General features: G+C 38.5%; 1 protein-coding gene across 1 annotated transcript; it reads right to left on the bottom strand.

Annotated features, from left to right (window-relative positions):
* Window positions 1-56694: 56694 nt before the first annotated feature.
* Window positions 56695-120470, bottom strand: KCNK12 (potassium two pore domain channel subfamily K member 12). Its single transcript, XM_044082629.1, has 5 exons — window positions 120441-120470; window positions 118464-118491; window positions 98876-98894; window positions 87477-87490; window positions 56695-57783 (listed from the first exon to the last, which is right to left on the bottom strand). Exons 1-5 carry the CDS (start codon window positions 120468-120470, stop codon window positions 56888-56890), a joined length of 987 nt encoding a protein of 328 aa, XP_043938564.1. The 3' UTR covers window positions 56695-56887.
* Window positions 120471-144179: the final 23709 nt, after the last annotated feature.

Below are 144179 nucleotides of genomic sequence, written 5' to 3'. Positions count from 1 at the left end.
TTTTGAATCTTTTCCATTTTATTAACAGTCTTTATTGGGATCTCCCTGACTTTAATATTGTATTCTGTGCTGATGACTTGGTAATGGTTTCACACAATAATGATGCATAAAACTACAGGACAGTTTCCATAAGATTTAATTTCCTGTCAAGAAATTTGTGGTGACACTGCAGTATCCCATTCTCTTTTGTTTGGAACTGATAAAAAGCTCAGTGTTGGTACGCCGTTTAGCATTCTTGATTTCTGCAGTTCCAGTACTATTCTATTTTGATACGCTATCAGTTCATAGGTTCATAGGTTCATAGGTTCATACTAGGCTATCTGCCCTAGGGCATTTATAAGCCTAGCCAGAGTGTGTGTGGCTTTCACCACCCCTTAGGATGAGAATACTATACCCATTAGTTTGCTGTGCCTCTGTCCAGCAGTGATACAGAGATGATTCCCGGGGTAAACCTACGATCTCCCATCCACTCGTCAAGATTTCTCTTGAACAGAGTCAGTGAGGGGCTCTGCCTCACATGGACTGGGATTCTGTTCCATAGTGTAGGGAGTCTCTGGGTGATGAGTCTGTCCCTCCAGCACGTCCTATTGTTGTTTATTTATTGTAGTCCTGGTTGTACTCTAGATACCTGGGCATGTGTACATATTAGATTTAAGGTGTATGCATATCTCATCCATACCATCATATAATATATTATCTTGTAATCTTCAAAATGTCATGGTGTTTATCGTCTAAACTTTGTGGAATATGGAAAAGTTCTTGATTGTCACTGGTTATTGCCTGAACTGTTTGTAATATGGAAAAGTAACCCATTTACCAATTTTCTCTGTTGTATTGGCCAGTGCTATAGCACAGAAGTATAAAGTCCTAACAGGTGGAGGGGGGGCTGTTTGTGTAGGTGTTGTCAGCAGGGAAGATGGTCCAGAGACAGAAGTAGCCCTTGAATATAAAACTGGTGAATGCAGGTGATGGATGAACTAAGGGGTAGGTCATAAATGAAAAAAAATTTGCAGTGGGAAGCAGTTAATGGCACAACCCCACAGGATACCCTTAGGTTCTGTGTTGTGCCTTAGAACGGAGATAGTTCAGGGACTTAAGAAGACACTGGACGATCCAGTGATATATAGGGACCTGAGATAAGCCTGAAAGAATAAACCAGAAGGGACATCAATACATACACACACACACACACACACACACATACACACACACACACACACACACACACACACACACACACACACACACACACACACACACATATATATATATATATATATATATATATATATATATATATATATATATAAAATATACTTTCATGGCTAACAAACAAACTCAATAAATAAAATAATATTTGGATGTGATTGGTCTTTAGACTTTATGAGATGAAATGTAATGGCATTGAATGATAGCAATTGCTTAGGTCTGCTTCAGAATGCTTGCAGATTGTTAATACCATTAAAATCTATAATTATGAGTATTTGTTATTAGCATTATTTAGATATGACTGAAAAACTTAAGATAAGTAAAAATGCTATGTCAAAACAACTAGTTTGCATAAGATGTGGTTACACTTGAGAATTATTCAAAATAAAATAGCATCATAGGGTCATAGAATCATAGGAGGTTACTAGGCTAACGGCTCCAGGGTCCTTACAAGCCTAGCCAAGTTTAACCCTTGTTACCAAGGGTCTGTGGTTCAAACAGACTCCAAAATCAGCATCTATTGCCCCTGTCCAAGAGGGAAACAGGTGGAACGCCCGGGGTGAATTTCCAGTTACCCATCCAATCATGGGGGCTTTGTTTAACATGAATAGAAAGCCTGTTCCAAACGTGGGGCAACCTCTATGAGACAAATCTGTCTCTCCAACAAGTTTTGGTGATATCTGCTGATATCACATACCAGGTTAAGGTCCTTTGAGCGAGTGACCCATTGTGCCATTTGACTTGTGAATGTGCAGCATTTCCATTAAAGCTGGGTAACCGATTGTTCTGTATGCAAGGCACAGGTTGCCTCTGAGCAGTCTGTATGGCACATAGTAAAGTGACAATGATTTCAATCTGTCTGCATAAGACAGATCTTGAAGTTCCTGAATTTTTTTTGTAAGGAACCTTTGTGGTCTCTCCAATTGCTCCAGGTGTTTGGGAAAGAGCATAACAAAGGTATCGATAAACTCTATTACTGGCCTGATGAGGGAAGAATATGCGGGGTTATAACCTTTTTTTCTGGAGACAATGCCTTTACTTTTGAGATGAGCAATATAAAATGCCCTTCTTACCACTATGGAGACATGGTGATTGAAGTTAAGGATGATGTCAATCTGTGTGCCCAGATCTCTCACCAGTGACCGTGTGCTTAGCGTATTGCTATTGATGTGGTAGTTTGCAGGAACATCTCCCTTGCCAAAGGGGATTATAATGCATTTTTTTGCATTAAGTTTAAGACCATGACTTTGGCACCAGTCACTATTCTGTGTAAGACCTTCTTGCAGGATGTTGACATCGCTAGGAGTTTCAATGATTGCTCTCAGGTTGCAGTCATCAGCAAACTTTGTCAGCCACAGTCCTTTAGTTTTAGCCTGTACTTCGGAAAAGTAAATTCTGAACAGTAGGTGTCCCAGAACTGAACCCTGTGTATCACCACTGGTTATGGGTCTGCTGGAGGAGGTGGAATCCCCTATTTTGACCATATGAGTTCTGTCAATGAGCCAGCTTGCAACCCACCTGACAATATATGGGTTGATACTGGGCTGGGTGATGTAATTAATGATTCTTGAGTGGGGGATTGTGTCAAAGGCTTTGGCTAAGGCTAAGTAGTCCCTGTGCATGGATTTGCCCTCATCTAGGGCTTTGGTGACTGTCTTGAAGAAGTCCACCAAGTTTAACAGGCATGATCTCCCCTTGACAAAGCCAAACTGGGTGGGTTTAGAGATTTCCTGTATCTTTGTTAATAAGTTCCATAATGATTTGTTCTATAAGGCTGATCAAGCTAATGGATCTATATTTCCTGGAGTCTGTGGGTGGATCCCCTTTGTGCAAGGGGATGACTGTAGCTGTTTTCCATTCTGCATTGATGAAGCCAGTGCTTAGGCTGTGATTGAAAAGCATGCTCAATGGTGGTGCTCATTCTTGTTTTAACCCATGTAGAATACAACCCAGGATGTTGTCTGGTCCCATAGAGGCTGTGTTTTTGGCCTTGGAGAGGGCATTTAAGACCTGATCCTCAGAGATACTGGGGGGGGGGGCGTAGGTGTTAGGGATGCTTTGGGGTATATGTGGTGGGGACAGGGGACTGAAGTTTTCACTGAACCTGTTAGCCAGCAGATTTGCTATATCCACAGGTTTTATATATGTAGCACCATTAACTACCAGCTCAGAGCAAATCTGGGCCTTACCTTTCAGGTTATGGATGTAACTAAAACATGCCTTGTGGGTATCCTTAATTAGGGAAGCTAATTTGGATTCGTAGTTAGCTTTGGACTACTTCACTAAGAGTCTTATTTGCTTGTTTAAGTTGAGGAAGGAGTGTTTCCAGTTTTGAGACTGTTCCTTTCTACTCTTAGACAGCAATTTCTTTCTGTATAGTCTATTAATGGCAGTTGTCCACCAGTCAGGTTTGTTTTTCCTTGAAGAACGTGCCTTGGTTTTATCAGGTACAGCAGTGTACATACAATTGTACAGGTGCTTGTATAAAGCATTGGTGTATAACTCAGATAGGTGTCTGTTCCATTAGTGGGGGGGGGGGCTTTGAAGTTATTTATGCTATCACATAAGAGGCTGTAATTGGCATTGGAGACATTTTTTAGTCTAATTTTTGCTAAGGGGGGGAGGGAGTCCTGTGTTATAGTCACTTCTAGTGAGATTGATTTGTGTTCAGATCTCATCGGGAATGTCCACACAGTAGGGGTGGTACAGTGGTCCCACATGTTGGTGACCACCAGGTCCAGGATATTTGAGCCCCTTGTGAGTTTGTCAACCAGCTAGTCCAGGGTATTGGAGTTACTCAAGTCCAGGAACCTTTGGGCAGGTGAGTTAGAACATTTATAATTTACTCAGTCTGTGGATGGGTAATTAAAGTCACCCAAAAACAGGATGTTTGGTTGTATCTTGAGTGATTCAAGTAGATTCAAGTAGGCTGAATGGGTGCCCTGATTCATGGAGGGGGTCCTATAGCTGGTAATGACCTAAAGAGGGGTCTTACCTACAGTCAATTGCAACTGAAGTAATTCAAGGGAATCATGCTGTTTAACCAATCTAGAGGTGTATTTATCTTTAATGAATACACCACCTCCATTAATTCTCACACCTTCAGTTTGTGGTCTGAATGTGTGGAAGGAAATGTAACCTGGTATAGCTGGCATGGTCTCCGCAGCCTTAAACCAAGTCTCAGTGACTACACAAAGGTCAGCATCTTCTAGGTTGAGGACTGCTTCCAGTGAGTGCAGTTTCTGGTTTAGAATCCTAGCATTTAGCAGCAAAACCTTGCGGTTGTTTTTTGGAGGGTACTCGAACAACCTACAAACTAGGTACTTTACTGGATGAAATATACATTTTTTTTCTGTGTTCTGTGAAATAAGTTTACTGCTTTGAAGGATTGTTATACATTCTAATAAGGTTAAGGTATACTCTTTATGGGCATTATTTTTGTTACATTTAAGAATGAAGAATGGATGTTAGCACAGTACATAGGAATTTTATATTTTCATTAGCAGAAATTGTTTACTTGACCAAATCTGCAAAAATTGAAAAAAAATAATGAAAAATGGAAAATATCCTATAATCTGTGGCAAAGTTAAAAAATAGTGCTCATGGACCCTTCAAAGTTGTCCTCTGAACTGAGCGCACTTCAGTTTTTATATCATTTTTAATTTACGGTCTAAGAACATATATTACAATTAGTTCTAGAGTTTTGATGAAGCCTAATTCCCTGTTGTGTTAAATTTTATAAGTCAATCAGGGATTCCACAATGTTGAAGACAGACTGCCATTGCTTCAGTTTCATTTATTTAAATGGGTGTGTTGGCATTCGAGTGTGCATTTGTTTCTGTGTGCGTGCATGTGTGCGTATGTGTGTGCGTGCGTGCGTGCGTATGTACGTGTGTGCGTGTGTGTGTGTGTGTCTGTGTGTGCGTGTGTGCGTGTGTGTGTGTGTGTGTGTGTGTGTGTGTGTGTGTGTGTGTGTGTGTGTGCGTGTGTGCATATGTGTGTGCGTGTGTGCGTGTGTGCGTGTGTGTGTGTCTGTGTGTGCGTGTGTGCGTGTGTACATGTGTGAGTGTGTGCGTGTGTGCGTGTGTGCGTGTGTGTGTGTGTGTGTGTGTGTGTGTGTGTGTGTGTGTGTAAGTAAAATGCATTATCTTAGAGATAGGGTAATGATATTTCAATTAAAAAAAAATAAAATGGATGAGTTCATAAAGAAGTCTTATGCATTTGAGAGATGAAAACACTTACAATTTAAAAATGATTGTGGCAGTTGTATCTAAATGTCTGGTATATTTTTTCATTGCAGCATTACATTCCCTTGTATATAAGCAACACCTACTAAGGCAACATCATGGAGTCATAGACACCAACAGTTTACTGGAGCATTACATAAGGGGCATATAAAGTAGCAGCAACAAGATACTTGAATAGAAATACAGGCAAAGGCATCTGGATATGGAAATGTTTACAATACAAAAATAAGAAAAAAGAAGGAAAGTAGAAAGGAGGATTAGTAATGGAAAAGTTAAATAAATAGAAACTAAGGTTATGAATTACCTGCACAGTGAAGGATTTAGTGTAGAAAATCTAACTCTGATAATGCTAGAACAGGATAGAATAATGAATCTCTAAATTAAGGAGAAACCAGTGGAGCAAGCAACATCTGTTCAGCTGCCTTGTGAACATACTTTGGAGCATTTAGTAGGAAACCAGTACAAGAGTTCAGTTGGAGTTGCACAGCAAGAGAAGGAACAGGAAACCGTGGCAACTCTGACGCAGTCAATGTTGTGGAGTGACAAGCCAGTGAGTTCCAGACCTCTCAACCAATTGGGGACAAATTTCAAAAGAATCAGGGACAAGTCAAGAAAAAAATCAGGGACAATCAGGGACACTTTTAAAATATTAGTGCTATTAACTTGAAACATTGACAGAACCAGAGCATATGAATTAATACACATTTTCTGAAGTAAAAGAAGCTTATAACTCTTAATTATTGCCATTATTCATTAAGTGTAATTCACCACCTTTCCTCCAAAAGTTACTAGTTTTAGGAGGGATTAAGAGGGACAGAGTTAAAATTTGAGTCAAAATCAGGGACAGTTGAGAGGTATGAGTTCCCATATGAAAAATCAATGGATGACACAGGATGAACCTGAAGGGATTATGGCACAGGAAGATGCTCTGGAACGTTTTTTAGAATGCCCACAGGAAATGGAAAACAATGTGCCCTCAGTTTAGAAGAAAATTATCTAAGGGAAGAGTTGTTTGATTTAATAGAGATGGACAGATGTATTAAGATCAATGAAATAAACAGCCTACAGAAATTCAGTAAGACCCAAAAGTTTAAAAATTTGATAAAACAGATAAACACAGTAATCAGGACTGTTCATAGAAAATCATGCAATATAAGAGAAGTAAATATGATATATTAATGTGCAGCTAAGTTAATGAACGATAAAGTCTTACCACAAAAACACAGGGCAGTAAAGGAAAGGAAGAGAAGAAATCAAATGCCACCATGGAGGTATAAAATAGAGAAAACTATAAAGCAATTAAGATAAGAAGTATCATTGTTAGAAGAGTGCAGAAAAGGGAACAGATCAACAAAAATACTCAGAAAGATAATTATGATAAAAACAAAGTGCAGTATCAGAACAAATCAGGATGTATCCTACATTATTGCAAATAATAAACTAAAGACATCAACACAGGCAGAAAACTTAGAACATATGCAGATAAATATAAAGGAAAAGTACAAAATAAGCAATGTATTAATGACCTAAAAGTGTTTTATACAGAACTGGGAAACAAGGCAAAATAATAGAAACACCACCAAAAAAAGAAGAAATAGACACATTTTTGGAGAAATATCAATGACGATCATGTGGAACATAACAAACATGCTGAATGGATAGAAGAAGTAAAAGAAAAATAAGAAGTTCAAATGTACAGAATATGAAATGGGATGAAGTAACAGCCAGAGAAATTGAAACAAAATTAATAAAAGCTACTAAATGTAAAACTCAAGGCCCAGATGCAGTACCTAACTCCTGGCTAAAGGTATTAACATATTTACATCAATATTTAATGAGTAATGAATCACCTTCTACAAAATAAAATACTAACAAACTGTCAACATGGCTTTAGGCCTTATCATAGCACAACTACTGCTCTGCTCTCCTTCACAGATATTATTAACAATAATCGCAACAATAATGTCCTGTCTTCTGCTCTCTTCATAGACCTGTCCAAAGCCTTTGACATGGTCAACCACTCTCTCCTTCTAAAAATTCTCGAATCTCTTTCCTTAGCACCTGAGACTATCCACTGGTTCAGCTCATATCTCACTAACAGGAAACAAGCTGTCCTCTGGGATAACAAACTCTCATCTCTTCTACCAATCTCCCTTGGTGTCCCCCAAGGCTCTATTCTTGGACCACTTCTTTTCTCCCTCTTTATAAATGACTTGCAAGTAGCCATTCCTCAGGCTATCTGCATTCAATATGCTGATGACTCCACACTTATTTGCTCTGCTAAATCCATTTCTGAACTTCAAACTAACACTCAAGCTGTATTTTCTAAAGTTGAAACCTGGTTTCTAAAACGATGTCTACTCCTAAACGCAAAAAAGACCAAACTACTTCTCTTTAAACCTACTACCAGATCCCCTACACTTGACTTCTCCATTGTGTCTAATAATGGAACCATCATATCACCTGATTCTTCTACCAAATTGCTAGGTGTCACAATTGATAACAATCTCTCCTTCGACCTTCATATCAACAATACCATTAAATCTGTAAACAGGAAACTTGGCTCTCTATATAGAATCAAAACTTTTAACCTTCCCAGCAAAAGTGAATCTTGCCCACTCACATCTTATATCCACACTTCTCTATGCCTCACCTATCTACACCAATCTTAAGAAAAACAATCTCTCTAAACTATCTACCTCCTACAACAACATAGCTAGATTTGTTACTGGAAAACAATTTAGAACCCACCATTGTCAGAATCTGCAACAACTTAACTGGCTCGAACTGACAAACACGTTGCTTCTATCCCAACTTATGTTTGTCCAAAGAACCTTTTACCAACCTCTTAATACACCTGCTCTTTCTAACCTCTTAAGCCCCTACTCAAACCTGAACTCTCTCCGCTCTTCTAGCAAACTGCTAGTTACCTTAACCAAATCTAATAACCTTGCTGGTGATTCCCTTTTCTCCAATGCCATTGGGAAACACTGGAATAAACTTCCTCCCGAACTTACTTCAATTGCTTCTACTGCACTGTTTAAACAAAAACTAAAAGTTCATCTAAATAACCACTGGATATGTTCCTGCTCTAAACCTGATTAAAAATTTTCTTGGCTCTTTCTCCTCCTCACGGCTATTTGTCTCTCTCTATCTAGCAATACATATCTTTTCTATTCTGTACTTTTGTCTTGCAAAATGTTCTCTTTTCCTTTATCTCTTGCTTTCTCTAGTTGACTCTCTCTAATTGATTCCAATGATGAAATTATGGTAACTTATGGTTTATATCTTTAAATAGAATTAGTTATTCTGGTCTTGAGTAAAACTCCTACCTCTTTTTTTTTTAAATCTGTTTGTTAACTTTGTTATTATATATTTGTTTGGTTTTTGTTGTATTCCGTCCATGTCTTCCTGTGGAGCTTTTCTCCCCGGGCCTCTACTGAAAATGGAAATATATCCAGTTAGACCAGCCCGGTTAACAAATGTAAAATAAATAATAAATAAAATAAATATTTATATGTGTGCCTTCTAGACATCAACCTGGTTAACAACAGAAAAAAAAAATACTCCTTAAAAGAGAAAACCTACAAGCTAAACTAAAAACTATAGAACAGTAACTTGCTTTCTGACAATGTATAAACTACACCCTGGAACTGATGCTGAGAGAGTTTATACATTTAGAAGAAAACTCAATCATGACAATAGAACAAAAGGGTAGCAAAAGAAAGTCATATGGAACAAAGGATCTTTTTTGTTAAATAAAGTCATAATGGAGAACTGTAAAAGGGGGAATAATCTAAGTATGGCTTGGATAGACTACAAAAAACATTTGACAGTATCCAACAATCATGGATAAAAGAGTGCTTACAAATGTATAAGATGCACCCTACGCTGATCGATTACATTACAGCGACCATGAAACAGTGGCAAACCACTTTGCAGTTAAGCCATGATAAAGGACAAATTATTATTCCAGGGATACAAATTCAAAGATGGATATTCCAGGGAGACTCTGTCACTGCTGCTCTTTTGTTTTGCCCTTAACCCATTAAACAAAGTGTAAAGACTTCTCATCTTTTTGTGGATGATTTAAAACTGTATAGTTCATCAGATGAAGAACTGAAAGCACAACCACAAGTGGCCAAAACTTTCTTAGATGATATAAGAATGTTATTTGGTCTTGATAAATGTGCAAAAACAACCTTTAGAGCGGGAAAGCTGCAGTACCAAGAAAATATCAGTCTGGGACAGGAATGTGATATAAAAGAACTTGAGCAAAATGGAGTGTATAAATAATTGGGAACTGATGAAGAATCAACAATAAAACACGAACAAGTGCAAATAAAACTTAGCATATATTCCCTGTTCTGAAGGAGGTATGGGCCTCCTCAAAACTGATTACACGTATAGATTTGTAATCACTGGACTGCATGCACATCCGCTGACTTCACATTCCATAGTGAAACTTTAAAAAAACACGAGGCGAATAAGTCTATGATGACTTCCCTGCTTAGTTTAGCAGACATATATCAGTGTCAATCAGGAATGGAAATCAAACCAGAAGTAGATAAAAATCAGGCAGCAACTGAATGTGCCAAAAATCCAAAGAAAGAATATAAGGTGAAGGATCAGATGAGAAAGCAAGAAATGTGGAAATGTATAAATATAGTTGCAAGTATAGAAAACTCTTGGAACAACCTTATGTCAATCAGGACAGAATGCAGGAGTGGTTAAGAAGTGGTGAATTTAAACCAAAAGACGAAAGGTAAATATTGGCAGCCCAGGATAGTGGATTATATACACTTTGGTTTACAAAGTCCATTGAACATGTGGGAGAAACAGACAAATGCATGTTTTGTAAAACAGAATTGGAAACAGTTGCACATCTTGCTGCTGGATGTGATACCTTAATGGCAGAAGGACTGTATACTGAAATGCATAATCATGTGGCAAGACTATTGCACTGGGGATTGTGTAAATATTATAATATTGAAGTAACTGACATGCATTGAAAACATGAGCCACAAATCATTATAGAAAATGATGAAGTTTATATCACATGGGATCGCCCATTACCAACAGTTCAAAGATAGATGCGAGAAAACCAGATATAGTAGTCCATGAAAAGAAGAAAAAAATGACATTGATCATTAAAACTGTTACACCCAATGACTACAGTGTCTTACAGAGAGACACAAAGCCATACAATACCAGGATTTGCAGGCAGAAATGAGGCCAATGTGGAAGAAGGATACCCTGATAGTTGCAACAGTAGTAGGAACAATAGGTCTTATAAAAAAGAATCTACAATTGTACTTAGATATATTACTGATACATATAATGCCTTATGAATGGCAGAAGGAATCTCTACTGGGCACATTGCGGGTGCTGCGAACAGCACATCTGGCTAACATCAAAGATTGAAAGAATACTAATTTCATGAACTTTAGTCATACCTTGGCATAGGAATGGGGTCCACTCCCGAGATAATATTAGAAACCCAAAAGACTTGGAGAAATTAAACCCACGGTTCCTGTACACATTCCCTAAATGATAAGGTATCCCTTAGACAGGATAATGTCTAATTAATCTAAGGATTCATGGTAAGCCCAACCAGTGTTCCATGCATAAATACTGCACCCCATCACTGGTGGACATGATGCCTGACTCCACCAAACTTCTAATGTCATGCATGACTGACATATCCACCATATCATGCAGTAATTTATGCAAGGGGCAAACCCCACCTCCACCACCCCAAAATGCCACACATAACACTCAACATCATGGTCTAAGCAGTGGCTATCTGTGTCTTTGTACACTTATAGGAGTCACTCTATGGAAGATGACCTGGTGGGTTTACTGGTGACCTTTGTAACCACCTTTCAGAATGGGGCCAAAGGCTCTTTATCTGTGAGTGATGAGAAGGGGCTTTCCTTGTTACACTGTGTTAAGTGTGGCAACTCAGGAGGGCTGATGTGGACCAGTGACAGGGTGCCTGGGCTAGTACCCTGGAAGGTATCCTTGTGTAGCTGATTGGGCTGCATAGTCATCCAACCCTGTCTTTAGGGTCACCAGAGGTGGCACCCATCCATAATGTCAGCCATAGAGGTTATTGACATTTGGGTTTGTTCCCTGTGGGATGGCCTGGCAAGTTGCTCTCACTCATCGCTATCCCCGGTCATTGTGTTCCCAGTCCTTATGTGTCACAACTCATCTCCACTTTTTGTAATCTTATTCTTCAAATCACCAGTCATCCACCCCCTGACAATCCACATCTCTCTCTCTGTTGTTGCCTCTCTTATTTTTAAATGCCTTCACTGTCAGTCTTTTATTATTCTTTTATTATATATTTGCTTGTTTGCTTCTGTGTATTTCCCCATACCTGTCATCCTATCTACACATTCCCCTTGCCACCTTCCCCTGCCCTTCTTTTTAAAAAAAGGGGCATATCTACTTTAATAAAATAAGTATACCATTAAAACTCCCCCACCTATCTTCCTTTCCTGATGCCCTTCTGTGTGTTCCTTCTACTTGTTGTTCTTATTTCTATCTGTACTGTCTTCTTTCCACCCCATTTGGACGATAAGAATGACTAGACATTGCTGTGGTTTCCTTGTATGGGCTGTCCACATGACCCATGTCGAAGCTATACGCATGTGAAGATGTATGGCATTGGAGACATTACCTGCCTGATGCTTTTCCTTGGGACACTTGGCAGCTCATAACAGGGTTGCTCCAATGGGGTGGTTACTGCTGTTACCATGGCTGCAAAGTGTCATTATGCAGCTCTTTCCTTGACACAATGGAGTTATGCTGACACCCATGCATGTCTAACCTGCATCATTGTAAATTCGCTGCATTATTTACCACTGACAGAGGTGGCAGTGCTCTGTTTTATTAATACTCCCAGTATCTATTTTATTACCATTATTATACTACAATGCATTTTTCCTGTTCAGTAAACACCTTGCCTTCTTGTTCTGACTGCAGTAGTACCAAAGAAATGGGACAATATATTGAAATATGGATCCTTCTGATGGGTACTATATAACATGCTAACATGCTTATATGTTTTATGTTTTTTAGTAAGGAAAATGAAAAGTGAGAGATGTTTCATGAAGATTAGGGTGAGCCAGACCCTACAAGATGTAATGTAGAGAGGTCATATGATGGAATAAAGTTCCTTACAAAGAGCAGAGAAGTGATGCATTTACAGAGTGGCAAGGCAGTATGTCTTATGTATTAGTATACATGAAATGTACGAGCATTTAAATATGTCTCAGTAAGAAATGCAGACATAATGACAGTAATCTATTAATGACAGACGCTGCTGACATCACAGAAAATATGATAAAGCACTTTAAGGATGCTTCGATGTAACTGAGTACAACTATAATACAAATTAGAGCTTAAAGATGGTACAGAGCCAATAATTAACTCTCATTTGAATTTGCAGACAGTGTAGAAACAGTGTACAGGAAACCAATTAATTTCTTGGGGCATGGTAATAATTATAAAATGAAACATGATTAATATTAAGCAAATATAAACAATGATTGGTTGTTCACCAGTCCACCAGTATGTGCTTGTCATGAATGAAGCATTATCTGCATGAACACGTCCAGTTCCAAAATCACACAGCAAACACAAATCATTGTTACAAAAGATTTAAAAAAGAATCACAGGTACACATTTGTCCACTCTATTAAGTGAAGAAACTTAGGAAACTTGAAAACAAAAGACAAAATCCCCCCAACACTAATGTCAATGTCCCCAAACAAAGATATTACATTAAAAATGTTGAGGTTAATGACTTTATGGCAGCAGAAATGTATTTTATAGGTTCACGGGTAAATACTAGGCTATCAGTTTTCAGATTATTGCAAGCCTAGCCATTAACCAGAGTTCAGACTCAAACCAAGTATATTGTTTCTGTGAGGTAAAGCCCTTAACCATTATGTCAACCTTTACCCACTTCACGTGCACATCTGAATGCATGTGTACTAAACAAGCAGTCTTATCCCCCCCCCGAAAAAAAAACAAACAAACAAAAAAAAACAAAGCAGCACCAATAGCATTAAAACTTATGTAGTGAATGAAGCACCACAGTTAAGTTCAGGACAAATATAACTTTGTTAACTATCTCTCTGATAAAAGAAATGTACTTAACAATACTATGTTAAGCACCTCTCTGTATTGTTATACTCTGGTCTCTGCTACAACATAACAATGAGTAGTGCTGGCCACCAAAGAATAGTGTCAAGAAACTAAATCTTAAAATCTTAGACACATCACTGTCAAACATTCACAAACACACACACAGGGGGAAAAAAAAACAGAAGTGCGGCAAAGTGTCTAACGGCTTTTAAAGAGATTCATTCCTCAGGCGGACCCTTAACTTCTACCTGTTGTCAGCATAACAGTGCTTTTATGACTTTCAAAGCTGTAAAACGCTTCATGCTCTTGCGTTTCTTTCTGTAACTGGCAGTATATGACATAGATAAAGCTCCATGCATTACAAAGAATCATGATCAGGTATCCCTGATAATAATTTGATTTCTATGTGCTCTCAACATGGTTGTTAAGATTTGTCTCTCAGGCTTCATTTTGTTCTGCCCTCAGAGTGAATTTCTTGGATCCATGTCTTGCACAACTAATAGATTGGTTATTATCATAAAACTGATCATAGTATTTATGTACTGTGCAAGTGACGTTCAAATGCATATCCATGAGCATAACATTCTTCAGCACTGGTTTTATTGAGAAGTAAATAACATTTTTTAATATGATAGCATTATTTTTTAAAAAAAGGTAATAAACTTTTCTTTTTAAATAATTTCATGACATTATTACAATATATCTTGTTTGGGCGTGTGTAAGGCAGGTGTACCTGTAACTTCACATTGTGACCAAAGCAGACCAGCCAGGTAAACCTGAAAGATTAGATTAGCAAAGGCATGCTGTTTCAGTATTAACATATGTAAGTGCTACTTGTGCTATCAGTTCTCTATAATTCCTCTCTTTCCTTTTTTTAAATTATTTCTGTGGTCCTCTGACACCATTATGTGCAGTCCTGAGCAAGTGCTAAACAAGAAAAATTAAGTGACTTTATGTGTAATACAAAAGAATGATTTATAAAACTTTGATCCAATCTTAAGAATATCAGCGGTGTTGTATATTCCATGGTAGGTAAAGCATTGTTTTCTAAACTACCACATATCCATTTTCTATTATCAGGTCCCCATGATGGGAAAATTTCCAAACTGTGTTGATTTAATGAATTACTTTGTAGGTAGTATTAATTCCATATTCCCCTTAGTATGCACTTTGCACAACACAATATTCCATTATGTTGCTCACTAGTTGCTGAAGGGCATAGAACAGATAATTATTTGTAATTATACAATGTCATCTCCCAAAATATGAGAAATGTGCACAATGATTGATAATCCAACCAGCGCGCACATTGTAAATCCAAAGTAACCTAACTAAGAAGTCTGGCCGCTAAGGAATCCTGCAGCGACGACTTCAAGTAAACTAAACTGCATTTATGGTGTCCCGATGGAGCTGCATCACTTTGTGTAAAAATATCAGATGTATTCGTTGCAATATTAATTTTTGACAACAATCCAGCACGGGCAGCTGTTAACAGATTTATTTGGCTAACAGCAAGAAATGGAGAAAAATTCTAATAAATAAACATATAAAAAGAACCTTTCTGTCTTGTGCAGTAACTTTGGATTGTGATCGTTGCATGTTTTAGGGTCTATTTTACATAGCTGAAGTTTAATAACTTCGAACACGGAATGTTGAAACCATCCTGTTCGAAGTTAAAGAACTTTGACTATAAATAAACAAAAAAAAAAAAAAAAGAAAAGAAAACAAAATAAACTGTAGCAAGCAGGGGGGCAAGCCCCCCTGCACCCCCCATGTGGGGGGCTGCACCACCCATACCCCCCGCTGCTTAAATATACCAACTCCAAGATCGCACCACATTGAACAAAACGGAAACCTCCCCTTATGGAGATTTCCGCTGAAACGCTCAAACTTCTGCAAATTCGAACTTATGGTCTCGACCATATAAGGTTCGAACTTGCAGAAGTTCGGCTATCTGATAGGAATCCCATTTCCTCAATGCCCAAAAAACTCCTTCTATAACCGCGCCCCCCACGTACAAACATGTAATGACATGTAGTGGCAGAAGTACCTAAATCTTCTATACCGAAAGGGAAAAACAACGGTATGTGTAGGATCCCAGACCTACCATATGATGAAGCAACACTCATCTCTTTCTTTACACAGGGAGATAGAGCTTTTATATGAGGAAGGGTGCATTATTTTTGTTAAATAATAATGATTTGGAGGTACTAATTAATACCAAATAAAAGTAAAGTTCATTGTTCTAATTCTGGGGTAGTTGTTTGAAATGTTTTGTTTGTGTTACTTTCCTGGTTAACATACTGCATAGGTGGATTGTGACAGATGCATCCCTGTACTTTGTGCTGCATTTCTCCTTTCTATGCTTAGATCGTTAATAAGAAACGTGTGACTGCCGTGCTTTTTGAAAGTCTGCTTTTGTATTTTATTGTGAGCGGTACCCACATTTATGGTGTTTATGGTGTTGGCCCGATAACAGAAAAGTACCTAATTTTTTAACTGATATTCATGGTAAATAGAAAAGAATCTTTTAAGTCATTAAAAGATCTTTTTTTATATGTAAAACCAGCATATTTTAATCATTCTATGACCTTCCTACTTAAAGTTGTTAGTGAGCTGTTAGTATGCGTTTCACATTTTGCCCATTTGTTCCACATTATGCGGGCTAGTGTTCCTCATTTTGCAGATGGAAGGTTGAAAGCTATGCCTATGGAGAGAGGAAAATGAATATCTGAAAAAAACCCATACTATTTGTTTTTATACAATGTCACCTTCTATTGTTTAAAATATTATTCTCAGAAGTTCAAGACAAAACAGAGGGGCTGTGGCTGACTAAGTCAAAGTGTGGACTATTTTATCTCACAAAAAGTGGAAGAATACAAAGTAAAGCAAACAAAAACCTAAATAACAACAACACAGACATAACACAACACAAAACTAACATTGTATAATAGCAATAACCCATGGCTGGGTGTGGGTAATGCTGGATTTACCCATGGTTGGCTTTGTTTGATCACTCGGGCTTCAACCTCGTGACAGAACCACTCCAACTGTGGGTAAATCTAGCATTACCCACACCCAGCCGTGGGTCCTTGCTATAATATTATATTTTGATATAGCAGAAGAACAAAACAAAACTTATGAGATGTGTCAGGCAAGACTTGCTGTGAAAAAAATGTTTACTGTACAGCAACTGATTAATAGTTTCATTAAGAAGGATTTATTTGTGTAAGTTACAAGCCAAATATGAGATACATAACATGAAAAATAATCAAAAAAGAATCTGCAGAGAGGTATGAGTTGCTTGACTCCTGTGGCTATGTACTGAGTTTGTAAAGTGTGCCTGGAAAAGGTTAACTTTGGTCCTACTGCTACATAATTAATTAATAAGTAAATAAATAAACTTAGATGTAAATGCCTTCATTGAAACAATAAATGAATGACAGAAGAGCACCAAACACAATAGGAAGGTGGAAGCTTAAAAAAAACCTTTGTAAGGGACCGGTCTTTTTGGACACAAAGTATGAACTTCATGCAGTTTGAATACAAAAATCACCAAGGAAAAAAAAATTTGTAGCAAAAGTGCCTAAGTGCCATCCATCATGACATCCATAGAATATATTAAGCCCTAGAATTAGATCTTCCTCGAATAAATTTGAGAAAATGCATTAGGTTTGTTGTAATGAGCCTTAGTTTTTAAATTAAGACTAAAATCTATTGCAACAAAAAGAGCAAAGATAAGACACGGTAGCAGAAAGCATTAATAGCTTTCTGGAGTTGAAAACTTCTAAACTTTAAATTTATTTAAATGAATCAAAGCAAATAAAAAGTTTTACTTAAAAAACTGCTGCTCCCTTTCTACTGTGGCTTGAGACAGTTAACTTACAGTAAACATTAATTTAATGAACAGGCTAAATAGGTTTACAAGGGCTGTGATGTACTACCCTAATGTGAAAACTCACATGGCCATGATACACTGCCCTGATATGAAAACTCACATGTTTGTGATGCACTGACCTGATAGGAAAACTCACATGGCTGTGATGTACTATCCTATTATGAAAATTCACACTGTTGTAGTGCACTACCTTAATGTGAAAATTCACATAGCTAAGATGCACTATCCTAATGTGAAAACTCACATAGCCGAGATGCACTATCCTAATGTGAAAACTCACATGACCATGATGCACTGTCCTAATGTGAAAACTGATATAGCTGTGATGCACTGTCCTGATAGGAAAACTCACATGTCTGTGATGCACTGCCCTAATGTGAAAACTCACGTCTGTGATGCACTGCCCGAATGTGAAAACCCAAGTCTGTGATGCACTGCCCGAATGTGAAAACCCAAGTCTGTGATGCACTGCCCTAATATGAAAACTCACATGTCTATGATGCAATGTCCTGACAGGAAAACTCACATGTCTGTGATGCTGCACTGTCCTGATAGGAAAACTCACATGGCTGCACTGGTGAAAACATGATATTCAATGTCATCATATTTAATTCAAAGAAGTTATTGTTTCCTCAAAACAAGCAGGAAGGTTATAACTATAAAGAACAGTCAGAATTGTTTCAATTGAGGAAATGCAATACTTATATTTTTTTGAACAAGAACAAAATTTTTTTGTGATATCACTTGTCTTTGTTCATTTCTTTCTATATAAAATTTCTTGCAGTAGAAACTACTAACACTTCATTTTCTATTATTTCTGTAAATTATTTTTGCAGACTAAGACAGAATATATGTGTGTGAATGAGAGGGAGGATACAGGAATAGTGAGGATGCAAGGAGTAGAGGTGGCGAAGGTGGATGAGTTTAAATACTTGGGGTCAATAGTTCAGGGTAATGGTGAGTGTGGAAGAGAGGTGAAGAAGAGAGTACAAGCAGGATGGAGTGGGTGGAGAAGAGAGTGAAAGGGAAGGTCTGCAAGAGGGTAGTGAGACCAGCTATGTTATATGGGTTGGAGACAGTGGCATTTGACATGAAGGCAGGAGTTAGAGCTGGATGTGGCAAAGTTAAAGATGTTAAGATTTGTACTGGGTGTGACGAGGGTGGACAAGATTAGGAATAAGTATATTAGAGGGTCAGCCCAGGTTGGAAGGTTTGGAGACAAAGCCAGAGAGGCACGATTACGTTGGTTTGGACATGTGCTGAGGAGAGATGCTGAGTATATTGGGAAAAAGATGCTAAGGATGTAGCTACCAGGTAACAGGAAAAGAGGAAGGCCTAAGATAAGGTTTATGAAAGTGGTGAGAGAGGACATGCAGGTGGTTGGTGTGACCCCTAACAGGAACAGCCAAAAGAAGATGATGATGATGATTCTTGCAGATTCTTTACAAAATATTAGAAGTATTACCAATATTATTGCTCTTGGTTTTACTTAAAATATTTTCTCATATTTTGTTAAGGTTAATATTCTGTACAAAGCCTGATTATTAAAAGATTTTATACTGTCTAAAATAAAAGTTGAATAGTACTTTGTAGTTTAGGAAAAAAACTCCTTATGTTATAATGTATGTTTGATCAGAAACAGTATGTAAAAATCTTGTGTATGCTTTTTACCTTATCACAGAAACATTTGTGTAGCAACATCAAGTGCCTGAAACATGAGGTGAATTGATTAATTATACTAGAGATTAATAAAAAATAATAAAACATGCTGCACAAAGATTGCTTCAGACAACAATATATTAAACACTGGGTAAATTGAGAAAATTCTCCAATCCTAAGACTGTGTTTAATACTTACTCAGTGGCTTACTAATTGTTTAATATTTACTCAGTGGGTTACTCAGCATTTAATACTCACTCAGTGTGGTTTAATCAGTGTTTAATAGTTACTCAGTAGTGTACTAATTGTTTAATATTTATTCAGTGGGTTACTAATTGTTTAATACTTATTCAATGGTTTAATCAGTGTTTAATATGTAGTCAATGGTCTAATCAGTGTTTAATACTTCCTCAGTGGTTTACTCAGCTTTTAATACTTAGTTGTTAAATCAGTGTTTAACACTTGGTGGTTTAATCAGCGTTTAATACTTACTCAGTGATTTAATCAGTGTTTACTACTTACTCAGTGGTCTAATCAGTGTTTAATACTTAGTGGTTTACTAAGTGTTTAATACTTACTCAGTGGTTTACTCAGCTTTTAATACTTACTCAGTTATTAAATCAGTGTTTAATACTTACTTACTCAGTGCTTTACTAAGTGTTTAATAAATGGCACTGTGAAGCATTCTGCATGCAGCAGATTTTTTATTTGTTATGTTTAACTCACTGTTGGACTAATAATTTATTTTAGTTTATGCTAAACATTAATTCCATTTATTATTCAAATACATTTTCTTAAAACAATGCTACCTGTGATTGTGACTAAAGTGATGTGCAACCGTGATTTGCATTGCAAAATATGGACTGAATAACACACTATTGGGTGGATCATGCTAGGTGGAAGGAACACTTTGAAAAGTCTTGGATTATCCGTTCTCTTTGATGACAGATATTGCTTGTTAAAATAGCCTGTTGTTGATACTTCTGCCAATGAAATGATAGACAGACTGCAAGACCAGATGGCATATCAGCTTAAATCTGCAAGGCTGAAAGTGAGGAAATGTTTCTCAATCTCTACCATTTCCCTGTCAGAATGCAAAACAGTGGCAGAATTCTTAACTTCCCATCACTGAAGAAATCCTGCCAAAAGTTCAGAATGGATTACAACTATCTTTGAAAAGTTATCTTTCTGATTTGGCATTTGGGGATTAGATTTAATATGCTCTTCATTTTTCTGTTTTCCAACAATGTTGTATTTATTGTATTTGTTATTATATATTGATAATTTTAACAATACTTTTCTAATAGGCACTCAAATACATTTAAATTTGAATATTTTGCAGGACAACTTAGGATGTCTGTAAGCTCATCTATTCCTTCTAAGATTAATGGTTAGGTTGTATATTCACAAATGTTTTACACTGGAATGAATACCTTTTGTGTAGGCCCTACCATGTAGTTCTGCCCAGTACCTGATGGCAGTTTCCACAACTAGGGGTAGTGGGTACATACCTGATTTCCTTACTGTTGATGTCTGCCTGAATTCCAACTGACTAATTTATGCTTACTGCATCCCCCTGACTTCAGTTAGGGTCAACCAGGCAGTGGGAACATCAAAACCTAAAGAACAGAACACAGTATTACAGCCCTGCAAGATATACCATGACTTGTATTCAGTTCCTGTCATTCAAAAATATCACTTTAATTATCAATCTATTTAATACAGCCAATGACCATGTTACCCAGCCAGCTGTACTAAGGTATGATTGACCCAATAAAGTGTGTCTGAATTATCAGACTAAGTGAAATCCTACATATTGTCCTGAGGAATTTTCTCCAGACTAGGTAGAGTTGGCTATATTTACATGTGCAGTAGTGTGAGAGGGTTGACAGTTTATCTAAATCCTACTTCAATGAATTATATTAAATGAAAAAGCACAAAGGAACTGTTTAACAAAGAAAACAATATTTTTGTAGTCTGAGATTACAATGTTAAACCACAAACGATGTAACAAACTAGTAAAACCACAAATTACTGGAACGAATGAAAGAAGGCACACACTAGACCACAAGTGTAAAATTAAGCGCTTTTCGTTTATGTCAAATCATAAACTTCTTCAGACAATACATTACAATTCAACTCGCATTTAAATACATAGTAGAAAAAGTAATCAACCAATCAACAAGTGAAACACATTAATTAAATTAGTAGCAAGTACACAAAATCACCACCCCCTTGTTAATACAAGTAAAATCCATTTAAACACACAGGAATACTTAAACTTTCATCTTCTCAACAGTATTCTATACAAATATTAAAAAATCAGTTGTGTTTAATTTCTAAAAAATAATTATAGAAATACATTTATTATAGTTCCTAGTCTGTCTTCATATTGCTAATTTTCAAAATAAATTAACGCTTTAAACTTCTAAGTTTCAATATACTGCTTAACACACAGCCATCATTTAAACCAGGCTGGTGGTAAGCATTGAGTATATTGCAAGAAAGTTCTAACTCTTCAAGTTTTAAAGAGTCTGGACCTCCTCTTGGATTAACATACACTTGGTCTATAACAATAAACTTAAATGTGCGCCCAGGAAATGAATTTGTATGTTTCGCTAGGGCATCTTCAAGTTTGTGTTTCTAATAAGCGTATAGGTGTTACAGCGTTCACGAAGCTTTCTTTCAGTTTTGCCCACATAAAAAGCTGGGCAAAACTGGCACATAGCCAGGTAGACAACCATCTTAGAATTACAGTTATTTCTCAGTTTCAAGTTGTAAAGTGAATTGTTCACTGAGAATCTGTTGGATTCCAAGATGAAACCACAATAATTGCAGGCTTGGCATTTATACATGCCTGGGGTTCTAACAGAATTAGATCTACTTCCTTCACAGTAGTTCTTAAGGTTCCTACCCTTTCTATATATCACTACTGGTTGTTCCCCCACTCTGGTGAAAATGTTCATATCACCTTTAAGGATGTCCCAGTTTTTTCTAAGGATTTTGAAACAGACATTGCTGTTTATATTATAAGTGGTAATAAAAGAAGTGTTAAATCTGTCTGATCTTGAATGTTGTTCTAACTGCTGCTCGACAACGGAATTAGGAGACGTGGTAACAGTAAGTAAATCATTTGTTCTGTTGTTCAACAAAGGTACATAAACTGAAGTATGCCGTTTGTGTGTTACCTCATGAATTAATTCATTAATTAGGTGTGAAGGGTACCCTCTAGACTGGAACATTTCCTTAATAAATAAACATTCCTGATCGAAAACACCATCCAGTGTAATACGTGCTGCTCGGACTAACTGTCCTTTAATAATGGCACGTTTCTGATGGTGGCAACTCGTATAGTGTAACATAGAGTTACAATATGTTTTCTTTCTATGAATTGATGAAACAAATCTCCTTAACAAAGTGTCCTTAGTCAAAGTGATGTCTAAATAATCAATTACAGAGACATCAAAATTGAATGTAAATTCTAGGAACAATGTAGTTGAGTTAAGGTATTCCACCAATGATTCACCAACTGAAAAGTTGCCATCCAAAAGGATGAAAATGTCATCCAAAAAACGGGTGTAAAATATGATGTTGTCTTTAAGCTCGTTGTTGTTTAATACAAAATGGTGTTCCCAATAGGCCATCACCATGTTGGCCACACTGGCCCCACATGGTGAGCCCATGGCGACCCCCACCCTTTGAAGGTAGAAATCACCTTCAAACACAAAGAAATTGTTGTTAAGAATCAAATCCAACAATTCCTACACAAGACGACACCCTACTTGTGGAGGAATTGTTGGATTTGATTCTTAACAACAATTTCTTTGTGTTTGAAGGTGATTTCTACCTTCAAAGGGTGGGGTCGCATGGCTCACCATGTGGCCAACATGGTGATGGCCTATTGGGAACACCATTTTGTATTAAACAACAACGAGCTTAAAGACAACATCATATTTTACACCCATTTTTTGGATGACATTTTCATCTTTTTGGATGGCAACTTTTCAGTTGGTGAATCATTGGTGGAATACCTTAACTCAACTACATTGTTCCTAGAATTTACATTCAATTTTGATGTCTCTGTAATTGATTATTTAGACATCACTTTGACTAAGGACACTTTGTTAAGGAGATTTGTTTCATCAATTCATAGAAAGAAAACATATTGTAACTCTATGTTACACTATACGAGTTGCCACCGACATCAGAAACGTGCCATTATTAAAGGACAGTTAGTCCGAGCAGCACGTATTATTACACTGGATGGTGTTTTCGATCAGGAATGTTTATTTATTAAGGAAATGTTCCAGTCTAGAGGGTACCCTTCACACCTAATTAATGAATTAATTCATGAGGTAACACACAAACGGCATACTTCAGTTTATGTACCTTTGTTGAACAACAGAACAAATGATTTACTTACTGTTACCACGTCTCCTAATTCCGTTGTCGAAAGCAGTTAGAACAACATTCAAGATCAGACAGATTTAACACTTCTTTTATTACCACTTATAATATAAACAGCAATGTCTGTTTCAAAATCCTTAGAAAAAACTGGGACATCCTTAAAGGTGATATGAACATTTTCACCAGGGTGGGGGAACAACCAGTAGTGATATATAGAAAGGGTAGGAACCTTAAGAACTACTGTGAAGGAAGTAGATCTAATTCTGTTAGAACCCTAGGCATGTATAAATGCCAAGCCTGCAATTATTGTGGTTTCATCTTGGAATCCAACAGATTCTCAGTGAACAATTCACTTTACAACTTGAAACTGAGAAATAACTGTAATTCTAAGATGGTTGTCTACCTGGCTATGTGCCAGTTTTGCCCAGCTTTTTATGTGGGCAAAACTGAAAGAAAGCTTCGTGAACGCGTATACGAACACCTATACGCTATTAGGAAACACAAACTTGAAAATGCCCTAGCGAAACATACAAATTCATTTCCTGGGCACACATTTAAGTTTATTGTTATAGACCAAGTGTATGTTAATCCAAGAGGAGGTCCAGACTCTTTAAAACTTGAAGAGTTAGAACTTTCTTGGCAAATAAGGCTCAATGCTTACCACCAGCCTGGTTTAAATGATGGCTGTGTGTTAAGCAGTATATTGAAACTTAGAAGTTTAAAGCGTTAATTTATTTTGAAAATTAGCAATATGAAGACAGACTAGGAACTATAATAAATGTATTTCTATAATTATTTTTTAGAAATTAAACACAACTGATTTTTTAATATTTGTATAGAATACTGTTGAGAAGATGAAAGTTTAAGTATTCCTGTGTGTTTAAATGGATTTTACTTGTATTAACAAGGGGGTGGTGATTTTGTGTACTTGCTACTAATTTAATTAATGTGTTTCACTTGTTGATTGGTTGATTACTTTTTCTACTATGTATTTAAATGCGAGTTGAATTGTAATGTATTGTCTGAAGAAGTTTATGATTTGACATAAACGAAAAGCGCTTAATTTTACACTTGTGGTCTAGTGTGTGCCTTCTTTCATTCGTTCCAGTAATTTGTGGTGAGATTACAATGTGCAACATTTATTGTAGGTTCATGGGTCCAAGGGTTACTGAGGGACAACAGACCAGTTAAGAATTTTTAAGCCCAGCCACTGCAATCTATCTGGCACAGTAACCCCTACCACTCAAATTATTTGCTCAAAGATCAGAGGCATTACTAAAATAATGGTAGAACAAAGGTTCAAAATTATAGACAGATTTTATATGCCTAATTCACTTTAAAAAGTTAATAGCACAACATGTTTTGAATCAGTATATATTTATTGAGGTGTACGAAGTGTGAAACTCTAATGCCTAGCATTATTGACTGACTGTAATCCTCACTTGTTTTTTTAGAAAATCAAAACATTTACAAGTCGTAGGGCAAATATATGAAATGGAATTAAGGACATTTTGCAAAATCATGGACAGTTGAGATCCATGCACCCAACTCTGAGATATAATCGCAGAGCTGATTATGTTAAAAACGTGAAATGCTACTTGAGAAAACATTGTCTTTCATAAGGGTGTAGAAGACACAGGCATCCTACAGCAAATAAAAAGTTGTATCTTGCTTTCTGAAAACTACTTCCTTTGAGGAAACATTATGTTAGGGGAGTGATGCACTTTTTAACATAATAATCTGATAGTTTGATCTGTATTGCTTTGCCGGTTTGTAGCATCTGCAGCAGTCTGAATAAGTGTGATCAAAGCGAACCATGGATCAGATATTACAACAGAGATGGCTTATGCCAGAAACTTATATTCCATGGAGTAACTGAAAACGTCCATGTTTTATGAAATAATTATGCATGTGCCAGAACTGATGAGTCATTGGGGTCTTGTTTGCGAAGCACATTAGTTGCCAGTAAGCCATAGTAATCCTAGTCTGCACTTTTATTCAATGTAAGAACATTTTGTTAACTTGTTTCTATATCCCTCTCTTCCAGAAATGGGTGAAGTAGGATGAAAAGCTGACACCCTAATATGACAGAGAAGAGACTCTACTGACACACCTGTCAAAAGTTTTGGAATCCATGTCAGGCAGCAAGGATAAAGCAATAGTATTGCAGCCTCAGAGACCTATGCTACACCAAAGAGATTACATTGGAGTAATCACTAACATGCTGAGTTAGTTGTTCTATCCTTATGTGATGAAGCATCCACCTTCTTGGGTAACAAAGAGGCAAATTAAGGGTGCTTCTGACCTGCTCAGATGGCATCCTTAATGCTTAGATCCATTATAATAATAGTCCAAGTCTCCTCAGGTCTCTTCTCCAGAAGGTGTGCAAAGCATTTCTGAGGAGGAATGGAATAGGGGCTTGAGGCCAGTCTAGCTTGGTTTTCTGAGATCAAAGTTCTGTCCAATGGAAGGCTTAGCTGGAGGGGAAGCAGAGAGGTTGGTGCACTATACTTGCCCATTTCAGAGGTATCAACCTCACGGTCTTCTGATTTTTCAGAGAAGCACAGTCAGTGTAAGGGAATCCCATGCCCTCCATTACCTATGACAGTAAGCTCACATGTGGTATTATGCAAGTATGATTGACAAATGCCAAATATCTGTGACAGGAAACAGATGATAATGCCTGCCAAATGCAGTACCTGCTGGAGAGAGGTCTGCACTGAAGTTGGTTCAAGCTTCAGACTATAAATCCTTAGATTACACTCCTCCACCTGCAGCTCAAGCTTTCAGCAGACATAAAATACCCACTTGATGTCACATCCTTGAAATATGACCACTGGCAAGAGATAACTCAAGAAATCCTCCTTGATTTGGATATACCATCTCAAATTTACCTGGGTTTGACCAAAGACTTCCTGAGTACCATAAACCTTGAAAGATATGACTCAAGTGGCCACTTGCTGGGATCAGGCTGGTCATTACCAGGATCATACCTCCCAACCTCTTAGAGCAAAAAATCTGGACAAACCCTAAAATAATGGGGGGACAAATAGGGACATATTTTAAATATTGCTCTTACAAACTTAGAAAGTTGATAGAATAATAGGTTTTGCATCAGCATGAATCTTCTGAAGGATGTGGAGTCTTAAACTCAAATATATGTCATCATGTAATGACTGCAATCCTCAGCTATTTGCCAGAAAGGAACAGATTTTGAGAGGTATGAAGGATGGGGTTGATTGACTGATTACTGGGTAACACAAGAACACTAGGATACCAAGATAGGAGCTGGGGGATCCTGGCAAGATTCTCTGTCAAAATGGAAGATTTGTACACATTTGAGATCCTCCTAGCTGAGGAAAAGCTCATCACCTGCAAGAATGGTGAACCAGTTTAACACTGTACTTAACTTTTGGTATCCAGACAACCACCTGATCTCTAAGTTTTGTCCTTAAGGTGGCATTGCAATGTGTGCTCAAAGATGGTACAGCCACTACCTGTGTAAGGAGCTGTTGATGACTGTCATCCTTTTGGCCATAAGATAGGGCAAAAGTTGTTGTCTGTGGTCTGTTTGTGGTGCTTTTAAGGGGTAAGATCAAATTCTTGGTACCTATGAAATTTTGTAATGTCATGCCCCTTTCTGAAACAATGAAAACAGTGTCACCGTGGGATTTGGCTGGTGAATTGATGATCATATGGAGACTTAAGGTGTTGTTAAATCATGCAAATGTGGAACGTCACAGATGAAAACAAGAATCAGGATCCGGTCCATGCATGCAACAAAGAAGAAATGGCAAGTTTGGAGACACGTGTCACTGAATGCAGGATCTTCAAAGTTTTTACAGAATTGTAACTTGTGCAAAAGATAAACCTACTCAAGGAAAGTCCTATGTGTTAGATCTATTAATGTACAATCTTGTAAGGCTTTGTGGGTGATGCACCCATGCAGGGTACCAACTTATGGAAGGTTCTCAGTGTTAGATATTTTAAAGTAAAATGCTGTAAAAATTTGTGGGTGCTGTACCCATGCAGGGTACCAACCTATGGAAGGTTCTCAGTGTTAGATATTTTAAAGTAAAATGCTGTAAAGATTTGTGGGTGCTGTACCCATGCTGGACATACAAAAGTACCATTATTACCATTTTTCAAAATTTATGAAGGACATTGAAAAGAATTTTCCATTATCCTGTATCTGCATTATGCCTGCCATTAACGATTCTAACCCAGAATCCACAAAAGGACACATCCTCACCCCAATGACTTTATGTTTTTAGAGTGTCAAGTTCTGTTCTACTGTTTTAATCTATAATTGAATTATCTTTTTTGTTGAAAAAATGAAAGCTGACATCGCTAATTAAGCTCAGTCTGAAATGCAGTTTCACTTCTCATTGATAAAGGTGGAAACACAATCAGAAGACTTCAGGATAAAACATTATATTTCCTGGATCTGCTCCTTGCCTCAGTAATTCTTCTGTATGTTGGTAACAGATTATAGTATCTTAGCCTAGGACTGCAGGCTGTTGTTAAACATACTCATGCATTCATTCTCTGATCATAAGCTTTATTTAATTCAGGGTCACTGGGTAGGTAGATCTTACTCCAGCCTTCAGTGGGCACAATGCAGAGAGTCTAATCCTGGACAGGATGCCAGTTTATCACAGCATGCATAGACAAAGACACACACACATACGTATCACTACTAATCCCGGTGATTTTTGTATTTAAAAGTATCACTTGAAAGCATCCACAGATCTCAACATCTTTTCTGTGGTTATTGTAAAATGCTGGCATTAAGATAGTATTATAATATACTACAAATACCGGAAGCTGTCTTAACTCATAAGGCCATTTCAAATGACCCCGAATAGTTGCTGTTATTCTTCAAATACCAAATGCCTTTACAAAATCTGGTTGTGGGGAAGGTCCATAAACCTACATGTGTACTTTTTTTAGCTGGATGACAGCTACATTCAAGCTGTGTTTCAGCTTCTCATTGGTTGCTTTATGCAGTAAGAATTTAAAACTATTTGTCCAATGATTTAAATGAGGCAGGTGAATATATTTTGAAAAGCACTGTAATACAAACAAGCTAAAGAATGATGTGGCTCTACAGTAAAATGTAAAATGGCATATCATCTCATCATAGTCCATTTCCCTATTTACTTTGCTCTGGGATATGGCAGGATACTTTTCCCTCAACATTAGTCAGTTCTTTGCTTCCCTGGAAGGCACATTACAAGGAATATTTTATAAGGTGCTGAATTTCCCTATTTCATACATGGATCTGAATGATTTTCCTCATGCTGGCATCAAATGTTAGGCGAGTCAGTTCTACCCATGCATGTGCAGAAGGACCATAACATGAAACCCATGATGCTGATAACGATAAACAGAAGATCAGCATATAATACTTAATGGTTGCTAAGCTGCCAGCTAGTCTTATGTATTAGTGACAACTTTTGTCCCCTCTCTTGCAATTCCTTCACTCCTCCTTTTTCCTTTCTGTAAGTGCCACTGCCAAAAGAAAAGTTTTGTCATTACTAGCTGCTCTGGTAATCTGGGCCATTTCTTTCTCTTTTGTGCAAAGTGGCAATGTCATGCGGAAACACAGTATGACATGGATGATGACTGGGACTGGAATGCTACACAGTAACTTTAGACTTTGTTCATTGGTTGTCATGGGGCATGGCTGCTACACTGAAGAATGGCATGCCAGGCCTTGCAAGTCATAAAACCTTGTGCAAAATGGGATAAGGCATTACAGGCAGTCATATACAATTGTTTAGCCATATTGCTTTAAGCACTGACTGCCAATTCAAATGATCCCACATCATATGTGATTTAAACACACAACATCATTGGTGTACTGGCTGGTCCAAGTGAGGTAACATAAGAGACTTCAGCAATGTACAACTGAATGGTGTTGTGAAAACAGAGCAGTGATTTCTCTTCCATGCAAATATGTTGCTTGGCATACAACAATGAACAAATAATAGCAATGCATACAAACAACAACAACAACAACAACAAAAAACTCCTTTGGACAGTAAGAAAATTCCTAACAGCAATGGAGTTCCCTGTGACACAATCACCCCCCCCCCCCTCACAGTCATATTGCACAGCTTCTGTCAACAGGAACTCCCACAACACCACCACATTACTGAAATGAACCTTATTCTTCCGTCATACCTAACGACTGCAAAATATTTATGGATCACAGTTAGTCTTGATGGCACAGCATAGCTCACAGGAAAAAAAGTATTTAGAAAAGCATACAAAGTATTCCCAACTGCACAGCTTTTCCCTGCTGTGCCATGTATTGTATGATGGCTGTTGGGATGCATATTGGATTGACAATGAATTGGTCCTGGTGCACATCGTACATCTCAGTGTACTACATGCTTCTGTGCTCAATTCATAAAGACCAGGGTTATCTGTACAGCACTGTGAAGGACCGTGGTTCATGTCTGTGAATCATGATCCTGAATGGTAGTGTACTAAACACAATGCTTATACACCTCCGCGCACCATCCCCGCCCCGATATATATATATATATATATATATATATATATATATATATATATATATATATGGCTAACTTTATGGTACTTTGGTTAACATCTGGTTAATCAACACAGCTGATTGACTGAACAAATGGTGAACAGGTGTGCAAGATAGACAGTCCCTGGGTAGGGGAATATACCCTTTTCCCTGGGGATTGTGCGATCTCTGAATTACAATATATAATTACCACTGGGTATGGGAGCACAGCCCTCTGCAGAAACAATGGTTTCTTTGTGTTTTTGCATGAGACAAGATTAATACTAGGTACATGTGTAGTAGCATGTCAACATGCATAATGTTGATCAATTTGTTTCAACAATATGCACATCGACATAAATGGTATTTGATCAATTTAAGTGGATCTATATCTCTATCATTCTATATAAGTATATATATATATATATATATATATATATATATATATACATACATACACACAAATACACATGCACATATAAACGAAAGCCCATCTCTTAACAAGGCAAGGATAATCTCTCTGGCAAAAGATAACTATAAAACCTTTTTCAGCTAAGTCTGCAACCACAAAGGTAATTCCCAACAGTTTGTCAAACTAATTGTAAATGGAACCACTTATACAGAACCAGAGGAGATAGCAAATGTACTTGCTGACAAACTTAGTTCCAACTTCACACTGCTTTTCCTCCCAGTCATCCCTCCATTTATACCTATGATCATAATGCCTCTGGCTATCACTTGCAAGCAGGTCCTTAATGTCCTCTGCAAAGTGAAAAATACTGCATCTATGAGCTCCGTTAATATCCTGGATGCCTCCTAAATAGCATGGAACATGAGCTATCCAGACCCCTAGAATTACTCTACAACCTTAGTTTCCAAACTAGCTTTGTAACTACTGAATGGGAGACTGCAATAGTTATTCCTCTGCCCTAGGGTGGGTCATTTACTGACCTGGTTAACTGCAGACCCATAAGTTTGACTAGTCACATTTGCAAGGTCATGGAAAGAATCATCATGAATATTATAAATAAAGACACAAGAAATCTACAGACTCTGGATCCAACATAGTTTGTATTTGTCGAGGGCAGATCGTACTTCCTCAGCCTATTAGACTTTTTTGAGAGAGTCAGCAAAGCCATGGATGAGCAAAACAGTATACACTGCCTATCTTGACCTGGCCAAAGCATTCGGCACTATTCTCTATTCAAGAATTGTTGACAAACTCATGAAACTAAGAAACTGCTGTCACCCTCTGGCTAGCCAACTAGCTCATGGATATGACTCAGGAAGACAGGACAGGAGATGCTACCTCCACAAAATGACCAGTCAACAGTGGAGTCCTCCAGGGCTCAGTGTTGGGGCCTCTCCTTTTTGGCATCTATTTTTCTGAAGTCAAAGCTAATGTTAAAGACCTATGGCTGACCAAATTTGCAGACGAATGCAAACTTGAGGCAGTTGTTGAATCCCCCAAGCAATGAAATAGCCTTCACAAAGGCTTGCCTCAAACCAATAATTGGTGCAAGAACCATGGTCTAAAAATAAATACAAAAAAATGCTTATTAACATCCTTTGGTAAAGTGGCCACTGCTGTGAATTACCACATTGATGATATGCCCCTAAGAGCTGATCCAGTGGTTAGAGACTTGGGAACACATGTGGTCAGTGACTTAGCCTTTGACCATCATGTGTCTACTTGTGAGGAAATTATTCTATACTGAGCAACTTATAAGCAAGGATATGACCTCCAGATCCACAGATGTCATTGTCCCCCTATACTCAACCCTCACTAGACAAATTATCGAGTACAATTCCCCCTTTGCTATGTACATTACCAAGCATTTGCAACAACTGTAATTTCCACAGGGGACCCTCATAAAAAGAATACAAGGTGAAAACCACATGGACTATGTAGACCTTCTCAAAGCTTTATCCCTATACTCCATCTCTTACAGACTACTGAGAAGTGATCTGTGCCTGGTCTTACCGTGCAACATCTTGATGAAGAAATCTAGATAAAGAGAAAAATAATGGGGGCAAGGGCCCAAAAATCGGTACAGATTTTAAATATTGCTTTTTTATGCCTAAAAATAACAGTTTTTCATCAACATGCATTTTCGGAAGGATATGAAGTCTGAAACTCAAACATCTGTCATTATTTAGTGACATCAGTTCTTAGTGATTTGCCAGAAAATCACAAATTTTATGAGGAAGAGAGACCTAAAATATAAGGCAAAAATCTGGACATTCTGAGAAAATCTGGACAGTTGAGTGGTATGCATGTGGCGTACAAGGCAGCATCTGATTTTGTACTGATGGACTTGCTTCACATTTATAAGTCTAACAGCATTAGAAACACCAGATCAGTGGACCTTAACCTTGGTTGCAACATAAATAGAATATGTTGAAGGGACTGGTATGTGTCTCAGAGGCTGCCCCTATTATGGAACAGGTTTCCCATCCATGTGAAGCAGAGTTCATCCCTAACCCGATTCAAACACAGTTTTAACCAGTGGATGTGGAATTGGTATTTTACCCATTGACTGCACCAATGCCCCTATCGGAGAGAGGTAGATTGTAAATGCGCTGCCACCTGAACATAATCATATGTCTCTAGGTAATGCATCCTTGTCATTTATAAATTAAAGAATATGACCAACCCATACTATTTGCTCATGGGTAGGGCTGTCAGCCTAATAACCACTTTTGAACCTATAAATCTATTGAAGTCAGTGATAAAGTTGTTGATGGATGCCCATTCAATACTGTGAGTGTTCCCTGTTTTTAGCAAATTGTTTAACTTGTGTTAACTTTATTTGTAAATTGGAAAAAATATCAAAACTATGTTTTGTCATGAAGTACATGCAGATCCAGTCGATAATTGAAATAAATATTTTTGCAGATCAGGTGCACATTATTGAAAGATAATACACAATGTTCTGATACTCTGATGTCAAAGTTCAAACAGGACGACCACTGAAAGGGCAACTGATCAGTAGTGAAATGTCAAAATGTGGCTATAAAAAGAGCATTATCACAGATACCCTTTAAAAATAAATGTAGAGGACTTTGCCTGGCAGCAAACATGTTAGGCACAACAAATGCATCATCAAGTCTAGGGGAGTACTCTACAACCCTTCATTGTATTCACTTTCTCTGAAAGTGTACTATCGAAGGGGAAAGAGATGAGAGAGGCAATAACAGAAAGTGAGAATTAAAGCTGCCTGAGAAAATAAATTAGTTCAGACCTAACCTGTCTTATTACAGCAACCATCTCTGATCATTAATACACCACAATATTCACAAAACTGAGTGAGTAAGTGATAAAGTGACTGAGTAACAGAACAAGTGAGTGAGTGAGTCAATAAGTGAGTAAACTGTACTTCAGCTCCCTTACGTTTGGCCTTTGCACTGCTTGCAAGTGCACTTCCTGTAAATTGTAATTGGTCTAAATAATTTTAGCACTTTAAATGGTTCTAGAATTCAGTCCCTGTGGCATATATCCATTAATTCTAATGCATGGCTAAAGGACTAAATACATTTAATTTTGTCCCATTTTCCCTGTATGCATTAATTTTATTGAACACGTACAGTTATTTTACTGATTGTACAGCACATGTTCAATGCAGGTAGCTAATTTAAAGCTTGTACCATTACATGCAGTTTGTGTATGTGAATTTTTTCTTTTAATTCTGTAACTATTTATCTGCTGTTGTTGCATTTAGTGAGATGTGTAGAAATGCTCAGCTTTAGCCACAGGACTGGATTTACCTGAAATTCTGTGTTTTAAGTCAAACAACTTTATAGAACTTGTGCAATACTTTGTGTGGTTAAGTCTAGCAGTTTAGGTTAGAGGAGTAAGTCTGCGATATGCTAAAGACCTTCTTCCTGTATTCGTGGATTTGATTTCTTCAATTTCTATTTACAAAACCATGTGGCTCTGGGCAAGTCAATTAAGTAGAATGCTTATAGGTCATCTCTTGGAAGAGCCTCTTGTGTTAAGTGGGCTTACCTGGTTAACAAATACATTTAAAAAAATCAGAGGAGAAAATATTTCTTCTGCAAAATCTAAGGCCCTGAAATCGTGTTGTAAAACATTTTACCAGCTTTCAGGATAACTTGTACCAGTTGTAAGAATAAAGGTGGACTTCATTCTAAAACTGCTCTTTAGCTCAATATATGAAGATAATAATGTATTACTCATATATGTTAGTAATACACATTTATTTATGGATTTAGGTAACAAATAACTTTTTTTTTTAACTGGTGATACAGTTATCTGCCAAATGCATCTGCACAACAAAATATGCTATGGTTCCAAAGGCCTGGAATCCTGAAAGATAAAACAGCACCGTTGGATACTGCCACAGTGAAACTGTGGATTGGGAACTGAAAGGTGGTTTAATTGCACCTTTTGTAAATATATGTTACAAAATAGCTAGGTAAGTCAAAGCACACCTAGCTGACAACATCAAACAATAACTTACAAAAGTGTTCTATATTATGGCTAAAAAGTAATTTTCAAGTGAAAGGCATATAAATAAGTTGCTATACATAACTGAATGGCTGTATTTGAAGTCCTTGTCAACATTTTAAGCAGTATCTTTGAATTCCATCAGAAAGGTGCCACATTTAATATAATAACCTACAACAAAAGTACAACCCTATCTTTGCAAAAGGACATTGCCATGGTGCAGAAACTTTTATGTTATTGCGATCCTCAGACCTACTTCCTCTTCCTGCTGACAGTATTCAGACAAACTGGCTTATGAAGAGGTCTGATAATAAAGAGTGCTTTGACCTCTGTAAACCTCAGTGCTAAACAAGAGAGAGAAACATATTTTAAGGTCTAAAATGTGGATGAAGGATGCAAAAAGGTAAGGATCTCCAGAAATACTGGATCTGTCAAGGTCATGCCTTCTTGATTTCTTGATTTTCAAGTCTGTAAGGATGCTGCTTGTACACCCCCCCCCCCCCCCCAAGCACACACATTTAAAGAATTCAAAGGCAGGTTTCCCCTGTGGATAACATCACATACATGAAGACTGCAAGCCCTTCTCTTTAGGATAATGATAAAGAGGCTATGACAGCTGTGTTTACTGCCATGAACTGACACATTAGATAACAGTAGTCTGAGGATCATCTGACAGTGGGATTGACACAGAGGTGCAGTTTATTAACTGCAACTATCATTGCACATTCCTTTTTAGAATTTCTTCTCCTTAACTTGTGTGGTTTCACCTTCTTCTGCCTGGATAGCTGCATCCAGTGAGAAAATTGCTTTTGTGTTTGAAATGAGAAACAGGTGATAATTTTTATAAAGTGTTATGTTCACAGTCATGCAAACAACTAACATGCACAATAAACAGAAAAGAGAACTGCTATAGTCATGAGTGAACCTATGAAGTATAATTGGGACCCCACTTATTGAAATTTAAGAATGTGAAGAGGAGATACTACATTTTCAGGAAAAGAAAGGATTAAACACATGGACTGAGTTAGCATTACTCTGAAAACCAAACATTGTTCACATTACAGAGCTCCCAAGTGCCATAAACTTACATCTTATAACCCTCCATTTTCTTCATATGCTCTTGTTTAATTTAGAGCAGTAATGTCTCAGTTATACTTGACAAGCTCATTCATGATTATAGCAGTTCTGTTTTCTGGCTTAGAATGTCAGTGTAACTGCAGATGTCAATTATATTCATCATTGAGGCAGTAGCCTTAGTTATATGGGTTACATCCTTCCAAGGATATAACAGCCAAACAGCTTTCTAAGCATCAGGGCTCCTTCCAAGCACACAAACTGTCAGGCAGTTTGAACTGAGCTGACTAAAAGACAAGTTTGGGCACAAAGCCTTTCAGAACTTTACTGTACCAGAAGAGAACACTTCTCAGGGACTTTTGAGGATCAGCGGTTGCCTTGTGCTTTCCTTTGCAAATAAGTTCCCTTTGGGGAAAAACCCTTCTATTTTCTTAATTTTGTTAATGTGTTATTACTTTCTTCTTTAGGAACATTATTTTATAGGTTCATAGGTTCATAGGTAGGTACTAGGCTATTGGCCCATACAAGCCTAGCCAAAAAATGTACCCTGGCTTTTGCCACCCAAGAGAATTATTTTCCTGTGCCCCTGTCGAGCAGAGCCACAGAAGTGATCCCCAGGGTGAATTTCCCATTTCCCATCCAATCATCAAGATTTTTCTTGAAGAGTGCTAATGAGGGGCTCTGTTTGTCATACTTAGGTAGTCTGTTCCAGAGTATGGGTAGTCTCTGGGACAGGAATCTATCCCTCCAGCATGTTCTGTTTATTGTGGTGACAAGGTTTAGGTCCCTAGAGCGTGTAGCTCAGAGGGATTAGGATTTCTTTAAGTGGAGCATGTCCAACAGCTCTGGGTTTGACATAGCTTTGTATGTTAGGCAGAGATCGCCCCTGAGTAGGCGATATGCGATGGAGTAAAGCTGTAGTTTTTTGAGACGGTCTGCATAGGGCATCTGTTTGAGGCCAGTAATCCTCTTTGTGAGGTATTTCTGTAGTCTTTCCAGTTGTTGTAGATGTCTTGTGAGGTACATACCAAAAGGGGCATTGTACTCTATAATGGGTCTAATGAGTGATGAGTAGAGGGGAACAATGACCTCTTTTTTCTGGATGAGAATCCTTTTGTGATGAGATGAGCCACGTAGAAGGATTTCCTGACCACTGTGGCGATGTGATTATCAAAGGAGAGACTACTGTCCACCTGTGTCCCAAGGTCTCATCACATTTTCAGCATAAAGTAGACTACCAGCTATGTGGTAGTTCATGGGTACAGAGTTTTTACCAAAGGGGATGACAATACACTTTTTGGCATTGAGCTTCAGGCCATGGCTTTGACACCAGGTATCTGTCTCAGTGAGGCCCTTTTGTAGTTTGTCCACATCATTAGGAGTTTCGATTATGGCTCCTAGTTTGCAGTCATCTGCAAACTTTGTTAGCCAAAGACCTTCCGTGTTGGCCTGCACCTCAGAGAAGTAGATACCAAACAGGACAGGACCCAGGACTGAACCCTGTGGTACTCCACTTGTCACTGGTCTGATGTCGGATTTGGAATCCGCTACTTTCACAGTGTGGGTTCTGTCCGTGAGCCAGTTGGCAACCCATCTTGTGACATAGGGATTTATACCTAGTTTAGTGAGCTTATCTATAATTCCAGAGTGGGGGATGGTGTCGAAAGCCTTGGCGAGATCTAGATAAGCTGTGTGAACCATTTTACCCTCATCTATGGCTTTGGTGACTGCTTCAAAGAAGTCAATCAGGTTTAGGAGACATGATCTGCCTTTTACAAATCCAAACTGGGTAGGGTCCAGAGTTTGGAGATTACCAATGTCTTTGTTTATGAGTTCCACAATGATACGTTCCATGGCCTTGCAGACCAGGCTCATCAGGCTAATGGGGCAGTAGTTCCCGGGGTCCGTCATGGCTCCCCCTTTGTGGAGTGGGATATCCGTCATGGTGCGCCATTCAGTGGGTACAAAGCCTGAGGTGAGGCTATGACTGAACATGGTACTTAGGTAGGGTGCCAGTTCATTCTGTAGTTCATGTAGAACGCAGCCTGGGATATTGTCAGGTCCCATGAATGCTGTGTTCTTGGCTTTGGAGAGTGTGTTTTTTACCTGTGCAGCCGTGATTATAGGAACTTTGCATTCTTCCGGTATAGAGATGGGCCCTCTAGGGGGTGAGAGGGGGGTAAAGTTAGCACTGAACCTATCTGCTAGGATGTTGGCAATATCAGTTGGTTCTGTATATTTAGTGCCATTGTGCTGTAACTTAGAGCAGATCTGAGTGTTCCCATTTAGATTCTTGACATAGCTATAGAATGCTTTGTGGTTGTCTTTAGAGTCAGTGGCAATTTTGTTTTCGTAACTAGCTTTGGGGGATTTTATGAGGCATCTCAGCTTCTTACTGAGGTTGACCAGGGAGTTCCTCCAGTCATGGGATTTTACTCTTTTTTGCAACAGTTTCTTTCTTCTGTTGTAGAGTTTGTTTATGGCAGAGGACCACCAGAATGACTTCCTTTTTTTTGGAGGATAACATCTTGGTTCTATTAGGGATAGCATGATCCATGCACTTGTGTAAGTGCTTATAAAGTGCATTTGTGTAGGATTCGGCAGTCATACCTTTATTGTCCGTCTGCATGGGTGCCATGAAGTTTGCCACTTCTATCTTAAGAAGTGTGAAGTTGGCTTTGGAGAAGTTTTTTACGATGGTTTCCCTAATTGGGGGTGGGGGTGGGATGTGGATGTCTAGGCTGATTAGCTTGTGGTCGGATCTGACCAACGAGGAATTGACCTCTGGTGTGGAACACCGGTTTCCCATGTTGGTAATGACCAGTTCTAGGATATTGCTGCCCCTGGTGGGGGTGTGAATAAGTTGATCCAAGGCATTGGAATTTATGAATTCTAGAAATCGTTGAGCAAACGAGTTGGTACATGAGTAGTTTTCCCAGTTAATGGTGGGGTAGTTGAAATCGCCCATTATTAGGGTGTTGGGTTGTACCCTAATACTTTCCAGTGTATCAAGAAATGAGGAGTGTGAATCCTGGGGCATGGTGGGGGGTCTGTAGCAAGCTACAATTTGGATTGCGGTCTTGCCCAGAATTAGTTGCACTTGGATAATCTCGGATGCATTATGCTGTGCAACTAGCCTGGAGGTGTGGATATCCTTAATGAATATGGACACGCCTCCGCCTTTAGTGCTTCTTTCTGGGTTAGGTGGCCGAAAGGTGTGGTATGAATTGAAGCCTGGTAATGCCGGGTGCTCTCTGGAGCTTTGAACCAGGTCTCTGTCATTGCACAGATGTCAATGTTCTCCATTTTAAGGAGTGCCTCGAGTGAGTGCATTTTGAGGTTTAGACTTCTAGCATTGAGTAGCATTGCCCTCATATTTTGCATGCTTGTACCTGTTATGGTGGTGAATTTGTCATTTGAACCTTGCCTAAAAAAGGCACTATAGGGGTGGCAAGAGCCTTAGCCAGTATCCAGAATCCTAAGGGCGACAGGTGCAGGCCATCTCTGGCAAAGCATCGTGGACTGTCGATCATGTCGTCCAGGCAGACAAATACTGGATCCCCTTAGAATGACACCAGAAGCTTAGCCAATTGTTGAAGTCAATCATTTTGTCCTTGTACTGTGGTATCATTCTGGGTGATGACAGGATGCTACTCAGGGTTAGGGTCATACCTGCCTGGGATACAAGATCGGAGAGCTCCTCCATGTCTCTTTTCATGTAGTCCAGGGAGGTATTAAAGCTAGAAGTGCTGTGTTTTAATGGACTGTTTTAAGACTGTAATGCACTTTTAAATGGAGTGGTCATTTTTGCTGTCAGTTTAAAAGTGGTGTAAAGTAACTGAAAACATTTTTTCTTTTGAGAAATTGTGTTCATTTTACTTTTGTGGGGCTGGCGTAGTGTTTTGAAATGCTTTTTACTTTGTGTTTCTGTCACTTTTCTGGACTGGTAGTGTTTACCAGCAACTACTGCTTGTCTTCCCTGGGAAAGAGACAGCGTTTTTTCTTGACCATGGAACAGACTACTGGTCTTACAGTTGGTCCTCCTTCCAGCCACAAAAAAAAAAAAAAAAAAAAAAAAAAATCAAACAGCCTTTGCCACCACAGCAAGCCAGCAATTTACCTCAGCCACAGGTGGGTGACTCTGCTGTGGCCATTTGCTGTACTTCACACCACTCATATTTTACCCTAAATCCTTCTGGTGTAGCTTCTACAGACAATATGTACTGGGGGTTAACCTTCACTCTTGTTGGGCCTAGGAGATGGAACAGGGAAGGTTTCTCTGTGTCAGAATGCTGCGCCATCTGTGGGAAAGATGCTGATGCCATTAGTAACACAGTTGGCTCCCATTTTTTCTGTCAAAAAGTAACAGAAAACCAAACATGCATCTACTCTTCCTCAATTTTCTTTGGATAAGAGTAGTTTACTGGGTCTGGCTTAGGGTTTAATTCAGGCTATTGATCCTTCTTATAAAGTAGTTTCTGGTAAATAGAGATAGGGATTCCTCTTTTCCTGAAGAGATTCAAGATTCTGAATCTGAATGGGAAGATGCAGAGATGGATACAGGGTTTTTTCCCTGTGAGGGGTTTCTCTTTCTTGTATACTTTTGCTAGAAAGTCACGCTTTTCAGTGGGAGAACACTGAGTTTTCCTCAGTCCCTCAGACAATACTATAAGTTGTTATACAAAATCTCCAGAATCTATACTCATTTCTACTCTTCTGTCTGCTTTAGAGGGTCTGTATGTTACTGTCTGCAATTTTACTGATAATGCAGATAGGATGTATAAAGTTCCTCAGTCTTAAATTTTTTACATTATTCCCAAACCTGACCCAGCAGCTATAGCTTTAGTTGATCCCACTTCTGATAAGCACTTAGCTAATTCCAGTCTTACTCTTTCTGATAAGGATGGGAAAATTATTGATAGGTAATGGAAAAAGTGTAGACTTCTGCAACTTTTATTTTCAGAATATTGAATTGTCAGGCTGAAACTTTTACAATTTGTGCTGACAAAGAGTGAAAGTTTGGAGCATATTTTATCTGTAGTTTCTTCTTGTGAGGAAAATTTTGCTTTAAATAGCTTAGTTTTTTCTGTTGCACAAGTCACTACTCGTTGTTTAATGTGCATATGACTTTGTTGATTCTTCTTCCAAGGCTATGATCACTAATATGGTTTTGAGGAGGTTTGTATGACTGCATTCTTTGAACCTCCAGATGATGTTAAAAATAAAATTTTAAATTCTTCCTTGGATAGAGATTTAGTGTTTGGCCCCTCTGCTGCAGAGGTGATCAAAAAGTGTAATAATACGTTTAAGAAGAAATGGCAAGGAAATTCCAAAACAAAGTCTCAAACTTCCCAAAGCCAAGGACTGTCTAACAAGTCTGAATAACTATTCTAGAGACCTTGTGACCCCCTCCCACCCTGGCCCCCTTTTTTCTTCCAGAAAGTCTGAAACTCCATTTTATTTTGTCTTTGAGAACAGATTGTTTCAGACAAATGGGTTCTGAAAATTATTCATCAATGTTACAAATGGCAGTGGGAGGAAATTCCGCCTTTCTGCGTGGTCATATTTCATTCTCCAGATCAGACTCTTTTCTTTCTTTCTACTGGTTCTTCACCATGTGTTGTCCCAAGAAATCATAGAACCAGTTATTCCTTCTGAGGTGGGGAAGAATTTTCATTCAAGAATGTTCCTACTGTCAAAGAAAATATGGAGACTATTTCCGGATCTTTCTTTCTTTCCTAAACTCTTTGTGTAGGTGCCACAATTTAAAGTGATGTCACTTCACAACCCGTTACTTCTTCTTCCTCTTTCAGGTTTCCTGGGAACACTAGACTTAAAAATGCTTATAATCACTTCCATTTTCATCCGTATGTTTCTTAAAGTTTTGTGTGTCTGGACACACATTATCACATTATCAGTTCTCTGACTTACTTGTTGGACTCTTCAGTACATCAAGAGTGTTCACAAAGTGTCTAGTTTCAGTTATAGCTAATTGCAAGCTACAAGGTATCTACATTTTTCTATATTTAGATGATTTGCTTATCTTTGCAGAGTCTTTTTCAAAGTGTCAGGAATCTCTCTCTTAAGCGAGAGATCTCTTACACAAGCTGTAATTCGAATAGAACATTCAAAAGTCATTCTTGACTCTCACACAGGATTGAGCTTCTGGGATGTCAACTAGACACCTCAGTTCAAAGAGCTTTTCTTCCACAGGAAAAAACAAGATCTTTATTTGAATTTATTTCTAAGGTTTTCCACTTGGACTTTGGTCACTGTGAGGGAATACCTCAGGATTTTGGGTCTCATGGCATCTATAATTCTCATCATAGCTCTGGCAAAATTCCAAATGAGAAAGATACAGTGGTATTGAAACATCTTTGGTCCATTATCAAAATCCTTTATCTTTTCAAATCTCAGAGCTGGGGTTTGTCAGAAGAGAAATCTTTTGGTGGATACGACAAGATATCCTTAAATCCAGGACTCCCCTTCTCCCTCCTTGCTCCAAAGCAACCATGACAGATGCTTCAGACTTTGCTTGGGGAGCAGTTTCAGGAGGGATAAAAGTGCAGGGGGTTTGAGACACCAAAGCAGATGCAAGCACATAAATATCAAGATGATCAAAGGCACTCAGCTCTCTGAACCATCTTTGGGGACCTCTTCAAGTGGTTACAGACAATACCACAGTCCTGTGTTATATCAATAAGCATGAGGAACCAGGTCACACCCCTTTTGCGGATTAGCCATGTTAGGTTGGGATATAGCTTCACAGCACAATCTCATGCCATAGCATCCTACATTCTGTTAAGAGCAAAACTGTGTGTCAGACAAGCTGAGCAGGACAAGAGAAGACTCTCATGAATGGAAACTAGGTCAAGGGGGGATCTTCTAAGATTTGATTAATCTGTGGGGAGTTCCTCAAGTTGACCTCTTTGCCTCCTCCCTGAATAATCAACTGGCAAGATTTTTTTCCAAGATTTCATGCAAGAAGGTCTGAAAGGCAGGTGCCTTTTCTTTTCCTTGGACAGGAATGTACCTGCATGCTTTTCCACCATTTTCACTGATATTCAGGGCTCTTCTGAAGATTCAGAATAAGTCCCCCAAGACCATTGTGGTGAGTCCCTTCTGGCCTAGGCAACTGTGGTTCTCCATTCTTTTGGAAATAGCCAGGGGCAATTATCCCAAGCTTTTTCACAGAACGGATTTAGATCAGGGGTGTTTGATATTTCCCAGCATCAATCAACTTTAAGTGACTGCCTGGATGATACAGTCTTAGTTTCCTTTAGGCACCTGTTTGCTGGACCCATTTAGCAGGTACTAATGAAGGAAAAAAGCCTGCTCCTAGAAAATTATATATTAGTAAATGGAAAAGATTTTCTACTTGGTGCCAACAACATAACCAGAACCCATTCTGGGCTACTTGTTCTCTGGTTCTATAATATTTGTGCAGGTTATCTTACTCCTATTCCTATCCTTATTCCTCTGTCAAGGTTCATTTATTGGCCATTTCAGAATGTCTACTCATATATCTACTCATATATCCTCCTCCTTTAATGGAGACACATGTCAAAGTGTTCTTTAAAGGGATTTTGCATGAGAGGCCTCCAAGAAAACCGATGGCTCCTGCTTGGACACTTCATTTTGTGTTATAGAAGCCAGCACTTGCTTCATTTGAACAAGTTAATCTGACTGACTTGAAGTGCTTAATATGGAAAACAGTTTTACTGACTGCAAGAAGGATAACTGAATTGCAAGCTGTTATGGTGAGTCACCCCTATTTCATTTTCCATAGGAGCAGGGTTTCTTTGAGAACTAATCCTTATAGGCCTAAAGTGGTATCTGAGTTTCCTTTAAGCCAAGCTACCCATCTCCCGATTTTCTTTCCTGAACCTAAAAATGAGGGAGAAATAATACTCTATGCCTTGGATGCCCACAGACAACTCAAGTACTGTCTTGACAGAACTCAGTCTTTCAGCTCTTTGGCTCAATTGTTAATTTCTTGTGAAGTTAAGAAGGGATAACCTGTGTCAAAACAGGCTATTACCAAATGGCTCTCTAAGAGTATTACCTTTTGTTATAGTCACCTTAACAAAACTATTCCAGGCAGGGTCAAAGCCTACTCTATCAGGGCCTTGGCTTCATCTAAGGCTTTTTGGAAAGTGTTGGATTCTAGAAGTTTTCTAGAAGTTGCCACTTGGTCTTCTGTACATAGCTTTTCAAACTACTATATGTTTAGTTCCTTCGCTATGTATAAATCAAGCTTTGCTAGGATCATTCTCCAGGGCTCCTAGATGTTTCTCCTTCCACCTCCCAAACATAGTTAGCTAAGGTTCTACTCATATAGGTAAGGCTACTGCAGCAGTGATCAGTATGATGAACATAGCACAGCTGTGCAAGTTAAACTTACTGTAATGGTACATGTTCAAATGATCACTGCTACAGTAGCTGCTCCCTCCCTCCACCCCCTTGTTTTTTTTGGTGTGTCTTTTGTGCCAGGGTGTGAATTAGAAGTTATGTACTCACCATAACGTTCCATCTGAGTAGGTGTATTCATTTGTCTGCAACCTGTGGGTTATGGATCCGATATCGGATCCGAACCGGCATAGTTTCCAGCTATGGATCCAAGCTCTCAGCTCCTCCCCTCACCCATAATGCCCTGCTCTACCCTCATGACCTCAGATCGAGTTTGCCAAAGCAACAATACCCTCAAAAGGGTAACCAGGAATATGCAGGAAACTGAAAGGCCAGGGGGATAGGAGGGCGGGATGGTTGCAGACAAATGAATACACCTACTCAGATGGAACGTTATGGTGAGTACATAACTTCTAAATCTGAAGTAGGATATTCATTTGTCTGCAACCTGTGGGACAGAGTCCCCAGCTACCTGAATCTTGGGCGGCCATCATGGAAGGATATTCCGGAGCACCGCGGAGCCAAAGGATGCTCTACCCCTGGATGCAAGATCCAACTTATAGTGAGAAATAAATGTATGAGACGAAGCCCATGTAGCTGCTGCACAAATATCATCCAGAGGAATCCTAGCCTTGAAGGCTGCTGAGGTAGATACTGACCGGGTTGAATGGGCATGAACACCCTCCGTGCGGGCCTTCCTGACGCTTGATAAGCCAATAAAATGCACTGTGAAATCCAGCGGGACAGAGAAACTTTGGAAATTGGCTTGCCCAAATTGAATTTTGCAAAGGAAATAAACAGCTGGTCGGATTGCCTATGACCAGCTGTCCTGTTGAGATAAAATCTTAGTTGCCTGTGAACATCTAGTGAGTGTAGCCTATATTCACCTTTGTTTTCATACTTAGGAAGAAAACAGGGAGGTTAATAGATTGATTGATGTTTGCTTCAGAAGCGATTTTAGGAAGGAAGGACGGGTTGGTCCTGAGGGAGACACGGTCCGGATAAAAACCAAGTAAGGAGGTTTAGCTGATAAAGCTTGAAGTTCAGAAACTCTCTTGGCTGATGTAATGGCTACCAAAAGGCTGTCTTGTAAGACAAGAATTTGAGGTCCACTGTAGCCGCGGGCTCGAAAGGGGGAGCGGTCAAGGCCTGTAGGACCAGAGAAAGGTCCCAAGGAGGAACTGCTTGCTTAATAGGGGGCCTGAGAAGGAAAGTACCTTTAAGAAAGGTTTTGCACAATTTGGCTGACATAAGAGGATTAGACTCTTGACCAATGTGATAGTGAGAAATTGCCGCCAGTTGAACTTTGACTGTGGAACTGCTGGCACCATCATTAAAGAGAGAGGTTAGAAAATCAAGCACTACGGGGAGAGGAACCGTGAAGGGATCTAGGCCTTGCCGCTCCGCCCACACAGAGAAACGTTTCCATTTGCTTCGGTAAACTTTTCTAGTGGATGGTTTATGAGCCGCCACCAAAATAGCCTTTACCGGTGAAGAGATACCGGGAGTCCTTATCAAGAGTGGAACTGGAGCAGCCAAGCGGTCAGCTTCAGGCTGTCCAGGTTCGGAGGAGGAATGCAGGATGGATGGGATATCAGATCCGGAATAGGATCTAGAATCCAAGGAGGATTCACAGAGTGAGACCTTAGGAAGGGGAACCAGATCTGTCGAGGCCAGAACGGAGCAATGAGAATCATTCTGCAACCCACCCGAGAGGCTTTCTGAAGAACTTGCAGCATCAGAGGCAAGGGTGGATAGGCATACAGAAGACCGGGTGGCCAAGCATGCACCAGAGCGTCTCTTGGGGTACCTCCGGGAGGAGGTATCAGAGCGAAAAAACTGTCGCACTTGGTGTTTGAGGGAGAGGCAAAAAGATCGCATGAAGGGGTTCCCCACCGTGCGTATTTGCGTTCCGCTACTTGACATTTGAGAGACCACTCATTAGGGGTCAGAATGGTGCCCCTCAGCTTCTCCGCTAGGATGTTGGACCGACCGGAATGTGCGTTACTATGAGAAAGCGATTGGTGGAGATTGCGCATTCCCAAACTCTCATGGCCTCTCGACAAAGAGGGTAAGACCTTGTTCCCCGTTGCTTGTTGATGTACCAGACAACAGACATATTGTCCGACTGAATCGCAATTGTTCCCAAGGGAAGAAAGTCCTGAAGTGCTAGCAACGCTAAGAGCACAGCTCTCATCTCTAGAACATTGATATGCAGTAAGGTCTCTGTATCGCTCCACGTGCCTTGGACTGTCCGCCCAAAGTGCCCCCCACCCGAGGCGGGAGGCGTCCGTGGTCACCGTGGCGAGAGGGGGAGAAGCACAAAATGGGCGACCCTCGTGGAGATCCGGGGAGTGGAGCCACCACAAGAGGGACCGCTTGCAAGCCTTGCTGATCGCTATGGGATGATACATGGGGAGAGCAAGGTAAGACCACTGTACTAAGAGCGTCCACTGTAGAATGCGCATATTGAGCCTGGCAAGAGGAAGAAGAGCTATCGACGAAGCCATGGACCCTAGAGCCCTCAGGACCAACTCCGCTGGAACAGAACATGAACGGAGAATGGCCCGCACCTGGAGCTGCAGATTCAGAATCCTGTCCGCAGTAAGGAAGGCTCGTAAACTCCTTGTGTCTAGTCTGGCCCCTATGAAATCTAAGAGCTGAGTGGGTGCCAGGTTGGACTTTTTTGTATTTATTGTGATGCCCAGGAATGGAGCAAGATGGAGAAAGGAGTCTCGCGCCGAGAGAAGTAGATGCCTTGTTGGGGCGGTAAGGAGCCAGTCGTCCAGGTAGGGAAAGACCTGCACCCCCTGAAGCCTCAGGTGGGCCGCTACCACTGCTAGTACTTTGGTAAACACCCTGGGGCTGTGGTGAGACCAAAGGGAAGGACCCGAACTGGTAGTGACTGGCTCCCAGCCGAAGCGGAGAAACCTCCTGAGCGCCTGTCCATTAGGATGTGGTAGTACGCGTCCTTGAGATCTATCGAGCACATCCAGTGGCATTCTCCCAGAAGGGGAGAATAGATTGTAGAGTGACCATTCGAATTTTTCTTTGGGGACTGCCAGATTCAGGAGAGAGAGGTCTAGGATTGGTCTTAGTTCCCCGTCTTTTTGGCACTAAAAGAACCTGGAGTAGAACCCTGATCCGATCTGGTCTGGGGAACGGGCTGGATGGCTCTTTTCTCTAGCAGATGGCCAATTTCTGCTAAAGCGGCCTCCCTTTGACCGGGTGGTACGCCTGGGAGGGACTGCATCTTTGGAAGGTGAAGGAAAGGAATGTGATATCCCCGGATATGATTTGGAGAACCCAGCGGTCCGATGTTATGGACTCCCATGCCGCTAGGTGCCCCGAAAAACGTCCCCCGACTGCCTCCAGAGTAGAGCAGTCGGGCAGCCCCTCAGGGCTGCTGGGCGGGCCGTTCAGAGAAAGGTTCCCTGGACCCGAAGTTTCTGGGAGCCCCTCTGCCTCTAGGGCGGCGTCCTCCCTGTCCTCCTCTGCCACGGAAGGACTGGTTGTCCGGAGCAGGCTGGGACTGCTGCGACTTCCGGAACCACATCTTCTTCTGACCCTTTTGGTTCCTAGAATAGGGCCTCTGGGGTGCAGAGAAGCGGATTCCGACGGCAGACAGCGTCTTCCCGTCCTTCTCGCTCTGGGTCAACGCCTCGCGAACGGTCTTGCCAAACAGAGCAGAATCATCAAAGGGGCGTTCGAACGACGCCTTGAAGGGCTCAGAAAAATGCAGTGGCGGAGCCAGGCCTGACGCCTAGTGACCAGTCCTGTCCCGCAGCTCTAGCGGCCCTCCGTAGCATGGGAGAGTAGCCGCATAGAAGTATTCGTGACTGACCTTAGAGTGGCCATTTTGGTGGAGTGCAGAGCTCTGTCCTCCTCCGAAATGGACTCAGGGGGGGATGCAGCGTACTCTTTAATAAGGTCTCGCTGCATCCGAATAACGTGTGCCAAATAGTTCAGCGCCCTCACCGAAAAGGTCGCGAACTGAACATCCGCTTCCCCAAGCGGTCCATCATCCGAGACTCCTTGCTCGGTGGGTGGACTGAGGGACTCTCCTGAGCCAGTTCCCTCTTTGTGGCCGCCACCAACTTGGCATCTACAGGAGGCCCCTTACTCCAATGGGTCCTGTCAGAAGGCGGGCTAAGGATTTTGTCAGGTCTTTTGGGAATTGGCTCCACGGTGTCCGGTTCCTTCCACGCCCTGGTGGTAATAAGGTCCACCAGGGGTCGGCAGGGGACACCCAAGAGGTAGACGGGCCCGCTTGAATGCCTCCAAGAACACGGACTCGTCCGAGGAAGACTTGGGGCAGACCACCCCCTGATACGGAGCATTTCCATGATGTCTCCGAAGGAGACATCCTCGGGTGACCGTGGGGAGCCTTCCCTTCCTCCAAGTCCGTGTCTTCAGTGAGAGACTCAGGGAGTCAATGTGCCTCCTTTTGCGTATGCTTGCGAGGAGCCTCCTCTGGGGGCTGTCAGAGGAGTCCTCGCAGCAGCCATTTGCTCCATAGGAGCAACTTGGGGCACAGAAACGGGCTGTCCCAGGGGCCGGATGGTGGAAGCCTGGCCCAGTGCAGAGGGAGCGGACGGAGCCGAAGCAAGTGCCGGGGTCCGGAGACCCTCAACAGAGCCCTCTCCACTACATCAAAAGCCGGGGAGCCGACCTCGACCAAAGGATCCGACAATCGGCTCCCCTCGGATCCGAAGAGTGGATCGGAGCCGGCGCGGCACTCGGATCCGGCGACAGTGCGCTCCGACACAGACGGCGCCGAAGGAGCACTGATCCCCGGATCCGGCTCGGATCCAGGCTCCGAGATCGGGTCCGACGCACTCGAGGGCATGGTCGGATCCGGTACCCAGTACTATCGGATCCGACCTCCCCGCCCGAAGCTGCTCGGCTCCAGCTGCTCCGAACCCGGAAGTGGGTCGGAGAAGGAGCAATAGGCTTGAAAAGGGTGTTGAGCTCCCCCCCGGACGGGGGGGAGGCAAGAGCACTCCCATCTGCATCTGGGCCTGGATGAACCTTCGCATCATCCGGTCCAGATCAGCATCCGAAGGCTGTGGGTAGATCTCGACGAGGCTACCGAGGTAGGCCTGGAATGCCTCCTCGATAGCCTCGCCGCAGATCGGGTCTCCTCCTCCTCAGGACCCGGTGAGAAGCACACACCTGACCGGACCCGAGAAGGAGGAGACCGCTCAACAGGAGCCGGGGGAGAAGCCCGCTTGGCAGGCGGGGCCGAAACAGAGGTCTCGGCCCGCCGCTTGTGGTGCTTCTCCCTCCGGTCCTTCTTAGAAGCATCCCTCTCCTGTCCTGAAGCGGGAGTTTGAGTCCCAGGAGCAGGAGGGGGTGCTACAGGGGGAACAGCTGCAGCCGCAGGAGTCCCCGAAGGAGCGGGGGTCGGAGCCGAGTCCGGCGGTAAAAGACCCGCCAGGACCAGCTTGGACCTCCGCTCCCTCAGTGCCCTGGGGTTGAACCCTGCACAAATGGAACAGCCAGATGTGAGGTGTTCAACCCCAAGACACTTAACACACCGAGTGTGGCCATCAGCCGGTGAGAGCTTATGGCCACACTCGGAGCATTTAGAAAAGAATGACTTAGGCTGGTCAGCCATAGTCAAAACTTCCCAAAAGTTACAGAAGTAACTTAACAAAAACTAAAACAAGCACACAGGCCTCACACACACTCTACCAGCGAGGGAGGGAATAAAAATACTACTGTAAATAAATTTAAACTAAACACAGTCAATACACAAAGGGAACCTACAACTTTCACACAAAAAAGTTTAAAGAAAGCAAAAAATTTCAATTTCTATATAAGAAAATACCACTTAGCTGAGAGCTAAAGAAACCACATCCAGTTACCAGCGCGGCAAACAAGATCTGAGGTCATGAGGGTAGAGCAGGGCATTATGGGTGAGGGGAGGAGCTGAGAGCTTGGATCCATAGCTGGAAACTATGCCGGTTCGGATCCGATATCGGATCCATAACCCACAGGTTGCAGACAAATGAATATCCTACTTCAGATCATTTATTTTTGTTATTCCTATCCTTGTACTTTCAGGGCTCAGTCTCTTTCTGTCTGCTGGCAGTTAAGCAGTTAAGCTCTGAAGGGCTTTGCATTCAAACGTGTCTTTTAGTCAGCTCATCCCGAGTTGCTTGACAGAAAAGAAAGATGATTGAAGAGGAACATGTAGGCCCGACTTTGAAAAAAATGTGGGAAAAGACAACCAATAGTTGATATGGAACATCTCTAGTAGATGTCTCACGGTAGAAGAAATTAATGTATTAGCGAAAGGGTTAACTTTTATACCTTCTACTAGGAGTGATATTACAGACTCAGTGGTTGATCTTAAAATGTTTGTCCGAAATATACAATTAAAACTGGATTTTGGTAAATCTATTATAGTCAGTGAAGAACAACTTTTTAAAAAAACCAGCACATACATACCCAGTTTACATCCACTTATAGATGCATACTCAAAATTTGTAGAGGAGGAACTGCATGAACATGACAAACATAATAGACATAGAAAATGGTATGGAAATTTACATCCTAAGCTAAGGTCAGCCTTAAAACCTCTTAGGGATGATCCCAACATAGTGATTAGACCAGCAGATAAGGGGGGTCCCATAGTCATTATGGATAGTGAAAGATATATTTCCACCATGACTGATATGCTGAGTGATACCCACTATTATAGTCGAATAGGTTTAAATCAAATAGATAGGATTATTAATAGAGTTTCATTGTCCTTGTTAGAATATCATTGTAATGGAAGGATAAGTGATAAACTATATGACTACTGCTGCGTTAGTAAACCAATGGTGCCATGCATACAAGGTGTACCCAAAATACATAAACATGCCCAATGTCCTCCCATGAGACCAATTGTTGCAGGGAGAGGCTGGATTACAGAGCCTATATCCCTTTACTTGGAATCCAAATTAAGACCTATGGTGAATAAATACACATATATATTGAGAGATAGCAAGCAATTCTTATTGATGTTATATGATGAAATGAAAGATGTTTCCATACGCACTAAATATTGGTTAGGGACGCTAGATGTCCAATCCCTCTTCACCACCATTCCGAACTATGAAGGAATAGAATGCGTTCGCAGGTGTTTACTTGTGAACCAAGCTTCACCTGAAACTCACACTGATATACTGTGTGAATTACTGGTGATAGTTTTAGCCAATAATATTTTCACTTTCAATAATCAGGTTTACAGAAAGATGGCGTAGCTAACGACACATCATGTGCCAATAGCTATGCCAATCTTGTCATGGCCGACTGGGAAAAGAGGCACTTGTTCACATTAAACAGTTTTAAGGATCACGTTATATTCTACGTACGGTTTGCGGATGACCTCTTTCTCATATGGAAATCTGATGGGGCTGAACTACAAAAGTTTTTAGAAGAGGTGAACTCATTGACACATTATTTGAAATTTACCATGATGGCATCTGAGAAATTTGTTTCACATTTAGATGTCTTTGTAGAGAGACTGCCCAATGGTCTCTTAAATACTGGGGTGTACAGGAAATCATGTTATAGAAATTCATTATTGCATAGAACTAGTATGCACCCCAAGTTATTTTTAAAAACATTATTAAGGGACAAGCTATGCGGGTTTCCCGTTTGAATTCTACTGACATAGGTTATAATACAGAATTATCTAACCTTAAGCAACAATTTATTCATAGATCCTATAACCTCGAAGAAATCAATGAGGGTCTTTTGGGTGTAGACACACTAAGAATGGGTAGGGCGTACCCTTACTTTGCTGATAGAAACAATCGTACCCAAGAAGCAAATAACTTATTGAATAAAAACAATATAATGGAAGAAGGACTCAGAAGATCTATATACCATACGCAAGACATTAATGCTATAAGAAATGCCTATTTGAAATATTGGGACATCCTAAAAGTAGATCCATCTATCTGTGAGGTTGTTGGAGACATTCCAAAATTTATATATAAGAATAGGCTTAACCTCTATAGAATGTTGTGCAGTTCCAACAGAATTGAATCCAGATCCCAGCATAGTTCTTCATCTGGAGTCACCAGGCCATGTTTAAAGTGTAACTATTGCCACTTTATGGATAGTGCAGCCATATTTACGCATCCTTACCTTGCAATATTTTAAATTCTATCCAAAAGCTAGCTGTGATTCTCAACATGTTGTCCATCTCGCCACATGCAGGTCTTGCCCAGCATTTTATGTGGGCAAGACTGATAGGCGACTTAAAGATAGAATAAGGGAACACTTATATAACATACGGATTAAATCAGATAAAAATGCATTATCCAAACATATTTTGGATACATCAGCAGAACACATGTTTAACTTTAAGGTTATTCAAACTAACCAGCCAACCATTAGAAGGGGTGATATTCAGAATTGGACTGAACAGAATGAAATAAAATGGATTATCAGGCTAAGAGCCGATCGGGAGCCGGGGTTGAATGACAGGGTACCCCTCCGACCTATTTTGAAAGGAAGGAGTCTAAGAACTTAATTGTTTCTTATTCATTATGTTGTTTTTATAATAATTGTAATTTTGGCTGCTATAATGTAACCAAATAAGTAAATATGTTTTTATATTGATTGCTGAGAAATGCATTGTTTTAAGTTTGTCTATAGTGGTTAGAATATGAAGTTATTCGGTATATAAATATTTTGTGTGTGTGTGTATATATATATATATATATATATATATATATATATATATATATATTTTTTTTTTTTTAGTTAAAGTAATTTTAACATTATTATATAGATTTACAGTTTTCGTTAGCTGTTATGTAATTCTTAGATGTTGCTTGTTGAATGATTGGGAGGATGTGATGTCATTATTTGTCAGCATATATATACTGTTTTTTTAAAATGATTGTTATTGGCCTGAGGAAGCCCTCTGGGTGAAAGCGCTTGCCATATTCTCAAATTATTAAAAGGATTTGGCTTTTATACTGCTTTTGGACCATTTATTGGTGAAGTGAATACTGCCTGTTATTATGAACTGTTTTTCATCAACTTTACTTGGATTATATTGTTTCTTTATACGGAGTATATGTGCATTTAGCACAGTTGACATTGAAAGTTACTAAGACTACTTAAAACGTTATACTTCCTACTTTATGCGGAGCATATTGCCCTGCCAAATAATTCTCCTGTGCATTGTCTTAGTTTATAACTTGTTTTTTGATGGGAGAGCAGACTACAGAGCAGCTACCTTTTTCTAGTTTTATAACAAACATGATGAAATCTTGACCTGCACCACACAGGAAGAGAGAGCCATCTTTCTTGGAGATTCATTATTTAAGATGGAAGTAATGCTGATTTCTAGAGTAATATCATTAGTAAGTAGGTGGCAGTAAAGGCCAGCTCTAGTGACATTCTGCTGTTGTGTAAACGTTTACATCACGGACTGACCATCACAAGCACTACATACAGAGGCCAACAAGTATATAATAATATTTTCATGGCCACGTACTGACACCTCATTCGGTATATTATTGTGAGAACTCATAATCAACAGACATCTATGTCATAATACCCATATCAAGGAGATATGACTGCTAAAAAGACAATTACTTCAGCAGGTTAATCATGAATATTTGGGTGACTCAAAGACTGAAAACAGACAAAATGCACACAAATGAAATTCAACAGTGTGTTCCTTAAAGATGCATCATTTCCATCAGACATTCAATGTCTCTCTGCAAGGCTCTACCACCTTCACAACTGATGATGATGATGATGACAACATGAGACACACTGCAGGGAGTTCAAGACTAAGCACATTTTATCTATTGCATTTATCACTTAAAATTACTGCTTTTCTGAAAAAGACACTGTGAATCAGAACCTTCTTACGTTTGAAATGAAAAACCCACTGCTGAAGGCAAGCTGACATTTTACAGCATCTAATGACAACAAAAGACAGTCATACCACTATTTCAAGGAAGAAACTCAAATAAAGATTTGATGCAAAGATTGATAAGACAAGGCAAAAACTGATATTAGCAACTATGTTCAAAGATTACTCATTGTAAAAAGTTGCTCTTCAAATTACTCATTGTAAATATTGTTTAAACTTTTTATTCAGTCATGCCATTCCCTTTGTTCCTGTGATAATCACTGGAATACATATACTTGCTTCTGTGTAAATACTTGATGTGATACTCAGATAGATTATATTCTTTAGCAACTGGTACTAGAAAACCACAGAACTCTATTTATGAAAACAAAACAAGTTGCTTAAGCGCTTTTCATCCAGCACAGTGGCTGGACTTCTTCAGATAACTAAACTCATTCAGAACACTCTTAAATATTTCATCCAATACATCATGTGACAAATATCTCCATTAAAATTCTTCAATTAATTAAAGCTCTTCAATTAATTAAAGCACAAATAAAAGCATAGCTTTTATTTGTGCTTTAATTAATTGAAGAGCTTTAATTAATTGAAGAATTTTAATGGAGATATTTGTCACATGATGTATTGGATGAAATATTTAAGAGTGTTCTGAATGAGTTTAGTTATCTGAAGAAGTCCAGCCACTGTGCTGGATGAAAAGCGCTTAAGCAACTTGTTTTGTTTTAATAAATAGAGTTCTGTGGTTTTCTGGTACCGGTTGCTATTTATTTGTTTTTACTTCGTTTAGTGTCTTTCTTTTTCTTGAGATTATATTCTTTGACATCATGATTTCTGTCCAAAGGGCCTGGTTCATGGCTGAAAAGGGTCTGTCAATTGGCACACTTACCCAGTTGCCAAAATATAGTAACTCACTAAATAAATACATATATACATAAATAAAAAATAAACAGATAAAGGACATGAAGAGCTTCTTCTTAAGCTACAAGGGTCATTTGTGACCACTGTCCTACTTTCTTCTGATTGAAGGATGGTCTTATACCCCTAACTGAGAATTACATCAGTTAAACTAGTGTGAAGGATCCTACTCTTAAATATGACACTTAATATGTTATAAGACAATCTTTTGCCAGTCTTCCTACCATTAAAGAATATGCCATCAACTGAGCAAGAACAACACAAAGCCACAGGTCCAGATGGAAAAGCTCATTTTCAAAATCTGGAGTAAAAAGGATATCAAATTTTCCAAGGTGTTTAGCACTGAAAAAACATAAGAGTATTTGAAGAGACTTTTTCCCAGTCATTTCATTAATTCCACAATGCCAACACTGAACTAATTGGTAACTGTTATAACTAATAGTGTAAAATAAATGCAAACATTATACTGGCTGTTCATTAAATAAAAACAAACTTTTCTTAGATGGGATAGGTCCCCCTAATTGCTGTCATGCTGTAAGCTTTGTGTTTTGCACCCCAGCTTACATGTTATTAACTCAAAGGTCCCTGGAAGTTGGGGAAGTTTAAACAACTGCCTGCAACAACCTCAGACACTTTGTACGCGAAGAGAGTGCATCCCTGATATGCTGATCAATGCATTGTTAATGTGCCAGTCTAGTACTGCAACATCAGTGTACTGAGTATGTACTGAATGAAATAGTACTGTCATTGAAAATTCTTCCATTTCCACTCACACCAACAGGCCGACTAAACTGCACTTGCCTTATCTTTAGATGGTTACTGGAGTTTGGGGATCTCACTCAACTCTGAGAAGATTAAAGTGATGTAGTAGCATGCTGAAGGCCATGCAGGTGATTCCAACAACTTGTCATGAAAGTTACTGAAGTTGCTATCTCTCCGTAAGACTGAACAGAGACAGTGAGCTCTCCCCTGACTCTGGCTTATGAATGCACTTGAAGGTATACGTCTACAGTCTGATAACCATCCTTACGATTATGGACAGATGTGAAACTGGGTGGCATATTAACATCAGATGGAGATCTTGGAGAGTTGCCATGAGCGTTACCCCCAGAAATTCCTCTCAAGTACTAACAATATTGTTGCCACTAACAAAATTGACACCATCACTGAAACAATGATCAGCAGACATCAGTTCAATGGAGAGTGTACTTAGAATCACTGACTTTTACTTTCTGAAATCTGTCAAAGTCAGAGAGCTCACATTACATCCAGTTTCCCTCTAAGACAAACACCCAAAAACGTGTGACTATTTTAAGCTCAGTATATATTTTAGTCAAACTAGATACAGTATGAGGATGTTCTGACTATGACTGGTTTCAGGAAGTGAAAGTCAGAGACTTAAATTGTAAAACAAATGATTGCTTGATTTTTGGTTGAAGCCTTTGAAATGGATGTCATATATTCCAGTTGTACTCATTCTAAATTCTGTTTCAGAAAGAGGGCAAATTATGCGCAATAAAATTAGAAAAATATTGTATTAATTGATGCTCTCATGCATAAAAATAAAATGTTTGCCTTGAAAAGAAATCCACTTGTTTTGAAAATGATTTCCCTAATGAGTCTATATTCCATCTAATGAATATGTAACAAAAGCATCTGAAAACTTAATTTTATAACATGAAATAAATCAATGGAATACACAAATTTGTGGAAATAATTTCTGAAAAATGAAAAAATATATATCTGTGTAATCTGTGCACATTTAGTTAGCTTAATGGCTAATAACTTCAGTTATGTTGTGTTTGGTCTTAAAATAATATGCATTAGGATAATACATTCTGTCAAGGCAAACTATTAAAACACTTAATCAGATTCCAGTGAAGTAGACCACCATATTGATATTACGTTCAACTGCATAATTTAAAGTTCTGAATTATTAGGCTCGGGCATGATATCAAGTAATAGCATTTTACCACATATCCATTAAAGTTTACAAATTTTATCTCGAGTCACTAGTTTCTGCCAGTCTGTTATTCATAACTGCTAGAGACCCTACTCCTTCAGAAAAGCCATTTTGCCGTGTACTAATGCATACAGTCCGTGGAAAACCATTGGCTGATTCTGAAAGCTGCTTTTGCAAGATGGCGAGGGAAACTTTATTGGATGAAGTCAGGTCTCTCATTGAAATCATTTCTCCTGATAGTCTTCGCCCTTCAGTGTCACTCTCGTAATGCCCATCTGTCTCAGTAGAGGGAATATTCCTCCGGAAACGAGATCCTGGTGTAATGGCATTACGACGCCCAAGGCGTGTATTGGAATTGTGACACTTTGGACAACAACTACATTCAAGTTTTCTCAGAAGCCAGTTCAGAACTTGCTTAATCATAATTGAAATTACATTAAAAAGGGAGTATATACAACAAACTCCCATGAGGATAAATACAAAATTTCCAAACCTATATAATTCCTGATTTTCATAGACAGCATTTTGACTGCTTACCAAATCCCCAAAGCCAATAGTGCTGAAAGTGACAAAGCAGAAGTATAGTGAATCAACATATTTCCATCCCTCCACTGGGGTGTACATAGCTGAAGCACAGCAGGAAATTATTATGGCTGCAGTTCCAAGAATAAGCATCACATAGTATACCGAAGGTTTCCAGCCGTTCAGACTATCTACTGCAGAGATCGCTGACCCTCTTCGGATGGTAGGCGGAATAAGGCCACTCCTTCGCAGTTGTCTTTCATGGCACACCTTCATGATGAATGCCAGTAGAGTGATAACTCGTTCCAGAAAAAGGTTGAAGAACAGAATAGTTCCTGCACACCCAAGTAGTCCATAGAAAATTAGGAACACTTTTCCTCCTACAGTTGCTGGAGTCGTCATGCCAAAACCTACAACAAAGACAGAAAAAGTACATTGGAATTTACTGCTTATATAACTCATTTACTACAGCATTTTAGGTTTTTGGTTGCTTAACATCTGAGAGTACTATGGATGAGGCTACAACTATTAGGTCAGATATATGTACAACACATCATGTGCAGTTTTACAAATGTACATCGCCTGCTTCAGCATTAAAACTGCAGCAGTAGTCGGCAGAGTTTAAAGCAAATTATCATGGTATTTTGGCTCTATATTAGATCAGCGAACGCTTAAGCAAGTGAACACTGATTGATCAACCTTATTTTAGCAAAAGCTAGAAATATCGAAGCAACAGAAACTCAAATTTTTTCCTAGGGAAAGAATTCGGTTGTCCGTTTCTGTTGCTTCAGTATTTTCAGTACTGTGGTGGAAAGTTACGGGTCAGATTCAGGTAAGTGTGCGATTGTGTGGATGTAAGTGTTAGGGTGGGTTAGGTGAGTTAGGGTTAGGGCTCGGGTTAGGTATGTATGCAATTGTGTGGACATGAGGGTTAGGGTGGATTTAGGTGAGTTAGGGTTAGGGAGCGGGTAAGGTGAGTGTGTGATAGTGACGGACCTTAGGGTTAGGGTTTGGGTTAAGGTAAGTGGATAGTTAGTGGTGTGTGCATAGTTTAGTGTAGGGTTAGGTGTCAGATTTTAGGTGTATGTGTGTGGATTTCTGTTTGTTTGGTGTGCTTGTGTTGTGTGTATGTGTTTTGGATCAGTGATTTTTTTCCCTAGGAAAAAAATCACTGATCTGACAGTTCGAGATTGTAAACTTTTGCTTACATAAGGTCGATCAATCAGCGTTCGCTTTTTTAAGTGTTCGCTGATCTAATATAGATCCGGTATTTTGCATGTTTTTTTTTTTTTTTTTGAAAACATCACATTCATAAATTACTGATATTACAGTATGATGTAATACTTTCTCAAATGACTATTTATTTAATATACCACATATCTCCATATCTGCATGTCATCATTAAAATATTCAGAAATTTTTCTGCAGTATAGGTTAGTTATAATGAAATCTTTATCTCTGCATGGCATTTGCATTATTTCAGAAGCATAAAGTGTTGTGTAAATGCTGCAAACATCTTAGTCTTCTGGTGGATTTCTTATCACTGATCTGACTATGATCTGAAGTCTTGCCAGTGATTATACACAATGTGGCATATGACACAGCACTGACTGCCCAGAGAGAGTGACTGGGGGGTTGGGGTGGTATAAAATTCAGTGTCCCTCTCCCCAGTTGAAGCTAGCTGCATAATAAGTCAGTTTCCCAAAATGTATACCTTGAACAGATGTTTTTGTAATGGGAACACCCACAGAAGCAGGCACACAGCTTCCCAGCTGATTTCACTGCATAGTGCATAATTAAAGGGGGTGGGAGTAAGTAAGGCATTAAGGTTACACCTAAGATGGTAGGGGCTTGATGGAAGACCAAAGTACTACTTGTAGCCACCCTGCCTGTGCTGTATGCTAGACACATGCCTAACTCTATTCTGTTGTAGGCAACTGAGGAATGTCACATGTTACAAACTCTGTCTGAAGAACAAATTAGGAAACATGCCAACCTTTGGGGATAGATGATTTGCAGCAAGGCAGAGAGGTCTACCATAGTCATAGAGGTTGGAATATCTGCCATGAAGTTAAAAGCTGCAGATTTTGATGTGTATGCTGTAACATATTTTAGTTTTGAGTTTTTCTTCTATGTAAGCAACATAACTGCATATATTAACTAAGGTAGATTCTAGGAGACTGTCCTGTCAACCAAATTAAATCACGCACAGGACAGGAAACTTTCTGCTCCAGATTAGTCACACAGATATAAACCACATATGTGAATGTTCTGACTCTTAGGTTCATAGGTTCATAGGTAGGTACTAGGCTATCGGCCCTGGGGCCTATACAAACCCAGCCAAAAAGGTAGCCTGGCTTTTGCCACCCAAGAAAATTATTTTCCTGTGCCACTGTCGAGCAGAGCAACAGAGGTGATCCCTGGAGTGAATTTCCTATTTCCCATCCAATCATCAAGATTTTTCTTGAAGAGTGTTAATGAGGAGCTTTGTTTGATATAGATAGGTAGTTTATTCCAGAGTGTGGGAAGTCTCTGGGACAGGAATCTATCCCTCCGGCATATTCTGTTTATTGTGGTGACAAGGTTTAGGTCCCTAGAGTGTGTAGCTCAGAGGGATTTGGATTTCTTCAAGTGGAGCATGTCCAACATCCCTGGGTTTGACATAGCTTTGTATGTTAGGCAGAGATCACCTCTGAGTAGGCGATATGCGACGGAGTAAAGCTGGAGTTCTTTGAGACGGTCTTGTGAGGTACATACCAAAAGGGTCGTTGTACTCTATAATGGGTCTAATGAGTGATGAGTAGAGGGGAACAATGACCTCTTTTTTTTCCTGGATGAGAAACCTTTTGTGATGAGGTGTGCCATGTAGAAGGATTTCCTGACTACTGTGGTGATATGATTATCAAAGGAGAGACTACTGTCCACCTGTGTCCCAAGGTCTCTTATCACACTTTCGGTGTTAAGTATACTACCGCCTATGCTGTAGTTCATGGGTACAGAGTTTTTACCAAAGGGGATGACAATGCACTTTTTAGCATTGAGCTTGAGGCCATGGCTTTGACACCAGGCATCTGTCTTAGTGAGGCCCTTTTGTAGGATGCCCACATCGTTTGGAGTTTTGATTATGGCTCCTAGTTTGCAGTCATCTGCGAACTTCGTTAGCCAAAGACCTTCTGTGTTAGCCTGTACTTCAGAGAAGTAGATACCAAACAGGAGAGCACCCAGGACTGAACCCTGTGGTACTCCACTTGTCACTGGTCTGAAGTTGGATTTGGAGTCTGCTACTTTCACAGTGTGGGTTCTGCCAGTGAGCCAGTTGGCAATCCATCTTGTAACATAGGGATTTATACCTAGTTTAGTGAGTTTATCTATAATTCCAGAGTGGGGGATGGTGTCAAAAGCCTTGGCAAGATCTAGATAGGCTGTGTGAACCACCTTACCCTTGTCTACGGCTTTGGTCACTGCTTCAAAGAAGTCAATCAGGTTTAGGAGACATGATCTGCCTTTTACAAACCTGAACTGGGTGGGATCCAGAGTTTGGAAATTACCAATGTCTTTGTTTATAAGTTCCATGATGATACGTTCCATGGCATTGCAGACCAGGCTTGTCAGGTTAATGGGGCGGTAGTTCCTGGGGTCCGTGGTGGCTCCCCCCTTGTGGAGTGGGATAACTGTTGCTGTGCACCATTCAGCAAGCACAAAGCTTGATGTGAGGCTATGATTGAACATGGTGCTTAGGTGGGTTGCCAGTTCGTTCTGTAGTTCATGTAGAACACAGCCTGGGATGTTGTCTGGTCCCATGGATGCTGTGTTCTTGGCTTTGGAGAGTGTGGTTTTTACCTGTGCAGCCGTGATTACAGGAACTTTGCATTCTTCCGGTATTGAGATGGGCTCTTTAGGGGGTGAGAGGGGGGTAAAGTTAGCACTGAACCTAGCTGCCAGGATGTTGGCAGTATCAGTTGGGTCTGTATATTTAGTGCCATTGTGCTGTAACTCAGAGCAGATCTGAGTGTTGCCATTGAGATTCTTGACATAACTATAGAATGCTTTGTGGTTGTCTTTAGAATCAGTGGCGATTTTGTTTTCGTACCTAGCTTTGGAGGATTTTATCAGGGAACACAGCTTCTTACTGAGGCTGACCAGGGAGCTCCTCCACTCGTGGGATTTTACTCTCTTTTGCAAGAGTTTCTTCCTTCTGTTGTACAGTTTGTTTATGGCAGGGGACCACCAGATTGGCTTCCTTTTTTTGGAAGATAGCATCTTGGTTCTGTTTGGGATAGCATGATCCATGCACTCATGTAAGTGCTTATAAAGTGCAATTGTGTAGGTGTCAGTAGTCGTAACTGTATTGTCCATCTGCATGGGTGTCATGACGTTCACCACTTCTGTCTTAAGAAGCATGAAGTTGGCTTTGGAGAAATTTTTTACCATGGTTTCCTTAATGGGGGGTGGAGGCAGGATGTGGATATCTAGGGTAATTAGCTTATGGTCGGATCGGACCAATGAGGCTTTGACTTTAGGTGTGGAACACCGGTCACTCATATTGGTAATGACTAGATCTAGGATATAGTTGCCCCTGGTGGGGGTGTGGATAAGTTGATCGAGGACATTGGAGTTTATGAATTCCAGAAAGCGTTGAGCAAAGGAGTTGATACATGAGTAGTTTTCCCAGTTAATGGTGGGGTAGTTTAAATAGCCCATTATTAGGGTGTTTGGTTGAACCCTAATATTTTCCAATACATCAAGAAAAGAGGAGTGGGAATCCTGGGGCATGGTGGGTGATCTGTAGCAAGCTACAATTTGGATTGCAGTTTTGCCCAGAGTTAGTTGTACTTGGATAACCTCAGCTGCATTATGCTGAACAACTAGCCTGGAGGTGTGGATATCCTTAATGAATATGGAGACACCTCCACCTTTGGTGTTCCGGTCCAGGTTACATGGCCGAAAAGTGTGGTATGAGTTATAGCCTGGTAGTGCAGGGGTGCTCTCTGGAGCCTTGAACCAGGTCTCAGTCACTGCACAGATATCGATGTTCTCCATTTTAAGGAGTGCCTCGAGTGAGTGCATTTTGAGATTTAGACTTCTGGCATTGAGTAGCATCACCCTCAGTTTTTGCTTGCCTCTTCCTGTTACATTGGTGAATTTGTCATTTGAACCTTGCCTAAAAAAGGCACTATAGGGGCGGCAAGAACCTTAGCCAGTATCCGGAATCCCAGGGGTGAAATGTGCAGGCCATCTCTGGCAAAGCATCGTGGTCTGTCGACCATGTCATCCCAGGCAGACACTGGATCCTTTAGAATGGAAGCTTAGCCAATTGCTGAAGTCAATCACTCTGCAACTCTGAATGACATGAGATGCTTAATTTTGGAGAAATATAATTTGTATATAGGTGGAGAGGGAGTTTAACATGGCTCAGCACAGTTCAGACAATTGATAGCACTTTATGGAAGAGGTCAGGACTGAACTTTTGCATAACCTGAGCAAATAACCCTGGGTGCTGTTTAAGTAAAGGGGAAATGGAAATGATCTTTATAAGGAAAGATTTAACTAGTGAGTAACAAGAAAAAATAATTCTTAAAAGTATGGTTAGAACAAACATTTGTAGACTTATGCAAAATGTTTAGCAGTGAAGCTCAATTTGTCCTTTGACTACTGGAACAATTAAGAAGTTGATGAGCAAATGCAAATTTGTATGCACTATACAAATTACAGTTTAAGCTGATCACCCACAAAGAAAGTATCAAACCATATGAATACAAAGGAGCTCACACTTATTTTATTTATTGGACTACCCCAGACAACAAAACCCATTTCAGTGGATGCCTGAGAGAAAAGCTGCAGTTATACAGCAGAGAGAAATGTAAAACTTAAAGTTACAATATGAACAGAAAATAACTGAAAGACAGCTGTAGTAGGGAAAAATCCACAATTAATAAAATATACAGTCATTATATATTAATACATGACAAACTGGTTTGCGCAGTGAGGTTTAAAATGTCAATTTATAAAGTTTACTAAAGTTTACATTTACTGGTAGGAGAAGATGAAGTATAGGAAATGAGTGATAAGCAGAGAGGAGGTGAAGAATATGTGGGTAATATGTGTATTTGTTATCTGATATTGAGATGAAAGTTGTAGTGAAGTTGAAGCAATGTAGAAAGTAGTGAGAATAAGCAGAAATGTTGCTGGAGAAACAATTGTCAGGGGGCTAAGTAGAGACAGCAGAAGTGGTAATAAAGGCAAAGGGATATGAAACATTTTGGGGTTTATATTAAGGTTTTGTTTTTTCAGGTAAAAGAGGTAATGCAGGTGTGCAAGGGCTGAGGTAGTACTTTTAGGGAGATGTAAGAGCAAAGTCAAGTATTTGTAAAGCATTGTTTTAGCAAGTTTTTTAATCTTGGTAGATTGGTTTGTTGTCTGATGTTAATAGGCCTAAAATTCCAGATTCTGGAGACATAATTTGAATACAGGGACAGACCAATAGAATTCTGAGGTTTAGTTATGGTTAACAGGGACTTGTCTATGGAATGTAGTGATTCTGTATAGGTGTAAACCTCCACTAAGGCCTGTAGAGGTAAGCGTAGGAGCAGAAATAGATTACCTATCAATATTTACATCACCTAGGATGATGGCTTCTTGGTTGATATTGGTGGCTAGCCAATATAGAAGGTCCTCTAAAGTTGAGCTGCTGTTACCTGGGGGAATATAAACCAGTGATGGATATTTTTTGTGATCACTGATTTTTAGAGGGACATCAATATTTCAGCACTGTTGAAGGATTTGGGCAGATTAGGTATGAGAAGACTACAAGTGAGTTTTTATATAAAACTGCTGTGCCTCCTGCTTTTTTGTGTGATCTGTCTAGTTGTAAGATGTTATAGCCTGGGGAAGTATTTCATCATTCCTAATGTTAGGCTTTAGCCAGATTTTGGTTAAAACTAAAGTATCAGGGGTGCAGAGTGTAATCCAAGCATGTTGCTCATGTATTCCACTGCATATGCTTTGGCAGTTCATGTGATAAAGGAGAAAACAAAGGGTAGAGTGCTTATTTAAATAAGTGGTATTAATCTGAGGGTAGGTGGTGGAGTGGAGTGATTGTGTGTGGGGGAGAGCGGGGGAATGAGTAGTTGGCCCTGGTTTGGGTGGCTGTTACCAGAGGGGTTAATGATTTGGCAGAGGTGTCTGATTAAGAAGGTCATGTGCTTAAAGACCCTTAGCTATTAAGACAGAGTGGAATCACTGTCCCTTTTTTCAGTATATTAAAGACTCTTGAGGGGAGATCTATGCCTTGCCTTCCATGCCATGACAGACCCAGCTGTTTGGAATCTTCTGTATCTCCACGAGTCTAATATTTCCACTAATATCAGAATCAGGGACTCAAATCTTCACCAGCAGGTCACTAAAATGTAACGTAGACACTGACTTATCATATAGCACATCCTCCACGTTTGTCTGGAACAGACTGCCCCTGCAGATTAAGCAGTGTGATACCCTATTACTTTCAAATGGAACGTAGATGCTTAGATGGGCACCCAAAAATTCAGCCTGGGTTTGACTGGCCTAAACCTCCAAGAGAAAGGGAGTATAGCCTAAAGGTGGTGACCAGCAAGGAGTAAATGATCCAAAGACTCAATTGTCTTGAAATTTGTATGAAACTATAACAAATTCAAAACATAGGGCTAAAACACTTAACATTTATGTTTTTTTCTGGGTTCACAACACACTTGGATGGGAATTACTTGTGGAGATGTTTTTTCTATATTTGTATTTCATCTTTGTTAACTAGGGATATAGGCTGGTCCTCAAGACCCTTTCCAACCATCAACTAATCGATAAATGCAGGACAAGCATTTAATTTAAGCACACAGAAGTTAGAAGCACTAGAGGCTTAAGATTATACAATAAAATTGGGATAACAAAGTGTAGGATTAAATAAATATATCCAAGAAGGTTAAGTGGCTTAAACACTGAAATGCTAATCCTTTACATAGAAGAAGGCTTTCTTAGATAAGAAATACCTTTGTGTTTGTATTAGTATTGATGTTAATAGACAGCTTAACTTACAAGACTGCATGTTGCTTTCCTGTTGCTACCAACCCAAACCTTATCCTGCATTAATTTTAGGATGGACTCTTCTTGTTGTAAATCATCATCATCATCATCATCTTCTTTTGGCTGCTCCCATTAGCAGTCGCCACAGCGGATCAACTGTTTCCATTTCTTCCTGTCTTCTGCATCTTGCTCTGTCACACCAACCACCTGCATGTCCTCTCTCACCACATCCATAAACCTTATCTTAGGCCTTCCTCTTTTCCTCTTACCTGGCAGCTTCATCCTTAGCATCTTTTTCCCAATATACTCTGCATCCCTCCTCAGCACATGTCCAAACCAATGTAATCTTGCCTCTCTGGCTTTGTCTCCAAACCTTCCAACCTGGGCTGACCCTCTAATATACTTATTCCTAATCCTGTCCATCCTCATCACACCCAGTGCAAATCTTAACATCTTCAACTCTGCCACATCAAGCTCTGACTCCTGCCTTTTTGTCAGTGCCACTGTCTCCAACCCATATAACACAGCTGGTCTCACTATCCTCTTGTAGACCTTCCCTTTCACTCTTACTGGTACTCGTCTGTCACAAATCACTCCTGACACTCTTCTCCACCCACTCCATTCTGCCTGTAGTCTCTTCTTCACCTCACTTCCACACTCTGAACTATTGACCCCAAGTATTTATGACATATTTAAATCAAGGTTTAATAAAAAGTTAACCTTGATGGCAGATACTTTTATCTAGTTCTTTCTTTCAAAGTATGTCTAATCCTGCATATTATTGCATATATGCTTACCTTATTCATACCCAGGTATTGTTGGTTCTTTACAACATTTGCAGTTTGCTCAAAATGGAAAAAAAAACTTTTTGTTTTTCACATGTGGGTTTTTTTGTTAGAGTGTATTAGAGGATACAGTTGATATGCTTTCATATGCTATATTGTGAGGATGACAGTAAGTAGAACTGGTTATTGTGAGGTGCCATATTAAGTTATGTCACTGGGTTATAGCTTTGGCTTGTTAAACTGTATGTCGGGATACCAGTCCTAAGAAATAGTAGATGACATTATTGGTCTTACTTGATTATATTCCTAAACTTTTCTTCCTGCTTCACTGAAGAGTAATCTTTTCATCCTACTATTGCAAAAATGTAACTTATAATGCTTACAAGCTATTCTTGTAAGAGAAACACCATCTTCTAAAACAGGATTCCTCACTGCAGTCAGTTTTTTAATTTCTCCAAGTCTTTTGGGTTTCTAAAACCATGACGGGAATGGACCCCATTCCTAAGTCAAAGTAAGTTTAAAGTTCATGAAATTAGTATTGTTTCACTCTTTGATGTCAGCCAGAAGTGCTCTTTGCAGCACCCACAATGTGCCCAGTAATGACTCCTGCAAATCGTATGGAGTTACATGTATTGGTAACATATCTAAATACGATTGTAGATTCTTTTTTATAAGGCCCATTGCTCCTGCTACTATTGGAACTGTCTGGTATCTTTCTCCCACATTGCTCTCATTTCTGCTTGCAAATCCTGATATTTTATGACTGTGTGTCTCTGTATGCAACACACTGTAGTCACTGGTGCAATTTCAGTGATCAATGCACTTTTGTCTTCTTTTCATGGACCATTATATCCGGTTTTCTAGCATCTCTCTTTTGAGCTGTTGGTAATGGGTGATCTCATGTGATATAGACTTCATCATTTTCTGTGATGCTTTGTGGCTCATGTTTCCAGTGTTTTTCAGCCACTTCAATACCATAATGTTTGCATAATTCCCAGTGCTACAGTCTTGCCACATTATTATGCCTTTCAGTATACAATCCTTCTGCCATTAGTATGTCATAATCAGCAACAAGGTGTGTGACTGTTTCCAATTCAGTTTTACAAAACCTACATTTGTCTGTTTCTCTACCATGTTCAATGGACTTTGTAAACCAGCGTGTACGTAGCCCACTATCTTAGAGTGCCAATATTAACCTTTCATCTCTTGATTTGAATTTGCCTCTCTTTAACCATTGCTGCATTCATTCCTGATCAACATGAGGTTCTTCCAAAGTTTTCTATACTTGCAACTATATTTATGCTTTTTCCAGATTTCTTGCCTTCTTATCTGGTCCTTCACCTTATATTCTTTCTTTTGTTTTTTTGCAGATTCAGTTGTTGCCTGATTTTTATCTACTTCTGGTTTGATTTCCATTCCTGCTTGACACTGATATGTTTCTGCTAAATTAAGCAGAGAAGTCATCTTAGATTTATTCTCCTCATGTTTCAAAACTTTCACTACATTTGTGTCTTGTGAGGTCAGCAGATATGTGTGGAGTCCCACAGTTGCAGAACTTTACATGTAATCAATTTCAAGGAGGCCCATCTCTCCTTCTGAATATATAATCTTGGTATACACTGATTTTTATAAATCATTTGGTGAGCAAGAAGCATCCTTCTTGTTTTCCTTTCTAATCTATCCAACAAGTTTTGGGGCCAATCAACCACTCCAAAACTATAAGTTAGGACAGGAAGAGCAAATTGGTTTATAACTTAGATTTTGTTTCTAGATGTCAAAGCTGTTTTCAGAATTATTTTAATTCTTCTAAAGTATTCCTTACTAAGTTTTATTTGCATTTGTTCATGTTTTATTGTTGATCCTTCATCAGTTCCCAAATATTTATATACTCCCTTCTTCTTCTTCTTTCGACTGCTCCCATTAGGGGTCGCCACAGCAGATCAGCTGTTTCCATTTCTTCCTGTCCTCTGCATCTTGCTCAGTCACAACAACCACCTGCATGTCCTCTCTCACCACATCCATAACCTTATCTTAGGCCTTCCTCTTTTCCTGTTACCTGGAAGCTTCATCCTTAGCATCTTTTTCCCAATATACTCTGCATCCCTCCTCAGCACATGTCCAAACCAACGTAATCTTGCCTCTCTGGCTTTGTCTCCAAACCTTCCAACCTGGGCTGACCCTCTAATATACTTATCCCTAAACCTGTCCATCCTCGTCACACCCAATGCAAATCTTAACATCTTCAACTCTGCCACGTCAAGCACTGACACCTGCCTTTTTGTCAGTGCCACTGTCTCCAACCCATATAACATAGCTGGTCTCACTACCCTCTTGTAGACCTTCCCTTTCACTCTTACTGGTACTCTTCTGTCACAAATCACTCCTGACACTCTTCTCCACCCACTCCATCCTGCCTGTAATCTCTTCTTCACCTCTCTTCCACACTCCTCATTACTCTGAAATGTTGATCCCAAGTATTTAAACTCATCCACGTTCACCACCTCTACTCCTTGCATCCTCACCATTCCTCTATCCTCCCTCTCATTCACACACACATATATTCTGTCTTAGTCCTGCTGACCTTCATTCCTCTTCTTTCTAGAGCATATCTCCACCTATCCAGGGTCTCCTCCACCTGTTCCCTACTCTCACTACAGATCACAATGTCATCTGCAAACATCATAGTCCACAGGGACTCCTGTCTGATCTCGTCTGTCAACCTGTCCATCACCATTGCAAATAAGAAAGAGCTCAGAGCTGATCCTTGATGTAATCCCAACTCCACCTTAAACGCATCCGTCACTCCCACCGCAGACCTCACCACTGTCACACTACCCTCATACATATCCTGCACCACTCTTACATACTTCTCTGACACTCCAGACTTCCTCATACAGTACCACAACTCCTCTCTAGGCACCCTGTCATATGCTTTCTCTAAGTCCACAAAGACACAATGCAACTCCTTCTGACCTTCTCTGTACTTCTCCATCAACACTCTCAGAGCAAACATTGCATCTGTAGTGCTCTTTCCTGGCATGAAACCATACTGCTGATCACTAATCATCACCTCCCTTCTTAACCTAGCTTCCACTACTCTTTCCCATAACTTCATGCTGTGACTGATCAATTTAATCCCTCTGTAGTTACTGCAGCTCTGCACATCATCCTTATTCTTAAAAAACGGTACCAAAACACTTTTTCTCCATTCCTCTGGCATCCTCTCACTTTCCAAGATTTCATTAAACAATCTACTTAAAAACTCCACTGCCATTTCACCTAAATACCTCCATGCTTCCACAGGTATGTCATCTGGACCAACAGCCTTTCCATTCTTCATCCTCTTCATAGCTATCCTTACTTCCTCCTTGCTAATCCACTGCACTTCATGATTCACTATCCACACATCATCCAACCTTTTCTCCCTCTCATTCTCTTCATTCATCAGCCCCTCAAAGAACTCTTTCCATCTGCTCAACACACTCTCCTCACTTGTGAGTACGTTTCCCTCATTATCCTTTATCACCCTTACCTGCTGCACATCTTTACTAGCTTGGTCCCTCTGTCTAGCCAATCGGTACAGGTCCTTTTCTCCCTCCATAGTGTCCAACCTTTCATACAACTCTTCATATGCCTTATTGCTCTAATGCTCTAATTCTTTTATGTCACATTCTTGTCCCAAACTGATGTTTTCCTGGTGCTGCAATTTTCCTGCTTTAAAGGTTGCTTTTGCACACTTATCAAAACCAAATGAGAGCTTGAGTTTGCGAGAGAGTGAGAATTCACTGATGCCACTGGAGATTCTGCAATAGACAGCCTTACTGTTTGATCACACAGATTAAACAGGCAATTAGCTTAAATAGTATTCTGAGATCTCAGCACAAACTGTGCGTGTGTGTGTGTGTGTGTGTGTGTGTGTGTGTGTGTGTGTGTGTGTGTGTGTGTGTGTGTGTGTGTGTGTGTGTGTGTGCGCACGCGCGCGCATGTGTGTCTGCATGTGTATGTGCTTTATATGTGTACGTGTATGTCTTAGGAGAGGACAGCATTCTACAGAATGCCAAAATTAGAGGGAGAATAAATCTTTTGCATCAGGAAAGACAGTAAAAGTTAGCTATGCTAAATATAAAAATGCATAAAACAAGTTCACAGGTAGTTCAGTTTCAACGTATAATGACACCATTTAAGTGTGTGGTATTATCCAGTAATAGCTCTTCTAGATGCAGTCACAGTGATATCACAGTAACATATGGCACGCCTTATACAGGCCGTATGCTATTGTCTATTAGATGCAAAAGAAGGGCTATAATGCTGACTGTATTACAATCCTACTTCTTTGCACATTTCTGACTTAGGTTTTCTACAACTGCAGTGTGAAATAATTAGTTATCATGGTTCATATATTTAATGAGAAATAAAAAGCTTGTTGAGTCTTTCTTTCTACATTCTTTCATTGCTAATTTCCTCTGCAACCCAAACTAGGTATATTTGGCATCAGCAGTAGCACAATTCTCTTGCGAATCTTATGTACTTGGCACAAACAGTTAAAAAATTGATAACTTCAACAATTTTAACATAATCAGCATAGTAGATGATCATGTGTTTTCCATGTCATCTATCCTAGCAACATAACAGCAGTTAAACAATGGTGGGCATAATATGGATGCCTGCGGCACTATGTAACCTGTTGGTTTCTAACTTGATCTATGACTTCTAATTCTGACCAAGTGTTTCACATTGGTAGCCAGCTCACTATCAGATTATAGATTTTTACATTTAGTTTTAACCTGAGCTGATATGTGTAGCTGCCACATGCAATTTTTACGAATGGGAATATTTCGCTATCTATGGTAGTAATGCCTATGGTATTAGAAATATTACAAGTAAAAACACTGGCACATTTTAATGGCAGATGGTCCTCTCGCTGAATTACTATTCAAGGTCTGTAATTTTATATGTAAACTCACTGTAAACACTGGACAATATCTGAGATGGTCCAAAAAGGCACAATTTAGGGAATCCTAATCATTAGTGTAGATGAAACAAGGCCCTGTGTCTCCCCTGCATGTGGTAACTGTTCTCAATGTAAATTTATACCAAAGACAAAAGAATTTACCTCCACTAATACATTAGTTTTTTTATTTAGTCATTAATCATATGTAAATATCAGGGGTTATCATATTTAGCATTTTCCTCTTGTTCTGCATTTTATGAAGGTCAGACCACATGATACCTCTCAATCTCTATGTGCAAGAAATCTAGACAAAGCTAAAATAATTGATGGGATAAAGGCCCAAAATCATGGACAGGTTTTAAATAGAGATATGAAGCAGAACATGGTCAAAAACATATATTTTCACACAAATGTGTTGTTGACAACTTGTGTTTTAGATCAAAATGTTTAGATGACTTGTGCACAACACAAATCTTTTGCCAACTAATTTACATAGTCCATGATTTGAAACATTTAAAAAAATGCTTATATTTTTGAAGATAATGGAAAACCATAATTAATAATTTCATCCATATGCTAGTCCATCATGAATACATTTCTAGGTGTCCAAAGAACCTGACTAATTTAATAAATATAATAACAAGGTAATAGACCATGGAATTTGGAATCTTTAGTCCACTTTTGCTTATATCTGATGGACCTTAGTTTATCACACTTTATATAAAGTAAAATTTCAATTCTGCCTTGTCAAGCTTTGTAACTTTCTGTCTAAACCTTTAGCATGGGCATAGATATTTTTAATGCACCGGTAACTGTTATTCTGAGGCAGAGTTTGATATGAAGGGAACATTACAAGTTTTTGTAGATGAAAAATCTATCAGGTTGAAAGTAAGCTGTCTTTTGTTAAATGGAGCATTTATCTGAGTTTAGAGAAAGGAGAAAAAGCTATATCAAAACTATAAGCAGATAAAGCCATGTGGTAAGATATTAAAGGACACAAAATGTGGGTACATTAAGTCAGATATGTGCTAGAAATATTACTTTAGGCCCTGTATGGAAAATTGGGTATAGTTACCCATAACCTTGAAATCTCCTTGTACCATTATAACCTTTATTTCTATGTTTATTTATTATTATTATTATTATTATTATTATTATTATTATTATTATTATTTCCACTGTTCTGTTGTGGTAGCTTTCTGCCATTTGGCTTCTCTGTCTTCCTGTTGGACCACAAAGCCATTTGTTTTGTTTTATGTTGAGTCCTATGAATGGCTTGTTAGTGTTCTCAGAAAACACTTTGTTCTGACATTGCATCTTCATTCATACATCAACATTTACTGTAGGCTGGGAAGGGAACATGCATGATTAAATAAAATTCAGTTTTTAATATCTAATATGATTATGTAGGGCAGAAGCAGATTGTTAGGGCTTCATATTTTCTTCATGTTTTGTACTAAGTGGTTTGGTGAGGTAACTCATAAGTGGGTGTGGGTATCTGTTTCTGCGTACATATGTGTGTCTGTGTGTGTGTGTGTTTGTGTGTGTGTGTGTGTGTGTGTGTGTGTGTGCGTGTGTGTGTGTGTGTGTGTGTGTGTGTGGTACACAGAGGTGCATTATTGACTGGCAGCATGTCTGTTCTCCACTACTTCAGTTATGTCATGTTTTCCAAAGCTGTGCCTTTTGGTAGTCAAGAGGTGAGCTTGTATGCTTCCTGAATAGAACAGGAAAGCAATTTGTAATGTTCTCAATTCTCTCATTACACAAACACAGGCACTCACACATGCAGATAAGCACACACACCATCATACTCACATGCAAATCTTTATAGACGGCTACTGAAATTATTCATCTTCATATGACCTCCATGTAATTCCTAGGCATTCAGTATTCCATTTCCTTTCAATACATTTAATTTTAAACTGTTGCCTTGCACTGTGACTGATGGTTTATTTCTTTTTCCTTTCTATTTCTCTCCATAAATGATCACTTTCCTACAAGTAAATGGCACACTACTACAGCAACAGTTTTTTTCTCTGGTGTATTAGCTCTTAACCCCACTATACCACTACAAGTCAACCCAAATCCAATGCTGTTCTTAAATCTAAACTTGGAAGCTTAAAGTGTCCATATTGTATACAGTAATTCTGCTAAAATGAATTTATTTTATTTTTATTTTATTTTACATTTGTTAACCGGGAGGATCCGACTGGATACATGTCCATTTAGACAAGACAATACAAACAAGTCAGAAAAAAAAACAACTATATATTAAATAATACAGGTAAAGTTTTAGTTTTATAAAAATCAAATCAAGATAAAGTTTGTGATTACAATATATTCATGAATGATTCAGTAGATATATTTGAGACCCTGAGTCTGGGAACAATGTAAGTCCAGAGAGATAGCTAGGTAGGGTTAGGGTTAGGGTTACAATACAATAGGAATACAATATTTAATCAGATTTACAGAGCTGACTAGCACAGTGTATTTTTTGCAGTCAGTGACTGTGCTAAAATGCAGCATGATAGTATTACTGGCTCTGAACTGGAGATGTCCTTAGTATGAATTCAATTTCAATCACAGCAGCCTGTTATAAAGAAAAAAAAAGTAGTGTGGCCTGTTCGTGAGTTTGCATTGTGGAATCCTGAAGCATCATAGTCAGAAACTTGTCTTGAGAAAGCCTTATTTTCAATGGCCATGTTATCAAAATGCAGTGACAACATTATTAAACTTTTTCTGGTGCTTTAGTAAATGCATCAGACATTTTAATGAAAAGAAACCAAGTCAGGGAAGTCATTTTGATTTTGGAAAAATAGTTTTGTTGATTAACCGCTTGCATTTATTTGGTAACCAGGCAAGTTAAATGGAAAACAACAGTCCTTTTTAAGGGGTGTCCTGGTAGAACTGTCAGGTGATGTGATTAATTCAGTCACACACACTAAGCAAATGGTGGGTGATGGACTCGAACCCTGTGCTACAGGAAGCAGCTCATTAACAGTTTATAACATAAATCCTCTGTACTAACTGCCATATTGCTAAAGTATATTCATTAACTATGCAGTTTTACAATGCAGTTGCAAAAAGGTCATAATCTTTTGGGTTACTTAGTCACTGGAAATGAAATGAGTGTGAATGTGGCAAGAATCTCTTACCTGCAACATATTTCCTTGAGAGGCAGACAGCTGTCAGAATGCTCTTTTAGTGAGTGCTACTACTAAGTAATTTTTCTGAATGTCACTTAAAGTGATAATAGAGTTTGCACTTTCCCCACAACTGGGTGACTGTGAACTCGGAATATGAAAGTTTGGGGAGGAGTGTACCATATTATGGGGTATGCAGGGGTGAAAGCCCCATGGAAAAAACAGTTTGAAGGTCACAAAATTGGCTTTCAACAATGTTTTTCTCATAGAATTGGCACGTGTTAAGAGATAAACATGAATCCTATTTTGCAAAACGTACTCCATGGAATTGGACCATACCTGCATACATACGGACCCCCTTTAAATTGTCGAATTGCCATAACGTTGACTTGCATAACACTGAGATGATGTCAACAAAACTTTAAAAGAATGAACTGGAATGGTGAATTTTGCTTCCAGGAAACTAACCACTTGGCTACCATGGCGAACTTTGCTCTTTTCTCCTTTGTAGTGTGATCTCGAGTTGCTATATTAAGTTAGGCGGTGTGGGGATCAAAGCCCCCAATTTCAGTGGGTTTAATTTGCTTCAGATTTTATTTTCATCAGTGGTGGTGAAGTGGTTAGTTTTCTGATGGCAAACTTTGCTGTTCCAGGAGTTTGTTCTTTTAAACTTTCGCTGACATCATCTTGCTGTTATGAGAGTCGATGTTATGGTAATTCGACTATTTAAAGTAGAATCATACATACACATATACATACATATGTTTATATATATATATATATATATATATATATATATATATATACATATGTGTGTGTGTGTATGTGTATATATACATAGATAGAGATAGATATATACAGATATAAACATATATATATATATATATATATATATATATATATATATATATATATAAATAGCAGAAGATGACAGATTATATAGATTACCCAAATGTTGCAATTAGCAGGAGGAAACTGCCTCTCTGCTCCTACCTACCTCTCCACTTACCACATGACTTTTCAAAATGACCATTTGTTCTTCTCTGTTCTATGCATTGTGGGAGCTTACTCCATTTTACTCTACTTCTCAGTGAAACAGCAATCTAAATCTTGACTCTTCAGACTAGAACTCATGACCTATCTTGTCCCCATCCTTCTGCTTCTCATTACTGATTTTGTAGAGTCATATTGCACATTTCCTTTTTTATATTTCAGAGATAAAATCTGCTGTCTTCCTAGCCTTTTGTGACTTGCTGTCTCTTAACCTCTCCTCATATGGCTTCCTTTCATCCTATTTACTCTCCCAGGGTTTACAATTTGCTACCTTTTAGCTACACAGCCTTCAAAATTGGATATAGAATTGCTGTTCAGTTTTCACCAGTGACACAGAGAGTGGGTGAATTACTTACAAACTTTTGAGGTTTATGCCACTGGAGCTGTAGCCTAACATTCTTTTAGCTTTAACTGTTTCTTTTTTAATACACTTGTAGTGTTTCTTTGCTGAAATCATAGCTGCTCCCAAGTATTTTCCTGTTCTGTGACTTTATATTGCACACCCAACCACTTTGTATACCATTCAGGGTAATTGCTCAACATAAAAGCAACATCATGCATTTCTCAGCCCACCGAACCTTGGCTGCCATCTGATTACAGTAGCAAGGACGTCTTAAGACTGCCAGTACTCATGGCCTTCAGCTCTCTGTAGTCTCAGGACATAGCAAAGGGGATGCTCTTGTGTTATTATGGTACTTGGATGTCAATAATATGTACATTGAAGAGCACAGGTGTTATGAGTGATTGTTACAGCACTCAATTACTTGTTTGGTATAACTTCTTTGTACTACCCTCCAGGATTTGCAGTAAGAAACCCCAGCCAAACCCCACCTGTACCATCACTTTGCACCACCCAGTTATGATGTTGATACATACATACATACATACATACATACATATTGAATATTCATCAGGTTTGGACAAGTACTTCTAATGAATATTCATTAAAGATGTCTGTGCCAAAGTGCTTACCTCTAAACTAGAATGTCACAGAATGTCCAGATGTTTACCTCCGATTTCTGTTCCTCATAAAAGTCCAGATACAATGTGGTAATGGGTCCACACCGATAGACTATAGAGATGTTAAGGTGCTTCAAAGAGATGTGAGTTATTGTTTATCCTAGTTTTTTTTATCTAGTTTTCTGCAGTTATAACAGTCCATTTTTTCCAAGTTTGATCATTCATGTTTAAGCATTCAGGATGGCCAGAGTATAGGATGAGCAACAGACAATTGTAGAAAGTTGTTCGTGGAGGGTGAAAGTGCTCATGTTTAGATTTCCATGAGGTCTATGCTGTGCTGCAATAATCCAGCAAAACTGCTACACCATGAAATGGCTAAATAGTGATTTGTATCCATTTTGTTATTAATAGTGTGTGTTACACTAATACTACAATTTTAAGATGTGCCAGATACTCTCATCTAAGATATTCACATTTCATACAACAAACACATGTCCTCCTGTCTATCACATATTAGTTGGTAGCAGCAGGTTTTATTATAAGACTGATTATCATATTAATTGGTAGTTGATGGTTGGATCTTGTAAACTGGACTCATATGGCCTGTATAACAGATTCGGTAATCAAATACAGAATAGCATATATTACACAGCAATTATTTTATTTTTCAAAGTAGTTAGGAAACAAGCAGAAATGAGCTCTGTGTTTTTGAAAGAAAATGCCAATATCACAAAGTGACTAAGGGGAGAAAAGTTGAGGGACTTTTGTTTACCAGTATGTTCAAAAATGGGCATGTTATCAGCCTTGTAGAGAGCTGATATGCAGTTTATTAAAGGTGTAGAAAACATGGCAGTAGATGTAAGTGCAGAGCATGCAGCAAAGAAATGTGTCTAATTGCAGGTGTCCTTAAAATGCAAACTGAACTGAAAACACTAGAGCTAGAGATGAAGCTAGAGTTGGAGTTGGAGCTAGAGCCAGAGATGGAGCTGGTTCAGGAGCTGGAGTTGGAGTTAGAGCAGGAGCTAGAGATGGAGCTGGAGCTGGAGATGGAGCTGGAGATGGAGCTGGAGCTGGAGCTGGAACTACAGCTGGAGGAAAAACATCTCAAAATAGGTGAAACAATGAAGCAGCCTGAGATGCAAAGGACTTCAACCCCACTATCTTCTCAAACATTCTTAAACATACCAACTGGCAGACCCTAAATACACTTCCACTAGACAAAGCAGTAGAACACTTTAACTCTACCTTCCTAAATACCCTTAACTCCCTAGCTCCTCCACGAAACAAACGAGTCAAATCTAACTCTGCCCCCTGGCTATCCAAGGAAACAAAACAAGTCATGCACCAAAGGGACAAATCTTGGAAAATATACCAAAAAAATAAAATCCCTGCTTCCCTGCTCCAATACAAACAACTCCGCAACCTAGCAAAAAACTAATCTCCCAGGACAAAAAAAACTACTACTTTAAACTACAGTCCAACCATAATAAGAACCCCAAACAGTTCTGGAATTCAGTTAATTCCCTTCTCCATCCTGGATCCAGGAATAACCCTTGCCCAGACCCTAGTAAAACTGACTCAGAACTAAGCTCTCTCTTCAACAAATTCTTTACAGAATCTATAACCAATCTTACTAAATCCTTCCCTAACAATAATACATCCAACTCTCCTTCCTCTGCTCCCAACAACCCCTCTAACTGTCATCCCAGTTTCTAGCTGAAACCTGTATCTACTATATTCATAAAAAAACTCTTATCTAAACTAAAGCCATGCTCTAATGCCCCTGACAACATCCCTCCTCTTTCCTTAAATGTGCTGCAAGGTATTGCTCTCCTATCAGCATATTAATCAACAGATCTCTAAAAGAGTCATATGTCCCTTTGCTTTGGAGATCTGCTTACATTCTCCCACTTCATAAAGGAGGCAAAACACAAATATCTCCAACTTCCGCCCTATTGCCCTACTCTCACCTTTATCTAAAATACTAGAAAATGCGTCCACCACCAACTCATGCCTTTCTTAACCCATAACCACCTCCTAACACCCACCCAACATGGATTCCGCCCTGGACACAGCACCATTACTGCCCTACTATCCTTCTTAGAAACAGTCAATCAAGCCAGGGATTCTGGGTTACTAGTTTCCACGGTACTGCTAGATCTGTCTAAAGCCTTCAACACCATCTCTCACAAACACCTTCTCTTTCATCTATCAAACCTTTATCTCTCCCCTGACACTCTATCCTGGTTCTCTAGCTACTTATCAGACAGATCCCAAGCTGTCAAATGGAACAACTCTACCTCCTCATTCTTACCTACTCCCACTGGAGTTCCCCAGGGGTCCATCCTTGGACCTATGCTTTTCAACATCTTCATAAATAACCTTCACTCTGCCATCCCAGACACTACAGTCATCCAATACGCTGATGATTCTACCTTAGTCTGCACCGCCTACAATATCCCGAACTACTGACAAAAACCCAAATAGCTTTTTCCACTACAGAGAACTGGATGCACCAAAATCATCTCTCTCTCAACTCTAATAAATCCAAAATTCTTCTCTTCACTCCCTCAAGGGCTTGCACATTTGATAAAACAGCATTCAAAATCATAAGCCAAACCATGTCACCCATAGAGGTGGTCCCATCTGCAAAACTCCTTGGCATCACTATAGACGAGCAACTCAAATTTGATAGCCACATTCAACAAAACATAAAGAAAACCCACCAAAAGCTAGGCATGCTTTACAAAAACAACTGCTTTCTCTCCAACTCCGCTAGGCATTCCTTAGCTTTTACCTATCTTCTGCCATCTCTACTATATGGACCACCTCTCCTTACTAACCTGTCTTCTTCCATCTCCACCAAACTCGAAATCTGCTATAATAAAATCTCTAAATTTGCTACCAAATCTAAATCCTCTTCTCATCATTGTCTTTCCCTACAAACTCTGAACTGGCTAGAACTCCCTAACTACCTAGAATACCTCCAACTAACCACTGCTCACAAATTAATATTCTACCCTGATAAATGCCCAGCCCTAGAAAACATCCTTCCACCATACACCCCAAACAGATCTCTAAGATCTGAACACCAAAATTTAATCGCCATCCACAAACCTAATCGCCCTGCTGGACAACTCCTTCTCTCCTACTCTCTTGGCAGGAAATGGAACTCTCTCCCTTCTACTCTTAGGAAAACATCTAACACTGAAGCCTTCAAAGCCCAGCTTTTCTCTTACTTGTCCACTAAACATAAGTGTACCTGCTTACATCCTACTTAAATTTAAATAAATTCCCCTTGAATCCCTCTATATCCTTTCTCTCTACTCTATCCTAATTCTCTTTTTCCTCTCTCCTCTTTTCTTCTCTCAATCACAGCTTGATCAAACCTTAACCTACTCTCAGTCTAAGTACCTTCTCTCTCTCTCTTCTCCTCATATGTAAATATTGTAAATAGCTTGTAACCTTAGACCTTCTTCTCATACAGTTTTAACCTGCTACTTGAAGGAAACTACTAAATCTATTATCTACCTTCCTGAATGATGATTTTGAAGTATACTGTGTGTTTTTTGCTTTTTTTTACTAATCTGTATCAATGTAATGTAATTTCAAATGTATGTATTTTATTACTACCTTTTACACCATGTAACTAAGATTGTATTTGCTTTGCTTTTTGGAGCTTTTCTCCCCGGGCCTCCACTGAAAATGGGTACGTTCTGGCCCAGTGGACTTCCCCGGTAATCAAACTGGAAATAAATAAATAAATAAATGTGAGAGCAAGAGGCTGAAAGGGAAAAGGACAGGAAAGAAAAAATCAGTACCACTATGAGACGGAAATGCTGGTCCTTTATTAAAGCTATGAGAGTAATGGGGGAAAGCTGAATCCTACATGCCAAGATCATTAACAAATTGCTTCCTTAGTATAAAGAGGAGAAATGACTTTGACAGTTTTATGCAGGCATATGAAAGGGTGACAAAGAAACAACAATAAAAAAATTAACCAGTGGCAATAGGTGAAGTTTTTAATTCCTCTTCTAATGGGTAGGGCAATGCATGCTGTATCAGAAATGAATGCTGTGAATATGTTATGACTATTTAAAAGTGAAAATGTATTATCTAAGTGTTTTAAACTGAGTCCTGAGGCTTGGATAAAAACTTCAGAGAGCACAGAAGAAAGCAAAATTACATTAATTGATTTTATTGTTGAAATATTCACTTACTTTCATAGGTGGGTGATTGGATATCATGTAACTGCATGTGAACTGTCTTTAGAACTAATGAAAGAGCAAGTACTAAATTCTATTCCTGAAGACACAAGAATTTGGTTAGTAGATCAGGACAGTAACATTGATGATGAAATAAGAAACAAGGCAGCTGGTGAAGAAGAGAGTACTCTGCTACACATGGATATAAGGGAAGTCATAGGCACAGTCTAAACCTTCACAGCAGGTTGTACAGGAAAAAGGGAAATACTGCTTCAGGTGCATGATAAGGTCTTGGAGTAAAATGTTTCCAGTGTAAAAGATGGCCATGTAATCAAAATATCCATAGCAAGAGGTTGGAGAACAAAGGCTATGCTCAGGGAGCTAATAGAAGCAGCAACACAGTTGCACAGTTGCTGCAGGTTGCTTGAAATTGTAAATGCTCCTGATTACTGAAAGGGCCTATATCCTGTACTGAAAGAGGATAGAGAATCATCTGTTAAGAGGAATACTGTATCAGACAGAACTATTGTTAAAACTGCAGTTGATGAAGAGAAATATTACCTGCTTAGGCATTCCACTCCAGTAAGGGTTACAAATGAGACACCTTTTCAGGTGCCATTGTTCAGAGTTCATTTAGACTGAGAAGGTACGATGAAGACAAGCACATGGCAGTGCTTGATGATATCCAAGCAGATATTCTGATAGGCAATGAATTAAATAAGACATTACCTTTTGTAGCACAGTTACAATTAGCCAAGCAATGAAGCAGTCACATGAGAAAGGTAGGTACAACTAGTGAGACTCCGCAAATGTCCACACCCCAAAAAAGGCTAGTACTGTGGCCATTTCAGAAAAAGAACTAGGTGATAGCAAAAATACCCCAAATTTGAGCCACAGCTCTCAGAAGGTACTGGGTGTCCTCTGGAAGGAGTTATTTCAGAGTAAGAATGAATGACACTAGTGAGTCTAAAATTGATACAACGTTGGCAAAAGCGTACTAGATTTCCATTAGAAGGAGAATTGGGGAGGATTATGAAAAAGAGAGGTAGTGAGACAGACAGAGTGTTAAGGCAGCCACAACTCTCAGACTGCAGTTTACAAAACTCGAGGGAGCTAGCCAAGGGGCTCCTCATTCTTAGAGTCAGAAAAGAGTCTATATACTGGAAAAAGGGGTTGTTATAATTAAAGTAGACTCTTAAAGAGGGAATATAGGTAGAATTAATGTAGCAATTGACAATTAACACTTTTTCCTATGGCCAATATTTGTTTTTCTGGCCATAACAGCATAAAGGGTGATCATGCAAATTCCTTATTAGCCATACATTACAAATGACATAAAAGGGTACTGCAGAGTTTGTGAACAGTGTCAATAGATTGTTAAGATAGGAGACAAAGCCTGGATGTACCCCACTGGTAAAACAACATATAGACATAGGGACCCAACAAACAGTCAAAAGGGCAGGACAGCAAAACTATGTATCAGGGTAAAAGAGATGCCAGATAAAAATGTCAAAGTGATCTACCCTGTCACCAAAACTGAGGGGATCTTTCAGAACAAAATACTGAGAAAGTGTGACATGAGCTATATCTTTTACCTCATTCTTCACTTCTTCAGGGTCTTTCAACAAAACTCATTTGAGTCTAGAAAACACAAGGATGTGTAAGATCAGCTGAAGTATTCTAGGAAGATGTTATTCTTCTTTCAAAGAATGATTCATAAAACAGAACTGGATGTATAAGAGCTGTGTCAAATTAAAAAAAAATGTGCATACATAAGTGATTAAGAGATAAAAAGCTGCAGTGTACTTGGCTTTTTTAGCAAAAGTGTAATATGTAAAATAAAATGTGCAAAGTGACATATAACTGCATTTGCCATTGTGCTAGATAGAGAGAGGTACGGATAAGCCTTGGTTCTTGACTGCTCTATTACAAAGTCTGCTGATTGGAGAATCTGTCCAGGTCACATGATGAAATATTATTTTGTCAGCAGATTGTTGAGACTTTCTTCCTCACTCACATGATATGTAACTGTGGAAAATGAAGGGTGTCTTCTACAATTCAAACAAAATCTGCAGGAAATTCTATTTGAGGACTTATCAATAGAGGGACTAACTGTGTGTTTAGAAAGGTAATAGAAGAACAAACGCTACGAGTTAATAATGCTTTGCTTACTTCAGGATACTGTTGAAGAAATAGCTCATGTTTTACTGCCTGTAAAGACTTTGAAATTCCATTTTATACTTAAAACGTCTGAAACAGTAAGGACACAGTATATGTTTAACCAGAAGAAAATAGCTTCTAGTTTAGGTGCGAGACATTTTTTTCCTAACCATTCTTTTTCTGTTTTAAACCTTTATTAAGAAACCCAAATTAAACAGCAAAATACAATTACAGCAACATCAACAGGGTTAACAATAACAAAGTAATGTGGTCCAGTCTTATATAAACATATAATAAATCTTGTATCTGGGCCATAAGCCTGAAACAAAATAAAACATGTTTTCATATAGTCTGATCTCTTGCATCGTCTATGATATAAATGTTTACCAAAAAAGAAGAAGCATAGCAAAAGTTCAGAGTAAGAGAATAACCAATAAAACAAAGGAACTGTTCAATTGTCAGAAAGCAGCGAGCACACAGATGAACCAGATGTCAAGAAGCAGTATTTTTTATTTGGTTTATCTGTACACTCAGTGCTTCCTGACAATTGAGCAGTTTCTCTGTTTTATTGTTTACAGAAAAGCAAGCAGCTGTTCTGAATAACTTATAACTGCATAAAGCCAGTTATTTGAAATGTTAAGGCTATATATCTCATGGAATCCCCTTCTGCCTGACTGCTAACCTCCAACAACAGACAGGAAGAAATTTCATGACCTCCTCTGCTTGGGTATTTCCCACTTCAAAATGTTTCAATAATTACTTCTAATTCAGACCCTTAACATGAGAATTAGTTTTATCTTTCTCTACAACTTATTTATTATTTATTTGTATTTGTTTACCGGAATGGTCCACTGGGCCAAAAAGTGCCTATTTTTAGTGGAAGCCCGAGGAGAAAAGTTCCACGATGATTTATACAAAAAATACAAAAAAAAAAAAAAATACACACATCTGGCAAATACAACAAGTAATGACAATGAACTAAGTCTTGAAAGTAACAAGGCAATGCAGTTATACATAAGTCCATCTACTGATACTACATAATTACAGAAATGGATGACTACGCCATGAGTGAGAGTAAAGTGGAAGCCATTGATGAAAATGCTGAATAACAGAGGCCCTGGGAAGGATCCTTTGGGAACACCAATAGTGGTGTTCAGGAATGGAGAGAAAGAGTGTTGCCATTTAGTAGCTTGCTGCCTATCTGTGAGGTAGTTGGAAAACCAGAGAAGAGTAGAGGGAGACATTCCTAAGTTGGAGAGTTTTCTAAGAAGAAGAAGATAGGATATAGTATCAAAGGCTTTGGAAAGGTCTAGAAATAGAGAGGAGACAAGCTTCCCAGCATCTTGAGCTTGAGTGACAGAGTCACAAAAGGATATTAGAGCTGTAGTGGTGCTATGTCCGGGTCTAAAACCATGCTGGGTTACTGATAGTAGGTTATTGTCATGTTGATAGTTAAGGGATTGGTTGTGGATACATTTTTCAAGGATCTTTGATAGAGGAGACAGAATGGCAATGGGTCAAAAGTTGGAGATATCTGTGTTGTTTCCACCTTTGTGCAGTGGAAGGATAAATGCTTTTTTCCAAATGTTGGGAACGTAAGACCCTTGAATTGACCTACTAAGAAGTAAGCTGACAGGATATGGTACAGAGTTTGCTGCTATTCAAAGGAATTCTGGGGGCAGGTTATCAGGGGCATCAGTACATGGTTTTAATTTCAGAAGTATTTTCTTTACTGTGGCAGTAGGAATAGGTGCTAGAGAGAATGTATGTATGTAAGAGAGGAGGGGAGGTATTTGTAGTTGGGTCTGATGGGTTAGGATGATTATGAGGGAAGTTGGTGGTGAGATTAGTTATGGCATTTTTATGACATATGTGTTGAAGAGGGTGGCTATTTCAACGGGACTTTTTTCTGGACTGGGACAGGGGTTATTGTTAGATCCTGGGTGTAGTAGGCTGTTTATTGAGCTCCAAAATTGCTTTGGATTTTGTTTGTGTTGGCTTTGTAAAGTGTGGTAGTATTCTTTTTTATCCTTAATAACTAGGCGCTTTACTTGGTTGTAAAGGTGTCTGTAGGTTATAAGGTCAGAGGCTTTTTTGTTTTTTTTTCCCAACGCTTCCAGGCTTTGTACCTGGTGGCCATGATCTGTTTAGTAGCTCTAGTGAACCATGGGGTGTGATTAGATTTTACTCATTTTAGTCGGGGAGGTGTGAGCCTGTTTAAGATGTTTAGGAATGTAGAGCTGAAAAATTCAACTGCTTCATCTAGTGGAAGTGTTTTTAGGGGATTCTCGTTAATGCTATTCAAAGTATTGTTAAAGGTTGTGGGGCAAAAATTGGATAGGTTACTAGTGTTTTAATATAGATGTATGTTTAATTCTATTGTGGTATTATGTATTATACCACAGCAGCATATGTAACTGGTCACTGATACTGTTTAGGAGAGTTCCTGCGATGGAGATTTTATTGGGGTTCCACAGCTGTTATTTTTTGTTGGGTCCAGTAATATCAGTGATTAGCTGGCTGTAGTTATATAGGTTTATGCTGGAGGAGGAGTGATGCTGAGAGAAATCTAACCAATTAATATTAACATCGCCAAGAATTATTGTTTCTGTAGTTATGTTGCTGGATGTCCAAGCTAGGATATTCTCTAATATGGGAGTATTATTGCCAGGGAGGATGTAGAGGACAATGATACAGAGGTTTTTGCATTCATTTATTTTTAGAAAGGTCATTAAAACTTCTGCAGTTGAGAAGTTGGGCATAGATGAAGTTGTATGAGACTATACTGAAGGTGTTAGGCTAGATCAATGCTACTCCACCACCTTTTTTTGTGGAGTCTATCTGAGCGCAGGCATGCAAAGCCAGGGGTAAGGAATTCTGAGCTTTTAATGTATGGTTTTAGCCATGTTTTTGTAGCAGCAATAATGCTGTGCTTGCTATGTGCTACTCAGGCATGGAATGCAAGGATTTTGTTTCAAATACTATGCAGGTTAATTGTAGTGAGGTTTAGGGATTTGTAGGAGCTGTGCAAGTTGGGAGATGAGGTAAAGGGACCAGGATTTGGATGGATATCTCCGCATAATGTTAGTTTGGTGAGTTTATGTAGGACAGTAGTGAATTCTTGTTTTTTTCTTAAGCTATGGTATCGGTAGGTAGAAAGGTATGAGTTAACATTTATAGGGAGGATGCTTACTTTAAGGCAGAGAATGTTGTCTGTTGGGTATAGGTTAGATGATATGTCAGTGTAGGTACAGAGAAGTAAACTTTGAGTGGAGATTGTGGAGGTGGGCTTGTGGTAGATGTCGTGAAGTTATAGTGGGGTACGTTGTAGGAGGGTTAAGGGTAATAGGATGCTGAAGGATGCTAGTTTGCATCTGAGTGGCATTGTGTTATAGTGGGTTGTAGTGGTGTAGAGTTTATAGGTTAGCAGATGTGGAGTTAATAGACAATGTTTAATAAATAGAGAGGGTGGAGAAGGAGGCAATGTGTAATTTGAAGTAGTAGGACTAGCCAGTGAGTGTTGTAGATTTGAGTGTAAGTGTGTGGTGTGGGCAGTGATTGGATGGGAACTAATGAGAGGTGGGGCCAAGGTTAGAATACATCTAATTAAAGTGAGGGTGCATGAGAATGGGGGCAGGGTAGGGGAGCAGAGTAAGCCCAAGCGCAGAGAGGTCGAATGGAGTGGGTAGAGACAAATCACACACATGGTGTGGAATGAAAAACAATCAGAAAGAATCAGACCAACAACTGCAAATAAGATAGGTTCTTGGGGTTGCAGATCAACTACTGGGAAGTGACCAACTGCAATGTGCTCATACAATACAAAGTTGTTTAAATAGAGAATAGAAAACAAGGTAGCACTAATAGGATCAAGGAGAGCTGGCAGATAGTGAACTGATATTCTGGAGCGCTAATACGCTACTGTATGACTACTTTGGGAAGAAAATGAGTTAGTTTGGGAAAGGGAGAAAAGTAGAAGAAAAAGCTTTAAATGGGGGACTAGCAAGTTAAGACCCTGGCTGTGTGTATGCCAGTGTAATGATTTGTTAAGTTAAATACATTAATAAAGGAGCCTTGCACATAAAAACAATGTGAAGGCTTCCATGAATTTAAATAGACTGTAAAGGTTTCCTTGTATGGGGCACCTACAGTATGAGCTTGGAGGATGCAGTCACTTGCAAGTAATGTGGTAGTTAGGTTCCCGCACAAACTATCTCACAGTGCAGTCCTCACGTAGCAGATTCTGACTGAGGGAGGGGGACACGGCGCAGAAACAGGTAAGAAAGAGTGACAAGTGAACTGAAAAAGAGAGGGGAAGAGAAGGGAGATTAGCAAGCAGTAAGCCAAACCAGCGACTATATTAATACAGACATGAGCAGCAGTTACAGGCTACAATAAGCATCTACAAAGTGATATAATCATGAAATATTACTATATATAAGCAGCAGTGTACATTTCAGGACATTAGAAGCACACAAGTATGGGTTTTTCAGCCCATACACTGGCCATGTGGATATGCTGTATCACCATGGTGAATTAGTTAAATTTTACGAGTGAAAAAGCAATACCTTAGTTTAACAGTACATTAGGAGAGATGCCGATGTATGAGAAATAACAGCCAAATGTAATACATAGATACTCTGTGGTAAGTCTTGGCCTGAGAGGCAGCTGAGCACTAATAGTGCTCAGAGTGCCTTAGCAACACTATAAAAGGAGTACAAAAAACAGTATACAGGCCAGTGTTTACTACTAGCCTTATCAGTGTATCTCCTGCATTACAAATACAGCGCTTACTGACAAAAATACAACTGTAAATCAAAACAGCATAATCAGGGTATACACTTCTGCGATGCCTTCTCCCTCACACTAACGTCCTTAATTTCTAGCTTCTAATTACACAAATCATTCATTACCAAATTAGACTACGATGGGGGTTTTGCTCTTCTACCTCCTTATTTATTTATTATTTATTTATTATCATTTGTTAACCGGGTTGGTCCAACTGAGCCAAAGGCCCATTTTCAGTGGAGACCCGAGGAGAACAATTTTAAATACTATTACAGTTAATCAAAAAATAGCAATACAATAAGTATATAGATGAGAAGTATGTACATACTGTTGAAATGATAAACAAAAGAAATACATTTGTACACTAGTTTAAAGTTGTTTTTGTTGTGTCTTTCGGCTTTTCCCGGTTAGGGGTCGCCATAACGGAACTCCAGTCCGCTAATGATTGGCAGTTGATTTTTACATGCTGAGTTGCCGGCCCTAACGCATAACCTTCAACGAAAGTACACCCATTCACGCATGTCTCCACAGAAGATGCGCTAGCTGAGAATCGAACGGGACAACGTCTTGCTGTGAGGTGACAACGCTACCGCAGCACCACCACCGCGGATAAAGTAATTGATCACAGTCATTTTTTTTTAATTTATTTTTTAATCCTTTGTTATACTTTTCTTGTAGAGTAATATCAATGTAGTTAGTAAGATTAACTCACCCTTCCTGCATATATTCTGATATGGGAACAGTATGGGTCTTCATCTGAAATCTACCCATCCAGAGCTGATTAATTACATCTTGGATATATTTCTCCAGTTGACCTAAAATATCACAAATGACCACTCACTGCAGCATTATTTCATCACATCTCCAGCAAGTTGAATTGGCTGTAGGTTATATCTTAAACCATCTGGTTGATATGTATAAACATTTAAGGAGTCTTTATATAGTAGCATATATATGACACAAAACAATCCTCTCCCAGCTTTTCACTGTCAGCTGTATTCCTGGGTCTGTTTCCCAAACTTTCCACAAACTATAATAAAAATATCTCACTTAAAATGCGATATCCTCTAGAAATTATTTGTCCTTCCATTGTATCTTAACCCTTGCCTTGATAATCCATTTTATAAACCCTGGCTTATCCTCCTTTTCTTTAGTTGTGTAAATCTTGAGTATTTTTGAGCTGGAATATAAGATTGATAGGTTACAATAGATCTTTGTTTTCCAGACTCCTCTTATTCCAGGCTTTACTTAACTTTATTGGCACCAACTCCTTCCTCCAAGAAGCCAGTTTATGTCTTCACAAGATTTGAGAGGATAATTCATTGATGTGTTCTGCTATTCAAGGGGTATTATACTTCCCTCTATGTTTTGTCATCAAGATATTTTCATACATACTCTGGACTTCTTGATACTATTCTAGAGTAAAACTTTTCCATCCCACCTCATAATCTCCTATGTTCAAATTACAGGAACGCTTAAATACCATTCTCATATCATATAACTCTGGATCTGGAACCCAAACCTAGCAAACTCTTTTTGGAGGGCCAGGGCTTTTCAATGAATTCTGTGATGATGATGCATCCAGATAAAACTCACTCAGTGGGGGAGCAAACAATTTCTGTGAGACATACAATATATTTATGGGGTAATATGATCATTTGGAAAATTTAAATTCATTGCTGAAAGTCAGGTGATGAGTCACACCAGAGAAATAGCTGTCCTTAACATAAGTGTATTACATTTGTCACATCTGAGGCAACAGACACCCCACATGTTTTATACATTAATTCATATAATGTTTCCCCTTTCAGGAACTGAACAGCAAGCTATGTGGATCTAGTGACTAATGACATGTGGATAAACCTCAAACTCCAAAGTGGGAGTAGAAGCATTATCCCTGTGTGGGTTTGAACCACCCATCTTTCACTTAACAGCTGAACACAGTAACTGATTGCTCCACAGAGAACTCTTCATAGAGTTCTGATCCTACAGTAATGGGACCGTTGATCCAAAGGCATCAGACATGATAATTCCACACTAATGCAACAATTCTAGCTTTGTTTAGTTTATATCCACTCCAAAAAACCTTTATACTTTCTATTACAGTATCCATCAGATGTTCAGGATCAATTAAATAAACTATTAAGTTGTCTGCTTAAAATGACATGCTATATTTCCTACTCCAGTAAGTATGCCCCATCTTCTATATTGCTCTTAACTTACATCCCTGAGGCTCCAAGTATGAAATAAATGGGAAAAGGGATTGGGAGCATCCCTTCCTTGACTCTTTATTAGTGTTGAATGGTTCTGTTGTAAGACAACCAATTTTTACCTTGCATATATATAACCTTTGTATTAACTGAAAAAAACTTATTGGGAAGCCCAACTTATCCAATAGAAGAAATACACAAAACAAAAAATCTGTCCTGTCAAAAGTTTTCTCAGCATCAAAGCTGAGTATTATCAGTAGGTTCTCATGCATATTTGCAATCTCAGCATCAATTTGGGTCTTTACAATATTGAAAGTTAGTCTCAGTTTGATTATATGGAAGGCATATAAACTAATTTAATACGCTGTAAATAAAATGACATAAACAATAAAACAACCCTAAAATGATGAGCGCTTTTGGACCATATCTAGGTGCTTTATCAGATCCAAATAAACACTTAAAATACAAGCATTTAAGTAATTCAAATCTAGAGCCTCAAACCACGTGACCTTAGAATTGGTTTTAAAGGGACATACTCATTCAGTCCCTTACCTGTGGTTGCCTGCAACATCAATATCCATTTTATCTCAAGTTTGCAGTACCAGTTGTATAATCTTCTGCCCAACCCTCATTCTTTGCTTGCTATTTGACAGCAAATACCTTCTATGATCTTCCAGTTTAATTCTAATATCCTGCGCCTTCCTCTTTCGCTTACAATAACTCAGTATCCTATGTTCTACGTTATTTTTCAGTTTCTCCCACCTCTTGCCCATTCTTTTCTTATTCCTCCTATAATGTGTTTCTAGATGCCTATACTACAATGCGAAGCATTTCTTAAAATTTATATTTTTACAGAATGTGAAATCTACTCACATTGTATTTTCCAATGCTCCTTGTGTTACAGAAATTTTACAAAAGAAAGGGGCATGATATGATAATGCAGCTGTATCTGTATTCATCTTAGCAAATAAGTACCCATATCCTTTGATATCAACACTTCATTAATGCAAGAAAAAGGCTAATGTCTGTAAGACTAGCATGTGTCTCTTGTCCTTTGAGCATCCCTAAGCCTCATTACATCTGCAAAGCCTATAGCACAAAAATGTCTGGTCAAGAATTTTCCCAAAATACGCAAAGGGACTGTTATAGGACCTGATTGTACTTCATCTGGTCTCCAAACAGCTTTTCAGTTCCCTGAGGTATAACACAACCCTTCCTGAATGCCAACCACTCTTTGCACACTTTTGCTACCGCCTGCCTCCTCGTACCTGGGGGTGGGGGGGTGGGTGTGGATGTGTATGCTCATCAGTGTTATTCTGAAACCCCAATCAAGCCTTTCATGTAGCAAATCTCCCTAATAGCTGTACTAGCTTTCCTTGAACTTTACGTGGGACACCCCTTTAAACTAAGATACAAACTCCTCTTCTTTTCTCTTTCTCACTACTCACATAGTAAATTTCTATATATTCAAATTTAAGAAGCTTAACATATTCCGATTACTCTAGGTGTGTTTCCTGAAGCATTACTATAGCACGGCTCTGCCTTTAAGCATAGGCAAACATCTTTGATCACATTACAGGAGGGCTTAATCCATTCTCCGTTCAGCCATAGTAGAAAAGATAAGTAAACTGTGAATAAATCTCTGTTTTACCCACTGGATTGCCAACTGACTCACAGATAGGATGCAGATAAGCAAAATAGTGAAAGTTACCTCCACAAAGAGACTAGCCACCAGTGGAGTCCACCACAGTACTGTGCTGTGACCTCTCCTGTTTGGAATCCACTTTTCTGAAGTTAGAGCCAATACCAAAGGGCTCTGGCTGACTAATTCTGCAGATGACTGTAAGCTGGGAGCAGTCATTGAATCCCTAGATGACTTAGCCATCCTACAGGAAGGTTTGTCTCAAATAAATAATTGGTGTCAAAGTCATGGTCTGAAAATAAGTGCCAAAAAATGCATTATTATATCCCATGGGAAGTCATCTATACCAGGGAACTATCACATTGTCAATATGCCCCTAGGAGTTGACTCAGTTATTTGGGATTTGGGAACTTATGTGGACAGTGACCTAACTTTTGACCATCATGAGTCTATTGTTGTAAAAAAGTCCTTCCATACTGCACAGCTTATAAACAAAGGGATAGTCTCTAGATCTAGGGATACTATTGTCCCCCTTGACTCAGCCCTCATTAGGCCAATCATTGAATGTAATGCTGCCTTTGGCATGTATCTGTCCAGACACATGCAACAACTGGAATGCCTTCAGAGATACTATACTAAAAGGATACAAGGCCTAAACAATATGTCCTACAGGCACCAACTCAAAGCTCAGTATCCTACAGACTGCTAAGAGGTGACCTGTGTCTGGCATACAGCTCATCCGCTGTCCCATTACAGATGGGTTTACTGCACATCAGCAAGTCAAATGGCATCAGAAAAACTTGATCTAGCGATCTAAACTTCTTCTGCAACATCAATAGAATCATTTGGAGGGGTAGGTGTATTTCGCAGAGGATACTTCTGCTATGAAACATACTCCCCATCAACATAAAACAAAGTTCACTCCTGTCCATTCTCAAGTGCAACTTAGATTTATGGATTGAAACAGAACATTTACTCTAGTATTGCCCCTTGTACTACTAATGGACAGGTGCAGTTTCTAAATTCTTTTTCTCCTGGATGGGTCCCCTCAGATTATCTATGGTATGATCCCAGTTATTCTTATTAGGTTAATATATAATTATCGACCATGAGATGGGTAAGGCCCGTCTATAGCCAAATGGGATAGGTTATTTTTAAGCACAAAAAAGGGACATTGTGTAAGCTTAAAATGGCCCCCAAGAGCAGCTAGCCTAGTACTTACCTATGAACCTATGAAATCAACAGATGTGTCATCCTGAATTACCTCTTGAAATCACTTATTTGTCCTAATTCTCTGGACATAGTCTACAATGCATTTAAAGTGCACACCCGTATATGGCCTGTGATAAATGCTTAAGGTTTACCCCAGCAGCAATGCTTGCCCAGCATTAATTCAAAACAAGTCAATAACTTCACTAGAACCAAAACAATTGACAACTATTTACATTTAGAATATAAACAACTGAAAAATATTTACATTTAGAATATTGTTAATTCCATTAGGAGGTTCTCTATCTCTGCTAAGATGCCAGCTAAGCATCATATTCATTGATGTAACTCTCAAAAATAATTTGATGTCCATAAAAGCTATGTGTTGCCAGCGGTTCCAGGCCCACTACTGTTCTCATAATCAATTGTGCATAGCTGGCCTTAGGCATAGCAGATGCACTTTTTCACTATTTATTTATTTATTTTTTTTTTGTAGTTGTGACGACCGTGCCAGGCCCAGCAATCAAGGAGCCTCAATCCTCACCACTAACACCAGGGAGGTTGTCTCCTAGAATAGAAAAGTATAACTAATGCACACAGTAAAGTACAATTTCCCTTGAGTGTACACAGAGATCACAGTCAGTCTGGGGCTGGTTGCTCCCTTGCTCACCACGTCCCCAATAAGACTCCCCACTGGCACAGCTATAGGGTCCAGGTCTCAGCCTAGCTGGGCAAGCTAAAACCTCCAGTACCCTCTCTGTCCAACCAGTGCTTCATGTCCCTGCCCAAGTAGCTGACACAACACACACACAGTTTGAGATAAGTATTTATACTACTTCACAGACACTTCTGGGAAAAGCTGACACAGATTCTTCAGCTGTGCCCCTTTACCCAGTCTATACAGTAGTAATTACTGCCAACACCTAACTAATAATATCAGCTACTAAAAGGCAATATTATTATCCAATGGTGGTATGACTAACAATCAAGGCTTACTTTAGATTGGCCTATTACAATAACCTCTATAAATATGCAATGTACTGTAGAGCTTATCTCTACACAAATCAGCCACAGGTAGAAGGTTTTAAAAATATTTAATAATAAATAATTAAAACACAAGACAAAACTACTACACCACAGAGATATCTAAGAGTTCAGAGATCACACAGAAACTTAAAATAATACAGTAGGACAAGTCTGATTTCAAAGAAAAATACCTAATTAATCATTACCAGCTTTAACTATTCCTATAAGAAATCACAGTGCTAAAACTTACATGTGAGCACAAGGCAGAATGCTGATAAGTTTTATATCAAGAACAAAATGCTCTCTAGTCTCTTGTGAGAAATAGTATTTAAGCATTACTAACAAACATGTCTCTAAGGCCCTTCCCAAATTACATAATTTTTAACACTTAGGTTTTCCAAGTATTCATATTGCATCATCTTAACACCTGGTCTGAGTTCTCAGGCCACAAACTGCATTATTTAGCAATCTAACACCTACTCAGAAACTTACAACAATATAAGGCATTTCACATATACATTCTAGCAGAAACTAGAGCAATAAAGCACCTTCCACAACTAAATTCTGGTCATAAACTGTAGCCTTAAAACAATGGGCATGAAACCTTCATCCAGACACACTGGAACCAACTTGTAAAACATTAAAGAGATTTATAAGATCTTTTCAACTTTACAAGACACATTTGAAATACTTGGCTTGGTTTTCCTTACAGCAGATGGCAATGTTGCAACAGTCTTGAAGTTCACATTTTACAGTGTTTTCTTACATTTAAAACACAAGCCTGTATTTTACATTTATTTACAAATGCCAGAATTATATATCAAATTCTATTTGACTAGGCTGGCAGCCTTCATCCATCTCTCCCCTATCATCACATATCTTCCCCCCCAGGGAACTCAAGCAAGTTTTTCAAGTACCCCTTGAGAAACGTCGCTTGAGAGTGTCAGGTCTATCTGGGTGTACCTCACCCCATTCCCTGTTTTGACAGCCCATCTGCATTGGCATTGCTACACCCACTGCGGTGCTGCACTGACATATCATATACTTGCAACCCCAGACTCCATCTTAGCAACTTGGCATTTTGCTGACTGGCTCTGTTTAACTATGTTATAGGGTTGTGATCTGTCATTACAGTGAATTTTCTTCCATACAGATAAGGCTGAAGTTTTTGTAGTGCCCACACTATGGCTAGACATTCCTTTTCTACCGCTGCATAGCATTCCTCCCTGGGTTGGAGCCTATGACTGAGACAAACCACTGGGCGTTCTTCTCCCTCTGAAGAAATCTGGATAAGTACAGCCCCCACCCCATAGTTTGAAGCATCCATCTGCACAACAGAGTCTTCGCTGTAGTCTGGACTGGCTAGCACAGGGGGTCCTCCCAAACCTTCCTTAAGCTTCTGAAATGCCTGCTCACATTCTGGGGTCCACACTACATTATCTGGCCTGTTCTTCCTTGTCAGGTCTATGAGGGGGAGCAGCTATGGTGCTACAATTGGGAGCAAACTTTCTGTAGTACCCTGCTGTCCCTAATATAACCCTCACCTCCTTTCTGGTAACAGGTGCAGGCTATGCCTGAATAGCCTCCACTTTGTCAGGTTCTGGCCTTATCTTACCAGTCCCCACTCTATGTCCTAGGTAGGAGACCTCTGCCATACCCACCTGACATTTGCTCGGCTTAATGGTCAACCCTGCCCTCTGTAGTCTGCCCAGCACCTCCCTGACATGCTGAAGGTGCTCTTGCCAGGATTGGCTGCAGATAGCAATATCATCCATGTAAGCAAGGTCAAGCCTCTGGAAAATCGCTGTGGCATTCTTCATCCCAAAGGGCATCTTTGTGAACTCATACAAGCCAAAAGGAGTCACAAAGGCTGACTTCTCTCTAGCACTGGGAGTCAAGGGCACCTGCCAGTACCCCTTGGTAAGATCAATGGTTGTAAGATACTTAGACCCACCCAGCTGCTCTAGGGCCTCATCTATCCTAGGCATGGGGTAAGCATCTGACTCTGTGTGACTATTTAATTTCCTGTAATCCACACAGGACCTGGTGCTGCCATCCTTCTTTGGCACCAGTACCACTGGTGAGGCCCAGGGACTGTTGGACTCTTGAATCACCCCTAGTTCCAACATCTCCTGTACCTCCTCCCTCAGAGTCTGTTTGACTCTCTCAGACATCCTATAAGGGGCCTGCCTGATAGGCCTTTGGGGTCCTGTATCCACCTGGTGCTGCACCAGGTGGGTGCTCCCTGGTTTCCTGGTGAACATGCCCCCAAACTCCTGCAACACTGCTCGGATTTCTTGAACCTGGGTAGGAGATAGCTGCTGGGACATTGCTACCCCTTCCACCAAGGTGTCAGCCCGTGCCTCACTGAGGAGATCAGTCACAAGATCTCTCTCAAACTCTTCCTGCAATCCACTGCAAATGCTCAGCAGAAGGGCCTCCCTATCATGGTAAGGTTTCATCATGTTAACATGGTACAATTTGTGCCCCTGCTGTCTGCTTAGCACTTCCACCATGTAGTTAACACAACTTACTTTCTTACCACCTTGTAGGGTCCCTCCCAAGCTGCTTGCAACTTGTTGTTTCTGACAGGAATGAGAACCATCACCTGCTGCCCTACATCATACTCTCTAGCTCGAGCATTCCTGTCATGCCACACCTTTTTCTGTTGTTGAGCTTCTGCCAGGTTCTCCTGGGCCAAGCCCATGAGTTCCCTGAGCCTTGTCCTGAGGGTTAGGATGTATGCCACAACAGACTCCTTGTGAGACTCACACTCACCTTCCCACTCATTTCGAATTAAATATAGAGGTCCCCTCACCCTATGACCTTACAGCAACTCAAAGGGTGAAAAACATGTGGATTCCTGGGGAACCTCTCTGTAAGCAAACAACAGATGGGGCAAATATTTGTCCCACTCCCTCTTAAACTGATCTGCAAATGCCCGTAGCATGGACTTGATTGTAGAGTTTAACCTCTCAACAAGACCATTAGTCTGGGGATATTAGGGGGTGGTCTTCATGTGCTTCACCCCACAGGACTTCCACAGACAAGCCAGCAGGTCTGACATAAAACTGGCACCTCTGTCAGACAGTATTTCCATTGGGAAACCTACTCTGCTGAAAATCTCTAGCAAAGCATTTGCCACCTTCTCTGCCTCAATGGAGGACAAAGCCACTGCCTCAGGGTATCGTGTAGCATAATCTACAATCATGAGGATATACTTTTTCCCTGTGGAACTTGGGGTACTCAGAGGACCCACAATATCCATAGCTACCCTCTGAAATGGCTCATCAATCACAGGCAAAGGCATCAAAGGAGCTCTCACCTTGTCTCCTGTCTTGCCTACCTTTTGGCACTGCTTACAGGTCCTGCAGTACTCTGTTACATCTCTGGAAATTCCAGGCCAATACAAGTTTTGCATAATACGCCTCTTTGTATGTTTTATGCCCATATGACCTGCAAAGGGAATATCATGGGCTATGGCTAGAAACACCAGAAGGTAAGCTCTAGGCACTCTCAACTGCTGTACTCTCTCACCTTCTAGCCCTCCATCAGGGGTCCACTCACTGTACAGTAACCCTTTGTTCTAGTATACAGATTCCCCCTTCCCTTGAGAATCAGGTGCCCCCCTAGCTACCTGCCTCAGGCCTTGCAATGTAGGGTCTGAGAGCTGAGCCTGTCACAAGTCTCTCCTTGTAACCCTTCCCAGCTCCCCTTCCACAGGAAGTTTGGCATCCTCTGACAGCAGTGCCTCGCTGTCAGCCTGGGTACTACTACTCACCTCTACCTTTGCAGTTACCCTGTCAAAAGGAACATCAGTACCCACAAGCAGTTGTGGCTCACATTCAGTCTCACTGCTACAGCATAGCTCATTCTCTGAAGTAACCACCTCAGCAGTTCTGGCTGAGAGTATGCAGTCTGCCCGGGTCTCGCCCAGGCTACCAGACCCACATGCTTGTCTCCTAGCCTCACTGCATGTAACTGCATAAGTACATAGTACTGCCTCATCCAAATCCTTCCCTCTCAGGACATCTATCTGCAGGATGTTAGTTCCATACCCCTGTTGTCTCAAGACAACCCACTATTGGCATTTTGTCTTTACCACTTACTGGCTCCCTCACCTTTGGTTCCCCACCTTGCCTCTGTGGACACCTGTATGCCACATGGCCCCACTTGTTGCATTCAGAACATTTAACCCATCTCCTGGATGTGTACCTGGACTAGTGGCTTCCCCTGCTACTTGCAGATTCTGTTGGGGCAGTTTGTGCTGCCCACCATGGTCTCCTTTAATCCCATGAGCAGTACTGGGGGTCCCTTTCCTGTGCAAGGGCTGCCCTGCTTGCTAGGTATAGGTCTCCCTTCTTCCCCAACTTCTCTGAAGTAGCACACTGTCTATCAGCTAACCAGATCCTCATGTCCTCAGGCAAAGTTCTAAGGGCTTGTTCCCTTAACAAAAGGTCTGCCAGCCCCTCAAAAGTGATGACATGATATCCACTCACCCAGCTATGAAAATAAGTGCTCAGTTCAGCAACATATTCACATACATTTTCATCTGCCTTGCGTCTATGCTCACAAAACTTTTTCCTATACATGTCAGGTGTTAACTTAAAACATTCTAATAGATGTCTTTTCACAGCAGTATAATCAAAACAGTCAGTGTCATGCATTTTTTCTAAAAAAGTTGCAGCTTTACCATGGAGTAAGGGGGTCAGGAACCGTACCCAGAGCCCTTGGTCAACATCATACTGTTTACATACCCGCTCAAACATATGAATGAAGCTATAAAACTTATCCCCCTCTTTAAACTGTGGGAGAAATTTACTGACCTTTTGTGCTTCTGGGGTTCGGTTACTCCCTTCCCCATTACCTGCATGACTCTGGCAAAGAGTCAGCATTTCCCTCTCATGCCTCCTCTGCCATTCATTTTTCTCAGCTTATAGACTCCTCATTTTCTTGGCTGCTTCTAGTTCCATACGCCTGGCCTCCAACACAAGTCTCTTTACCTACAGCTGGATTTTTAAGTCCACTGCAGAAAGGTTGAGCTGTCCATTCTCCGAGGATATTGTATCTCCACTGTCAGTCTGATTGTCCTTCAGGCTGCTGTTTTCTGATGTAGCTGTAACCAAGGCTGCAATCAGGTCTGCTTTAGTCAGGTTTCCATGCACCAGTCCCCTAGCCTGGCACATCTCTGCCAGCTGGCTCTTTGTCAGCTTTCCATACTCCTCTGCTGACATACTGCCTGCTCACCCTGACTAACACTAAGCTAACAAAAGAAATAAAACAATTGTGATCTGAACTCTGAGTATACACTGCGTGGCTGTTTTAGAGTACAAAACACTTCTGGAGATCACTGTATATAAGCTACAGGAATTCACTCTACCCACATACCCACACCACTACAAGCCAATTAGTATGTGAAGTAGATCCCACCAATGCCAAACACTTGTGATGACCGTGCCCTGGCCCAGCAATCAGGGAGTCTCAATCCTCACCACTAACACCAGGGAGGTCGTCTCCTACAAGAGAAAAGGATAACTAATACACACAGTAAAGTACAATTTCCCTTAAGTGCACACAGAGATCACAGTCAGTCTGGGGCTGGTTGCTCCCTTGCTCACCAGGTCCCCAATAAGACTCCCCACTGGCACAGCTATAGGGTCCAGGTCTCAGCCTAGCTGGGCAAGCTAAAACCTCCAGTACCCTCTCTGTCCAACCAGTGCTTAGTGTCCTTGCCCAAGTAGCTGACACAACACACACACCCTTTGAGATAAATATTTATACTATTTCACAGACACTCCTGGGAAAGGCTGACACAGATTCTCCAGCTATGCCCCTTTACCCAGACTATACAATGGTAATTACTGCCACCACCCAACTAATAATATCAGCTAATAAAAGGCCCTTAAAGGGTGTCCAATTATTACTGTGCAATGTTATTATCCAATGGTAGTATGACTAACAGTCAAGGCTTACTTTAGAGTGGCCTAGTACAATAACCTCTATAAATATGCAATGTACTCTAGAGCTTATCTGTACACAAATCAGTCACAGGCAGAAGGCTTTAAAAATATTTAATAATAAATAATTAAAACACAAGACAAAACTACTACACCACAGAGATATCTAAGAGTTCAGAGATCACACTGAAACTTAAAATAATACAGTAGGACAGGTCTGATTTCAAAGAAAAATACCTAATTAATCTTTGCTAGCTTTAACTATTCTTACAAGATATCACAGTGCTAAAACTTACATGTGAGCACAAGGCAGAGTGCTGATAAGTTGGATATCAAGATCAAAATGCTCTCTAGTCTCTTGTGAAAAATAGTATTTAAACATTACTAACAAACATGTCTCTAAGGCCCTTCCCAAATTACATAATTTTTGACACTTAGGTTTTCTCAGTATTCATATTGCATCATCTTAACACCTGGTCTGAGTTCTCAGGCCACAAACTGCATTGTTTAGATATCTAACACCTACTCAGAAACTTACAACAATATAAGGCATTTCACATATACATTCTAGCAGAAACTAGAGCAATAAAGCACCTTCCACATCTAAATTCTGGTCATAAACTTTAGCCTTAAAACAATGAGCATGAATCCTTCATCCAAACACACTGGAACACTAAAACATTAAAGAGCTTCATAAGATTTTTTCAACTTTACAAGACACATTTGAAATACTTGGCTTGTTTTCCTTACAGCAGATGGCAATGTTGCAACAGTCTTGAAGTTCACATTTTACAGTGTTTTCTTACATTTAAAACACAAGCCTGTATTTTACATTTATTTACAAATGCCAGAACTATATATCAAATTCTATTTTACTAGGCTGGCAGCCTCTGCCCATCTCTCCCCAATTGTCAAAGTAGTAAAGAAATATTTTTTTTAAAACATGTTGAAATAAAGAAGGAAAAAATGAAGAGTAAGAGAAACTCTGAGGAAATGTAGAATTAAAGTAATCTGGATGGTGTAGGTAGACCACGTTGACGGCACAGGGTGGTGTGTGCATGTGTGTGTGTGTGTGTGTGTGTGTGTGTGTGTGTGTGTGTGTATGTGTGGTTGCTGTGGATCCTTTTTGTCTAGGGCACCAGTTGACCAAAAGCCGAACCTACAATTGTGTATTAGCTATTGAAACTTCAGCAACTTTAAGGGAAAAAAAAGATGGTAAAGTTTTACATTTTAATTATACCTATTTAACTTACAGTACATGAAAGTGCAACATATAAATGAGTGTTCTATTTATTGTACTCTCCATTTACCTGAGATGTTTAAAGTTCATTCACTTGCTGAGAAGTGGGAAAAAATGATAAAAGAGGAAAAAACAAACCAGTGTCATTATTTTAAAGTCCATCATTAATGCCACACTAGATAGCTCCCATATTACCTTTATCTGGATTTTGGAATCAGTTGAACCACTGGGGTGAAGGATTTAGTCTTTCCCATACTTTCATTCTGTTTTTAAAAAGTGGGAATGGTTCCATGCTACACAATTGTTTCAGACTTCCTGGTTGTACAGCAGGGGCCTGAATCTGTTGTGCTGTCCTGGAAGTTGCCTGAATATTAGCAGCCTGTGTTGGAATGGAATCCAGCTGCGCCAATTCCTTTTCTAGGTCTAAATATGTTACAGAGTCTCCTAGGATTAGCAGTTTAGAAAGAGCTGGGTATGATAATCAATGATAAATTTTTCACATTGGCAAACTGCAGGGAAAATATCTGTTCGCTGCTTTCTGGTTAAGGCACAATAATCACCCCAGACTTTATTATCTTCTCAAGTGACCAAAGAGCTATTCTGACTCTTCCTTTTATTTCATAAGTTGAGACTCTCAAAGGATTTAGCTCTGTGGAGGACTTTTAGACATTTGCTGGGAGGAGCACTTAGTGAGCCTACTATTTTAAAGAGCTTGAACTGGGATTCCCAACTGGTCTGCCAGTATAACTTTCATGAATGAAACAAATTCACTGCATTCTCTGGAATTCTAGGGAACCACAAAATGTTATTGTTTTTTTTTCCATTTTCCTGTTAGCTTAATCCTCTTTAAGTCATGGCACTACAACTTCAGCACTTTCATGAGGGATTCTGCTATAATCAGAAAAAATAGGGTGTTAAAACCATGCAACCCAATTACACACAGATAACTGAGAACAATAAGCCGATATGGCATCTAGGCTGAGGGCGAAAAAAAAAATATGGAACATGTATCAGGAAAACTATTCTAAGAATATTTTACTTCTTAGTATTGGTTAATTAAAATGTTCTGTGTTATTGTACTAATTTCTGATGAAGTCCTAAAAACAAAGAGGAAGAAAGTGCTTAATTAATACTAAGAAATAAAAGATTCTCAGAACAGTTCTCTTAATATGTGTCCTAGTTGTTTTTTGACCCTCATCCTTGACAACACATGAGCCTATCTTTCTTGGATTCTGCTGTAGCCAGTCTGTGTCAAATATTCTTCATCATGTTAAGTTCATGTAGCTAGTTAGAATAAACTATAGCTGATTTTCAATCTCTCTATTTCCCAGCAATTTTTTTTCAGAAAGTTCAGTCTATAGTTATTTTACCCAACTTTGATAAAATAATCTGTAATGTAACAAACACATGCTTTTTTGACTCCATCACAGACAACTATTTTTCACCCTCCAGCTATCATTCAGCCCACAGCAGAGCTCCATGTGTGTCTGACAAGTCTTGTCCTGACCATTTTCTTTCTGTCTTCTGCTGGCCTCTCTGGCATATATCCAGGTCAACTGTCACAGCAAACAAACCCATATTTAAGAAAGTTTTTATCTTCTTACAGAGCTTCTAGGATACTCAAAGTGATTTTAGTTCTACAAGGGTCAGAACCACTAAAAGGCATTTGCTCAGCTATCCATCTCAGCTGCTTAGCTGTCCAACCCAAATGGAACTCTCCATTATCTGTCATTTTGAATGTTTTATTTTCAGTCTCTTGTGCCTTTTACTCTTTGCATATTTGCTTGGAAAAGAAATACCCTAAATTATTTCAAATAAAGAATTTTATTATTTAATTTTGAATGTTTCTGGCCGATGCTTTATTTATTATCTTAACCGTTTCTGCATTTTACCCGTGCATCGGAATGTGTGGTGACAATCCTTGTAATGGTGTCTACCCCGGGTTAATTGTTACCATTTGAATATCTGAAGGTTAGTTTATTTCAGGAGTAAAAAGTAAGGTGTTTCTTGAGTAACTGGTGGCAGCATACATTAAAGCATGAAAAGGAGGTAGCTGGTGCTAGAGAGCTAACATTTACCCCTCCATTCTGAAAAGTATCATATGAATGAGTGTATGTGTGTGTGTGTTTTTGTGGAAAGTAATTCCAGTCAATTTTCATGTACTGCTGTTATATTTGCACTGGGTCAGTCTGAGGTGGGTGAAATCATGGGTAACCAGTAATTATATCTTTGATCTATGTCTATGCAGTATTTAGCTTATCTGGTCATGACAGGTGAAAGGAGTAGTGGACATTTACTGTATAAGGCCTTTTGCCCTTTGTATTTTAATGGCTACTGGTGGTGGGGGGTCAACACTAATAACACTAATTCTGTTGCACATTCGAATACTGACAGTAACAGTATAGGAACTAAAGCCTGTAGTCCCTATCCTATTAACTTGTGACAGCGGGGGGGGGGGGGGTATTATAAAATGTATGTCAAAGTGACATTATCAAAAAGATATCTTCACAGGTTGCATAGCAGATAAAAAAAGATGACACATTTCCCGAAAAGCTTCTTTGGCAATGTTGTAATTATAACATGTCATGATGCAAGGTGAAGCCAATGAACCCAAAGTGTGTTGCTGCTTCTGTTTTGCCATTGGGCTTAGTGATTGCAATAATACCAGAGTGTTTATTTATATTCCGTATAATCCATGTTGTTCTGGGATGGGCACATAAACATTTGGAACTAATGTACTGCTGATAAAAAAAAACTTTCTACCAGTGTGCCATAATCAGCTTGTAGATGCACCATCAGATATTTTCATTGTTTTGTTGACTACAGATGTACAGGACTGTCTTCATATTGAAGAAGCACATTGCCACCACAGTGCTCTAGTCTTATCTGCTTGCTTGCAACAGGATGGATGTTTAGGGACCACGCACATTTCATTGCCTACATGTCTATACTATGCAGTTGTCATCAGGTATCACAAACATACAGGTGTACCATACACTATACAATGCAAGCTTTAGTTTATGAAGCACTGCAGCTTGCCAAAATACATTCAAAGACTTTGATATGTACCACCAGTATACATAAGAGTACTGTGAGTACTCAGTGTAGGAGCCAAATCTATGATAGCCATGGGTATGTCTGAGGGAGTACAATTGGACACTAAGGAGGTTCTGTTTAATGCACTGTGCTAATGTTTTGACTGCATTGTACACACAGTGTGTATGGTCCATATATGGACTGAGTATGACACTTCTGAATTATCCTTCTTAACTTGGCCGTTATTTTACATTCTGTGTTTCCACCTCATTAACTGTGACAATTTCCTTGTACAGTTATGTCTATAAAGGTATTTTTTATGCAGTAACTATTAAAATCACTCATCAGGGAAGAATTGTACAAAAGTAGTTTATGAGGAAGGACCTATGCAGAAAATCAAGACTAAAATAATTAACAAGTCCCAGAGCTATTAATCTGCATTTAACCTGACACACATTCATTGAAAACTTGACAGATTTTAGTAATATGACTTGTAGTTGACAATGCAGCTATTTTTCAAGCTTCCCTCATGAATGTACTGTCACTTAAATACAGTCATAAATGATCTTCATAGCCATTTGAAAGGTGAATGCATGCAGATAGAATAGTTTATAATGCGTTCCATTAAAATGACATCCTTGAGCATTTTGACCCAGATTAATGACAATTTTCTAAGTTATATTCAAGTCTTCATTTTTTAAGACATACTTACACAACACATGGGTTATGCATTCTGATCACCATCTTGTAACTGTTGTAAAATACAAGCCTTCTCAAAAACTAAGACTACTTCATCCATGGGCCCTGATAGCATACTGTGTTGCCTGATTGTCAGTGCAAAATATAGCCTTTCTGAACTGCTATTTAACCTTTTAATCTAAGCCCCTCCATTGGTTATATTGCTGAAGCCTGGAAAACAGCCCATTTAATGCCATGCCATTGCACAAGAGTGGCCCAACCATGGACCCTGTTAACCACAGACCCATTAGTTTCACTAGCCTCTTAAACTTGGACCTTCATCAATGTGAATTTGTCAAAGAAAGGGCTTGCCCCTTTAACCTAATTAATTTCTTTGAAAAAGGAACTGAAGGAGTGCATAGTGCTTATGCAGTCCATAGAGCATATTTAGACATGGCCAAGTCTTTTGACAAAATTCTCCATGCAGGCATTATCTACAGACATGTAAATCTGCATATAAATCCTTATATTGTTTGGTGGATATCTGATTGTCTGACAGAAATCATATGGTTAGAGTAGCACATGACTCTTCAGAGAAGTAAAAAAGTACCACAGGGCTCAGTTTTGGACCCTCTCTTATTTGGTATAAATTTTTCAGACCTTTAGGCCAGCACACCTGACATATGGTTAACTAAGTATGCAAATGACTGTAAACTCTGTGTTTTTATTCGATCTTCAACTGACTTGCAAATGCTCCAACGTGGGTTAGACCATGTTAACAACAGGTGAAGAAAATAATGTCTCAAATTAGATGTAAAAATATGGTATAGTTAATTCTGATTAACAAAACAGTTTCACTTACTATATAGGAGATGCACTCCTTCAGTCAAACGTTGTAAGAGAGCTAGGCATTCTTGTTGATAATTCCTTATCATTTGACCATCATGTCTCCACAGTAGTTTGGAAAGTCTATCTGGCCCATCTAATTTCCAAAGGTGTCTCCACTAGAGCCAAAGAAGTCTTAATTTCCCCCTTTTTCTTATCTTATCAAATCCATTATTGAATATAATGCACCTTTGAGTTCAGTAGTGACATTCATTCAAAAAATGTGGTTGATATGGTTTCTCACATAATACTTCAGCATGATGTGTTTGTTAGCAGCTGTACCGAGGAGTTTGCATAACTTTGTGCAAGACTTTTTTTTGGACCTCAGCTTCAAACGAGGCACCAAATAACCTAGCTATGATTCTAATACTTATGGTCAGTACTTCTGCATGTTGCTGTGGAGTATAGCATGATATGGATGAATAGATGTTAATTCTTTTTTTGTCCCAGGCTGCCAGCTGATCATCAGACCTTCATTCCTCATAGCATGAGAACCAGTCATCAATGCTGTGATTCATGCAACCCTCAGTTTTTTTTCTGTTAGACCCTAACTCCATTCATTGGTGGCTGACGTGCACAAGTGCCACTGCTAGGGCTTACTATGCTCCTCTCTGCATGTGAGTAGACTCACTAATGGGCTAATGAGAGCTGACATCACTGACTTGGTAAGCTTAGCACACATTTGCAATTGCAGCTGTTTGACCTGCAAGGCTTTGCTAATATGCAGTAAACCAGACATCAGACAACTAATGCCTCCCCTCAGAGTAGGCTTGTTGGCATTTGCTACTCACTCCTACCCTCCCTTTCCCAGCTCTTCTAGTGATTTTTGCCACTTATTGAACTTGGGTTGCTTGGGTCCAGGGCCAGTGTAAGTATTATGGGGGCCCGAAGCAAGTGTCAATGTCATGAGCCCCTGGATAATTTCAGCCCAAGTATCACCATATCACTGCCACCCCCTCTAAAGCAACCTTTTAGTTCATGCTGCAAAATTTTAGGAGTAGTACGCACAAACTGAATGCAATGGTCTTACATTATGAAATGCCTGCATAGCACACCATATTAGTGCATCTCACAGAGTGACTGGCATTTAGTTGCAATGATGTTACATTACAATCCTATGCACAGAGCTGTCCTTAAGTTTAATGGTGCTCTAGGTGAAGGGCTCCATGGTGCTCCACTCCAACAGCCTATTGTCACTCCCCCACCCAGTCTTTCAGTGATTCACCCCCCACCCTGGACTCTCTTGACCACACAGATTACTTTTTCTCTTTCTTTTTGTCTTACTTTTCAGCCTTTTTTCCAGAATCCATGGCTTCCTCTATGCTCAGAAATGCATTTTAGAGTTTCTTAAAACTCCTTTCCATCCAGTGATGGCCTAAACCAAAATTTTGACTTAGGAAAGAAATGTATTACTGTACAGCATCACCTATCCTTGCATCCTTTTAATACAACAACTGACCAGGAAAGCATGGTTACAGCTGTGTAGGAAGTAATTGAATTAAACTGGGGAGTCTAGGGGCCACCAGGCCCCCAGAAGCATTTTCCCAACCTTTTGATCCAGTGGTGGCCTGAACTAAAGCTCACAATAAAATAAAAAGGCAAATGTTGAAAAGGATTCAAAAATATTATCTTTGAATACTGCTCCTGCTAGAAAAAAATAGCTACTGTCTCTGCATTCCTTTGGCGTTAGTGTGGAATGAAAGGAAAGGCACTAATGGCCGTAGCTATGTATTACAAGTGACTACTGTCACCCCATCCCCAAAAGGCAGCCACCTGTATATATGCCTGGTGCGTGATTTTTAAGTAAAGTAAAAAAAAATAATAATGATCACAGTAATGTATTCAAACTTGTTGCTCAGAGAGAATATGCTATCCCTACACAATGCATAGTTACCTTCTTTGTACACTTCTGAGGAATGTGAGAGAAGTAAAAGAAAGAGTAACCACACTTCCCCCATTCCCAACACAATGCCAATCATTAGAATTCCTCATCCTGCAAGTTATCCCCCACCTGATTTATTAAGTACATAAGATTGCTGAACTAGCTTTTGTTGGTCTAACAAAAAATATCAAAATAAGATAACTTGCTTTGGTTAGGGGCACCTCAGTCCTAGGGTGTCCCAGCAGCCACAGGGTTCACTGGTTCCTAAAGCCAACTATGCCTGGGTCACAGTAAAGGCTACACTCTTCTGTGTCACAGAGCCAGACACACTGGAAGTGCTTGTAAGAACCTTATTTGTATATTTATGGTGTACAAGTAGTTTTAGTTTATATCTGGGAGCCTGCAATTCCATGCAGTGTGTTACCTAGGTGGGCATGTGTGAATAACCAGAGGATGTTATGTTTGCTGTTGCTGAGCAGAAGATAATGAGCTTAAATGGACAGAGCTGTCTACTAGAGGAATATCAATACACCTGTGTTAGTTTTGGGTTTATAGTAGTGGTGGTAAACTGTGTACTTATTGCTTATAAGGTTAATTAATGGAACAAGGTTTTTGAGAAAACAGTCATGTTAACTTTTTACCTGTGCAACCAAACATCTATAGTAGGGTTTCCTAAATGTGTTTATGCTGGTGTTTGCCAGCTGTACCCTAACAGCACATGCACATTACTTTGTCATATTAAATGTCATGATAATGAAAAATACAGCAGGAAAATAAAATCTGGTTATGTGATGGGGTGTGCATATGAGCTGGCACACTGGACAAATATACTGATGACATCATAAAGTACTGCCAACATTTATTTTTTCACTAGCTATAGTTTTGTTTGAACAGTTGCAATGAGTATTTTAATACAATTTAATACCATTTAATTATTTCTATAAAACCAAAATAGTTTCTCACATCTTCCTTACACACATTCAAGGGCAGCACATAAAATTTGTTGGCTAAGTTGATTGATTTTGCTGGAGATTTGTGTGCTTTGCTGGAGGAATAGTTATTTCCTTAATCCTTGTATTAGCACTATAATCATGCAAACTTGATAAGAGTAATTTGTTACTTTTTGCTCCTTCTTTATTTTCTTCTCCTTGGACAAGAGAGGTAGTTCAGCTTTAATATCTAGCAAACTTAGCCCCTGTAGTCCACAGGTCTCTCCAATATGAAAATAAATGGCAAACACTTTCTAGTAAAGTGTGTCTTCTCTATAAAGAACACTTATTTACTGATCATTTTGTGTCTCATCTCCACTAATCAATACTCAGCCTGTCATTCTGACATTCCTTTTACAATCTGCTGCACTGATAACTCCTATCGCCTTTCTAACTTCCCCAGCTGTCTTGGTTCTATGTCTGAAATTGATATGTTTCAAATAGTGCACTCATTCATACCTCAGCGGGATGTTTGCAAGCAGGAACACTATGCTGATTTAAGGGCATTTATACAATGGGCCAAGAAAAAATAATTCTTTCTGACCATCTCATGTAACTGAAACTACAACACAAATAAGGACCACTTGACCACATTATATACTGTATATGAGTATATTCAAGAGTAATGAATGTTCAAAATTTTGATCATAAAAATCATTGTCTAAAAACATCGACCAAACCGATACTCAAAAAAAACAATGTGCATGTGGCTAAATAACATAATTGTACAGAATAAGATAGACAATTAATGGCTAGTTTTATCACAGATGTTATTATAACTTTACATTTCTAAACTATGCACTTTAGCTGTGCTGCATTGTCCTTACAAAACTGACATGAGGGTGTAATAGGTGCAACAAAGTAACAGAGTTTGCCAAGGGTCAGGTAGGCATTGTGGTTAATCAAGAACCATGTGTTTTATAGTTTATCAAAAGAGCTACCACTCAATAGCTACCGCATATTTAAATGCAAAGCAAGTTGATGTTTTCTGGTGTTAGATAGACAAATGAGTAATTATAAAAAGTCAGCAAAGAGGGTGACCACTTACTGAAAGACTGTTTCATAATGCTGTAATAATGTAGGACTTTGGTTAGAGCACAAGTTGTGGTGAGCACAGAATAAATACATTTTTTATTTATTTTTTGCTCTTGGACTCATGACCATCAAGCATACCTCTCTGATCACTTTGTTAGTTTGTTTCCCCAGCAGGTAGGAGCTTTACAGACCATTTATTCCTCTCAAGGATGACAACTGAGCAAGAGAGGGTAATGCCATCATCCATTGAGGGCAGATGTTTTGGCTTTAGGTTTCTAATCCCCACAGTGCATGCCCAGTAAGTCACTCTAGGGTTCATTATGTAGTGGACATCACTGAGGATTTGTCACTCATTTCCATGAGTGATGTAACCTTTCAGGACTATCCTGCTCATGAAGACTGTGCTCTTATGAGGACTTTGTTGTCCACTGAGGATTGTACCAGAGGACTATACTACTTGAACATATACCGCAGGGCAAATCCGGCACAGTAACCTGGTAGCTGTCTACAGTCCAGGTGCTGGGTGGAGGGCCCAGTTAGAACATAAACCAAATTTTAAAAAATTAAAAAAATAATGGCTCCTTCCAAAAATAAAAATAATAAAAAAAACTTGAAAACAATGGAATATTTTGTCTGCACAGGTCATGCTCCTTCCAAAGAACAGAGATTAATACACATCAATGCACTCTTTCAAGTAGCAGCAGGTAAGTGTGCATGCACAAGCACACACTGCTTCAAGTGTCAGCACTGAGCAGGAGTTTTGAATTAGCCAAGGCAGGGAGATAACACACAATAGCCACACTAATAAGGTAACAAGTGGATAGCAGCCAGTTGAGCGAGCAGGAGATTTGAATTAGCACTCACTGAATTATTTTTATTACTCATTGAATTGTTTTTGCCCCTCCCAATTGAGTGATTAGCAAAAGATTCATGTTTTCCAGGAGTTTTTTTGTTTGTTTGTATGTGTGTCAGTGTGTCTGTAGTATGGCACGATTACTTTTGCATGTATTAATTGTATTAATTGTTGCTGGTGACTGCAAACTTGAGAATTTCAGAAAATTCAGTTAAGGTAAATCCCTAGGGATTACAATGAATCAGTAATACCAATCATGAATATATCATATTTATTGCTCAGAAAATACCCCCCAGAGCACTGCCTAGATAACTAACTTGCTCAAAGTCTCACAGTAGCAAATGGAGCTAGGATCAAACAGTGTACCCCTGATTAGGATCAAACAGTGTACCCCTGATTACAGGATAGGATTAAATAATGTACCCCTGATTACATGATAGGATCAAACAGTGTACCCCTGATTACAGGATAGGATCAAACAGTGCACCCCTGATTACAAGATAGGATCAAACAGCGTACCCCTGATTACAGGAAGCAGCTCATTAAGATCTTAGAACATTAATCCATTGCACTTTGTTTACATTTTTAGTTTTCTGATAAATCACTGAGGGTAACAGTCAATCAATAATAGTAGTCATTAGAGTTTTAAAGTTATTGTTCAAAAAATGCATTTCAAATTAATTGGAGTTGTCTGGCACTTAAGGCTCTGAGCTATTAACAAACTACTTCCTAAAGTTAAAAGTACAAGGTTTCAATCCTTCTACATTGATTAGCTTACTCTGTGCCATTGGATAAGTCACCCACACAATGTTCTTGGGTCATCCCTGAAAGGGGAGACTTTGTACAGTTTTACTTAATTTAAAAATAGATAAATAAATATTATATTTAAAATGTGTATCTTTGTCTACTTCATTAGTTTTGGCTTTGTCCCGAATTCTTGAGCAAAGAAGATGGGAGATATTTTTCTTTACTTGTTATAAAATTTTCTGTATTGCTGGCAAATTGCCATGAATTTTAGTTATTAAAAAATAACAGGCAAGATTTTCTAACTTATCTATCAGAAAATGCATGACAGTGCAAAGCTTTTTATTCTAGCAACTTTCTAAATATATAAGAGAAGCATTTGTGCATTTAACCTTTTGTTGGCTGGGTTAGTCTCACAAGGCTAGTAGCCTCTTATCAGTGGAGACTTGAGGTAGTATTTTATACTACTAGGGGAAATTTGGGCAGGGCATTTGGGAAATTCCCCTACTTGTCATTGTTGTGAGTGGGAACCATTTTGGAGGAGCACTTTCTGTTTCGGTTCCAGGCACAAAGGCAGCTTGGAGAAACAGGGAGGCAGATGGAGAGGATGGAGTAGTAAAAGAAATGGAGAAGAAAACAAATATCAAGACTGAATAATGTATGCAGGATTCTGAGGAAATATTTCAAAGAAACCTGTTTGATGGAGATGAGTCAACAAATGATGGATGTATAATTACAGCCCTCCAGTCAGGAAAGTTGTGGGATGATTTTTTCAAAGAAATGGTGGTGCAGAGTGAGCCAGAAAATGAAGGGAGATGTTTCCTGGGGAGACATTATGGAGAAAATACAAAAGAAGGATGCAGAAACAATCCTGAAGAATAGTGGTGTGACAGAAAAGAAAACATATGCAGAGAAAGTAAAAGAAGGCAAAAATGAAGTAGCAGAAATGAAAGCAGAAAAAAAAATGAAAAACAAAAGTACATGATAAGGATTCAAAGTAAAAAAGACAGAGAATTGGACTAGTATAAACTGTGGGACAATTTAATAGCTCATTTGGGTGTAAAAGCACATGAGATAAGAGCATTTATTCTTATTAACAAAGAGACATTTTTGCGACAATATATTTGAGACTATTTTTTCAATTTATTTTGAGAATATGAAAAAAAGAACGACTATAACCCATGCAATCTTTATGGGATAAAAACATTTAACAGAGAAACAAAAAAGAAGATTCATGTACAATTTTTAACAGAGGTAGAAAGAGAGACTTTGAAAGGACATTTCAAAGCTTTATGTAAAGAATTACTGGACATTGCAAAAATTTATGACAAAGGGGGTTTATGGGCTGGTGGCTGGGATTGTAATATTGTGTTAAAAATAGAAAGAGAAAAAAATATACATATACCAAGCATGATAAATGTGGAAGGGAATGGGGTGTGTAAAATACTTGGGACAATCCAAAACATGTTTTTTTGTGGAAAAGAAGGACATTTGGTAAGTAACTGTGACAAAAGAAAATGTTATATTTGTGGGGAAATGGGACATGATGCAAAAAATACGAATTGAAATGTTATAAATGTAACAAAATTGGACATTTGTGGATGGACTGTAAATATGAAAATAACAGTAAGGAAAAAGAAAATGAAAGAAGAAAATAAACAAAGAGAAGAAATTTTAGAAGCAGTAGAAATAGAATAAAAATTAAATGAGAAAAAATAATAAAGAGGACATAAAAGAAGGTTCTAAAATAAGTGATGAATAAGACATAATCTGGTAGATAGTAAAAGGGAAAAAAATTCTATTGGTAAAAGGGTAAAAGACAGAAAAAGAAAATGTAAAGGGATAAGTACAAAAAAAAAGCAAGGAAATCGATGAAAAAGAATGTATACAGCTAAAGACTGGGGCTTGGTATAATAGTTAAGGTGTTTGACTCATAAACACAAAGTACAGTATTTGAGTCTCACCTTTGGAAAGAAAATTGGTTAGGCTTAGAATGGCTTGTTAAGAAAGCCAACTTAGTAATTAACTATGAATTTATGAAACCATAAATTTAAGGAAAAGGGAAAATCAAAATTATAGAGTGCTTTCTGTAAATGTGAATAGTATTAAGAGGATCTATATTAGAACCTCGAAGTGTCAGCTCTCCGAACACCTAAACGTCAACCTGCAAACAGCAAAAGCTAAAAACTGTGAACGGCCACTTCCGCAAATTTTTTTCACAGGGAAAAAATTTGCTTGGCCAGTGAACAAACAAATAATCTATCAAACCCTAATAAAGTGGAGGGCTTAGCCCCCCCACACCCCCCAATGTGGGGGGCTGTGTCCCCCACACCCCCTTAACTAAATATACCAACTCTGAGATCATTCTACATTGGAGAAAAGGGCAAATTCCTGATAATGGCCAAGGAATTTTTTTCCCTGTGAAAAAATTCAGGGAAGTGGCCATTTGCAGTTTTCAGCTTTCTCTGGTTACGGGTCGACCATTAGGTGTTTGGAGAGATGATGCTTTGAGGTTCTATTATAGACCCGTATTAAGAATATAGTAAAAAGAATAGGAATTTTGGAGTGGTGTAATATATGTGATGTAGATGTAATTATATTAGAAGACACAAGATTTTTAACAAATGAAGAAAGATTGCAAACAAAAAAACTATAGGGATGAAAGCCAATCTGGAATTCAGGAAATGAGAGATGTCCTGGAATATCCGTATTCTGTAGAAATACAACAAAGATATTAGATGTAACGTTATCAAAAATGGGAAGACTAACCATTGTAGATTTAAAATGGAAAGAACAAGTATATAGAATTATAACATTATATGCTTATATTAACTGTAAAGAAAGGGAAAACTTATTTTATCAGATTTTAGATTATGTAGTTATAATTATTAATATGATAATAACAGGAGATTTTAACTGTGATCTAAGAGACAAGCATAAAAAGAAAAGAAATAACATAAGAAAAATGATAGAAGTTATAAGATGTGGTAAATTAAAGCTTTGGGACAATAATTCACTGACTTACAAAAGGAGTATGTATACAACTGAAACATATTATTTTTTAGTATCAGAAGGTTTAGTTACATGAGAAGGGGAGGTAGTTGAAATAGGATTTTCTGATCATCCTGCTCTATGGTTAGATATAAAAGAAAACAAGGAATATATAAAAATAGGCAAAATGATAAAAAGGTTACATGAGAAAACATGGAATGAAGAAGGAAAGAGATTAGTAATACGGTTATGGAAGGATCACATTACTATGAGAACATTTTATAAAAACTCGTCTGAATGCTGGATGAAATTTAAGGAAAAATGGTATTATAATGTGAGAAAAGTAGAGAAAGAAAAATATAAAAGAACATATAACAATGCATTGGAATATTTAAAATATAATGGTAGAAAGTACTTTGACAAAAAACAAGAATTATATGAAATAAATCAAGAAAAAATTCCAGAATTGTTATATAAGCAAAGATATTTCTTATATGGAAAAAGAGAGGTATCAAGTTACTTAAGAAGATTCGTAAAGGAAGATGGCAGTGTAATGAAAGGAATAAAAAATGTAAAAGGAGAAACAGAAAGAACTCAGGAAGAGATTATGAATAGTGTAGTACAATATGTAAAAGAAATGCCTAAATAAAAAAGAAGGTAGTAAAAAACAACACAGAAAGTAAAAATGTTAACAGAAAAAGAGAACAGAGAGATGGAAAAGGAAATTTCTTTAAATAAGCTAGATAAAGTATCAGGACAAGTAAATAATAGATTTTGGCTGCAGGCCCAGGTGAAATAGAGTATGAAATGTATAAAAAAATTAAGGGTAAAACATGTTTTTTAAAGAATTTGACCAAATGGTTAAATGAAGGTTTTATGTATAAAGAATTATGTAGTGGAATACTTAAATTCATATGGAAGAAGGGAGATATAAGATAATTAGAAAAACTGGAGACCAATAGTACTGAATAATAATGATTATAATATCTTTATTAAAATAATACAAAAGAAATTTGAAACTAAAATGGAAAATATGAAAGACAGCATATATAGCACATAGGGGAAGGGTTGTCAAGAACTGATGATAGAGAAATTATGGATGATATTATGACCAGAAAAGAAGAAGTGAAAATCATGGTATGAGACTTAATAAGTCATTTGACACAAATGGACAATAAATCTTATTGGTATTAATGAAACAATATAAAATAAGTGAGAAAGTTAGGAAATTATGCATATCAGCATATAGTAATAACAAAGTAAAAATAATTGTAAATGGATGGTTAAGCCAAGCAGTACAGATGAAGAGTGGTGTAAAACAGAGATGTCCAATGAGATGTATACTCTTTGCATTAGTTATGAATGTGATAGTATATGAAATAAATTACAAAATGAAGGAGGTGGATTACATAACACCTGATGGGTTAAGAAAGATGACTTTATAATAATTGCAAAATATAAAATTTGGATAAAAGAAGTAATAATTTGCACAAATGAGTGTCTAGAGATGATACAGATGACTTGAAATAAGGAGAAAAATAAAGGATTAGGTGATGTAGTAAAGTTTGGGGTATATATATTTTACAACAAATGAAATGTATGTGTTAGGCATAACATTTGGAAATAACATTTGGGAATAAAGATGTAAGTATAATTAAATAGAAAAAAAATAGAAGAAATAACATGTCTTTTCTGGAGAACATATAAGTTATTATTCAGAAAAAAACAGTTTATTTGATAAATTCAGTACTGACGGGAAAATAGCATACTTGGCAAGTGTATTTATGTTGTCAAGGATATTTGAAAATGAATTATTGCAGATACCTTTTTCATTTATATGGGGATCTAGATTAAACCCAGTAAAAAGAAGAGTTTTGTATGTAACTAAAGAAGAAGGAGGTTTAGTGTTAATTAACCCAGTGGTATACGTTGCTTCACTGAATTTGTACCAAGTGGTAAAGTGGATAAAGAAAAAGAGAAAATAGTTGTATAACTATAAGTATGACAAAAACTGGGGTATAGTAAAAAACAGCAAAAGAGAAAAAGAGTGTATAAATGAAGAAATAAAATATTACCAAGAAAAATATTTTTGTGGAAAATAAAAATTGATGATAAAGAAAAATATAGAAAGGTATGGTATAAGAATGTAATGATAAAACATTACTATGTCAAAGCATGGAATAATCTAATAGATAAAAAAAAATAAAGCTATAAAAATAAGAAGCAAATGGTGTAATCAGAAAGTAGAATGTCAGGATTTTTTGTGGAGACTAGTAATAGATAGATTACCAGTAAAAGGAAATATGCCATATAAAAAGAAAATTGATAGAACATGTTTATATTGACAAAAAAAAGAAACTACAGAGCATGTGTTTTTGAAATGTTAAAAGAGTAAAAATCGTTTTGTGGAAAAGTATGTAAAGAAGATAATTTTTTAAGATAAGTGGATAAAATAAAAATGGACATGATTAAACATGGATATTATAAGAACAGAAGTAATGAATATGTTAAAAGAATAGATAAAAAGTTATTTTATGTTATATGGGTTATATGCAATGAAAGAATTAATGAAATTATGTTTAGAGGTAAATGGGCTTTAGTAGCAATATTAAGTAAAATCAGATGGTGGTTATGGAAAAAGGAGTGGGGGGTCTAATAGAGATAAAAATGTAGCATGATAGGTGCCATGGGATATTTTACATCCAGCTGAACTACCACCAACTCAAGCAGATAGGATCTCAGTTTAATGTCTCATCCAACAGACAATACACTTGAGAGAACACCGCTTCCTTTATGCTGCACTGCAGCATCAACACTCCATCTTTCAGAAAGGGAAATAGAACCCACAGCCTTTTGCACTAAAGATGAGTGTTGTACTTGTGCCACTGACAATGTGGGTGTGTAAAGTCTGTTCCTGATATTTGGGTCTTTGTCTCTGATTTGAGGTAAGTCATTGAGAGGGCAAGGGGGGATTGCAATGAGTTTCACTGTAAGGTTTTGACAGTAGTGAGCTGAGATATATTTCTGGCCCATTATTTATGAAAGTACTCATTCACTTGTTCTCAAGCAGGTATTTGAAGTGTACTGTCATGCAAGTTGCTGTAACTGATGGTTTTGTGTGTGTGTGTGTGTGTGTGTGTGTGTGTGTGTGTGTGTGTGTGTGTGTGTGTGTGTGTGTGTGTGTGTGTGTGTGTGTGTGTGTGTGTGTGTGTGTGTGTGTGTGTGTATGTGTGTGTGTGCACGCGCGCGCTTGTGTGTATGTTTTCATAAAAACTTGATTCTTGTAATTCACTGTAGTTATGGTGTGAAGGAAGGAACTGATTGTAGTAAACAGGAACATCATCATATGAGCCACGGTTTTGGTGGCCTTGCTTTGTTGACTGTTGACAATGTACTTTATTATCTGGCTATGAATAAACTGGAGAGCAAGAAATCTAAGAGTTTTATGCTAATAGTTCAACTGTGAATACATTTTTCATTAACTGTGCTTTTTGCAGGAAAATGGGTGTGAAATGCACTGTGTAGGTCTATAAAGGTTTGTCTAGCACTTACTGCAGAAGAGTAAGGCTGTGGGTTGTTTCTGTAATGCAGAGTTTGATTCCCTCAGCCTTCTTTTGTTTACTGTGTGACTCAGTCCCAGTCAGTTCACCAGAAAGTGCTATTAGGCTGCACCTGAAAAGGACAGTTGCATCCAATGGGATATTCCAGACTGTTAACAAATGCTTTGCACATCTGTCTTTTAAATTCCTATACCCTTCATATAGATGCTAATTAGTGCTTCACTATTTCCTATCTGACTGTGAGTCGCAGCACATCTTGTAGTGTGAATTTCAAGGGAAGAGAGTTTACTGTTGCTCATGCTAAGTCGCTTTTCAGTGTGAGATCATTTTGTTCAGCAAATGGCTGTCAGTGTTTTAGTTGTAAAATCTGAAATAACAGTTTTTAATTAAAGTTGAATCTATGTGATCATTGTAAGGTTAAAAAAATAAACATTATGTGTACTGACAGGTTTATGGTAATTTAAGAGTGGCAGCCAAATAATGGGTAATTGGTTTGGTTGTGGGGGCATTCCATTTCACTTTCTGTGGTTCTATTTGACTATGATCCAACTCTGGCCACCCCCACACCATCCCCCTAAAGACAGGCAAGCCAGGTAAGTCATGTCACTCCTCTCTTTTTCCTACTAATCAAACTTAGGTCACCTAGGTCATATTTAGGACTTTATCCTCCAATGCCGGCAGAGCTGTTGTGTCAAAAAGAATTACTGGAAATGTCTAGGCCAACCCAGCTCTTAACAGAATGATGTCTAAAACATCTATGGAGAGATATAGTTTCTATAAAATGTCTTTGGTTAGTTTATTTATCCTTTGTTGATTGGGTTAGTTCCACTAGTCTCATAGTCTCTTTTCAGAGGAGACCTGAGTTGACATGGGATCTTTCACATCCACCTGAGCTACCACCAACTCAAGCAGATGTGACTTTGGTTTAATGTCTCATCCAAATAAAGACACACTGAGGAATGCAGCAACCCCCCCATGCTGTACTGCAGTGTCAGTAATACAATTACCTGTTGGTGTAGAACCCACAGCCTTTTGCGTCAAAAGCAAGTGTGGTACCTGTTGCACCACTGACACTGTGCAACCTCTAGGACATGATCAGTAGTGTGACTAATTATGGTTCTTTTATTCAACTTGGATAATAAGGAAAATTAATTATACCTGAGCTATTGAAAAATAAGATTATGAAAAGCTGTCTGAGATGAATAATTTTTTTCCCAAATCCAGAGCCTTTTAGCCGTTTAATGATATTCATTTTTATTTCTGAATGTGACATGTTGTTGAACATGTTTATGCTTAGGGGGTATCCGGGTGTTTTTTTAAATGACATCAGAATGAAAGTAGTCACAAAAAGGTATCTTGGCATATATACCCCCATTTTAAATAATACTGGTGAATTGGTAAGAGCAAATAATGTGGGATCTAATACCAACGAGGACTTGATGTGGGCTTTTTTTATTGCCACCTATGCTTCGGATAGTTCAGCTATAGTAGAGATGGTTAACAGAAATTGGAGGCTTTTTTTCACTGACTCTAACTTTATGGAAAATGTCATAGTTTTCCTATTATTACTTATAGGAAGGATACATCCTTTAAATATTTGTTGGAAAACAAAACAATTTTGTCATTATTAGATTCCACAGAAAAGCACAAACATTTTAACCACACACAAGGCAAGGTTGGAGCTGTAGTTCACCAACAGTTTATTGCACCATAAAATAAAAGAAACATAAGTGCTTTCATTATATAAAATATATAACTTTGTCAGTTAAAAGCCAGCATTCAAATAGGCACATATTTGCATTATCACATGACAAACACCAATTAATGAATTAATGCAGCAATGTATAAAAATGTATAAAAACAGTTAAAAACACATATACCCACTAGTAAATTCCCCAGAAAAAAAAAATATATATGTTTATGAATATAATGCATAAATATGAAAAAACACATATTTTAAAACCAACTAAAAATATAAATATGTGTGTATAAGTCCATTAGTACATATTTGTGTGTATAAATCTATACTATCTCAGTTCTGCCTTCATTTTTAATACACATCCTATAGATGCAATTTCATTTAAGCCTGGGAACCCCACTGCATCCAGGCGCAGAATCCAATACAGCTCACGGTTCTCCAAGAACAATTGCCAGGGACCACCTCTTGTATTCTTTTGCACTTGTTCAATTATAATGAGCTTAAAGTGGTGTTCAGGGAATTCCAGAATATGTCTATATAGGGCATTGGTAGTTTTTCCCCCGTATATCATAATTATGCTCATAAATACGCTGCTTCAACATCCGCTCCGTCTTGCCAATATAAAAAGCAGGACAGGCCTGACACAATGCCCCATAGACAACTCCAGAACTATTACAATTATAATGTATTTACAGTGGTGGCATCTCCCACATGAATACATGTACCTATGTTTTAAATCATCATGTTGTCTACCAACTTTTTTTACCAAGTTTTTGATGTTCAAACCTCTTTTCCATACTACACATCAATGTGGGTGAGCTTTTTGCTATTAATGGGTTAAATTTTAGAGTGAAGGACTTTTTCAGAAAGTGGATTCCTTGGCTTTGGAAGTGCAGAGTTTTATGAATAACCTTCCTAACAATCCTCTGTCTTCCTTGGATTCTCATGTTTTGGCTGGCAGCAGTGGTGTACAAAACAACAGGGGTATTATTGTGGAGCAAGGACAAGGACATGGTAATCAAACTCCATGTACTGGGTTGTTAGAACCATTGGAGAGTATGGATTTGAGTAATTGGCTGCAACGTGGCACTACATTTTCTCAAAATACAGTCAATAATAACAATAGAACATTCAAAGATAGTCTGGACTTATTTCACTATCAGCTTCTCAAAATCCGTAAGTTACAGACTGAAAATGCATATCTGTGTGAGTGTATTAAAAGTAAACAAGTGCCCAAAGAGCTTAGGCAGTGGAAATTTCCAACCAGACTTGTAAAAAACTCTCCGTTGCATCAAAAATTGTTGTCACTGTTTGACCGGCACAGATGTGAATACCTGGAAGTCCTGGTTAAACTCAATGGCCATACTATTGATGAATTAACCAAAGAAACTAAAGATCTTGATGTGACTATCACTCGTGATTTGTTGTTTGCACAAAACCAACTTGAATATCAACATATGTTTAACAACATTGATAACATCATTCAGAACATTAAACTGCGTAAAATTAATAAATTACAATGAGACACTGATGACTATGCAAATAGGAGGGCATACCCTCAGCCACCAAACTCACAAGAATGGGGTCAATGTCAGAGAATGCATACAACCAATGAGGATGGTGAATCCTCGAATATTCATGAGGATGCCAATACCGGAAGGGATGTCCCTTTAGACGAAGGAGGCCTGAGACACTTGCAGTGGATCAGGGAGAGGGAGTACAACAACCAGAATCAACAGAATGGCTGGGAACCTCAGTCATTTAGGAACCAGCATGGATTCCAGCAGAGGAATTTGTCGAACCAACGGAGGGGTTGGAATCGGAACCAACAGCGGAAATGATGAACTTGAGAGCAACAGTGGGTGATGATGGACCTCGTATACTCATTAACAATACAGGTGACTTTAAGGTCTTTAATTACAGCTCTCTGGACTATTCTGTTGAGATCGCAAATTTATTTGCAAAGGGACTTACCTTTGTTCCTGCTGTTTGTTCTAATCTCCCACAACTCATTTAAATCTCAAGTTGTTTACCAGGAAAATGAACTTTAATATTGTATTCAACAACAGTAATAGGGCTATTCAAAATTAATTGAGACCTTCCAGTGTGTGTGTAACCCGCCCATGCATTCTACCCTCCACTCCTTTGAGCAAATGTGTGAAATGGATTTTAGGCATTTATTTAAATCTCCAGTTGTATACCATAAGAATTTAAAACCAGCTGAACTTGACATTCTGACTATGGTTTGACAACAAAAGATTAGAATTGTTCAACCTGACAAAGGTTGGGTGGTTGTAATAATGGACATGGAGAATTATATCCAATGTATATATAACATTCTTTTCAGTACCACTTACTGCCAAGTGTCTAGGAATGAGGTTAACATTGCCTATCATAGGATTAACACACAATTAAGTGACATGGTTATGGAAGGTCGCATCTCACTTGTTGAATTTAAATATTTAAAAATGAATGCCCCAGTTATTCCAACAATATTTGGGTTCCTTAAACTGCACAAACAAATTATAGAGCCACCATTCAGCCCCATTGTAGATGCCCGTAATTCTGTTACCTCCCCATTGCAAAATTTCAAGATACCAAACTGAAATTGTTATTAAGAACTGAGAAACATCTCTGTGTCGACTCTTGGGACTTTTTTGCTAAATGTAATGAGGTACAGTTTAACAAACAGTTTTTCTTTTTTTACTGTGGATGTAAAAGATTTATTTACTGTAATACCTCATGAGGTTGGCTTAGACTGGTTTGGTGAATTTTTATTTAGAAAAGGGATTGACCAAAATTCCATTAACACATATGTTGAAATGATGGAAATGGTCTTAAGAAATAATTATATTTATTTTGATGAGCAGTTTTTTTGTCAGCAGACCGGGGTTGCAATGGGAGCGGCTTGTGGACCTCTTTATGCGAACATGGTTATGTGTGAGTGGGAGCACACATTTCTTTTTGAACGCTCAGGGTTCCAAAATTGTATTCTATACTTGAGATACCTGGATGACCTGTTTTTTATTTGGAATGGGAACAGAGAAAGTATTGGCATTTCCTTAGATTATATTAATAATACATCCGACTTTTTACATTTCTCTCATAACATTGGTGAGGAGAGTATTAGCTATCTTGATGTTAAGCTTGAGAAGGATGTGATAAAAGGGAGATTTGTTTCTACCATATATAGTAAGCCTACCTATTCTAATGCCTTCCTTCATTTTGATAGTAGTTACCCATTGTCCCAAAAGAAAGTGGTTGTTAAGGGACAATTTGTCAGGACTGCAAGGATGGTATCAGATTTTGATTTATTTTCATCTGAGTATGCCCTTTTAGAGAGTGTGTTTAATAATATGGACTGCCCCATGGGCTTTGTGCAAGATATTAAAAGAGAAGTAATGGACAAGAGAAGATCTGGGTTCTATTCCCCCATTCTTGATGAAAAACAGCCATGATTATAATGTAAGTAAATGTAATTCAACTATTCTAGTAAACAGGGGGAGTACAGTTACTACTACTGATGGCAATTTCAAATTGTCCTTTATAACAAGATTCTCTGTGGACTCTAAATCGATCCAGGAGATTCTAGGGTAAAATTGGAAGGTTTTGTTGGGAGATGGGGAGATTAGATCTAGAATTAGTAACAAACCAGTTACTATATGGAAAAGAGGTTTGAACATCAAAAACCTGGTAGAAAATGTTGGTAGACAACATGATGATTATGAGCATAATTATGATACACGGGGAAAAAACTACAATGCCCTATATAGACATATTGAACACCACTTTAAGCTCATTATAATTGCACAACTCCAAAAGCATACAAGAGGTGGTCCCTGCCATTTGTTCTTGGAGAACCGCTTATTGGATTCAAATTGCATCTATAGGATGTGTATTAAAAATTAAGGCAGAACTGAGATAGTATAGATTTATACACACAAATATGTACTAATGGACTTATACGCACATATTTATATTTTTAGTTGGATTTAAAATATGAGTTTTTTCATATTTATGCATATTTTCTTAAACAGATATATATATATATATATATATATATATATATATATATATATATATATATATATTTTTTTTTTTTTCTGGGGAATTTACTAGAGGATATATGTGTTTTAAACTGTTTTTATACATTTTTATACATTGCTGCTTTAATTCATTAATTGGTGTTTGTCATGTGATAATGCAAGTCATATATATGTGCATGTTTGAATGTTGGCTTTTATCTGATGAAGTTATGTATTTTATATAATGAAAGCACTTATGTTTCTTTTATTTTATGGTACAATAAACTGTTAGTGAACTACAGCTCCAACCTTGCCTTGTGTGTGGTTAAATTTTGTCATTATTCTTCTTATAGAATGGGTACTTTTATATGTGGCAGGTGCCCACAGTGTAGTTTTATCATTGGGGTGACAGTTTTCACAGAAAAGGTGTTGAATACAAATTGGAATTTCTATTGTGTTTCTCACAATGTGGTATATCTACCTAGTGTTTACAGTGTTCTACTTATTATGTTGGAAAAACATCTAGGAGACCAAGGGATCGTATTTATGAACATTTACAGATATTAAAAAGAAATAATCTACTGGTGCTTTATACAATCACATTTCTGTCTATCCCTCTCATAAATCTGTTTTTTAATTATTGACCAAATAAAGAAGGATCCCCAAGGTAGAATACTGGATGAGCATTTAAATTTAAAAGAACTGAACTGGCAAATTAGATTAAATGCCACCATCCCGCCAGGTTTGAATGAAGGTTACTCCTTGGCACCGGTTTTAAAATTGAAACATTATATGGCATGATGGCTTATATTTAACATTATTATTTTGTTTAGTAGCCGGATTGTGAAGCTGTAAAATGTTTTATTTAAGTTTTATTCAATATGTTTTAATATGGGACATGTTTTTTGAGTGTATTTGATTGCTGGTCTTTGCATTTAAATATAATGACCGGGTTAATTGGAATTAGTTCTGATGAAGTTCCAATACAGGGAACAAAAGCGCTTAACTTAATTTTGGATTAATAAAGAATTTTAACCTGTATTTCGGCTTTTGCAGTGGGTCGCCCTTTGTGTGTTTTCATTCACAGTTTGATATTGTTAGCACTATAAAACTGTGGGAGGAGTTAGTATCCTTTAGATGCAGAGCATTTGGGGAGTTAATAGCAAATGCTGTACATTTGGAATATAGGCAAATAGTCCATATTTAATACCAACATTTATTATGTTTAATTATGTTGGATAATCATGATAAATTTAGCAAATGTGGCAGTTAACAAATGTTCCTGAAAATGCAGATTTTGAAAGGACAAAGATAATTAGAAAAAAGTAATTTACAGGTGGTATTTGCTGGATTGTTATTTTGTCATATGAAAACAACAGCTATGGAATTAATTGTTTTGAAATATTTGAGAAAGATCATAAAAGATGTTGCCTGCAATGTATATTTTTGGGAAATATTTATTTTAGTAATGGACCAGCTTTTTACTTGTATGATAGACATCTCTTCAAAATGATGAAGCAAAATTTGTACCATTATCTACAACTGGCTTCAATTTTTCAATGATTTTATTTAGTCTCTTATTCAAAGAAAGGTTTGGGTTATTATAATAGTGTAATATCAAATACCGTATGCAGTTTGGGTCTAATTTCATGCCTGTTTTAATTATGTGTGTTGATGAGGTCATAACAGATAAAATAAATATTTATAGATTTATTTAGATTAGGTTTGTGAATAGAAAAATTGTTAAAGAATAAACCACCTGCAGGATGGCTGGTATAGGTGTGGCACAGTAAAAGAAGAAAAGGTTATATATTGCCTGTATAGTAATAACAGTGTATTGGATGCTAATTAGCAGACCAAAAAATACTATTATTACTAAAGATGGTAAAAAAGCAATGGCTCCAGAAAAGTTATTAAGAAGTACATAGGGAGGGGACAGCTTTGAAGAGTGGGAGTTTTACTATTAAGAGGTTTTAAAAGAATAATAATTATGAAAAAATTAATAGAAGAGTTAATGTGCAAACTGAAGCCAGCTATTAATAAAAGAAGAAAGCAAATATGGTTAGGAAAGTGAGGTACATTATTGTTTGTAGGAACTCAAAGCAATAGGAGTTCCATCATTGTTTATGTTGTTAAAATAACTGTAAAACAGACTCCCAGAACAAGTTTACTTTAAGGCATAACATCTACCTGAAATGGGAATGTAATGCTGGACATAACTAATTTAAATCCTTCTGCTCAAATAGTGTCCAGAATTTAATATTCAAATTAGTATGGGAAATAAATCAAATAGTTTTCTAAAATATTTAGAACCACATTAGCTTATGTATGAAAACAATTTTGGATTGATTAAGATGGCGATCATAAAACTCATCTCTGATAATCTTAGTGTAATGCTTTCTAACACCTGAGTCATGGTCATGGACATAGTATTATAAAAGTAGACCAAAGAACACCAAGGACATGAGGTTTTGTTAAGCAATAGCTTAGTTAAGTTCCCCACAATGATATTGTTTCTACTGAAATGACTCTGGCCATTTTAAAGATTATCACCATGCATATCATTTAGGTGTTCCTGAGTATTTAGAGATCTGCACTTTAAACCATGTTATAATAATTTAAAGAAGCTTACAGGAATTTTACAATGCTATTTACCTGTTTCTCCAATAGGGGATAGAATTCATAAGTTTCCCTAATTTTAGCATATTGGTCAACAATTTTGAGGGCATTAATCTATCATGACAGTAGGCTTGCATCACTTTGATTCTAAGCTGATAAATTCTCAGTATGCCATGTTATTAGTTTAGCCTTTAGTAGATGGTACAATTTTTGTAGAGGTACAGACCCACCCTCACCTATATGGCAGTTTAGTGTTTATGGCTTTAAGCTCATTTCCTCGTGATAAAGTTTTTTTTCTTAGCACTTTGATAGAAGACAATTTGCTAATTAATGCACCTCTTATGATAGCTCTCAGCTCAGCTGATCTTAAATCATACTGAATGTCCTGTTTACATCATTCCCTGGATGGGCAGTCATGATCTCAGTTATGTTTGTTTGATTTCTGAATCATGGAGGAGGCAGAATTAAAAGACCATGCCAATCAAGACACAAGTTCTTGCTAGAAAGATAATTCCATATTGCCAGAAGACTGATTTAAGACATACATGTGGTCCACTCATAGATTAGAAATAAAAAAGCACATCAGCTTTAGACCACAGTTTGTACTGATGTGAAAAGAAGGAACATTCCTAATGATGGAACAAGAATTCAAAAATTCTCTGACGGATACTAAATAAGCTATAAATTACTACAGCACTCAACCTTCCCCTTTACCTAGAGGAAAACGTTTTTGTACTTACTTTCCTCACTTGCTTAGAGAAAAACAGCTCTTATACTCACTTTTCTCACTTGTCTTGAGGAAAATAGTTTTTTATTCAGGCATCTTCCAAAGGACAGCTCCCACTGTTCTCTCCAGCCTATCTGATGAAACTGGGCATCTTGGGGCAATGTAGCAGTTGCCTCATGTACACAGACAACCCTCTCCTCCTACCACCCAACACCACAACCTGTGAGAGATGCACTTATCCAGCCAAACTGGAGGTAAAGATCTCTCCAACCAAGAGTGAATTTGACAGTCAAGAGAAGAAGGTAAACACTTGCACCACACCACACTCATTGCATAGTCCCACTAAACCTACACCACCAAAATCCACACATAGAAACACAAAAACATTTGTGGAGGCTCTCAATAATAATCTGCTCAAGCAACAGAGACCTCCAAAGCAGAAAAGCAAGCAACCTCCACCCCCCAACACAACCTAAATGACACATAGCCCACAGACTCAGTGTGCCAATAAACCACAGCCCATAAGGCAAAACAACGTACCCAACACACTAGTCATAGGTGATGCTATAGTCAGGTGATGCTATAGTCATTGATGTTCCACTCACCAGGCTAAACAAGGAGAAGGTTACTGTCAGTTGCCTGTCGGGTGCCAGGATCCGTCACATAACCCACGCACTCAGGCCACTCCACAACAAGTACAAATATGACTCTGTCATTGTCCATGTTGATGTAAATGACCTGAGACGTACCTCCCTGGACTACATGAAAAGAGACATGGAAGAGCTCTCCGATCTTGTTGCCCAGGCAGGTATGACCCTAACCCTGAGTGGCATCCTGCCATCACCCAGAATGATACCGCAGTACAAGGACAAAATGATTGACTTCAACAATTGGCTAAGCTTCTGGTGTCATTCTAAGGGGATCCAGTATCTGTCTGCTTGGGACGACATGGTCAACAGACCAAGATGCTTTGCCAGAGATAGCCTGCACCTGTCGCCCCTGGGATTCCGGATACTGGCTAAGGGGCTTGCCGCCCCTATAGTGCCTTTTTTTAGGCAAGGTTCAAATGACAAATTCACCACCGTAACAGGAAAAGGTAAGCAAAAACTGAGGGTAATGCTACTCAATGCTAGAAGTCTAAATCTCAAAATGTGCTCACTCGAGGCACTCCTTAAAATGGAGAACATCAATATCTGTGCAGTGACTGAAACCTGGTTCAAGGCTCTAGAGAGCACCCCTGCATTACCAGGCTATAACGCATACCACACTTTTCAGCCATCTAACCTGGACCAAAACAACAAAAGCGGAGGTGTATCCATATTCCTTAAGGATATCCACACCTCCAGGCTAGTTGCACAGCATAATGCATCCAAGGCTATCCAAGTGCAACTAACTCTGGTCAAAATTGCAATCCAAATTGTAGCTTGCTACAGATCCCCTACCATGCCTCAGGATTCCCACTACTCTTTTCTTGATATACTGGAAAGTATTTGGGTTCAACCAAACACCCTAATAATGGGTGATTTCAACTACCCCACCATTAACTGGGAAAACTACTCATGTACCAACTCCTTCACACAACACTTTCTGGAATTCATAAATTCCAATGCCCTGGATCAACTTATCCACACCCCCACCAGGGACAACAATATCCTAGACCTAGTCATTACCAACATGAGTGACCGGTGTTCCACACCTGAAGTCAACTCCTCATTGGTCAGATCCGACCATAAGCAAATCACCCTAGATATCAGCATCCCACCCCCCACCCACCATTAAGGAAACCATGGTAAACAATTTCTCCAAAGCCAACTTCGTGCTTCTTAAGACAGAAGTGGCAAACTTCATGATACCCATGCAGATGAACAATACAGTTACGACTGCTGAATCCTACACAAATGTACTTTATAAGCACTTACATGAGTGCATGGATCGTGCTATCCCAAACAGAACCAAGACGCTATCCTCCAAATAAAGGAAGCCAATCTGGTGGTCCCCTGCCATAAACAAACTGTACAACAGAAGGAAGAAACTGTTGCAAAAGAGAGTAAAATTCCATGAGTGGAGGAGCTCCCTGGTCAGCCTCAGTAAGAAGGTGAGATCCCTTATAAGATCCTCCAAAGCTAGCTACGAAAACAAAATCACCATTGATTCTAAGGGCAACCACAAAGCATTCTATAGCTATGTCAAGAATCTCAGTGGGAACAACCAGATCTGCTCTGAGTTACAGCACAACGGCATGAAAATTACATAACCAACTGATATTACCAACATCCTGGCAGATAGGTTCAGTGCTAACTTTACCCCCCTCTCATCCCTTAAAGGGCGCATATCTATACAGGAGGAATGCAGAGTCCCTGTAATCACATCTATGCAGGTAAAAGCTGCACTCTCTAAAACCAAAAACACAGCATTCATGGGACCGGACAACATCCCTGGCTGCATTTTACTGAACATCAGAATGAACTGGCTCCCCACCTAAGCACCATATTCGATCATAGTCTCACATCAGGCTTTGTGCCCACTGAATGGCACACAGCAACAGTTATCCCACTCCACGAAGGGGGAGCCACCATTGAACCTGGGAACTATCACTCTATTAGCCTGGTTTGCAAGGCCATGGAACGTATTATCAAGGTACTCATAAACAATGACATTGGTAACCTCCAAACTCTGGACCTCACCCAGTTTGGGTTTGTGAAAGGCAGATCATGCCTTCTGAACCTGATTGACTTCTTTGAGGCAGTCACCAAAGCCGTAGACAAGGGTAAGGTGGTTCACACAGCCTATCTTGACCTCACCAAGGCTTTCGACACCATCCCCCTTTCTGAAATTATAGCTAAACTCATTAAACTAGGTATAAATCCCTACGTCACAAGATAGGTTGCCAACTGGCTCACTGACAGAACCCACACTGTAAAAGTTGCAGACTCCAAATCTGACTTCAAACCAGTGACAAGTGGAGCACCACAGGGTTCAGTCCTGGGACCTCTCCTGTTTGCTATCTACTTCTCTGAAGTACAGGCTAACACAGAAGGCCTCTGGCTAACAAAGTTTTCAGATGACTGCAAACTAGGATCCATAGTTGAGTCCCCAAATGATGTGGACATCCTACAGAAGGGCCTCACTGAGACAGATGCCTGTTGTCAGAGGCATGGCCTCAAGCTCAATGCCAAATAGTGCATTGTCATCCCCTTTGGTAAAAACTCTGTACCCATGAACTACCACATAAACGGCAGTCTACTTAATGCTGAATGTGTGATAAGAGACCTTGGGATCCAGGTGGACTGTAGTTTCTCCTTTGATAATCACATCGCCACAGTAGTCAGGAAATCCTTCTGTGTGGCACACCTCATCACAAAAGGGTTCTCATCCAGTAAAAAAGAGGTCATTGTTCTCCTCTACTCGGCACTCATTAGACCCATTATAGAGTACAACGCTCCTTTTGGAATGTACCTCACAAGACATCTGCAGCAGCTGCAAAGGCCACAGAAGTACCTCACAAAGAGGATTACTGGCCTCAAACAGATACCCTACACTGACTGTCTCAAAAAACTCCAGCTTTACTCTGTAGCATATCACCTACTCTGAGGAGCTCTCTGTCTAACATATAAAGCTATGTTAAACCCAGAGCTGTTGGACATGCTACACCTAAAGAAATCCCAATCCCTCTGAGCTACACGCTCTAGGGACCTAAACCTTGTCACCACAATAAACAGGACATGCTGGAGGGATAGATTCCTGTCCCATAGACTTCCTATACTCTGGAACAAGCTACCCATCTATGTCAAGCAAAGTTCCTCATTTAGCAATCTTCAAGAAAAATCTTGATGAGTGGATGGGAAATAGGAAATACACCCCGGGGATCACTTCTGTGGCTCTGCTCAACAGGGACACAGGAAATTAACTTTCTTGGGTGGCGTAAGCCGGGCACAGGAAATTAACTTTCTTGGGTGACGTAGGCCTAGTACCTACCTATGAACCTATGAAATTAAAAAAAGGAAGCACATTTTTGTAGACAGATCATATGCTAGAGTATTTAAAGAAGAACATTTCTTATCAGTTGTGTAGTTGACTACTAAATTCCAATCTATGGCTACTATACAAGAGTGGAATATAAATATTCAGACAAACATTTGACTAGATTACTGATGGGGCTGACGTTGCCTTTTCCTGGGGAATTAACATAAACTATTAGGATCAGAAGTGAAACATGTTAAACAAAAGTCCTAATAGGCAGAAGCATCCTTCTGTATCTTAAATAAAATAAGAAATGATTGTGTCACAACTCAGCATGTTAACCAGGAACCAAAAAATAGAGCAGCCATACTGATAAGATGAGGTGCACCAGGATAATCCAAGAAGAAATAGTTTTATTATGTATACAGGTTGAATCAAACTTCATCAGAATCTCAGTGGTTGTTCTAACCTCCTGTGTCTGTTTTGGAAATACTAAATACTTCATTAAGGCTTTACCCCTTCTAGACTAAACAAGGTTTTATTTATTTTATTTATTTATTGCATTTGCTTACCGGGAAAATCCACTGGGCCTAAAAGAGACCAGAGGCCCAGGGAAAAAAGCTCCGACAAGAACATAGATGCAGAAAATATTAACATTAATCGGTACAAAAGTAGATACAGTGTTGCAGAAAGTGATTACAGTAATATATACAGAATATATACATAAAAGCAGGAATTTTGCTGGTTGCCAGATTAATTCAATCAGAGCGATCCATTTCACATTTCTAACAGACAACTGGTTAACAAACGGGAAGTGGTAGAAAAGTTATTTTATTTTAAATCTAGTATACAACTGAGTTTCAATAAAAATTACTACAAACATATAACTAAGTTACATGTGAGTGTGGTCTCTACCTAGACACAAATGTGCCATGTAGTGGTAATATTTTTGTATAGAATGCAGTAAACAATCACATGAGAGACTGAGAATCTTTCAAGGATTTTCAATGTAACTTGTTTGGCAACCCAAGTAATTCCTTAAACACCAAAAGAGTGAGTAACTAACTATGAACTGCAATATTTCTCAGTACCTTTTGGTAATTCTAGAAAAAAGAAAACAACCCCATCCACAACACTTAGTTCTGTTCACAAGATTTAATTGTCTTCACTTTATAAAGTGCAAAGAGAGTGCATACTCTCAAAACAGGCAAACAGATCAATAAACTACTAACTCTGTATGAAACAATGAATTAAACCCAAATAAATAGTGTCAAAAATACATAGCATTTGCCAACACTACAGATTCATAGCTAGAGCAAGCCTTGACTTGTTTGTAAGATTCCTGTTAAAAAGAAAACCTAACCAAACTCCACTTTAACAAGCACCGTGAAAATGAAGAGTTTCAAAAGGCTCTATGATATTATGCTGTACTGAGCAATCCTTGCCAACAAGGTTGGAATCTTCCATGCAGTGCCAATGATCATAGTAACCGATAATTTCTTGTAAACACACATATCTGTTTCAAAACTCTTAGTTTGTTAGCCCTTGATATTTAATCCAGCACAGGAAAAGTGCTAACTAAATACAGTGCATTATAAATTCAAGTATGCTTTCAACTTAGAAATCAGTAACTGACATTCATGTAGATGTTCCTGATCTCAGGAAAGTAAACTACATAATTTAATGCATGGCTAATAACAAGAATAACTTAAAAACACAAATAGTAAAAGATCTGTTGTGTATCTTTACCTAAACCATACATGTAAAAGATTACGTGTGAATCAACAGTTGATTAAATCAAATCTAGATGCTGACTTGAAATGACCATTGATAATATTTTAACACCAACATTATTTAATGGCAAGGAAATGTTCATAGGTTCATATTTTAAGCCTAGCCAATTATTCCTTGTGAGACTCAAACCCTGCACCTTGTGTTTGTAAGGCAAACACCTTAACCATTAGGCCACCCTCCCAACCTGTCTGACAATGATCTAAGTAATACTCATGTGACATGTATCTTACTATGAAGGTCCAGTATAAAAAGGGGACAGTAAACCAGGCCATCTGGGTAATGATGCTTCTGAGGGTGTCCAATAAATCAAGTTGTGGTTAGCAAGATTGGAAGAGCCATAATTATTAGAGTGACACCCCTCCCTGGCAGTAAGAGCTGCCAATATGTAGTATACCATCCTCCTCACACCATTAATATAGCAATGGTGTTCTCACCAGTCTAACTGCTGGGCTTCTTCCAACAGTGCAGCCAAACCCATGTGGTGATAAAGGCTTAGATTTTATACCAAAATAGTGTGTGTATATGTATATAAACCATGACCTGCATCAAAATCCTGTACTCAGCAAGTTAAGCTTTTTATTCAGAAACACGGAAATGACTGAGAATAGTTAATAGAAAACAGCCATACTATTTATGTATGAGATATTACCATATATAATTGTATGGGGATATTACCATATATAAATGTATGGAGATATTACCATATATAAATTGATTCCCACTAACCCATAGTGATTACAGCTACCATGCTAGTTCTATCAGGATAGGATAGCTACATGCACAAATCTGTAGCTGTCAATTTAGTACTAAGAAAGCAGGTAAGCATTTTGTAAACATCTGTATCAGTATATCCAGGGTCCTCCCACTTTAAAATGGAGAAAGAGGTGCCAAGACTAGTGATTACCTACCTAGGCCTGTCAGAGATCATAGGAATGTCCTGTTCACTTGCCTCTTACTGACGCCAGACCAGTCTGTAATGGAACAGATGAATTACTAATGATCTGTTACTTCATTTGCTCAAACTCCAGATGGCAGTTTCATGGAAAATTACTTTGCCTTTAAAATCAGTTCATGGTAAAACAACATGAACTTCCTGCTAACTGCAAAATTTAAAAAACTGTATGACCGCTACATAAAACATTTACTAAATTAATTATATTTAACTTCTTGGCACCTGCAGAATGAGATGATAGATGTTGACAGAGGCTGTAAGAAGCTGCTGAAATTTGTTAAAAAACTTGAGTTAATTGGGAGGCAAGGCAAAAATTTGCTGTATCCTTTCTCCTGAATATGTTTTAACCCATTTCAGCTATTCAATCATGCTTCACAATTGTACATATTCAGTATGTGATTACATTTTTATTGCACTGATCTTGATTTTCAGTCAGCATATCACAGTGTAAGAGCCACAGTACCATAATGCAACTCACACAGCCAGTACACAGGGAATCATGCAAACAGCACTCTCCTGCTCTGCCAGCATAAAGGAGTTAAAGACCTCTCCGTTCCATTCCAGTTCATACCAAGAAACTCATGTTATAATTATATAAAAGCAAATACTTTTAAGCTAGGGATAAGGAGGCATACAGAAGAGCCTCTTATACAATGGCCCCAACGTTTTGGTCATATGTTGTTTATAGTTGAATTTGACATAATTATGTCCTGTAATGTAATATCAACTCCTTCACCACATGGCCTTCCAGCTCAATTTTACTTGCATATCAATGATTAAATAGCATACTTAAGAGTAAAACGTAATACTGTGCAAAGTTATCATATCCCTTTACCTTGCACAGCTCATAGCAGAAGGCATTTTCTCTAGCTCAAAAGAAGTCCTCACATCCCTGCACTCTGCACTGATTAGACCCAACACTGAGTATAGTGCCCCCTTTGGGATGTACCTTACCAAGCTCATCAAGCAATTGGAAAGACTCCAGAGGTTCTTAACTAAGATGATTATAAGCTTGAAAGATCTATATTTCCAAGAGGGACTGGAGGCTATACCTCCATATTCCATATCATATAGGCTTTTTAGGAAATACCTGTGCATTGCTTATAGGGTCATAAGGGACACAGACATCCAAGAACTCTTGTACCTCCAAAATCAAATGGTCCTACTAACATTAGAGACCTAAATCTGCTGCAATATATAAATAAAACAAGATGGAGTGATTGATTTGTCATGCAGCATCTAAGCCATCTATAAAACAAACTTGTTCTCTACATTAAGTAGTGTGACACACTGTGTGACTTTAAAAAGGATTTGGATAACTGGATGTATATCCATAAATTCATCTGGAGATGACTCATCTCGCCTCCCTTGAAAAGGGAGGCAGGGCTTAAGGGTAGGTACCGGCAAGGTGGAAATGGTCTCACAGTTAAGTTGCTTTGCAACTCCTGTAAATTTATGATTCTATTAAATACATTATAGTCTTAAAGAAACAGTTAGTAAAGCCTAAATTGGATATAAAAAAAAACAATCAAATTATTCCCTGGCATAATCTCAGCTCACACACACTTACTTCAAAATGCCATAAGGAAGAACTTAGCATATCATATTATATCATCGTGAAAATAAACAACCTGTTTATCATCAGTTTATGTCCATCAGGAAGAGTTTGTCAGGTGAGCTATTTATGTACTGAAAGGAACAGATACCATATTTAGCAGTTTTCATGGAAAATGACAGTGTTTCATTTCATTGGCTCCTATAAGGAGTCATTTGCTAATGTACCTTTTTTAATATCCAATAAGTCTTTTTTTATAAACGTATTTATTAAATTATCACTTAAGACATAGGTAAACATACATCAACAGAAAAGAAAAACTATTTTAACATTCTTTTCATTTAAATACAATATACATTACATATATTTTCTTTGCTACTATCATCAGTCCAACATTACAAAATAATTACTGACTTCCTGTCTTTCCTTAAACTTCACCCCTCCTTCCGAACATTATTATGTATGTATTATTCCCACAATTTCCATATACTTTATGCAATTTATTTCTTCCCTTTTCTAAAGATCCATCTTCCAGTTCTTTTATCTCTTTTATTACATTTAGTACCTCAAATACAGTTGGTGTGGACTTTGATTTCCATTTTCTAGTAATTGCTTTTTTGTCATCCAATAGAATTAAACTTACTAAGGCCTTACTTTGTCTATGCAATTCAGATCCTATATTCCAGCTGGGTCAGGATCTTTGCTTTGGTAACACAACCATCACAGGTTCTTCCAAGATGTTGATGCATTCCCACCTTTTAAAATACTGTCTAAACAAAATCTTCTGGATCTTTATCACTTTCTTCCCTCCTAATTTCCAAACTTCTGCAGAAATACCATCTGCTCCTAGAGATTTTCCTAAAGACTGATTATACATCGCTGTTATTATCTCATCAACTCCTATCCTAACTGTTAGTTGTTGAGCCTCATCTAATGCTTATGTTGGCATAATTACAGCTTCTATAAAGATTTACATTTGTAGTCTTTCTTGAGTTCCACATTTCCCAGCTTTATATAAATTTTCATAAAATTTCCAGAATATCTGTAAAACTTCTAAAGGATCTCTGGTTATTTTTCTTGTTATAGCTTCCCTAAGTTTGGTGACAAAGCTTTCAATGTTCTATGCTAAACACTTCTGTGCTCTAGAGTTGTTATCACAAAATAGTTGCCTACTGCAGTCTTGCTAAACTCATGCATATTATCCAGATACTCCCTTATTTTGTCTTTAGCACTCTGCATTTGCTCCTCCTCCTCCTCTTGTTCTGTGAGATTCCCCTTATTCTGCAGTACTTTACCCTTTGTCAGTTCCTCCATGTAATTTCTATTACTTCTTAATCATACCTCTTTCTATTTTATTTCAACCCTATTTTTAAACTGTATTTTCATTTTATCCCACTCACTACCAATAATTTCAGAAGAAATATATATCTTCCCTAATAACTCTTGGATTAATTTCCACTACCTATTCCTTCTTTGACAGATGGTTGGGAAATTACCAGTGCCTTATTTTTACTTGCATTTTTATCTTACTCTTTTATTGGTGCATGATTACAAATATTTATTGGATGTGTGTTGAAGCTTTCAATTAAATGCACATGTTCCTGTGAAATATAATTTACATCTAGTCTAACCCAGTTATTGTACTATGGGAATGATATGTAAATAAGGTTCAAGTTCCTACTACCGAATTTACATCTTCCATACAAAACATTTTCATAAATTTCTTCAGAAATGTACTCTCTTTGGCTGTATTGTCCCTTACTAGGTCCCCTAATACACCCTCACTATTGCACATCAAATTCTAGTCTCCACTTATAAATAATATTTCCTGATGAAAACTTACTATTTCTCTCAAAATTTTCTTAAGCTCCATAATAACAGTTTTTGATTGAATATAAATACATGCCATTGTAATCCTCCTCCCTTGCCAATAGCCCCTAGCTACCACAAATCTATTATTTTTTTTCCTTTTTATCCCTCATCTATCACTATTGGAGCCCATCTAGCAATTAGTATAATTACCTCCTGTTTAACTCTGTCCCTGATATTCTGCTCAATATACATTTTGAAATCTTCTCTTTGCCAGATTAACATGCTCATTTCTTTCCAAAAGTGTCTCCAGCAACATTACTATTTGCACTCTGTATTTTTTAATATAATTCAGTACTCTTATTTTTTTGTTTTAAACATATTTATTGAATTATCAATTGTGACATAGGCACATTTACATTTATATACAAGTAATCAAACTGTATTAGCAAGCTAAAATTAACAAACATTATGCTTCACATATATTGCTATATATCATATATAACTGAAACAATATTACATAAATTGTTCAATTCATGCCCCTTTTTCTAAACAAGAAACTTCTTTATTAAACTATCAATCTGTACTTGTAAGGCCATTCATGCTCCAGGATAATATGGACAGCAAAGCCATCATAACAAAAATATATTGTTCCCACTTATTATACATAACATTTTTTTCGAATGTGTATGTCCAGCTTTTGTGTTACATACATATACCAACATCTGGCAGGCTGATATTTTGTACAGTTGTTTCTTCTCATCTACATTTGAACCTGTTTGACATTTTCAAGACTTTTTTTGAATGAAAACCCTCACAAAAAAAAAAAAAACTAAATGCAAAACACCCTCATCCTCTATTAACTTAGGACAAAATATACAACTATGTACATCTTTAAAACATGAAGTTTAACCCTCCAGAAGTGAATAATTGTCTCAAATTGATGGCTGCACCAACATGCATTATCTAACCTAAAATTAAGCTTACCATGTTAAAGTCCATACTACAGCCTGTGCTCCCACTTACACTAATTGCTGCCTGTTCTTTTCTTATCTCTGTTACCCAAAAAGATATGAAAAACAGCTAGTATGCTTTTAGAAAAAAATACATTTTAGCCCTGAGAAAAATTGCACTGGCTATCTTTAAATAAAGCTAAGTTGTACACTATTCTAATAGCTGCATTGGAGTACTAAGGCTGCTACAGAGGTTGTTACCTGTTATTCACTTCCCATAATTTTAAGATTAAATTTTTCACTGAACTGCTTGCTGTTGTAAGTTTAAATTGTGCATTTTTCTCAGCAAAGAATATTCCGAATTCTCAAGATTAACTGCTTGCACCTGCAGACAGTTTGTCTCCATGGAAATGTATTCATCAATGAGACTTTGTAAATTTCACTCAGAAAAGAATGCACCTGCTTCTCTCAGCTGTAGACATATTGACTCAACTGAACATTTGCCAGTGGAACACAAACAAGCTAGTATCTTTGTAGTTGTAAGAATCTTATCATTTTCATGACTCTCATCATTTTGTCTTATTTTTAAAGTCTACATGCTTACAACAACACCTATTTACAGCTTAAATGAAAGGTAGTAATCTAGACATTCAGCCTTATAAAATAAATAGAGAAAATAACTTAATTCTATATATAATATAATCACTGCACGTTTACACCCCACCTCCACCCCAGCAGCCAAATATCACATCCTATGAACATTAAAGATGCTTTTGTCCATCCTTTTTTCCTCTTGTTATACTGTAAAACCTATAGTTCTTACAACTAAAATATGTTTTTATTTTAATATCTTTAACAGATACAACAGTCACTGAAAAGACTCCCCCTCATTTAAAATACCCCTGACTACATATTACACAAAACTGTTTTACTATATACAACATGCAGTTTATATCATGAAATGCTTAATGCAAATACTAATTAGAACAATTTTTTTTACTTACTGTTACCCCCCCCTTTAGTGTCTTTCTAAACAGCAATGATATGGGGTATATGCTTTACAGTCCACCCACTAGTTTAACAAAGTCAACAAAAGTCCAATGTTTTTCAGGCACTTTTTTTTGCAAAACCATATTTCACAAATGTTATAAGATGCTTTATAATCTTCCATTTACTCAATAATTTCAGAGTTGATGGTTTTCTCCATGTTCATCTCCATCTCCCAACAGAAGACTTTGGTTCAAGTCTGAGGTACTCTTGATTCTTTTAGCTAACTACTGTGCATTTTTCTGTTTCTTAAGCATTTTCATTCAGAACATTGGGAAAGGTTTCACTGGCAAAGTCTCTCTGTGAATCTTACTGTCAGAAGAATGAACAGCAGTGTTCTCTTCCGCTTGCTGACTCACTTTTTTGTTGGATAAACCTTTTTATTTCTGCCTTTAGCCTGTTCTGCATCAGAAACACTTTGAAGACAGCTGGATACAGCAGTTTGAATCTCACACCTGCCTTTTGACATTCCGATTGCTGGGATACATTTGCTTCTCTTCTGCCTTGGGTGGAGTGAATAATCATTTTCTACAAACACTCTGCTGTCACTAGTTTCTAATACTTTGCTGTTCTGCCATAATTTGTCAGGATCAACTCTTTCTGCTGGTATGATTCCATTTTTACTAACATAGGTTTTGGTTGCTTTCTCATAGCCAGGTTTTCAGCATACATTTGATGTGCCCTTTCAATTAACAAGTCCTGCTGTGAAGTACCAGTTCAGCTGATTATTTCTGCTTTGATAAAATTAAAATCCTTCCAGTTTCTCTGGTACAGCAGAAAATCTCAGGGTTTTTCTGCCCTCTTTGTCATCAAACACTTTTTTACACAGTTCTTCTTGAGAAACATCATATTCAGCCAACCTTTTTTCATGTCAACCTCTTATTTTTACAGTTTTATTTTTTCCAGCCTTTTGTTGTTTGAATTGATATATTCTGCCAATGTTTCATTTATTTTAACCTCATCTGAGTACTTTTGATTTGTATTTTCTTCTAAATTACTGGAAGCCATCTCTTAAACCAAAGCTGAAGCTTGAACTGATTTTTGCTGAACAGCTGCAGAATTCTTCCCAGACAACGTTTTCTTTTCAACTTTTCTGGGTTGTGTGTATGGTTTAGCTTGGAGCAACATTAAAACGTTCCAAAGATGGGCTTAGGACTTATTCTGTAGTAGCATCAGCTTGTTAGTGAGAACTGTATTAGGGAGACCTTTCAATATCAATCTGCTCCTTCTAAACTTAACTTTCAGATTTAGTAATTTAAAATGGAGATTTGTTTTCGTTGTATTAGAGATCTCATAGATGTTTGTGCTCATAGAGTGGTAGTTGTCTTGCATGTCATTGGTATATGCGTAGCTGTTAAAACAATTATTTATCAGTGATGCATACTAACTTGCATTAAAGTAGACTGCAGCAATAATTAAATATTTATCATTAATGAAAGGATAATTCCAAAGCAGTGATGAATGTAGATTTCTTATTGTACTGGACATAAGATAGCTCTTCTATTAAAGCTTACATGTGTTTTTCTAGAAGCAAAAACACATTCTATTTGTATCCCAGATGTGATTGTTGGTGCATCCATGACACTATCCAGGCAAAAAAGGTATTTTCCAAGTTTTATGCCAAAATACCAGAATTTACAAAGCATTAAATGTATACTTAGAAAATTGAATATGTCAGGAAAACCTTTTCATTGCACAATTCTATTTCAAAGTGTGATGCATAAGTTGCCTAGTAGCTGTGTAAAATTACCTTCTAGGAGGGTATTGTACAATGATGGTACAATACTGCATGACCGACTGATAATAATATTGAAAAGTATTAAAATGATGAGGATATGTTTAGCAAATTAAATGTAAGCATTCCAAATAGGTACTATCAATAAGTGTGGACCAAAGTTTCAGAACAGCTATTGTATGGAATAATTTCATGAAAGTTGTAGTGTCACTGAGAAACTAAGTTTCAATAGATTTTATTTTTATTAGTTTATTTTATGTTTTGTGGTCCCTGTGTGAAATCTCATTTGTGATCAGTTTGTAGAATAACTGTGCCATAACCCAATTTGTGGTTCAGAATGTTAACAAATGGGCAAATTACTGTGTCATGGTAAAAAACTTTCAGAAAAACTTCCAGATAATAATAATTAATAATAATGATAATAATAATTGTGAGGATATTAGATATTCCCTGGGATTCATGAAGCTCGGCGCAAGGACAATGTTAGCCTTGCGCAGACCGTGTGGCGTAGAGATGGCACAGAAGCACCACATGCATATTAATGAAGGCGTGCTGCCGCAACGGCCACGTGCATAGCAAATGTGCGCGAGTGCAGGGGGCATGTCCAAGCGCTGCACGATGGCGTGAACATGTCGGCTGCATACGCGCAACCTAAAATGCTGACTAGTACAGCCTGCCTCTAATAGTAATCACTCCTGTCAGTGTCCGTGGATACTGAAATGTATGCAAAAAATACAAGACAGTTTTGCGAACATCAAAATAAAAAAGTAAACACAAAGGCACGTAGCTGAATATTGAGTCTCGTCCCTCGAACAAATGACATTTAAAACCCTGTTCCCGTATTCCATTGTAGTGCCGATAGTTATACCAAGTGGAAGCAAAACGCATCGTGTTAGCGCGCTGCCAGTTGCTAAGCCTAGCCCAGTGGTTAGGGTTACCACCTGTCCCACATTGTGAGGGACAGTCCCCCTCTAGGCAGTTGTGTCCATACCAAAACCATTATAAATGTCAAATGTCCTGCGATTGTAGGACATAATTATGTCCCACATTTCATGTAATAGTCCCATACAATACTTATTTCTATATGTAAAATACCTAAATGTTACAAGAAACAGAATAAGCAAGTAAACGAAACAGAATAAGCAACTAAACTGCTACAACAATAAGCTTACATTTAGGCATAAAACTAAAGTACTATCCTTTGTACTGACCATGGGTATGTGTTGGCCTGTAAAATCTGATGTGTGTCCAGAAAATGTCCCATCTTGGTCATATGAAAAGGTGGCAAAATGTCATAAGAAGCTGAATAAGCAACTAAAATGCTACAAGAATAAGCTGTCAATTAGGCATAAAAGTGAGGTCCTGTCCTTTGTACTGGCTGTGGGTATGTGTCGGCCTGCAAAATCTTGACGTTTGTAACAAATAAGTAACACTTTGGCCATTTGAAAGGCTGGCAAACATATATGTGTGTATATATATATATATATATATATATATATATATATATATATATACATAGGGCTGGCCAGAAGTGGTAGGATGCTAACAGTGGGAGTAACCTTGTTCATGTGCAAAATCTGACTTTCAAACGAGTACAGGGCTGTTCCGGTCCCCAGTCGGCAAGCCTAAACCCGGATGACCACATGATCACCCTGACAATCAAACACACATATGTGCCAGGACTATAGGTTTTGGAGGTCTGAATATCCTTGGAGTGAGTCAACATGCGGCACAGGTCCAGAGCAGTAGGGAACAGGCAATGGCGCATGTGTAGTAGTGTGGTTTTCCCAACAGGAAAATGGATGCCTGCTGTGTAAGTGAAGTGTTGAGGTGTGTGTTCAGGTAACTATGAACCATGAGTATATATATATATATATATATATATATATATATATATATATATATATATATATATATATATATGAAATAGAACACCAATAGTGTAGTGGTTAGAGCATCCGCCTAATGAAAAGGCATTCACGGTTCAAGTTTGACTATAGCACATATCATTTTCCTTGTGGAATGAATGTTGCTCTGCTGTAAAGCGACATTTAAACATGTAAAAGTGAACATGTGTATCGCATGGGACTATTAACCAGATCCTTTCAATCAAAGTGGTACTGTCATAATGCATAAGGCACAAGTAAGCACAAATAAGCAGCAGTAAACATATGTAACGCACAGTAAGCATAGGTGAGTGCGCCTGCGTGGGGGTAAGCAGCACCCAGCATAGGAAATGTATGTATGTATGTACAGATGTAATATATATATACATACATATATATATATATATATATATATATATATATATATATATATATATATATATATATATATATATATATATGCATGCACACACACACACACACACACACACACACACACACACACACACACACACACACACACAGACACACACACACACACATATATATGTGTGTATAGATATATATCTACATACATGAAATATATATATATATATATATATATATATATATATATATATATATATATATATATAAGAAGAATGAACGTCGTAACAATAAAGCATACACAAGGGATGTGAAGGGAATTAAGAGCAATTATGGTATTATATAGGGGTCTATATTGCAACATCGAACGCTTAAAACAGAAAACGATGTTACATCGACACATTTTCAGCGAAAGCTGAAAATGTCGAATCCAAAGAACAGCGATTTCTTTCATAGGGAAAGAAATCGCTGTTCCAACCCCTGCAAAAAAAAAAACACATTCCACACTTCCAATCACATACACACATACCCAATCCTAATTATACCCCCCAAAAAACAGTAAACAACTAAATACACATATGCATATAACCCAAACATACATTTAATGAAAAAAAAAACAGTAAACATATGTAACGCACAGTAAGCATAGGCGAGTGTGCCTGCGCGGGGGTAAGCAGCACCCAGCATAGGAAATGTATGTATGTATGTACAAATGTAATATATATACATATATATATATATATATATATATATATATATATATATATATATATATATCTATACATACACACACACACACACATATATATGTGTATATAGATATATATCTACATACATGAAATATATATATATATATATATATATATATATATAAAATATATATATATATATATATATATATATATATATATATATATAAGAAGAATGAACGTCGTAACAATAAAACATACACAAGGGATGTGAAGGGAATTAAGAGCAATTATGGTATTATATAGGGGTCTATATTGCAACATTGAACGCTTAAAACAGAGAACAATGTTACATCAACACATTTTCAGCGAAAGCTGAAAATGTCGAATCCAAAGAATTTCCCTAGGAAAGAAATCGCTGTTCCAACCCCTGCAAAAAAACCAAACACATTACACACTTCCAAACACATACCCAATCCTAATTATGCCCCCCCAAAAACCAGTAAACAACTAAATACACATATGCATATAACCCAAACATACATTTAATGAAAAAAAAAACAGTAAACATTTTAAACTATTTGCACTTACCTTAACCCGCACCCTAACCCTAAGGTCAGTAACTCTCGCACATTTACATAAACAGCTCCAAACGCATACACACTTACCTTAACCCTAATTCTATCCCCCCAAAACAAAAGTAAACAACTGAAAACACATACACATGTAACTCAGCCATACATTTAACACAAAATATAAAACAGTACACACTTTCATACATATGCACTTATCTTAACCTGCACCCTAACCCTAAGGTCAGTAACTGCTGCACAATCATGCTCGGGAGCTATACCAGACAAGGGACCATACTAAACTTCAGAACACGGCAAAACAATGAAGTGGTCAAGCGACTTCTTTCCCAGGGAAAGAATTCGCTGCACAGCCACTTCGCTGTT

Source organism: Protopterus annectens, chromosome 1.part0 (genome assembly GCF_019279795.1).
Source record: "Protopterus annectens isolate FY-2018-M chromosome 1.part0, PAN1.0, whole genome shotgun sequence".
Taxonomy (NCBI): domain Eukaryota; kingdom Metazoa; phylum Chordata; order Ceratodontiformes; family Protopteridae; genus Protopterus; species Protopterus annectens.
This window is presented reverse-complemented; position numbering and strand designations above follow the sequence as displayed.

Excerpts from the sequence above, each read along its gene's own strand:
- KCNK12 (XM_044082629.1), bottom strand. The coding sequence starts at position 120,470 with ATGGCCATTGAGTTTAACCAGGACTTCCAG. Across the intron at positions 118,492-120,440 it reads AGTTTAACCAGGACTTCCAG|AGGTTGCACAGTGTCAGTGG; the intron begins GTATTCACATCT and ends ATCATGTCCTAG.